At 36.5% G+C, this 122,283-nt stretch overlaps 4 protein-coding genes across 8 annotated transcripts; 3 read left to right on the forward strand and 1 right to left on the reverse strand.

Annotated features, from left to right (window-relative positions):
- Positions 1-34,640: 34,640 nt before the first annotated feature.
- On the forward strand, positions 34,641-52,251 carry si:ch211-247n2.1 (calcium-activated potassium channel subunit beta-2). Of its 3 annotated transcripts, none has more exons than XM_060864800.1 (6): positions 34,641-34,723; positions 47,837-47,935; positions 48,805-48,975; positions 50,039-50,234; positions 51,488-51,768; positions 51,870-52,251. In XM_060864800.1, exons 1-6 carry the CDS (start codon positions 34,680-34,682, stop codon positions 51,952-51,954), a joined length of 876 nt encoding a protein of 291 aa, XP_060720783.1. In that variant the 5' UTR covers positions 34,641-34,679; the 3' UTR covers positions 51,955-52,251. The 3 variants fall into 3 exon arrangements, with proteins under 3 accessions (XP_060720783.1, XP_060720779.1, XP_060720789.1); XM_060864796.1 differs by lacking the exon at positions 34,641-34,723 and adding an exon at positions 41,565-41,797; XM_060864806.1 differs by lacking the exon at positions 34,641-34,723 and adding an exon at positions 41,565-41,797 and having other exon boundaries at positions 51,488-52,251.
- Positions 52,252-61,203: 8,952 nt separating this feature from the next.
- zmat3 (zinc finger, matrin-type 3) lies at positions 61,204-76,811 on the reverse strand. The gene is made up of 8 exons (XM_060881552.1): positions 76,703-76,811; positions 70,404-70,524; positions 70,137-70,313; positions 66,322-66,677; positions 65,516-65,662; positions 65,008-65,174; positions 64,494-64,588; positions 61,204-62,192 (listed from the first exon to the last, which is right to left on the reverse strand). The coding sequence occupies exons 3-8, from the start codon at positions 70,252-70,254 to the stop codon at positions 61,978-61,980; spliced, it is 1,098 nt and encodes a 365-aa protein (XP_060737535.1). The 5' UTR covers positions 70,255-70,313; positions 70,404-70,524; positions 76,703-76,811; the 3' UTR covers positions 61,204-61,977.
- Positions 76,798-95,068, forward strand: pik3ca (phosphatidylinositol-4,5-bisphosphate 3-kinase, catalytic subunit alpha). Of its 2 annotated transcripts, XM_060881533.1 has the most exons (22): positions 76,798-77,136; positions 78,142-78,245; positions 80,784-81,202; positions 81,848-82,057; positions 82,789-83,039; positions 84,028-84,273; positions 84,963-85,048; positions 85,159-85,264; positions 85,563-85,715; positions 85,866-86,000; positions 86,331-86,455; positions 86,560-86,641; positions 87,233-87,397; positions 87,504-87,607; positions 88,083-88,254; positions 88,367-88,473; positions 88,575-88,696; positions 88,804-88,882; positions 88,983-89,153; positions 89,265-89,382; positions 89,455-89,609; positions 91,256-95,068. In XM_060881533.1, the coding sequence occupies exons 3-22, from the start codon at positions 80,851-80,853 to the stop codon at positions 91,524-91,526; spliced, it is 3,210 nt and encodes a 1,069-aa protein (XP_060737516.1). In that variant the 5' UTR covers positions 76,798-77,136; positions 78,142-78,245; positions 80,784-80,850; the 3' UTR covers positions 91,527-95,068. The 2 variants fall into 2 exon arrangements, with proteins under 2 accessions (XP_060737516.1, XP_060737525.1); XM_060881542.1 differs by lacking the exons at positions 76,798-77,136; positions 78,142-78,245 and adding an exon at positions 81,405-81,541 and having other exon boundaries at positions 81,064-81,202.
- Positions 95,069-96,054: 986 nt separating this feature from the next.
- On the forward strand, positions 96,055-103,517 carry LOC132853653 (vitellogenin-like). 2 transcript variants are annotated; one of them, XM_060881564.1, is made up of 27 exons: positions 96,055-96,190; positions 96,322-96,342; positions 96,432-96,583; positions 96,673-96,924; positions 97,015-97,176; positions 97,262-97,410; positions 97,877-98,027; positions 98,135-98,292; positions 98,382-98,547; positions 98,651-98,776; positions 98,916-99,134; positions 99,214-99,431; positions 99,538-99,635; positions 99,726-99,850; positions 99,952-100,053; positions 100,153-100,272; positions 100,469-100,655; positions 100,742-100,844; positions 100,942-101,127; positions 101,266-101,522; positions 101,609-101,910; positions 102,262-102,306; positions 102,393-102,458; positions 102,583-102,786; positions 102,891-103,033; positions 103,138-103,276; positions 103,362-103,517. In XM_060881564.1, the coding sequence occupies exons 1-27, from the start codon at positions 96,151-96,153 to the stop codon at positions 103,494-103,496; spliced, it is 4,026 nt and encodes a 1,341-aa protein (XP_060737547.1). In that variant the 5' UTR covers positions 96,055-96,150; the 3' UTR covers positions 103,497-103,517. The 2 variants fall into 2 exon arrangements, with proteins under 2 accessions (XP_060737547.1, XP_060737554.1); XM_060881571.1 differs by having other exon boundaries at positions 102,408-102,458.
- The last annotated feature ends 18,766 nt before the right edge of the window (positions 103,518-122,283 follow it).

Consider the following 122,283-nt stretch of genomic DNA (forward strand, 5'->3'; position numbering starts at 1 on the left):
ATAATGCTCTTGTGGCTGAATGAACACAAATCTTGACAGTCATGCAACAAAATCCAGTGGAAAGCCTTCCCAGAAGAGTGGAGGTTATTATAAAAGTAAAGAGGACCATATCTGAACGGGAATGTTCAAAAAACATGTATGAGTGTTATGATTAGATGTCCACAAACCTTTAGCTGTGTAGAGTAAATTTGATCTTAAAAATTCCTTTTCACCTCATGGTGTAAAGATGCCTGTTTTAATGATATTTCACACTGTGCTGTTGTGGATTTTTCATAACCAAGCATGTAGCTTTCTAGACACTTTTTCCAGAGGGATTTTGAGCCAGCCCAGACTGAGGGACAGACAGGCTATAGTGAGGCCAGACAATGACCCCTTTTGTTGAGTTAAATGATTACTACACCCAATGGGCCAGACCCCCAGCACTAGTCTTCCTCTTCCACCAAGCTCTGCCAGCACATCTATTTCACGATGTCCATTAAGATAAACATGATATCTGTCATCACATGGCCCAATACACGCCGCCACAAGGTCGGCCAGGGTAACTCACTGACATGATGGGCCAAAATACATAGCTTATCACACAGTGTTAGAAGAGGATCTTGAAATGTCATTCACGCATTTTATTTATAACTCAGACATTGAAAAATACTATTTATGGTATTATATACCCAAATATTGACTTATTGGACAAGATAGTTGTGAATATAAAATACTTTATACTTTTATTCATTTACAAACATTAGAAAATGCCTGATTTATGATACTTTGAACAATTTAACCTAATTTAGGAAGGTGAATCCAAAATGACTTAATGGCATTTATTAATAAAAGTATGTTATAAGTACACATTGCCATATCTAATTGAGAGGAAGTTCAAAAACAAAAAAGGCAGATGGACAAATGATGACCAAACCAATATAAGAATGTCCTCTGCAGTGGGAAATTATATTCTCAAAGCACAAGCCAGGTTTGAGCAATGGCCAGAATGACTTTGCTGAGGTAACTGCATTCCCAAGTACCACTGGCAGAGAGCTGTGCAGGAAATTAATGCCAAATGCACTGATCAATTAATGTAACATAATGCGCATTATATGAAGAAGCCAGGAGGAAAAAAAAGAAGGAAAGAAAGAAAGAAAGTAAGAAAGAAAGAAAGAAAGAAAGAAAGAAAGGTGGCAATTGCAAGACAAACTAACACCTTATAACTGTATACAGGATTAACTGTAAATAAGTCACAACAAAATACTAAACTCACAAACTCTTTGGAAAACCTTTTCTCTCTGTTCCAATGATGTTTTAAATATGCTGAAAATGTCTTAAGTCAGGACACATCCTTTGGAAAACAATTCTACTGTAGATACATTATCAGTTAAACTCAGTATGAGCTCTCAGGAAGGAGAGAGCTATATAAAGGCTGTTCTGTGGGCCATGATAGATTTAGTAATTGCAGAGGGTCATTAGAGGCACGTTAGACTAGAGACAGAGTCTGCATGAATCATACATTAAGCTCTGAGAGTTACTCCTGTAGAAGACATACTCCTAATAAAGGATCATTATGGACAGTAGAGACAGCAATAGATGGAAATATAAATTTGCCTTAATAAGCTGAGGATGATTGTTGTGATTATACTCTTACTTGCACAAAATTGCAAATATGATTAGGAACATTTTGGCAATATTATTGATTGTAATTGGAATAATATTGTGCCTAATATATTTAAAGTGTGACAGTGATCCACATTCACATTCTCACCGTTAGACTGAAAGCTCCTGGGCAAGTGTAAAAATGACCTTGACCTTCTAGATGGACAATTAGCTGAACATTTGGAGGTGTGTGGGAGGTAGGCTGTGTAATTTTATTCTTTAGGAATTTTCTACATTAGGCAAGAGGAATTGCTATGGTTTAACAGCTCTATCCACCGCCTGTTAGACCACAAGCAGAGAATGCCCCATCACATAAGGGACTTTGAGTTCAGAGCTCTTGTTAATGCTCATTAGAGGATAATGCTTCCTCATGTTCACATCTGTAATATACCTGAATAAATTGCCCCATGTCTTTAAAGTCTTTTGAGAAGTTATATAAGTGGCACATATTACAGGATGAAATAAAATGTGTGTGTGTGTGTGTGTGTGTGTGTGTGTGTGTGTGTGTGTGTGTGTGTGTGTGTGTGAGGGAGGGTGTGTGTGTATAAATGTCTGGAGTATTAGGGGGTGGCAGTGGTAGGTTAATGTACAAAGACACAAAGCCCAGCTAGCAATTTTAGAAATCTATAATGTTCTGGAAATATTATTGCTATGGAGCATTTTTTATGTGTCTAGGGAGTTGTAGATTAAAGAAATGCACAAAAAATAATGGAATGAAGGATGGAAAGAAAGAAAGAAAGAAAGAAAGAAAGAAAGAAAGAAAGAAAGAAAGAAAGAAAGAAAAAAGAGGCAGCCTAGTGGACAGTGGTTTTAGAAGCAGATTTAATCTGTTCCCAGCTTGGTTATTTTTAGAGCAGGAAAATGTTGGGCAGGAGTGCAGATAACAGGGTAAATTTATGGACTTTAATCTCTCATTACAATGTACCTGATTGCTTTCCAAGTGTAGGCGACTTTCTGTTTTTCTCTTTCTCATTGACTCTCTAAGGCTCTTAGCACTTAGTTTTTCTTTGATCGACAGAAAAAAGCTTCATGCTACATTTGATATTGATGTTCGTGGGTTCAAACTGAACCACACATCTATTATGTCATTCAGGCATGAATCATAGCAGTAAATCCTGCCTCTGATACCAGCCTGGAAAAATGCCAGCGATAGTGGTGGAACTGTTTAGGGATCCAGGGAACCATTTTAAAAACCGAGCCAATATTCTGCCAATTTGAAACTCTAAGGTAATCAGACACATCATGATGACCAGGTGTAAAGGATTTGATGTTTTGAAAAATGTTTTTTTTTATCCAAAGTGATCATCTATGTCTATACACTGTACCTAAATATCATTATAGAACACTGTTATGTAAGGAATAGCCTACAACGGCTTGTGATAACATTACCGCCCCAAAGTGGATTAAGATTATATAACAACCTAAAATGTTATTCCTCTTACATTACGCCAATTAGACAACAATTCAAATGTTCATTAATTATGAACGATACAAATTTTAACCCTTTATAGTTTTATTTGATGCTATGGATTTATTCTATAGTATAAACATTCGATTCCATTACCAAAATTTACTTGTTCTGTGTATCCTGAGGTTCATTTAAATAAAAACTCTTCTGTCCTGAAGACAGACATTTTACTGACTGTTTCAAAGTGCTGAGACTGATTTCATAAATGTTAAATAAATATCTCTTCACCGATATTAACCCTATCAATTATTCTAAAATTTTCTTTGCTAAATGTTTTTTTAGAGTATGTTTTTATTGTGTCTGCCAAGTCCCCGGTTGGTGTAGTTGCCAATAAAGCAGTCATTGCCGTCTTGACTCATTTGACAATAATAACAACTTATAACCAATTTACTGACTTGCTTATGGTGTTCTCATGGCAACAAAATGACAGTATCTAAGTGGCACTATTTTGTGTCAGATTTTGAATTCATGTTAATTTACAAACTAGCTAGCTAGGCTAGTTAGCTGAGTAATCTGAATAATTTAGCCAGTATGTTTCATAGCATCTTATAATACATCCGAGATTTTTTGTACAGCAGTAGTTTGTGACATTTTGTACATTAAAATAAAAGGTTCTTTTTTCTTTCTAAAAAGTGATGTATAGACTTTCAGGATGCACACTGGTATTTTAGGTATTTGTGTTAGCTGACAAATCAATTTATTCTTTGTTTCACTGGGACAATCATGCTGAGACACAAGCTGTTTTCCTAATAAAGTAAATCAAAATGCAAAAAATACTGAAACGTATAAACATTACTCACACAGTCTATAATTTACTTACTTACTATCCGAAAGACAGTAACATGAACAGTCATTTTCCTTCTCGAATGGTTGATTTAGTGATGCAACAATGAAAACAGTATATTCTGGGGATGTATTACAGTTCACACAAGAGACTGTATGCCACAATCCTTACTTGTTACATAACTCCCAAAATATTTCTTAAACAATAAACAAACAATTTATATTCATAAAATCTAGCAATTAAGGTATAAAATATGCAAGTTATGATGGTATACAAACAGCGTGAATGCATATTTAATTAAGGAATTAATGATTGCTGAAAAGCAAACTCTACAATTCTTCAGAAGGGCACTCAAGCAAAGTTACTGAAATTGCTTAAATAGTTGAGATATGACATATCGTCCCTCAATATATTACAGCTAATCCCATAGCGCAGTTAATAAAATAATAGCAATAATATATTAAAACACCTTTATGCAAAAGATGTTTTTGGGAAGATGCGTTCACCATCAGTATTTCTAGCGCAGTAACAAGAGCACAAGAATGGATTTCACACTGGGCATGTTTGCTGTGGTCCGACTCTGAGTGTGATTGTTCCTGGCACCCCACAACGTTGATTCTATCACCACAAACGTGTATAAAGAATTTTTTTTTATTATTATTATTTTTTTTATTACACTATTATGTGCTGCAGAGTGAATGACACATGTCTATTTACATCCCTGGAGAAGCCTGTTTTATAAAACTTGTCACTTATATTTAAGTATTGCTGACAAAGCTCTTTAACTGTTAAACAACATTGCTCACTGGTTCTTTTGAACATAGACTTTCCCCTGCTTTCCCAGACGTTTCCCTGCCACTCATGGTATATGTGTGTTGTGGAAACCAATAATGTTGTTATTGACTAAAACAAATTCACAGGCTACTTTACTTCCTGTACACGTGCAGACCCCAGTATAAGAATTGTGGCACAGTTCCACTGCAACCGAAATCAGACCACCTCTTCCTTGTCCACATGACCAATTTTTCCTACAAACCCTGCTCTGATTCAGACTAAACTGACAATGTGAAAGGTTTCTAAATGAAAAAGTCCCTATCTGAATAAATCTCTTAAAAAAGCGTGAACATACTTACCTTGGCTTCTGTTATCAGTTAGCTTTGTTGATACAGAATATCCGAAGCCCTCTTCATCAGCCAACAATGCCCTGGGCAGAACAATCAAACTAGCATGGTGTTTGCATTCTCTTCAGGCAATATAAAATAATCCAGCTAGATATAAGGTGCAATTAATTAAAATGAATATACTTTTGAATATTTCAGTGTCAGTTTGTCATAAAACATTTAAAAAGCAAATTAATATGCCCATTAAGCTAATGTATTCTTAGATGCTAATGTATTCTTAGATGCTTATTACAGAAGCTACCTAACTTACTAGATACAGTAGCCTGCTTATGGAGATTGCTAACCCTATATACTGCTGTCACATTTTATGCAATGTCTAATCGTTTTAATTATTGTTTAATATGGGTATGTATAGTGTGTTTTTTATATCTTCCCCATACATTATGAAAAATAATTATGCAACTAAACATCAACTGGCAAAGTGTCTCTACATTATACACTACATTAACAGATATCTATTCATTATTATATTCTCCAGAACAACAGTTCAGTAGTCTCTCATTATTTATGTCAATTTTACATACCCTCTGTTCAGTATCTTGCTTTGTCTTCCAACAAACTCAGTTCTATTGTATATTCACTCTGAATTTTTGCTTGTTCGTTGCTTGCATAACAGTTTGCTATTGATTTCTGAAAGTAATTTTGGACTGTGCTTTTTGTTTTTGTGTTTTTAAATTTGTTTGACAAATTTCATTACTTAAATAAGCTTCTTGCAGACTCTGCTGTTATACGTTCCAGAAGAAGACAGGTCTGCAGTAATTAGAGCAGGTCTGATGAGGTGCACAAAAACTCTTTTCACACAAATCTGTGCCAACTACTGCATCTAATACTTCTTGAAAAACTCAGAATGTCACTGATAAATATGATAGCTATTAGGTCAGTATTGTGAGTTCATGAGTTAGTGTGCCATATACTGTATATATATCACTAGTGTGTAAGAAAAAAGTGCCAAATCATTTTTCTCTGGAACTCACTGGATTTATAATTCTTGTGCATAATGTCTTAATTTAACGTGCTAGAAAGTCTTACAGTAATGGATAACTTTACATTAAACATTCAAAAACTGTGTGGATGATTCTGGAGTGATGAACATTTTCATTGCATTTTCTTTTTAATCATTCAGTCTTTTGGTGAGATCATGGTAAAGTCAAGTCAAGAGTGTTGTCATTTTGAACATATATAACTTATGGAGGACATATTGAGATGAAACAATGCTCCTCCAGGACCCTAATGCTACAAACAGACATAGAGCTACATAAAACAACACAGACGTAGAGTAAAAGTAAGGTAAAAAGTAAAATGCGATGTGTACTTATTCATATAACGTGCATGTATGCACCATGTGTGAGAACAGTGCAAGACAAAAGACAATGCAAACAGACAGTACAATCTACTACAGGACAGATACATAAAATAGAACCAGTATACAGTCTGTTTGGTTCTGAATGAGTGCACGTAAGGATGCTAGTTTTTTCTCAACAAATGTTTGGCATCAGAGTTTTATAGCAGCATTTAAATTTGATGTGCAAAAACAGGTGAAGGTGAGTTAATAGTCTGAAACTCATATTGTCACTCTTCTTCTTGTCTGAATGTTTTTTGTTGTGCCTTATTAAGTCCTGAGATAACAGATAATTAGAAATCTCCCTTTCATTATCCCAAAACTATATTTGTTTAGTACCTGAAACCTAATCCATGTACAAGCCAGTTAAACTGAATGTCACATTCATCACAATTGCAAGATACTATAAAAAATCAGATGATGTCATGCGGTCTACCAAATGCCCCTGCTGTTGTGAGAAATAAAGAATTATGCTGAACTTTGGGGACTGTTTTAAATTGAAAGACTATAATTTACATTTACATAAAGAAACTTTGATATATTTTTAAATGCTTACATGTCTGCTAGGTTATCACTTTCATTTTAAAGTAGAAAATGTAAAATTCATAAAGCAACATTTGCCTTTCTTTACTGTAGTCTTGGACCTCATAGGGATACAAATAGAAGAATTTAAAGTAATAGAAGTAAAATGCTAGTCCAAACTTGGCACAGTAAAAGACCTAAAGAGAGACATCTGGGATTCTCAAATGAAAGCTGTTGACCTAATGACAGTAGCATGTTGGTTAAGCACAACAGAGTTTTCTGGTATTTGCTGATTCATTGATGGGTCTCTCAGTTCTATTCTCAAATCAAAGCCTAGAATTCTATGCTGTGATGAGTTTATATTAGAAGTTTAAAAAAGAGAACGATATGATACCTATATGCATACCTATCCTTAAACATCCCAGTTCATTCCTTCCCTTTTTCTTGATGTAAATGCTTTACTATTCACAATGACACTGTACTGCATTCATGCTGCTCCACTGATATGTTTTCTACTCAAAGGACAGGATGAAGGAAACCTGATATAAAAATCAAGATTGGAATTAAAGAATGAATTCACTGGTTTGAGGTTGTAGACCAGCCTTTTCTCTTTCTTACTGTTCATTGGAATTTAAATATGTCACAATTGCAAAGCAACAGAACCCTAGACCAGCACTTTAATTTTTTTAATTCCCATTATTTATTTCTTTTAAATGTACCCAATGCCATAATTCTAAGAATGGTTTAGCTAATCTACATTGACAGTTCAATGGCCCTGAATGCAGAAGATGCTATACCACATATGGCAAGACCCTAAACTTTAACTGAGATCTACATTTAATAAGATGTTTTTTTATATTATGTATTTGCTTAACCCAGGTGATATTCTATTGGAAGAAAAGCATGATGGTTCTGCCCTGTTATCTACACCTTGTTATTCATGGACCTGGGTTAATACTTGAGTTCACACTGGGGATTCATTCCAGGCCAGTCTGGGTGGGAAGACAGGCTGGACTATACTTGTGTGCTAGTACAGAAAAGAGTCTAGAGGCAAGAGAAACTTAAGCAAGAGAAACTTAAGCCCTTAAGCCCTTAAGCAAGAGAAACTGAGAATGACATGCCTTTCTCATTTGAAAGAATTCAAAGATTCTTTGCCATGCTGGCTGTCACAACATATACAGTTTGTGTGAAAATCTCTGGGGAACCTCACACCAGTCATATAAATTTGGAGTTTATGTTATTAGACCTAAGACAGAATATTAATGATATCATAATACTAACTTACATACACTTAATAAAATCTGAAACAGAAGTGGCCAGTTGTACCAATCATATGGTTTAACACCTAGACCCTTGAGTGGGCATCTTTTATACATGGTGCAGACTGAACTCAAGATCACTTGAAGAAAACTCAGTTTTAGATGAAACAAAGTTCGGTTTGCCTGTATTTGGCACACTTACACTTTCGCACACAGTTTGCTCAATCTATCGTTCTTAACTGTTATTAAACTCTGAAACATATTGATCACATGTATCTTTGTATTATACATTTCAAACTTTTACTCTGTCTTTGTACAATACCTTGCCTGAAAATGTATTACTGACCTGTAATAAATTAATAATTTAATAAAATATAAAATATATTTTAAATATTTTCTGTCGCCTGAAATCTCTCTCATAGTTACATGTTAACCATTTACTATAGGGAATGTTATATAATGAGCACTAGATGTATAGAGCAATAGTATAGAAAACACTTTACTGGATTAAAAAACACTTCTGGAAACACACCTTGGGACCTAAAGCTACTATAGTCCAGAATTATTATAAGTCAATTTCTGTATAAATTCCAATAGTTGCCTAATAACTGATTGAAATTCAAGATCAATATGTTACAATCTTGGATATACAGTTATGTAGAATATATTGTATTGCATATTTTAATGTGTGCTGATAAATAAGAAATGAACAGTATCAGATAAAAGTGTAAATATGTGAATATAAAGTTTTAAAAATATCAGTTGTTAACCTTTTAGTAAATCTTGTTGAAAAATACTCCAAAGACATTTTCCTGCTGCTATGACGGCACTGAATTTAGCACAGTAACTTTAATGAGAATAATGAAAAAAAATAAATAAATAAAAAAGATGATTCCATTCACACAAATAAACCAGTCTCTAATGACAGACATGAAAACAGACATCCTGCAGTCACCTGTGCTGTACACTTATTATGAACAGAGGTGACTTTTAATGTTCTTTTTTTTGCCAGCCATTTTTAGCTACAGCATTAATAGATTACACAACCAACTGGATCTGCTTCACTGCTTCCTCCCATCCTGTCTCTCTTTCTGCCTGTCCTCAACCTCCTCCTGCATGCATTTGTCCTAAAGACATGGGTCTTAATTACTCTAAATATAACCCTCGACAGGAGAAGGTTGGGCAGCATAACATTCTGTCATGGTTCCTTTATATATTCTTCTCCATTCTTTCACCCCTCCTCCACCATGTTGGCCCAGTCAAAAGCAATGTTTCTAGAAGTCACTCAGCATTTTCAGGTTCACAGATCAGGACACATTGGCTAGCATTCCCTGCAACATCCATCAGGAGCTAAATGCAGATGTATTTGCTGCATTAGACTGTCTAGCCTATCTCGTTTCTCATCTAAAGCATTCCTGTGTTATGCATACTGTTGTAATGGAAAGCTAAGTGAGTGGTATCCCTTCTTACATTTCTCTACCCAGCTCCTGCTTGTGGATGACTTGAGAAACATGATCGCTGATAATAAGCAGGGACAGTAAGAGGGTATGAAAACCCACTCCTTCATCAAGTTCTCACATCTTTCTTCCCTTCAACCCTATCATGCTGATATACCATACTAGAATTATATTTCACATGCTCTTTACTATTTTAATGTCTTCTGCACAGCTGTTTCATGAATGCACCATATTTAACTGGTCAGAAAATAGACATAGCCAATGCAGCTCTCTTTCAGCTGCTACTTAACTGTGATAAATGAACCTCTAAACACACCAAGAATACCATAGTATAGCTTTTTCCATAGTATTGCACTCAAAACCTGTAAGAGAATGGTATTTCTTTATTTTAATCAGTCTTCCATTAACATTTATTATACAGAATATTTTCACAATACGCTAACTATAAACCAAATGAAATAAAGTAATCATATTCAATAATTTACCAGAGAGACAATTCAATTAATTAAATCCAACAAATAAAATATCAGAACAATATACTCTGAAAGGCACATGTGCTTATATAACTTAAGTTGACAGATTAAGCTTTTTTGAGTAGAAGTGTCTAAGACTGCAATTGTCTACTGCCTTAAAGCAGGACTGCTTGCTTTAAACCTGAAAAAAGTTTGGGGATTGAAAATGCAGACTGAAGAAGCAGATGGTGTATTTTTCTGTCAAGTGTGATATGATGGAACATAAAAACAAGAGTAATAAAAAAAAAAGGAGTAATATAATATTATATGAGTGAGTAGGTGCCAAGCATTCAAATATACATCTAATAGGAGGCATGTACATTGTCAGGATATTGCTGCATGAAGTTACTTACCATTTCTACACGTCTGATGCACTGTTCACTTATTAATAATACAACTTGTATATCCTTAATCTGTTTTTTAATAAGTGCAAATAACCCAAGACAAACAGACTCAACAACCCAACTTCAAAACAAGATTTTAAGACATTGTTAAGCATCATCATCATCATCATCATCATCATCATCATCATCACCACCACACATTTTAGTTCCTATAACTGTTTCATGATGTACATATGTGATCTTTAGTTTCTCACTAAAGTATAGAAAAGTAAGAAAAAAAGCTTAAGGTAGAGATAACTGTTGTCCATTTTAATTATGCATTTTGAGGGAGAAATATTTACGATATTACATGCAATAGATCAAATCAACACATCGAACAAACACATCTGATACTTTGTATCAGAAACATTCAGCAAAGCAAGAAAGTTACGATAACAAACTGATCAATAATTTTCACGGAATGTTTGAAGTTCAATTACAGTAATAATCAACACAACCCATAATCCCAACCTGTATTCAGTTTAAATCATTGATCAGAGGCGATTCATTTGATCCGCACACAGCAATTTAGGCTAGAATGTGTCAGGCTTGTTGATTTGTAGCATGCAGTATGCAGTGAGTGTGAATAAATTCAGCTAATTCCAGGCTGCATTTGGTCTGTTGGTCTCCTGCACGGCTGATTAACACCTAAGACTGGTCCTTGGAGTCTGAGAGATGGCTCTCCGGTTTATCCAAGACCTGAGGCACTGACAGCAATAAACACGAATAGGAAATCGATATGGGCAGGAAAGCAGGGAACTGGAAGGAAGCCATTGGCCATTTTAATGTACGGGGTGCATTTATGCCGTTCGCATGGTGAGGAAAGAAGCATTAGAATATTAAATGAATAAAATATGACAGCAATGGAAAGGCAGCCATTTTGGAAATGATTAAAAATATGTAAGTTGCAATTCGATAAAGTGGAATGAAAAAATTCTAGCTGCCCAGCCAACCCCAAACAATTTACTGCCTGTTAGCCTGTTCCCCAGAGCAATTTCTTCTTCTCTTTTTTACATTTACAAAACTGTCCTTTTCACAAGGGTACTTTGCCAGAATGACTCACTTTGTCTTTGAACATGTAGGCAGGCCACAGCATATGTATAAAGAGGAAGAAAGCAAATGTGCAGCGGAGGAGGAGGTAAAATGAAGAATCTCAGCTATGTCACTTAAAAGCAATGGTTAATGTTGGGTGTGCGCCTAATTTCCAAAGGCATGTCTGGTGATGAAACATAGAGGCAACAAAACAGCCTTTAGTATACTAATGAGAGGAGCCACGGGTGCAGCAAGGTAAGTCATTGGACTGGGTTTTTGGCAAGGATTTAAAGTTGGAAGCATAACACTGGTCTAAAATAAGATTGAGATAGAAAATCATTTCCCTTGCCAATAATCTATGAAACCATGTGTTTGTACCACATGAATACATTTTTTGTGAATAATATTTGATGATTTTGAAAACACAGTGATCACTATAGGTAGGAGTCAGAGATTATATAAGTCCATATTAGACTATAGTCTACTGGTTTTTGTACTTGTAAACTAACTGTAATAAAGGCTCTTTATTTGCAACAGCCTTAAATGATGTAAATCTGTCAGTGTGTATGTAAGATTATTCATAAAACACACATACAAACAACAACGTTACAAAAAGTCAGATTAAGGGATAGATTGGTAGTTATAGCTCTTATGGTTAGATGAGTCATACACTAGCTGTCAAAAGTGTGGACACAGAAGACTAAATAAATATTTTATTGTCTTAAAAGAAGTGCTTAGTGGCCTCGTAATTAGCAAGAGTCCTTTTCACCTCTAAGGTTGGGGGTTTGATTCCCATCTTCACCGTGTGTGTGTGGAGTTTGCATGCTTTCTCTGTGCTTTGGGTGTTTCCTTCAAGTTTCCATACCCACCCAACAACCCCCCACCCCACCCCCCCACATCCCCCTGTTACATCAGACTCAATTGTCTATTGTTTGTATGATTGTGCCCTGTAAGGGGTTGGCGCCCTGTTTAGGGTGTCCTTGTGCCTTGTGCCCTAAATGCCTTGGTATAGGCTCCAGGTTCCTTGTTACACTGTGTGGGGTATACAACATAGACAATAGTAGATGAATGCACATTTTAATAAAGGCTAAAATGGCTGGATTTTTTTTTTATGTGACAAATGTAAAGTTAATGTAAAGTACTTGTTAATTACCATAGATTGATTTATTTCTGAATGTATTTTAAAAGTAGTAGACGCTAGCTGAAAAGTTGCTCAACATAAGCCTTATCAGAAATACTACTTACAAAATAAAATAGTTTTGATTTAATGAACAGTTTTCGTAGTTACTGCAATGTCCTTTGACTGTTGAACATGAACAAGCAGTGTATGGACATTAAATGAAAACCCTCCTGCTCATGATGTCTATTATCAGGGTTAACTTTTAGTGAGCTATTTATTAATCTTACAGTTATGGCAATTGCCTAGTGACATATCAATACATATGTTATAATAAGTGCTTTATGATATGAGCTTGACTTGTGTGAATTGAAAATCAATTCATTTTTATTGAAATTCCAGCAGTTGTTTTATGACATTATACAACCAATATGTGTAGTGTGAAATTTTTCATATGGCTTTAATAAAATAAGTCCTTTCTGACTTTCTGAAGAGGCACTTGATAGATTATGCTTTGTTTCTACTGCACGAGTTTAGTCAGCCCAAGGTAATTTATTAGAGTAGCTGTCTCAGCTGTCTCCTCTCAGTGAAAAGCCCAACCCAGTCCTCTGTTTGAGTAATCAAGTCGAGTGGTTAGATTTTGCCAAATGCCAAAAAGAAATGCATTTCCACTGATACGCTAATGGCAATGGCAAAATACTCCCCACCCCCTGTATGAATTGCTGGAGATGGTCCATTTAAAGCCACAGTGGCTTGGCTGACTGCTAACACTTTCCATCCTTTAAAACCTTATATAAAGATCAATTCTCTGTATTTTTGCCAAATATTAAGGATGGATTAAGCTGTGCTCAATCCTTGAGTGACTGAGAAAGAGTGGCTTTGTATGGTTGTATCCTAAATGGCTGTTTCTCAAGGATCGCTTTTGGGAACAATCTGGATTTATAAATTCACTTTAAAGAACATGTAGAAATTGCAGTTGGCCTGCACACAATGTCACCTAGTGATAGTGCAGTGAAAAACTGGATGAACCACTGTGCAAATTATTTTCCCGATTCTGTGTGTTCATATAATGCAAACTTTACATACAGTGATGGTCAAAACACTGGACACTGCTATTCATAGTTAGCTTTTATTCTTGCTTCACAACACAGTGTCACAGTGAGAAATGTAGTTACCAAGAGGTTTTTTGTTCTATTTAAACTATCCCAATAACCTGTAAATTAAATCTTTTGAGTTTGAGTAAACATTTTTAATTTCACATTGAAAATTGAACATTGTCTGCCCCGCCTTCGTCTGCTCCTCCCTGTCATCACACCTGATCCTTATTGTGTCATTGTCTTCTTGTATTTAACTGTGCCGCGTTGCTTCGTGCAGCGCGGCATCTACTGTGATTTGTCCTGTCTAGTCTGCGGCCTGTTTCATGTTTTCTGTTATTAAACCCTATTTTGACTTATGCTATCCTGCGTTTGGGTCCGCTCTGTTTCCCGGCGTTACAGTATTATACAATGCAATAGAATGTCATTCATTTACACTATTCATAAATGTCTTTAACAAACTGCTTTATGTAACCTGTTTTTTTAATTTAAATTTACATGTGTCACCCAAATGAGGATGGGTTCCCTTCTGTGTCTGGTTCCTCTCAAGGTTTCTTCTTCATATCATCTCAGGGAGTTTTTCCTTGCCTCCGTCACCTCCGGCTTGCTCGTTAGGGATAGGGATAGATACAGTATGTAGATATGCATTTTCTACCACTTACCCAAACTACCTTGGGTCACGGGGAGCCTGTGCATATCTCAGGTGTCATCGGGCCTCAAGGCAGGATACACCCTGGACGGAGTGCCAACCCATCGCAGGGCACACACACACTCATTCACTCACGCAATCACACACTACGGACAATTTTCCAGAGATGCCAATCAACCTACCATGCATGTCTTTGGACCGGGGGAGGAAACCGGAGTACCCGGAGGAAACCCCCGAAGCTAGGGGAGAACATGCAAACTCCACACACACAAGGTGGAGGTGGGAATCGAACCCCCAACCCTGGAGGTGTGAGGCGAACGTGCTAACCACTAAGCCACCGTGCCCCCAATTTTAAATCAATATTTTTTAATTAATTTTAAACTTTAATTGTATATATTGATTTATTTATTTTTATTCTTTTCTTCTTCTTCTTCTTCTTCTTCTTCTTCTTCTTCTTCTTCTTCTTCTTCTTCTTCTTCTATATTTATTTCTTTTTCTCTCTCTCTTGTTTCTATACTTCTGTAAAACTGCTTTGAGACAATGGGAATTGTTAAAAACGCTATACAAATAAATTGAATTGAATTTAATTGAATTGTTTAGCCGTGTCGTGTTTCTAGTTTTCGTGTATTAACTTCTTTTTGTTTTTTGTAATTTTTATTTCACACATTTTTGAGAGTATAAAGCTAAAAGAATTGACCAGATCACAAGTCATGTCGCCATAGTCTTTCTTATTACAACCGTAAAATCAAATCTTCTAGAATGTCAAACACACTTAAAGTATGGTAAACTTTTGTTTAGTCAAACAATAACTCCAAAACTATTGTTTTTAATCAAGATCTAAAGTACCATTGCTCACAGTTCACTTGAAAATCTGTTATAATACAGTATATTTATACATGGGTGTGAGACTCTAGCACATCAAAGAGTGTGAGTAAGTCCAGTTCAGCATGAGAGCATTGATGATAATAAATCCCTCAGTCATAAACAGGCAGAGAGATTAGCACGCCTCACATCTGGGCAGCTTTGCAGAGAAAGCTGAGAACAGAGGAAGTGTGTCTGATGATAAGAACCTTTTTTGGGGGTGTTCAGAAAACTGGAGATATACACTTTTTCCTTTATGCACATACATTAATGATTTGTATGTAGTTTACTCAAACCACTCACCCAGCACTTAATTTTCACCTTCAACATTTAATCACACTGCATCAGCTCAAAATAACCAAAAGATATTTATGTGCTATATAATATGCAATATTCAGAGTTAATCAGTCAAGTACCTGTTAATTGAATATTTATTTGCAGAAAGTTCTCCTTGAAAGTCAATTTACCTGCAAAGACAATGAATCAAAATGATCAGACTAGCACTGGATGGTTGCTATTGCACCATGCTCAAACATATGTTGTACAAGAAATATGCATAAGTCTCTTGCATGACATCTATACAGTGTTAAGTGTTTTCTGGGAACACTGTGAATGAGGCCGGAATACACCCTGGATGGGACATCAGTTTCTCAGGCAAGGTAAATAATGTATAAACAGCATTCAATTAAATGATCCACACTACCGGTTAGCAAATTATTGCTGATACTATTACTCACTAATAGACATGTAAACACAACATGGTTGCTTATTATTAGCAGTGTTATGTGCAACTGGGCTGTTACAATGTGATACATAACAGTCACAAAAACAATATGTGCAATATGTGCTTTCATAGTCATCAAGTATGCTGTAAAGCAAATTATGATAGCATAGCATGAGCATGAATGATAGTAATAAGAGGAAGAGTGGCTAAGGACTCTGTGAGCTTGCATGCTGCTAGTCACGATGTAATGACATATGACAGATCCAGGCCACTCTACTGTTATCATAAAAGAGCTCTGAGTGCTATTGATCCTGATGTTACTCCTGGAGTTTCAACACACTGTGCTCAGATTAACTCACGTCTGCAGGGTACAGAAAGCTAGGAGACCTCACTACAACTTACAATGCTTCAAAAATAAAGTGTTAAAACAACCTTGTGGGAACACACACACACACACACACACACACACACACACACACACACACACATACGAACAAATAATGTTGACTATGGTTATTGCTGAATATACTGCTCAGAATTTCTTATATAAAGTTTGCTGTTCCTTGTGTCACAGTGGGAGAAGTCAGATCTGAAATGCTCTTTAAGCAATCTGACTTCATATCCATTTTATCCGTTTTTATTTCCGTTTTCATATCCGTTTTTAAAAGAGATTATTGTTAGACCTGAAATGTTCAAGTACCTCTATGATCTGCTATATAAGACCAGGCTGGGTGTTATTTGCTTTGATATGAAGCTGATTTATGGCTTTGAGAAATGAGCCACTCACTCTACAAATTCATACACAAGTACCAACTGTCCTAACTTGACAAAGGTTAATAACACATTCTTAGGTTTGTACTCCATCAATGTAACACATAGCTGACATAAACAAAGTAGCCTTAGATGATCGTCTGGCTTTGCCTTTTTGTCCACCATTGAATAAATCATGCATAAACAATGTCAGAAGTCACTGTTTGGAAAGAACACATATTACTTGGAGTGGCTTCCCGAGCTACTATATGCATTTGAACTTTTCTTGAATATGATAACCAATGCACTGCTAAGTAATCTATTTCAGGAAATGGGGCAGAGGTGTACATAGTGTTACAGGATCACACCTTTTTTGTGCTACATCAAGATCTTTATTGCTTGCAAATTCACTTGTCATTATTCATAATTATTAGATAATTGCTATTACCCAATTCTCTTGCTTGTATTTAAAATCCAGCTGTTAGATAAAAAAACTAGATATGAGATGCTCTGGCTTACTTTTGTACCTTTCACTGGGAACTCTTTAAAGAGGCAAGTTTCGGGAACATTTGCAAGACTTAGGAATATGTAGCTAATTCTTTAGCTTATTTTCTAAATATTTGGATAAAATTATGATAAAGATATGTTGATTGTATCTCTACAAGAATTCAGTTTTACTTCCATGATTAATTTTAGCTGTTAATGCAATGTAACTTTGTATAAAGCTGATATAAGTCCAATAGCTGACTGGATATTGTGTAGTTTGGTAGCTGTCAGGCTGATAACCTATCTATCTAGTTAGTTACTTAGCTAGATACATAGTTGTGTATCTAGCTAAGTAACTAACTAGATAGATAGGTAATCAGCCTGATTTATCTTCTTTAATTGCTTAATCCTTATCAGGGTCAAGGTGGATATCCTAGGAACACTGTGAGCAAGGTGTGAATACACCGTGAATAGGATGCCAGTTCACTGCAGCGCACTATGCAGACACACATTCACACTCCTAGGGGAAAATCAGCATACATGAATTAGGATGCATGAAACATGATCATATTCATTTCAGGTCAAATAAACATGTAACATGGTAACATTATTAAACAGGTAATGTCCTAATGTTAAAATGTTATGTCTAATAACATGTCTAATAATTGAATATATTATATAACATACATTAAACACTGTAACACTGTCTTGTATATTCTCATGTTTGCAAGTTTGTATTAACTTGCAAGATTAAAACATTTTCATTTAAAAAATGAAATTAGGAGTAATTCCTACCTTTTATAAAACTTAATGTTTATTTTAATAAAATCCAAGTATAGCTCCCATGCTCATTTGAAGTGAATGTGAATTTGTCCAAATTTCTCTCTCTCTCTCTCTCTCTCTCTCTCTCTCTCTCTCTCTCTCTCTCTCTCTCTCTCCTCTTCAGGGCCATTTCCAATTATTCAGACATTAAATTGCACTGCTGCACTGTTTGACGTGTCCTTACATTACACCCAACACTGGCTGACAATGTCAGCTATAAATACCACACCATGTGGTGCTCTGAGACTAAAAACAAAAACCTCCCTGTACCCGCCGCCTCTGCATATTCATGGCTGTACTCATATAATGGAAATTCAGATTATCAGTATAAGACAGCGTTGTTACCACCATCATTATTTCCACTGAGCTGGTCTGGATATTCCTGAATCACTTTCACATTTGCAGAGTGGATTGAATTAGGTTTCAAATGAGATAAACCATGTGGTTCTATTCTTATTTTTTCTCCAGAGGCTCTTGCTTATGTATGAGTGAATTCAGTTCCTGTTTTCCATTGCTTCTTTTGGCTTGATATATTTACCATCCAACTGGACAGATGAAGCAGTAGGAGAGGAGAGTGTGTCCCCGTGGGATAGAGCTATTTTATCCTTGTTGGCAAGCAGCAGACTGGAATGACGGTTGTCTCTCTTCAGCTTTTAACTTACATTTGAAATTTGTTTCCACACATAGTATATTTACAAATGCTACAAAAGCATGAAAGAGAAGTATGCAATTTCAGGATATCAATAAAGATAATGTACTGTGGCTCTTGGCTTTATCAGTAATAAATAAAAGTGTTATGTAAGCAGATAAATAAGCTTGACATCACAAACATTCCTGTTGTACTACCACAGAAAAATCTGACCAGAATTGTACCTAACTTATGTGCTTTGTCTGAACTACCATGAGCTCACAATGATTTATAACAACTCCCCCTGTTCTGTCTTGCTATTTCCAAAATTAGTCCCTGCAAAGCCATTCTCTCTCTCTCTCTCTCTCTCTCTCTCTCTCTCTCTCTCTCTCTCTCTCTCTCTCTCTCTCTCTCTGTATTCCTCAGAGCATTGCAGCAGGACATTGGAGTGCACAGTGATTTGCTGATGCACTTGTATGCAGACCTTGGCGTGCCTCTAACCGGATGCCTACGCCAGTTCTGAGTACCTTTTAATAATTGTGTGTGTATTAGTCAGTGGATTTATTTCTTTTCCACAGCAGTTTACATATGGCCATATTTGACCTTTGTTGGGTCTGGGAAACCAGCCAGGTTGAGTTCCTGAACACAGTCTAAGAAACAAAACAAGAAGATACTAAAATCTATATTAAACTATAAATAGTGTTGTGCCTACATGGGATAAAAAAAGAGGATACATTTTCATTAATGTAATGTTTTATAATAAATAATAATTCAAACAAGTTGTATGTTATTGAAATAGTTTTGTCCCTAAAGTTTGTCTCAAGGTTAACCTCAATGAGACAATGCAGGATGAATTTGTTGTCTTATTTATGGGATGCACTCTGATTACCTGACCATTGTATGTTTCTGGAAAAATCCATAAGATGATGGAAAGTGTTGCCCACACTGTGTATTATAATGTCTTCTTCTGATCCATTCGTCTTTTAAAAAGAAAACACTGAGAACTGCGTAATTAATTAGCCCTTTTCTTGAGTCTAGACCACTGCCTTGGCTTTTTAATAGGGATGTAGAAAATGAGAACTAGAAAAACAGTCTAACTTTTTTTTTAATTCACTAATAAAGCAACACCTAGAGTAGTATTCAGATGCTTTAAGAGATACAAATACTTAAAAAAACAATTGGCAAATTGTTCTAATTAATCTCTAATTCTAATTTGTTCAAAACAAATCTCTAATTCATTTCTGAGTCTCTCTCTCTCTCTCTCTCTCTCTCTCTCTCTCTCTCTCACACACACACACACTCTCTCTCTGGCTCTCTCTCTCCCCGTCTCTCTCTATCTCTCTCTGTTTCTGTGTATAAACGAATCTGTTTGGTGGCCAGATGGAAAAAGCTGAAGGAGCAGTAATTCCTTCGTAAAAAAGTAAATTCCTATGGTTTCTATTAAAAATAAGCCACGCCATACATCATTTTATTTTAACAATGTTTGATAAAATTAAGCACACAGTATCAACAGCCATATACTTCTTATATTATGATTCATAAAAAAAACATCAGTATAAAAAATAAAATAGAAATAGTTAAGAAACAGTGTCGGATAAGCGGTAGAAAATGAATGAATGAATGAAGAAACAGTGTAAAATCTACATATTAAATATTACCCACAATTGGCATTCCATGGTGTACATTTACAAATCACAAAACATGAATTTCATACTGTGGTATACACATGCTGACCCTGATCAGGATAAAGTGGTTATTGAAGATGAGTACGGACAGAGGTGTCGAGCTGACAGACAGTAGACTTCATATAGATCCTCTCTTGAGTCAATAAAAGGCAAGAAATTTCGACTTAAGTCTAGGGCCAGAACTGCATATGACGGAAACACACATCTGTCCTATATGTGCAAATCCTATGCAAGTCTCTGAATACTGTTTAAGTTGTATAGCTATAGCTTAAGTTTGAATACAATTTTGTTAACCAAAATTTCACTATATGTGTAACAACCCTAAAACAGACCTATGACCAAGTTGAATATAATTATATTTTTTACCCATTCTCTTTCATATTTGTAGATTCAAACATAAAACTTTATATTCAAACTGAGCTGTGATAGAGTTCAACTATTGCAAGAGGCTTCTGGAAGCTCAGGATTACAATGTGTAATCCCTGAAAAATAGCTAATAGGTTTTGCTATGAGAGAGACATTTTTATAAAAATAACTAAGTTTTGCAACAGGAATTTAAGTTTACTGGTCACTGTGATTTCTTCATAAAGCTCCACATTCACTGTGCTCCAAGTCCACAGTCAGTCTTTCTCTATTCATTAACACTAACAAGAACTGACAAGGGATTAAAACTCCTATGCCTAAGGATTAGATACAAAACCAAAACCTTAACCCTAGTTCCAGCTCTGGTAATCCAGCCGCCCAGAGAACTTAACTTCATGTGTGCAGTACAAAAATCACCAAGCACAATACCAGAAAAAATCTTGTTATATAAAGCTTTCAGGTCATTGTATAGAAGTCACGAAATGACTGACTCCTCATTCAAGTGTCTTTCAATTAACTACATAATACTTCCACAATATTGAAACAGAAAGAATGGGTTCCATATTGAGGAAAAATCACATTTTATATTAGTTTTATAATGGTAATACATAATGGGCAGTAAAAGTATGTTTATAAAGTATGTTTTGCTATGAATGGATCATTTCATTCTATTTCCTTGATGTGAAAGGATCAAAAGGTACAATACTACTTTTCATTTTTTTTTTGCCAATACTGAAACATCCAATAGTGATAGCCATCCATTATTGTGTGAAGCAATAACTTCAAAACTTCAAAACTCAAAGTGTCACCAAACAAAAATCATTTACATTGCAAGAACCATAAATGTAATACAGTATAAAGAGATAATAAAAGAAAAAGAAAAAATCAAATCACTCTTTATGTCTAGTTCTAAAAAGAAATTTCTTTCCAAATCCAATTCTATCTTTTTGCCTTTATTACAGGATCCAGAATCCATCATGTTTCCTTGATGAGCTGTTTTAATGCCATCATTCAATTTTTTAACCCATTTCTCATGTGCCGAAATTGCTATAGTAGTGAAATTGTAATAGTTATAAAAGATGTTTAATCTTATATATATCTACAGTATATATGTATACTTAAAGGGTATGCTTAAAGTGTTTAAAAGATTTTCATTATAACATGGTTAAGTACAAAATTTGTACGTATTATGTATACTAAGTACAAAAATAGTTAAAGTATATTTATACATAGTTACACGTAATCATCATTAGTGTGGCTGCAAATACTATACCATCAATACCCTCAATACCTTCAAATCAGTTTGGAGGTTTATTAAAAAACATGTGACAATTCTTATTCCCCCGAATTCGCTGGCCTGTGTGTGGTTTAATCTGTGTATGTATGGCATCAGCTGAACACGCCATGTCCTGAGAAGCTTAAGAAAAAGATTCCACTAATCCTATCAACGATATTCATCAGTCTCAGACAAAAAGCTCCTTCTCTTTTGTCCTTGGCAGAAGGGATGGACTGCCTCACAATGTGTTTGTGTCTCCTAAATTGGCGCTCATAGTCATCCTGTTTCACTGTCTGCTTTCCAAGCCGTCAGTGACAGACACGATGATCTTAACAGCGGTGTTCAAAAGCTTTGGACTTCCCCTGCTTAAGGAGGTCACTGGGTTCATTCCTTGCTCCCTCTTGGTTTCTTTACGGAAATAAGTGCGAGACTTGCATGCACCACCCCCACTACCACACATGATGGGCTAGGAAGTATGCTTTTAAGAACACACTGCGAGGAAGTGGAAGCTTTTGTGAAGAGATATTGTGCCATAGTGCAAGAACTGAAATAGGTTAAAGCTCAGAGCCTGGGAACTAGATGGGGGTGTAGAACAAGTCTATTTTCATCTCTTTATACAGACAAACAACTCGTGCTATTATCTAACTTTCTCAGTTTGTGCAATACACTTGTTTAAGTCTTGTTATGCCTGAAAATAACATCAAAAACTTTAATGGTATAAAACCGTTCCGTATGAGGTTTTCTGTTCCCTTCATGCATACGGAGAGACTTTGGTAATATGTTTAAACAATGTGTGCCTGCTGCTCCCCTATTGTTAACATAGCAGCACTCAGGTGACCTAATCTAGTTATGAAAATCTAAAAATGGCATCCTAAAGTTCAAGCTTTAGATTTGGAGCTGGGAGCCAGTGCACAAGTCTGATTAATACTGCAGCACATGGAAAAGTAACACAGTGACAGGCCTGTTAACAACACCAGAGCAGCTCAGGTAACCCCGTGTGAGGCTGCTATGCTTAGGCTCGCCCACGTGCTGTGACCTCAGATCACCTCTGTTTTAGTTTATTTGTTTTTCCCCTGTTTTTTTTCCTCTTTCAGTTGCAGTTCTGCCGTGCGTCATAAGAATGCGGTTCCACAGAGACCATTACCAGTAATTATAGTTTAAATGAGACGGGGAGCGAAACAACATTCTCACTGGACACACTGTTCCAGAGCATTTAGTTCAATGGAACAGAAAATAAAGGCAGCAACACATAAGGAAAAAAAATCACTGGTCCGTCAGCCAATTCTAAAGTGAGAAGCTCAAGCTGAGGCAGAGTGCCCAAGTATGTAGTATGATTAAGCACTGGTGTGTGTGTGTACATTCTGCCACATCAGCAAGTCATTCACAACTGACATCCAAAGGTCTTTGCCACTCCCCCAACACTGTGAATGGGGTGCTACTACAATTTGTTTTATTTATCTTATTTTACATGCTGTGATTCAGTTGCAAATGTGTACTAAGCACACAAATGTGTGTTTACAATAAATATGATATACAGTATATTGATGACTTTAAAAAGGTCTAGGACAGCTAAAATTTTAGATTGCTCTTATTCACTTGAACCCCAAAACAGCTATTTGTTGTTTTCTTATTAGCACTTTGGTCTATATAAACAGTTCATTGATTCTTGTCCTGTGTGAGATTTTATTTTGTTTCTCATTGTAATTCTGAGCACTGTTTCTGATCATTGTCCTGGATTGTTCTTTTTCTTTTTTTGATCTTATAATCTGGTTTTCTCTACATTGCTCTGTTTGCACATCTGGCAACCTTTTCCTGTTTGATAACGACTGTATTTGGTGATATGTATTATTAATAAAGTATTTTACTGACATCCAATTGTCTCAATTGCATATACTGTTTATGCTCATTTTGTCAAATGAATGAACAATTAATAGAACATTCAAAGTTTGTTGTAGTTACCTTGTACAGTGAACTGCAAAAAATAACAATAATCCAATCCAATCCAATCACAATTTCTGCACCGATATTTCCTACAATGAATCTTTGTCCTTCTAATTAGGGGAAAACAAATGAACTCAGCAACACTGAATTTGCCCACAAAAAAAAAAGCACAACCATGCACTTTGCTAAATATCACTCCTAGAGAAACAGGACATGAATCATATGCGCACAACCTTTTTGTTTTTAACATTTACTCTAATTGCAATTGGTTTGAATACAATGACATGTTCATTAAACCAGTTCTGCTGTGTATCTAGATAGAAGCCTTTATGTGTCACCTACACATTACAACACAATGAAATTGTTTCTTCACATATCCCATCTTGGATGTTGGGGTTAGATATGATACATCACCTCTGGAACAGTGAGGTTTAAGGACCTTGCTCAAGGACCCAACATTAGCATCTTACCAGTGCTGGGGCTTGAACCTCAATCCTTCAATCAACAACCCTGAGCCTTAAACACTTGAGCCAACACTGCCCTTTGTGCTTTATCATCCTGATATCATTCCAGCATAACTTTCAGAGTACAATGTTGAACCATTGGGGGCATATGGCCTTCCAGAATGGTTTGGTAGTCCTTGGTAGTGATGCAGCCGTCTAATACAAGTAGTTCACAAAGGTAATGCTATGATATTGCAGCCCAAATAATCACTGATCCACCCTCATGCATCACTACAGCATTCAACAGTTCAGGTGGTAAGTATTTAGGCCTTTTCCACACTGTAACACTGTTAACATTGTGCACTGGCACCAGTGACCAAAGGTTTGGCTATTGCAGCCTAACCATGTATATTGACCTTGTGGAGTGATTTAGTCCCAAACAAGATTAAGTCAAGATGCTATGTCAGAGGGATACTATTTCATGATTTTTTTAGAATAACCTTGTCATAGGCAGATAAATCAATTACATAACATCTTCCAGCAGACAGTCTAGCAGCTTGTTTTAAGCAGTGTTAGTAGTAACATTGCCCAACAGTGTTCAACACAGCAGGTGAGTTTCTTATTGCCAGTGTGTGAGGTGTATACAGAAGAGCTAATTTCATTAAACAAGGTAGCCAAGTTTCAGCTTATTTTGAGTCCAACTATATCTCAAAACAACACACACACACACACACACACACACACACACACACACACACACACACACACTTGTTATATTTCTTAGCCTTTTCATGGGAAACAAGGTCACATTGATGCACACACATTTCTAACCACCTTTTCCTCTTATTTAAAAAAAAATAATAAACATTTTTAATATATAACCAAACAAGTACTTTGACAACTCTTCTCTTTTAATGCTGGATGAGTTTAGAGAACACAAAGGCTACTCCTCAGGACAGATACTCTACAGATCTTTCAGGCATATATGTCCTCCCATGTGGACTTCCTTCAGTCTTATGTTCACTTCACACATTTAAAATAAAGTAATGTAAATGGATTGAGGTGGCCAGAATCATGGTCAAATGCATGATGCTGTTTCATTATCATTAATATTATCAATATTGTACTAGAATATTCATTTGCAACATAATTCTAGCTTCTTAGAAGAGTCAGACAGATTTTGATTTAAAAATATTGTGGTACTTCGTAGAGTCGATGACGCCATATATCTGCGAAGTTGGCCATGGTCCCTGAGGAAAATCAACCCCAAACCATACTTTGTTAGGGATTATGTTTTCTTTTGTATAATTATACCTTTATTCATGTCAAACTCACTGTGAGTGTTAACATATAACTCTCATTAAACCATAAATTCTGTTTCCAGCCAAATTTCCAGTAGCACCAAATAGACACTTATATAGGACTAAAAGTACTTTTTTTTTTTTAAAAAAAAAGACTTGCTTCTGGCACACCTTACAAACCATTTACTGGCATAGAGGTGGCCTCTATTTGCATTTTGGCCCCAATTCTTGAAGGTTTTTTGCCTCTTAAACCATGTAGTAGAAAAATACACTTGAGGGTTCATGAGCTCTGATTGTTGTACTATTTTAAATTATTCCTCTAATGGTGGATATGGGTGTTTCCAGGCATGTAGCTATTTTTAACAGTCATTGCCAGATTCATGAAGGTCAACACACTTTTAGATATTTGGCTCTATGTTGATTATGGATTGTGTCTGTGTGAGAGCACTGCATATGGCTAATAGTGTATGCATGCTGCTGCCTCCTACTATTGAGATGCCAGAGAGAGAACACAAAGAGAACAGTAAGATAGAGAGAATCCCAGTTGGGCATTATGCTTGTACACAAATGGTCCTGCCAGGCGACTGTGTTACTAGGCGACCAAGGTGCAAAACAAACCATAACAGAAATAAGAGGTGGTGCAATGAGCTCATCCATCACAGGAATCTCTCCCCACAGTCCATGATGTTCAGGGTTGGAGACCTGAGGTCTCATTAGAGTTAAATATTCCAAGGTCTTTTATTCAGTTGTCCTTAACATCAGCAGACAAAGTGTATGAGCTGCATCTCATTTCAGTTTCCTAGCAGGCGGTGAATTAATCATTTATTCGGCACTTGCACACCTGTAATTCAAAACGAGCACACAAATAGAATGACAACATTGTTAGCTATTGTAGAGGAAAATATCCATGCATACAGATGTGGAAAGTGTGTTACATATTTGTGATACTTTCAAAACAACAAAAATGTATTGCTACAGTGTTAAGTAAATTGTTAAGAACCTAATGTTAAGAATATACAGTACATGTCACTTTTTATTTTATTATTTTTTAATATTTATAGTATACAGTTCTATAATATTGACACCATAGAGCTGCTTCACTTCATGTTAAATCACAGTTATTCATGTACTTGGTTGTTATGTTATAAAAAAATGTAACTGTTACGAATTCATTTTAGCTTTCTGACTAAAGAAATGCTGACTTGAATGAACCTTCAGGGTGGACAAAGCTGTTTATATTTCCATTAGAAGCAGTAAAAGATTCACAAGGTCTGAGTATAGCCTTTCTTCTACTACTATAAAAGTGCATGAAGCTATGCTGTCTTGCATGAGCGGTGTGATCTCTCCCCATTCCTTCCAGCACAGACAAGCCCGGCAACGATTCAGGAGAAGTAGGTCACTCGCTGCAGTCAGAAATTATGCAATGCTGAAAAAATGTGCCTTCACTGGCAACAGAGCCTAGGGAGAAAATGTCCAATGCCTCATGGATTGTTAAAAGATAGTGGAGGAGGAAAGTGTGTATGTGTGTGTGTGTGTGTGTGTGTGTGTGTGTGTGTGTGTGTGTGTGTGTGCGTGGGATCCTCCAACAAAAAGTATACCAGCTAATGCAATCTATTTGCTATCACAGAACATGTTGTTCAGCCACTGAAGGCTACGCATATAGAAACATTTAGGAATGATAAAAGAGAAGCATTGATATAAATTATAAGCCTTTTAATCATGGGTTTTTCTCAGAAGAAAAATTGCAGCAACTCTGTGGCAAGCAAAGTGGGTCTCTGCACCATTCCCATAGCAACCAGCCCTATTGCTGCTGGGAAATGCCAGCGTGGAAGTGTATTATTTAATTAAGAGCAGACTGTTCGCTTTCTCTTTCTCTCCTTTTTTCTCTCCTAGACACACCTATACTAGTTTTTGGCCAATAATTGAAAGAGACGTGTATTTACATAAGACGTTTTTTTTTTTTTTTTTTTTTTTTTTTTTTTTTTTTTTATCAACAAGCTTCTACATATTTACACAAGGTGAAAGGAGCATATGAAAGCAAATGGTTTCTTAATAATGTGAACTGGATCCAAAACAGAAAAAAATTCTTTAACTGGGATCATGGATTCCAGATAAAACAAAAGGTAATGGCCTTTAATAATTAATCAATTTCATATTAGGTCATTCTGAAAATATAAAACTCATCTGGGGGTTAAGCATTGAATGCAAGTATAACAAATAAGTGGATGACGTAAATGTAAATTTAAGTCATATTAAAGATCTTTATTTTTGTGATCATGGCACAGATGAAAAACGATTAAAGTCGGTGCAAAATTTGTCAATAAATGGAAAATTTAAAATTGCCACCACAGAAGATACATTAAGATTTAATTGTTTTTTCTAATTTAATTTTATTCCGCTACTGTCACTCTTTCTGCCACTGTATGTCTAGCTCACTGTCTCAAAAAAATCGAAAGTGCTGGATCTAATACTATTTTAGAAGCTGCCGAATAACGAAAGCCATATTGTTAAATTAACACAGATGTGAATAACATGATAATTACAACTAGGACTATTCATGCAGCAATATATTGGCAACATATTCTAGACTTTTATTGGATGTTTATTTGAATAATTGCCATTTTCTCATTTATGTACCATCATATTAGCCTTGTTTGTTTATTTTGTCTTTTTCTAGACACCACAGAAAAAAAGGAAAGTTCACATTTTCTACCCCGATTGTTTCAGGTTTAAAAACATGTGCTTGTGTTTAAATGCAGTGGTCTCAGATGCTTCTACTCAAGAAACATCTGCCACCTTCCGAACAAGATGCAAGTCATTTTACTAAGCTGACTCTGAATATGGAGAATTTTTGCCATATATATATTTTGCCTGTAATAATAAAAAGAATATTTAAAAAACTGCTGCTGTGTTCAATTACATGTGCATTCTAGGCATTTCTATCACTATGTAATGTTTTGATTGGTTCATTTAGTTGACACAACTCAGATGTTGTTCTTATTTCTTATGGTTCTTATGGATATGGATTTCAATCAGCTGTATTTTCTTAGTAGTAGCTGATAAGCAGCTTGTTTATATTGATGTGGAAAGACAAAAATACTCAAAAATGAAAAACCAGGTTGTGAGAATCTTAACAGAACATTAAGCCTTTGTCCTGCATCTGAAAAATAATATTTTATATTATTCCATACAGGGCCAGAGCTGGTTTCAGAAAATACCACTGTGTCAGCATATTTTGGCACTAAGGCCTGTTACTATAAAAAATGATAACATTAAAATGATAGAGACCTGTGTTTTGCTTTGCAGCTGGCATACAGTCAGAGCCATGCTGTTGCATTCATTTAATCAGAACCTTATGAGCAGTCAGAACCTAGAAATTAACAGAATACCGTATAAAAAAAAGTAGTCGTAATTTAAAAGTGGACAAAAAAAAAACACTAGTTCCTTCTAGTAGCCGTTTCTTGGTTGTCACCAGTTATGGTAAGTGTGAATGTGTCTGTTTTTCCTTTCCACTTTGTGGCTTACACACCCCTAATTTTATTCAGTCTGACATGTTTCTCAGCAGAATGGCATAACTGATAGTGAGACTAAATTAATTTTACTGTCCAGCTGACCACAACTTTTTGGTGTTAATTTCTGTAGAATGCAACACACACACACACACACACACACACACACACACACACTCACACACACACACAGCCCAGTAGATTAGCTTTAATAAAAACACAGGCTTGACTTAGTTGCCATGCCAACAGTACAGAACAAAGAACCTTAATGGTGTGAGCAGTGTGAGACACAGCATCGAGATGTCAAGAGACTCCCTCTCTATGTCACATGCACAGACATAATACATGTTTATCCTACATTTTAAAAAATCTGAACTACATAAAAAAAAATTATCGTTTTTTTTGCCAATTGAACACAGATGGTGAACATTTCATAAGCAAATTAACACTTACTTCAGATATAGCTGAGCAGCTAATGTTTGCCAATTTTTGTGTCCAAATTCTGCTTCATGAACTGACGCTATGAGTCTAATGTGGCTTACATGTTGGCTATTAGATTAACATCATGAAATCTGGCATATGAAATCTTATGTAATGCAAATTATCACTCAATTTTCTCAAACATCTCAAACACAACACCTGCCAAAGAAAGGCCATTTATACTTCATTTAAAAATATCCCAGCCATGTATTTATTAAAAGGACATTTATAATACATGCATAATGTTGAATATAAAAACAAATTTGTAACAAAACATTATTAAAGCTTAATCACACACATTTTAAATGTTAGCTAAGTTAACTTTAGTAAACAAGCTTTTTTCATTTGTTGTAGATGCTTGAATTTTTTAATGATTAACAATGTGTGTTCCCAGCTTATTTATATAACAGTGGTGAGGAATATATAATAAAAATTAGTTAGTAACAAGATATTAGTTTCTTGTTAGTCACTAATGCAGACAGCTCTCATTAAGGATGTAAAGAAATATAAAGAATTAGTAAGGAACAAACATGAACTCGGATACAACACTCAAGTACAAACACAGATATAAAAGAAAGGTGCACTTTTTTTTTTTTTTTTAAAAAGCAAGCCAGATACATTCACAGACAGAAAAGCTATTCAGTGCTTCACTCATCCTTAGTAAATGCCTGGTCAGGGTTGTGGACATATTAGTGCTAGCAGTTCCATCTCTGGGGTTTGGGGATTTTTCCAGTTTGGATGCACATGCACACACACACACACACACACACACACACACACACACACACACACACACACACACACACACCTTATTCCTGCACAAGAAGCATTTGAAGAATGCTGCATAAAGCTCATTTGTTAATTGTAAAGATATCTAGAGAGTTGTGTGAAGGAAGTTAAAGTTAAATAACATGGTAGTCATTAATGTTAAGTGGGTGTTGTCTTACAACACTGATCACACATTCATTTCAGAAATGGTGAAAGAAGTGGAATACAGCTTTGTATAGACATTTTCCAAATTAACAAACATGGTCAGTTGGTAAATGCTGAACATCAGTATCCAGATCTTAGGTGTAAGGTTGGGAATTTAGGACGGCGATTTCCAGAAACAGAGCCAAATCTCATTTATGCACAATTTAGAGCTTGGACCAGTGCCATTGTCTGACAGTTTGATGTAACCATGATATGTTATGCTGAAAATCATGTTTTGGGCTGTAAAGATTTATAAAGTATATATTTTTTATAGATAAATTGAACTACATTTACTTAAGGTGGGCAGAAAGTGGTGTGGATGACTGCTCAGTCAGCATATCCTTCACACCTTGAGAAAATATTCTTTACAGGAAGGCACCAAAAGAAAAAAACCTTCCAAAATAGCACACTAAAGATCTTTTCCTGCTTAAAAATGGAATGAGCAATTATGGTTAGAAATATACAGCTACTGTGTGATCCCAGTAATTTAAATGTTAAAATAAGCTTTCTATGTACCAAATATACCAAGGCATTTTAGGTTCAAGATAGCTGCCAGCTAATTTTAGCATGAAATAAGTAATTTGTAGTTGTGTAATGATTTCTAACTGCATTAGGTGTTTCATCGTAAAGCCTTCTTCACATTGATATGGTTGTATTATAGGACTACATTTATACAGCGAATTTTAGCGTTTTAAATATTCTGTGCACATTTACATTCAGCTATAATGTGCAACTATAACTATGTATTTCTACAATATGAGATGGGTGAGTTCAGTAATTAAGGCATTTGTTAGATTAAGATTTTAAATGCTATAAAAATCTCTAATTCAGATTTTATTCACAAATCCATTTGCTATCTTTAACCTTTTAATATCCATTAACATCCTTGTGTCTACTGAGCTAAATAATTAAAAATGTGTAATAAACTGAATAAATAAATGCTCTGTTGGTTGGATTTTGTGCATTGCATCATATGACATAAGACAAGGTACACATGCTAACACTTAATCATAATCTAAAGCATCTTACAGGACCATATGAATAGAATGTCAACAACAAGAATTTTGTAATACATGACTTGTCCATTTTGTAACATATTTTGATGTTTTTTTTAATGGCTCCATTTTTACTGCTTGTAACAACAGCAAGGTTGCATCATGATCCATTATCAGTTTTTCCGAGGCAGATTCCATCTAGATGCATCTCAGCTGCTTTGTTTCTCTCTTGTGTCATTACAGTTCAGAGCTTTTGGTCTCTATGGAACTTCTTTTACATCTCTCTCTCTCTCTCTCTCTCTCTCTCTCTCTCTCTCTCTCTCTCTCTCTCTCTCTCTCTCGCCCATCCTCCTCATTTACTTGTTTAAACCACCACATCTGGGCAAACAGAAAATTGTATAAGGATTAGTGTATTAACTATTCTGTATGCACATGGGTCATGTAGAAAGCTTCCATGCCTCCTTTATACCATATGGGCAAAAAGTACTATCCCAACCACAGCACAGTATATTCTGTATGCTTTCTATAGATTAATGTTGAATGATACTATACACCATCCATGTATATTGTAAGTTACCAGCCAGTGCTATTTTTGCTCGCTCCCTCGCTCGCAATGTGGTTAGAAGTCATGAGGGATGTGCAGATCACTCTATCGTCCTGTGAAAGAAGACTGCTGACTGGATTTGGAGGAACAGAGCTAAATAGATTGATCCTGTCTTTCCTTTAACATGTCTCTGTTCTCTGTTGGACTCCATCTAGAGCCTATTGATTAATGTCTTTGACAAAAGGCATATTTTATCCATGTGTAGAATAATTATCTATAGTGTGGGATGTTTTGTTGCTTTCTAAGCACAACAATGTTTGAATAATCAAGCCATGTGATTAATCATTGACTCTCCTGGGTGCTTAACATAATTACTATGTGATTCACTAAATGTTTAATAGTAGAAGCAGGTTAGAACATGTTCTTTTAAAAAAGAAAAAACAACAACACAAAAGGATGGTTGCCATTGAATCATTTTGGGACAATTCAATGCTTGAACATTCAAAACAATTTGTAGGACTCACACAATTTGGTTTAGATGAAAAGATATGAAGGATAATGTTAAGGGTGAATTCCAACTAATTTGGCATTCATATCATTAATCACATCATCATTCATTTGAAATCGAACCACACAAAGATTTCATCACATTTTCCACTGACACAGATCACAAGAATACAACACATGACTCAAGTCTAGTCAATAAATGAAACCAAATATTCCTGCAATTAGGTATAATTTTTGATTAAATTGTACCTTGTTCAGTGCAAGTTTCAGATATTCAGATACCAATGTTTACATTTCCTTTTTCCAGGTAAGTTCTTTCAAGAACCAAGTATTGCTCAAACAAAATTACACTCTGAATCAATGTAATGTCTGTGGTTTATTTTAAAATAAAAGGCCAAACCCAAGAGAACATTGCTCAAGAAAAAGAGAGACAGAATGAGTGTGTGTGTGTGTGTGTGTGTGTGTGTGTGTGTGTGTGTGCGTGTGTGTGTGAAAGAGACAGAGAGGTAAACAAGATCCATGGCTGTGTTTCTATGGAAACAGAGACACCAAATGGCGGCCTGCATAAACACAGCCTGCATAGTGTATGAAAGAGGGGGAGAAAGTACAAACATGCAGAACAAATGAATGAATGAATGTATAAATGAATGGCACAACACTGTGGACTAATCTCAGGTCATAAATATTCAAAGTATTTGCTTTAACATGCTGTCCATTTTTAAGGACATTTGTATTGGCTACATGAGCTAGTTTTACAAACTGATTACTGGTGCTTTGAAGAAATTATATGAATTCCCCAAAAAAGATATAAAGGTAAAAAAAAACACACGTCAGATCAGTATATGTGAGCATTCTGTGTTAAGCTGAAAGTTATGTTATACACCAAAATGGAAAGTTTCTAAATATCACAATACTTACACCTAGTGGCAGGAATTGGTCATGACACTAAATATAACAAACTACACTAATTTACTAGGTGATTAAGCCGCCATACATACATACAGTTTAGTGGATATGTAATTATGTAAAATTACAGACGTGTAATAGCTCACGTGTGGTGTTTACCTGTTATTAGATATACAATTTCTTATTTACAGAATATTGTCTCTCTTTTCTGTTTATCATCTGTGCTGGATTCACACAATATGAATACTTTCACAAGGTTGTGTTTCTGTCCTTGGGATTTTTTAAAATATATTATATTATATTATATGTAGTATTAGAAATTTGAAATATGTAGTATTTCTTTTCTTTAAAAAAAAAAAGATACAAATTTAGTCTTTACTGAAATTAAGTGGATTTTAAATAGATATTCTCATGTAGGAAGCATTTTACATTTATTTATTATCTTTGCTTGTTCGTTTATGTATATTTTCAGGCGTGTGGATTAGTACTGCAGAGTATGAGTTGTGGGACTAACAGTTACTCTCTTTTCAGCATTTATAAAGTGTTCATATGGGTTTCTTTTAGTTCTTTCAGCTTTATCCTGCCTTCCAAAATCTTTCACTACTTTTATCCCACTATGACCACCAAATGAGTAGATGAATGAATAAATGAATGAACAAACATAGATTAATTTTTTTAAACATCTTTTTTGTTTTTTAGCTTTTTGTATATTTAAAGAACATTGTAAAAGACTCACTGTGTAACATTTTTCTGTCAGCATTATTTTTCCAAACTTCACTAGATCTAGTAACACAAACAAAGGAAAAGTTCAAATTTTAGAGACAATCTTTCTCTTATTTTTTAATTTTTATTTAATTTTTGTTTCTTTTTTTTTTTACATTTTTTTAGGTGAGAAATGCTTGTGTGAAAAGTTGGATGTTTTCACTCATAGTTCAGACTACGAACTTCCTGTGCCTGAAGAACATAAACACTGGCAATTCTATCCGGTCTTTCCTTTTCTGGACAAGAACAAAGAAGCAGTAAGGGCCAAAAGAGCAAACAGGGCACCATGCTCCATGAGAGACATGTGAAAAGATCTGTGAGAAGAGACGGGTAAGATGTTTTTCATCTATCTCTCTGTCTAACATCTAAAATTTTTAGCTCATGTCATAGTTTTTGCATTTGCTTAATTTGATCAGATCTTTATCAGGGTATGTCTGCGTCAATATTATGTTCTAAGTTTTCAGCTTGAAATTACACTCAAACTATTTGCTGACGTTTACTTTGATCGGGTTTGTAATGTGTTGTGTGACATTTATATGTACAGTACTTGTACACTTGTACTTCTGGAACAATTCTGTGAATTGATCTGTAAATTGATCTGTTTTCTGATTAATTTACACCCAGAACAAAAAAGAAACAACAGGAAAAACTGGGAGAGGCTGAAACCCAAACACAATCACAAAGGCACACAATGAGAGATGCAACTACACAAGGCATGGAATATAAAAAAGTTAGTGAAAAAACAATGAGTAAAACTGCAAACTGAAGTCAAAACCAGGCAAATAATAGTTATAAATCACTTCCAAAGTTAACACCATTAAAAACAAAACAAAACAAAAAACAGAAAATAGTCTGTAAGTGTTCTCCAAACAGCTGAGTCTTCAGACTACAACTCACTAGATTTGTTGGAAGACTTCAAGGAACTTTTCACTGACATCATTTCACTACGACAGGAGTGGAAGTCTAGTCTACTGTAGTTTAATAACTTGTCCTCTAGGTGGCAGATACATCCTAGAAAAACAGAACTGCCTGACTCAGATTTCCTCAGAAAGAATTGTAATAGTTACCTACTTCTTTTACACTTCAGGTTTTTACCTACACTTGTTTTGGTCAGACAATGACAACAAAAATGCCCACACATTGACCCTATAAAGAAAGCAAGATTCTGTGAATATACAAATTACTGTTACAACTCTACATCCCGTGCCCTTGTTAAACCAGTGATAAACAGCTTGTGTTTGCATATTGAAACATATCTGACTGGTTTTATGACTCATTATAACAGTGTTGTTCAGTTAAATTCAACTCAATTTGATCTGTATAGCACTTTTAACAATAAACATAGTCACAAAGCCTCTTTATAGAAATAGAAATATAGAAATAGAAATATAGAAGTTCCCCAATGAGCAAGCCAGAGACAAAAATTGGCAAGAAATTCCCTGAGATGATATGAGGAAGAAATCTAAAGGGGAACCAGACTCAAAAGGGAACCAATCTCGTCTAAATGACAGCAGAGCAATTATACATCATTTCTCTTTTTGTAGAAACAAATATATAGCTATACTACATAGTCTGAAGGTGTAAGTGTGTAAACAGGAACTTATGAGTAACTTATGATTATGACTTATGAATCATTTCTGATTTCATTCTAGTTACAGTTTGAAGTTTGAATAATCATTACTCACAGTCCAAACTGTGAGGTAATACCTCCTTTTATAGTAAGCGCCAATAAACATTTCCTAAGTGAAGAGGCATGATTGAAATGGACTTAGTATTATAAGACATCAGGATTTATGATGATTCTACAAAAAGAGGGTGGTGGTTGGGGGGAATGGGGGACAACGACGACACCATCACTGTTCCAGTCCATCTTAAAGTGTAAAGTAATGTTTGAGCCAGGGCTCAGAACACAACGGATGTTCCACTCAAACTTTGGCAAACTATCCCTTTATGGAGCTGGTTTTGTGCACAAGGCAATTGTCATACTAGAGCAGGTTTGGATCTCTTAGTTCCAGTGATGGAAAAACTGTAATACAAAGCATTCAAAGACATCCTATACAACTGTGTACTTCAACATTTCTGGCCACAGTTTGTAGAAGGCCAAGATATGGGTCTAATGGTAAGATATCCACAAACCTTTGGCCATAACTCTACACAAAACAACCCATAATACGGATTATTGGGGCAAATCAATTTAAGCTGTGATTGCATAAGTTTTCACCCACATTGATGTGAAATCCCTTAATTAATATTTGTGTCCTATGACATCAGCATAAATGTACCATTTTCTAAAAGGCCCCAGATTGTGTTACAGAAAAGCATCTTTAAATCCATTATTTAAAAAATAAAATATAAAATAAAAATCATTGCACGATTGTGACTCTGTCTACTCACTCTGTAATACAAATGTTAGTGACTTAAGCCGAAAAAGTAACTTTGCATATTAAAATACTTCTTTATAGTGAACAGTTCTAATCTTGGTGTGCTATGCAAATTTATAGCAATGAAGAAAAGATCTAGCTCACATCAACCATAAAACATGTCATAATCAACTAAAATAACAACTAAAAAAAGGAAATACACATTCTGTATGCACACATTTAGCCCACTAGTACTAAGGTTTTGGTCTCCACAAACACATGACACATGCATACATTCACAGTAGCTGGCTAAATTTAAGTCTGGGAGTCTATTGTGCTTGTCACTCCTATTGCACTACATGCTATGTGAAATGTTTTGAGCATGTAGGTTTACACCCAGCATTAGCACAACCAAGTGACTAACAGTGACTCTCAGAAACTGGTTAAACTAATACAATCTGCAGAAACGGCTAAACTGCAGCTGACACCTGGAGGTAGGACAAAGCTCCTTGGCATGGAAGTACTAAAACATAAAATAAATAACAAAAAAACAAATTGAGTCTTGAATTGTTCATTGTATTTTGTCTGTTAGACTGCCTGTTTGAGTTGGATCTTGTGATTTTATAACGATAATGGTAATTTTACTATGGTAGTGATGCTGATATTTCTACTGCTAATTCATGTAAAGTGCTTATTTTGTCATAAGATTGGAAAAAATGTAAAGATAATTTCTAAAATACTGTAGCATGATGGCAAATAATGCCTTTTAAGGTTTTTTTTTTTTTTTTTAAAGTTTACATAGAATATAGCTTATGAACTGTCATTCATTATCAGATTTGTATTTTGTTGGCTTTTTTCTCCGTTTGATATTTTAAACACATTTTTGTTCATTCTAGCCCTGAGACAAAGTCTTCATGCTCCATTTAAATCGTGTGTTCAGCGTCATAGCGTTTTGAATGACAACTCTAGTTTTCTCAACTTTTGTAACATTCCTTAGCTGTGATTGATACAAACATTTAATTTTTTACTTTACTTATGGAGTTAAAGAGAATTCAGGTTTAAATTTAGACATCATTGTACTAGGGACTAATGGCTTTACTGATTAAGAAGACATCCCTGCCAGTCTGCTTGTGTGTTTCTGAGTACATCTTCATTAACATATATATATATATCTCTGGGGCTTTCTTATGTTGCCCATCTATCCTGACCTTTAGTCCTGTTCCAGCTATTCTGTCTGACCTTCAGGATGATCAGCAGGAGCCCACCCACCCAGCACTTCTGCTTGCTTCTAATTTTAGCACTATTACACTGTGAAACATGCCAGGGTGAAGGGCAGTGACAACCCATTACCACCTAAAACACCAGACAGACTGTTGAGCTCGAAATGATGAGTATGTTAAATAATCTATGAGTGTGTTATATAACATAGACTATTTCAGATCCCTGTAAAGACTAGTGGATTGTGTAGGACTCTTCTGGTAATTGTAAATATCGCAGCTATTAATCCTGGATCTCCACTTTAACTATGGCATGTCCAGTTTCTGCCAAACTCTCAAGCAATTCCATTATATTAAATATTTGTTTCTCATTCCCTACAATAAGGCTGATCTGACCCTTTTATAACACTTTTGCATTTTTGTTTAAGACACAGCAGAAGGCAGATTTGTGCAGGACATACTGTAAGGTTTGTTACAGGATTTTGGCTGCCGTCACATTACAAGCTTGATGTAAGATAAATCCAATTTTCTAACCATCTGACTGGCTGAATTTGGAAAAACAGCCAAAAATTATTATAAATCTGTTTTCAGCCAAGATTCAATTTTTGCAATTTTTCTATCAACAATATTGTTAGAAAACATAAATACTGTTTAATTTACGTTACATCCTAACTTTGCATTGGATTTTTGCCTGCTAAGGTCTTTCTGTGTAAAGAGCCAGTAAAAACACACACACACACACACACACACACGCACACGCACACACACACACACACACATTTATACTCACACACACTGTTAATATGAAGGGTTTTCCCAGGCAGCCACACAAATGTGGCTAGGAGCCATAAGAAACTCGTACATTGTCATCACAATTCTTGTGCATTTATTACATTTGAGTAGCTTTACTGCATATGCACTTCCACATAGCTCCTGGCAATAAAGTGCATTTTCTTTTCATTATCATTTCCCTAATTGTGAGTTGATGAGCTTACACCATGCCTTTGGGGCAAACAATGTTTTGATATTTTATATTATATTATTTTATAATGATGTAAATTATAGATCTGTCTCACAATATTATTGTCTTCTAACAGATATGAGTCACTCATTAACACCAATGTGAGCTGTCAAGGCAGAAACGTCTGTTCCAAGCATGAAAAATATCAATACTGGAAAGCATGTAGCTCTTGTTTTCTCCATTTCACCCATCCAGTTGTATAAATTGTGCAAATGGACATTTGAAGTGGCACCTGAGAACAAACATGCCTGATTACAGTACAAGAAATCTAAATCTCTCACATTTGAGGGCACTATGGCCTCTATCCTAGTTTACTGTGGCCTTCTGATGTCCTCTGTGTGCTGGAGATGAGAAAAGCAGTATTGAGGAAACTAGCACGGAAAAAGCAGTGTAGCACATTGACAAAATTTCTGTCTGGCAATGAATTTGAATTAATTAGATCCAAAATATATATTAAAATATAAAATAATATTGTGTGGTATGGTTATGTAATGTGTAACCTTGTGTTGTTAATCCAGTTCCAGTAACTTATCAGACTTAAAAGATCTGCTGATTACATCTTGCTGTCAGATACCACAGCACACTTTCAACAGTCTAGTAGAGTGATTGTCTCATTAGGTCAGGGCTGTTTTGTCAGCAAAAGCGAGACCAAAACAATGTTAGGAAGGTGGTCGTAATAACTGGTGACATAATAACATAATAATATGGTGGTTATACCATGAAGCATTATACCAGGGAATGCAATCATTTGGGTATGTATGAGGGACCATCTGCAACACAAGAAGTCACAAGTGCAGAAAGATCCAGACATAAGCAGAGCATCAGGATGGATGAGTCTGGCAAGTCCAGACGAAGAGAGGAGCTACAGCATTAGAAGTGTATCAGGATCTGGCACCAGCCTAACCAAAACAATATTTACTTTAACCACATTGAAGTAAAAACTCCTGATTTAGGAAATTTTGGGATCGAAATGATTTGATCACTCTATTTCATTCCAGTGAAGTACAATAACATATAACTAAATAAAAACCAGTATTAAATCCTCAAATATAAACCCACTGATCAACTGAATGTGATGATGCGTTTGACCTTGGAGCATTCCAGTGGAACATAAAAAGCCAAAGCATGCACGCAAGCAAAATTTTTCCATTTGACCTTCCAAACCTGAAGCCATACCAGTGCTGACAAGTCAGTATTTTGAGTTATATCAGGAAGTGCATATGAATAAATGGCATACACCCGTCATAGAGCCCAGGTTAAACGTACCAAAAGAAGCATTCCCAAAATCCATGATGCTATTTAAAAGAGTTCAATTTGGAGTCAGAACCTGTTAGACAGGATGTTCTGGTGTCAGTTGCAGCACTTAGGGCCAGTGGCCTGGAGCAATTCTATCCAAGAAGGCAAATGAATGGTGGCTCAGGTCCAGCCCAAAATTAAAAACTTGTCATTATTGATTGATTGCAATTCTCCTGAACCTGGATGATAAAACACAGCCCCATCTCATTTACTCGGAATTCACAGATTTTTTTTCCCATGGTTTCTGCGGGCTTAGTGGTAGAATTCTCATTAAATTAGAAACAAACAAAACAAAAAACAAAAAACTTCCAGTTCAGAACACACCTGTTTCAGGTTTAAATTCAAATGCAGATATGGATATTTGGAGCTATAAGCAGATACCTCTGCTTTCACAGTTCAAAATACATTATTAGGACATATAAAATGATTTAACAGTGGATTGTTTTCTAGAACCTCTTTCAAAAGCTGGGACCATTAACCATCAAGAAGACTTTTTTGCAGTTTCCTGCATTATCTTTCCTAACCAGAAAGGAATGCAGTATAGATATAGTGAGATAGTATGATCTCCTTTGGTAAGGTTCCACATTAGATAGTATAAAGTTATTGGTTTGAATTCCAGAACTGTTTATCTAGACAAATGATGCCAATTGAAGCCATTGCTAGCTATTTCAAGCTAAATCGATATTCCTCTGGATTAGAATCTGCCTCACCTATTGAAAGAGCCTGGGCTATGACATTCACGTGGCAGTCATTTGTTGTTGTTTTTATCTTTGATCTTTTTTTTATCTTTTTATTTGAATGTGTTGGTCATTGTTTGATTGCTCAGTCACAAACACACATCGTGAATAGAACGTTTGTAGGCAACTTCTGATTACATTAATCAACCATGGCTGTATTCATAAAAAAAAAAAAAAAAAAAAAAAGCTGAAAATCAGTCAAATGATTAGCAATGTGCAATCTGGAATAAGTCACATACAAGACTGTTGTAGGCAGCTATTCTTCAAATTTTTATTTCTATAGTCTTGTACCATCAGAAATATTTAATGAGATGGGGAACAAAACTTAGTAGCTAAAAACAAACCTAGTGCATCTCATAATGCAAAACTTTTTTTTTGCTGCTGGCATATGCATCAGAGCAGACTCTAATATATCAGCGTTGTTGTTTAAAGCTATGCACCCTACTGTTGGTCTACCTCAGAATGACTTGGGCCTAAATGAGGAAGATTAACAGCCTGCTGAGTGGATTCACAACCAGAGGTTTGACTGGAAGAGCCAATTGATAGCTGCTGTCATGAGCCCTCCCCTTCTGCCCACAAAACAATATTGACAAATGTGTGTGGGGCGCTTGCCCCAGGAGTGGCATGTCAGTCTTTTATTGCCAGTTAGTCTGGCCCTGCTGAATAATCTGTTGACAGAAGCCTGACCATGCTTAAAGCGCTGGAGTAATGGCTACTTCTTACTGCGACTGCACCTCATCCTATAACAGCCAGAGACAACTGTACGAATGCAGGTATTTCAATATGCAACTCCACTGACTTGATAAAGTACTGAAAATAAAAAGGTATATATTGTAGAGATCGTTGTGGGAGCAAGTTTGCTCAGACAGCACCGGTTAGCAAGTTGCTCTCTTGGTGTTGAGCAAATATTTACCACCAGACAGCTGGCAGCAATGTTTTCTTTAAGAGTAAATGATGTTTAGAAAAAATCACTGAACATGTTAATAAATCCTCAGTTAGTGATCTGCAAAATAAGAACAGAACAAGGTCTTATTAATTCAGTGTTTAATGGACTTTATTAATATTGCATAGACGGTGATCAGTGACACTATCCATGATATTATATGGATTTTATTGCCTGTAATTGCAGAACTAATCAAACACTTCAACTTCAATATTTGAAACTGTTTTTTTTTTTTGTTTGCTTGCTTTAATGTTCCTTTTACAATTTATTTAACCTAAACTAGGAACTGACAGGAAGGTTGATGTTTTGTTTAAGTTTTATTTCATTTTGTTTGAGTATACAATGCCCTAAAGGTAAGCTTTGCTCAATTAAATAGTTTTTGCTGTCTATATGCAAATTATTAAGCTCTTATACTGTAACAAGTAAGTTACAGGCTTGCGTTCCTCACTTTACAAACCTCTTGTACTGTGCTTTGTAACTATCTAATACTCCACAGTAGCTAATAAAGTGCAAGCTTTAAAGCAAAATGCTGTCAGAGGCCATAATGTGCTGACATGATGAAACATTTGTTATTTAGCCGAGTACAACACTGTTTCTTATAAGTGTATATTTTTAGTGGATTATGAAATGGCTTTGTCAGTAATATGGGTTGTTAGTGCTTATTGTAGCAGCATAAAAGTAGGGATTTTTGTTATATAATGAATTGACAGGTGGCAATTAATCTACCTCTGGTTTCAGTGCTTTTGGCTTTGATTATTAGGATTGTTAGGATCCTGTTAGAATGAACATTTTCCCTTTGGAATTGTGACTGCTTATTCCTCCTCCCTAACCATGTAATTTAGAGGTGAATACTGGTCTGGGAAGAGTAATTTTAGCGTAACGATCTGTGTTTAACTGGGAATGATTGATGTTAAAATTACATAAAGATCTGTAAGAGGACATCTTGAAAAAAAGGACTGTTTGTTGAATCACAACAATCCCGTAGCTTTTGTTCCTCCAAAATCACGTCACTGTTTAAAAAATAGCCCCCAGCTGGAGCAAAAAACACATAAAGCACACTGAGTGAGGAGCTCACAGATTTGCAATGAGCACTTTGCCCTGAACTTGACTATTATGTTTGGATTCTCTTCTCTCAGAGGGTTGCACCCAGAAAAATGTATTTATCATTACACAATACAGCAAGACTTTAATAGAGACAAATTTAAAATTATTCCTCAAAACCTCAAAACCAGTTAAATAATAAAAAAAAAGCTTTAGTTCCATTTCCTCCCTTTCACCATTTGACTGACCTTGTCACAATTTTATTGCAGATGATCGTAGCATCTGGTTGTGAAATTACATGTGAAGCATGCTTCTGTTCATTGTTCTAAAGAACTACAATGTAAAAGCATTCTCCAGCCAGATGTCCCGACTCAAGAAACTGACATTAAACTTTCAGTTCTGTCAAAGGTTCTTTTGTGTATTTTGTACCTTTGTGTAATTTGTACTTTTGTGTAATTTGGTTTTTACTTTAATTGTTTTGGACTTTAGTTTCTCCTCTAAAGCCTTTTTCTGTCTGACATTACAGTTACTGAGAGGCTGCAGGAATCTATAGTCGGGGCCAGAACAAAATTAGCCACAGCCCTGCTTTTTCATATTATTTGGTGATACAGTATTTGTTCCTCACTGGTGGTAGTGCTGTGCATGGTTCCATGAAATCTCACACTGATCTTTCTGTCTTTTTATTTGTAAATGACAGAGAGGGGCTTGAAGCTGCCATTTATACAAGCAACAACATCTCTGGATAAATGTTCTGTAACTGAATAGTACTGTTTAGGAGTTTTAAACAACCTGTTAGAATTATTTATGAAGCTCACCATAAAATAATAAACATCAATAGCATTGTACACAAGAAATGCAGACCTCAAAACTAAACTTAAATCATAAAAGGTTGTAAGATATAGAGACTGCACAATGGTGGATTTTATTTTTTTATTTTGTTTCTAATAACCAGAATGTAAAACATGAATCAAATTCAGAATGTAAAAACATGAATAAAATTTGGAGCAACTACTAAAGACTAAGCCTTTTGTAATGCTGAGTTGGGTTACTTGATTTAAACCAAACAGAGAATGTGTGAGTGAGCAGGGAAGGAGAGTAAACAATCAAGGACCGAGAGATCTAGAAAGAAAGGTTTCTGTGGCAGGAAGTGCTTACAGAATATTTCATTAGGGTTGTTTTTTCAATGCTCATAGTTGGAACAAGCAGACTGAGCAAACATTCACTGACGCAGTAATCACAAGCAAGTACTTTATCATAATCTATTTTCAAGCAGACAGAGCTTGAAATACAAATAACAAAAGCACAAACAGAAGTTAACATGTGAAACAAGGAATGAGATATTGGATAAACAGATGTGTATGGACTGGGAGAATGGGAAAAGAAAACGCAGTAAGAAAAATGTAATGCACGTGAATTTAAATTGATAAAAAGTACAAAAAAGTACAAAACAATGCTTATATCACATTCACCTATTGGAAAAATAAAACTTTTTTGGTGGTGACAAATTTATAGACAATTAAATGAAGTATTAATTTTTGAAAGAAAGAAAGAAAGAAAGAAAGAAAGAAAGAAAGAAAGAAAGAAAGAAAGAAAGAAAGAAAAGATAAGCTCAGGTGCAGGAGGATACTGATGCAAAATGTCTACTGATAACATGCTGTATCTACACAGGTGGACATTTGGAGTAAATGTGTATCATTCTTTAAAAATTATTCTTAGACATTATTGTCTGTTTTTAATATTTTTTATTAAACTGCTTTTGTCTGAGATATAAAACATTTAGAATTCTAAATACACCTCCATAATTCTGTTTCATGAACTAGAACAGAAGGTCTCTCAGTATGGAAACCTCAGATCTAAGATCAGTTTGGTTTGCATAGTGGCCTCTTTTGTTTATCCACCTGCATTTGCATCAGCTGCTCAGCGGAGAGCGTATAATATTCCATTCACTTTTATAAGCGTGTGTTTAGATAGCATCCCTTTCTGACTAACAGAGTAGAAACACTCTATAATGAAACTCTCATTAGATTAATGACCTGAAAATGCGCTCATTAAAAAGTAATCACGTTTTACTTGATGTGAATGGGAAATGAAGACACAGGGAACATGTCATTACGATTCTAAAATATATATTTACAATATGTAAAATTTGTTTATCGGATTGTTACAATGCATGACACTATAAATGTTAAATATATGTCTCCTGCAAGAACAAACAATGATCACATGTCTGTATAACAATAATGATTAAGTACCATGGACATTATAACATTACAGAATATAAATACATATAAATTTAATGTAAATGACTGTTATAAATAGACTGTTATATATATATATATATATATATATATATATATATATATATATATATATATATATATATATATATATATATATATATTAACATTTTTTCACGTTATAAGTAGCAGTAGTATTTAAAGAAATGACAATGAGATTCGGATTCAGGATGCTGAATCATTCTGCAGCATGGTCACATTTATTTTTCTTTCACCTCATCAACAATTTTGTGCTTTGTTAGCAGTTTACTTTCATTGTTCTAATTAGTGTCACAATTTCATACAACATTAGGCATGTAATTATGTCTTAAATAAATTCACAAGGGATTGTAGAACTAATAAACCCAACATTGCTAACGAGGCCCAGTGGACACATCGAACCATAAAAACACGCTTTATTTTTACTTTCTTCTTCACAGTTTTAGCCTGTGGAAATCAGCGAGTCCTAGACGCTGCTTGTGGATATATTTGTTTTCAAATATGTGGATAATTGTTTTTTCAAGCCATATTTATTTAACATTTTGGCAGAAATTTATGAATTTATCAGTTTTGAACTGGTGGCTTTGTGGTTTTTGATTATAGAGTATAATCAGTTATTCTCTTCATGTGTCTCTGGATGGCAATATTAACATGTTATTTAGCAACAGACATATTGAGACATATTTTCAGCCCTCTTAGGAACACTATATTCTTGTCTATGCAATAGTTTACACTCATAATCAACCCAATAGGAATCAACAAGCTTCCAATTGTCCATAAAATGTCTGCTGGATGTTCATTAATCTCATAGAAAAAAACACCTGCAAGCCTGTATGTACTATATTTCTGAGCACAACATCATAAATGCTCAAGGTGCACAAAAAACAAATATCACTGCATATTCATTGTCAGGACTTGCTAAATTTGATAATGCATGCCTCCATTTTTAGAAAAGTCCAGATGGTTTGGTAAGGCTCTACATGTCCCTGCTGTTAAAAGTACACACATAATTGCACTCCAATGTAATTACAAAGGCATATAGCAGTTGACTAAATTATTAAAAAAACATATTGATGATTCTGTTCAAATGGAAAACACCGTTAGTGATCTTGATTTATTGTACTGAAACATTAATTCTCTCACTGCGTCACACTATTGGACAGTCATTCACTTAGCCTCCAATTACCATAGTCATCTACTCATTCACTAAACTCAATTAATCAGAGTCCTTTAGTCACTCACCTGCTCCCTTAGTTGCTCAGTCACCCACCACAAACTTCACTTCAATTTCTCACCCATTTCTATAGTAAGTTTCTCATTCATTCCCTCAGTCGTTCATTCAGTCATTCTCTATTCAAAATACTCATTCATTAATTTATTCATTCATTTATTGCTGAGATCATATTTTTTTCCTTTGGTCATGAGTCATTCATTCACCTGTTCCCATTCCCAGACACTCATTTATCCCTCAGTCATCAATGCCTTACCTGGACCATATTAATTTCTTGAGTCATTCACTCAAAATTCACAAGCCAGCCCATTATTTGTCCATCAGTCATTCATTCACCTGTTCCCTTTTCCAAAGCCTTATTTATCCCAGATACACAGATGCTCATTTATACCTCCTTCATTGTCTCGCCCATTTCCTTCTCCACACCTCATTTACATTCACATTAAATCACATACTTAAATCACATACTTAAAGACTCACAAATTCACTGACAATGGCAGGTTATAAACAAATGAATTGGACCAATGAAATTGACGTGAATGAGCTTTTATTTTGACTGTTCTATACCCCACACACTCAAAAATGGACTTCACGTAACCCATCCTTTGTTACGTTCACAAGCATGTGCAGACACTTGCAAAAGCCCCAAACACCTGTGTCACTGATGTGCTATAAAGGCCAATAGTGACCAGCTGCTGGAGACAGAGGAGGCTCTGAAGTGTGGTCACCCCCACCCACTGTTGCATTGCTTGCTTGGTGAGTCAGTAAATGAGAGAGTGGGTAAGGGAGGGAGGTAGTCACTGATGCTATTGGGGATCAGTAGCATGGTGGGTGCTCCTTTCCTTCCCAGTGCTCTACTCATTATCCCCCATCCCGCTGCTCACTCACTACCTATGAATAGTCAATAACAAACAAGCAAGCAGGAAATGAGGGAGCAGATGAAGGCGACCCGTCGACTGATGTCAGCTATGTTTGTTGAGAGCTGCTTTATTCAGCTAGACACACTTCACTCCTGCCCGAGGACTATTCCTTGATCATTTTCTCTTACTGTTTTCTTCAGCTGTCTCTTGGAATTTCTTTTTCAACTTTATCGATGGAAGACTTATTGATGCCTTAAGCTGGTTTTGTTTTCCAACCTCTGTGCATGATGAAGCATCTCAGAATGTTGTGAGTGATGCTGGCTCTGAGCCCTGACTCAGAGAGAAAAACTTGCTTGTGAGAGATTCATGTTTCCCCAGCTTGTGTCATTTAATAGTGGAAACAGTGGCAAGATGCAAGACCTGTGCACTCATGGTTGACTGAGAGTGTGTGTGCCCAATAGATTATCCCAGCAGTCCTTGTCAAATACATTGGAAAGTGCTGGGAGGATGTTCCTGTGGGCTGGAGCCAAAGGACCTCAGGGATCAGGAAATGAAAGAAGGTATGCTATCTGCTCATAAAAAAAAAAAAAAATTTTTACTGCTTACTTGCTGCGCACTTTGAGCTATCTTTCTCTTTTTGTTATTTCTTTGCACACTTATTTGAATGATTATGAGGCAGTTTTTCTTCAGTTACACTTATTTAAACTTCTTAAGTCTTATTACATAAATAAGGGTAAATGAAAAAAAAAAACAACATTTGGTAACCCACATAGGAGTTGAACTAGTTACTTCATGTCATCTGACTTAAATCTTTAAAAACAGCACATATTGCAGTAAGCCACATTTTCATGCATTTATATAATTGTTGAATTTACTGTGGATGAATTGAATTCGGTTAATTTTACTACTTAATGAAACACCGTCACCATATAAATCCTTCTTTAGGGTGTACCTTGTGTGTGAAAAAGTCGATCCTATTACAGTGTTAATGCTGAATGTGTCCTAAGCATGAGGAGGTAAATAAATTCCTCTTTTACTTTACACCATTGATTATTGATGCTCTTTAATCTAGAAGGACTTCAATAGAACGCTTTATGTTTGTTTGATCTTGAAGGTTAAATCCATGCAGCTTTGTTAATTGAGTGTCAGTTTTTTATGGGAAGTAGAGGCAAATTAGTTAGCTATTGGTTCTGTGTGTGTGTGTGAATGTGTGTGTGTGTGTGTGTGTGTGTGTGTGTGTGTGTGTCCATGCTCAACATATCAGGAGCTTAGTATACTGTATATTATAAGTTTCAGTTACAGTTAAGAATGAATTGGAGAAAACCTTCTAATACTAAGGAACAGGAATTGTCCGGCTGTCTGGAGCCTATAGGTGTTCATTGCCTGTAAAATAAGTCTTTTTTGCTTTATGTCTATATCTGATCTTCAGGACCATTTATCAGAAGATCAGAGAATATGACATTCTGGACAAGAAGAAGACTGTGACAGCACTGAAAGCAGGAGAGGACAGAGCTATTCTCCTTGGACTTAGCATGATCTTCTTTTCTGTCATGATGTACTTTGTCCTTGGCATTACAATGTTACGGTCATATTCAGACAGGTATGGCTATTCAGTAGATTTTAATGGCTGTATCTTTAAATACTTTCATGTATACAGCAGTGTTTTAAATTCAATGAAACTAACAATGAATACAATAGCATTTAAAGGCTTTTCTAAGCTGTTAACAAGGAATTCACAGGGTGTGACAATAATGATATTGGACATGCATGTACAAAAAAAGTTTATGAATAAAGCTACAAATGGTAGACCTTGACCAATCAGAAATGTGACTGATCAGTTTTTGTAAAAATGGTCATATTACCACCGCATGACATTCTCAGTATAAATACCAAAAGATTTAAAATTATGCACATATGCCAGATATTCCACATGTGAAATGAACATAGATATGCAAGGGAATTAATAGAATGGGTGGTTAATATCAAAGATAAGTCTAAACTAAATCTAAACCTGAGGTCTAACATATGCTGAGTGGCATATAAAGCTAGGAAAATAGAAGTAGTCAGAACAAAAGTCTGAAAAGTCAAGCTCCAGATTGGCACAGTGCATTCTGATAAACAGAGAAGCACAACCTCTTCGTACATCTGTCACAATCACTACAAATAATAACACTGCTCATGATGGAAAATCATACCAACATTTTTAAGCCAATTATAAACATTATTAGAAACAAATTTAATCAATAACAAAATTTTATTCCACAAATTTAATGATATTTGGAAAATAACTTCACAGGAGCAAAACATAAACTAACTGGGAATTTCCTCAGATGTAATTGGATTTGATAGTATTAACTTCCATATAAATTAGATTTAGCAAAGTCTTAATATTAAATACAGGTTTATACATGCTATGCTAAAAGGCATTTAACTGTGGAAAAAAGTTTTTAAGTGTTTAAGCTCTTAGCTTCCTACAGAAGTCATGACAGGGAACTACTTTGTTGTGCATTGCTTAGAAATAAAGACAAAACCTTTAGACAAAACAGGTTTTATTGGTTGTGTACACCTCATTTTTGATACCAGGGAACAGGGATGAGCACATACAGAATTAGTCATCCTCTATCTTTATATCCACTTCAACCACCCCTATCCCTCTCCTTCAGCGTTTGGACAGAGGAGTCAAGCTGTACCGTGCTAAATGCAACTATTATTGGAGAGATTAACTGTAGCTATAGCTGTGGAGCAGAGTGCCGGAAGAGCTCCAGATACCCATGCCTACAGGTGTATGTCAGCCTGAACTCATCAAGCCGAATACTGAGGCTGTCCCACAATGAGGAAACCCAGGAGACCAATTCTGAGGTATACACAAAGCATAAAACACAGAACATAATACCAAATTTATCCATAGCTGCCTTTACTTCCTGAAATTATCTTGTGGGAAATGTTATATGGGGGATCATATTAAAGGTAAAAAATGTATCCATAAAAGAATCCTGTAAGTGGACTTTAATGTGAATAAGTTTAATGAGATTTGATTTTAATGTGATAAAGTTTGTATTTTGTCTTTCTTGGTGCAATTGTTATTTGGCAGGTTTCTGGGCATTGATTTATTTAGGTATTTTTTTTTTCCACTGTCTCAGACTGCAAAAAATCTCTCCCCATCCTAAAAAAGTATAGAAACAAACAGGGAAAGATAAAAAAAAAAAAAAAAGAAGAAGAAAAAAAGATGCACAATAAAACTGTGTGACACTTCACAGCAAATATAGGCTAAACATAGAAATGCATATAAACTGATCAAGGGCTAACACAATAGAACAGAATTTCTTTGAATCAGACCAGTTACATTTACAGAATTCAGAAAATGTCTTTATCTCTTATCCAGCATGACTTACAGAAGTGCTTTGTAGGCTCCAAAATGCATATCCTTATACAACTTAAATTGGCCAGGTCTAAGAATACCATTGAGCTAAATCCTTTGAGGACTTGATGATGGCATAAAAAAATGAACACAAAAAAACAAAATATGAAAAAAAAGAAGAAAAAAGTGATGAAACAAAACACCCAACATATATTATTAAAATGTACAGACTATCACTTAATAATTACTTAGAATTAAATAGTATTACATAATGATGTAATACTATTTAAGTAATTATTTATTCCAATTCAACACACGACATTGAGCTAATACTATTAACAATAAAAATAATAACAAATAGCAAATAATAAATTAGAAAAAGAAAAACATGTTTAATTCATTAAATCAATACCATATAGGGTCTTGTTATGTAAAGTACTAAAATAATTATTGGTCTGTTTTACTTTTCTGATTATGTTCATAAGGACTGTGAGTTTGCTGGTCTGTGTTGTTAATAGTTATCATGTGCTAACTTAATGCTCAGACCAAAATGTTTATTCTCTGTAATTGTCATTACTGTTACTGTTCACCTATAAGCATTTATTAGTTTTCCTTGTTCTTGTGTTTTAACTGAAATGTGGCTGCTACAAACTTCTAACATCTGAGAATACAGAAATTAGTGTTGTTTCTTTCATGAAAAACAAGCTCTGATTTTTGCAATTGTAATGATAAAATCTTTTCTCTTTTATCGCAGTGTTTCTTTGTCCCTAAGTGCCGTAAAGACCACTCAACAATGCATGCTTTGGTACTGAACATCTCTGAGCGTCTGAAGGCCCAGCAGCAGGTGCGTTGTTATACAGACCCAACAGAACAGCAGGACAGCGCCATCCTGACGCGCCTCTACGGTCGTGCTGCCATTCTCTCATCGCTGCTTTGGCCCACATGCACGCTTGTGATTGGCGTGCTCATCGTTGCCATGGTCAAGCTCACACAATACCTTTCTATCCTCTGTGAGCGGATAAGCCGCATTAAGAGGTAGGCCAGCCTGCCATTGAGTCTTGAGATGGATCAAAGGAAAGAGAGAAAATAGAGTGAAAAAGAGAGAGACAACTCTCTAACCACTATGTTCCTCATAGGACCGATCTCTCGGTACTTGCATCTGCCTCACACTCCATGGAGGGCAGCAAAAAGTGCAGCAGACCCAAGCCGGATCAGATTTGAACAGAAAAGGGCCCAAAGATGAACGGCCAAAAGTGGAATGATGGACAGATTCTTTGGCTGTACCCAGATTTCTATGCCTCTATAAGGAATAGAGACAATAATGACCAGTGACATGTTTTTGATATGCCTCTGCCTTCCTGTCAAATTTTGCTAATTAATCTGTATTGCGGTGAAAAGGACAGACATTTGTCTTGGACAAGGTTGAGATTTTAGAGACTGAAATTTGTGGCTGGTATTGTGTTAACAGCAAAGGCTATGTGAAGTCTAGCTGAATAAAGTGTCGATTATATTCACTTACTAGTGTTTTTCAAACCTGGTATGTTTAATGCCTGTAGCTTTTAATTTGCTGACCAGAAAAATATCACACAACCAATATACTGAACATGATTTACTCATTCATGAAAAAATTATTCATAAAAGTTCACCAGGTTCACAGACAAGATGATGACTTACTCAACGCATAAATAACATTAAACTTAATAAAAATAAATCTGTAACCATATAATAACGCTGCTGAATGTGCAATGTGCACTTAGTTACAGTTTTGTGTTCTGCTCAGATCTGATGGATGTTCAGTAATTTCCACATGAATGCAAATTCCAAAGCTCTGCTTATTTTCCCGAAAATCAATAGCTTAAATTATTAAACCATCAATAAGACCTAATGGAGTTGTGCTTTGTCCTTGATGACCAATTCAGTCTGTAATTAATTCTTTAATGGGTTCTGAAGTTTCTTAGTGGGAAACCAATAAATGTAACACAGATCAATACTGTTTTAACGGCATACATACATACATTAAATACTACAGTAGGTTCTATTTTATACCATAAAAGTGCCTTAGACCACTTTATAACGTATTAACTTCGATGAACATGTACAATTCCTTTTGATAATACTCTCATATATTAAGTGGTTTGTAAATATCATATTTATAACATTAAAATATTTTGGGTTTCAAAAACTGGGACTCAATTTCCTTAAAATAAACGAGATTTTTCCTTTGGATTATACTGTGAAATTTCAGCGTTTTCATCATATCAAAGCTTTGAATGAGCACAGAAGGAAAAAACAATATTCTGGGGAATCTCCCATATAACTACTCATGCAGTAAAATATCTGTGAATAACACAGGATGAATGTCAAGGACAAATCAAGCGTTGCTCAAACTGTCCAAAAAATTCTGACCGGCTTTGAAGAGTCACAGACATGGACACTAATCGGCATACTGGCTCCTCAATTTGATCATTGCATCCCTGCCTCTTTCTGCCTAACACAGAGCCTTCTGTCAGTTTTATTTTTCCATAGAAAACATTTTAGTAGATATTGTTATTTAATAAAGAGCAAGAGAGCCACAGCTGGATGCCTTAATTAGAACTTGATGTGGCAATTTCCTAAGAAACTGTTATTGACAGAAGATAACTACTACTCGTTGAGATGGGAACACTTGACTAGGGAAGTGTAAGAGTGAATCATATGATAATTTTTGTATTTCTCTCTCTGACTTATTTTTGAGTCCATTTTCAGTGACATTCTCTCAGTCCTCAGATCCAAATGATCTGCAAAGTGATGGATCTTAACGTAACCTAGGATAATTACCTAGCTTAGATTATGACAAATTAATTATGGCAAATAAAATCAAATTCTAAAATGATTCCAAATGGAGCAACAAAGCTTCAATCAGGAAGCATAGAAATCTTAAATCAGTTTCATAGAAACCTACAGCAAATTCAGGACAAATATACAGTAAGCAGTCACGTGACTTCCATTGCTGAAGTATTCATATTACTCAAATGTACTTTCGCATATTCTCTTAATAGATACACGGGTTACTAGGTTCTAAAACTTTGTGTCAGCCGTGTCCCACCGTGTTGATTATTTCTCTATAACAGAACAGCCAGTTATATTATTCCTTACATATAAGTGACCTGCCATTTTAACTACTACCCAACTTATTGAGCCAAATTATTGAGTATTCCTAAAAAGGTAATTCAAACCGTTTAGGTATTATTTATTTACACAATTTAGACTGGCTTATATTTTAGTGTTTGCTCAGACAATGATGTATCACTGTGATTTAGTGAGTTAAAACTTGCTAAAAAACATATATTACAACTGAAACAAGGATTCAAAAAATGTATCAACATCAGCAACAATGAGGCGCCTTCAATAGTTTGATTAAAAGTACTTAAGGATACTGAACGGTAAGCTAAAACAGGGCATTTATATGCACTAGCTTCAGGAGACAGCAGACAGTACACATTGCCAGTGAATAGGAAGCCCTCACTTCCTCCCGTTCCCTTGGTAACAGAATGTAGCCTGGGCCTGACACACACTTCCTCACACTCATTGCCTTTCTTTGCAGCTGCAGCAGTTCTTACACAGGGACATCTGCATGGAAAGGAAGAATAGAGCAGGAAGAAGCATCTTACCCATTTATCCATCTATTCACTTCATAGCAGTCTAGAGCAGCTCATAGCAGTTCATTCACAAAATGCTAGGTATTCGGCATAGCAATACAATTTATAAAATTGATATCATAAAGAAATTATCTTTAATTTCCCAATATACCCTCTCGATGTGTTAATTAAGAAACATTACAAAAAACAGACACACAAATGTTGTGTCTAATGTCATGCTGATGTTATGGAGACTTAAAACACTTTCATCTTTTGGTGAGTGAGCGCATGCTGTGTGTACTTGCATCCTTCAACAAATGCTCCACTTTGTATATAGTAAACTTTGTAAATAAGGTTTATTGTTGTAATTGAATGCAATTTAATGAATTATTTTAATAGGGAAAAAAACTGACCACAAAGGCATAAAATTATCTATATTATCTATAATTATATATAGTGTTCTATAGCTGTACAGTGCCATTTTTGTAATTCTTTGCAGCTTCAGAAAACGCTTCAGATGTCGACATTTTGACTTTGATGCTACATACGTGTGTATATATATACTGTAATGAGTCTGTCTGTGTTTCTGCCCTCTTTCTGTCTGCTGTCTTTCCCTGTTGTTAATTGTTTGCTCCGCCCACTCATTGGTTACCACGGACATTAACTGAACTCCATCTCTCCTTCAGGTGTGTTGTCTTTGTCTCTGATTGTCTCTGCTTTGTCATTGGTTCCTGTCAGTTATATATACTCTGTTTGCTCACTTCCCTGTTGCTAGTTGTTGTCTATATGTTTGTGTTCCTGTTTCCCGTTGCTCTGTGTGTTGCCTAGTTTTTCCTGTCTGTTATCTGTTTCTTGACTTGGTTTATTAAAACGTTTAAAACTGCACTTGGATCCTCACTCGCCTTTGTCCTGCACCGTGACATATACAGTAATATAGTTTATAATTCTGAAAAGAACCGCTCTTGTTAAACTTGCCTAGTCGATATTTAGGTAAAGACTAAGTTTATAAACTAGTACACATAAAGAAATACATTAAACAAGCAAACTAATTTGGATTTAATTACTTGTATCAAATAAATCAAATAAAATCGTTGTGTATTTTGTTGTCTGTTTGCTAGAACTGACAAAGAGCAAAATCTGTTTTTTTCCAGACCTCCACACAAAAGTCTCTTTTTCCAAATAAATCACCAGCACTCACCCCAATTCCAATAATTCAAGCAAAAGAACTAAGTTATTAATAAGTTATGATTCTTATAACTTGATAACTATGTTACTACAGTTATTTTACACTGCAAAATATTAGTCATATAAAAGGTTAAATAAGTTTTCACCAGACAGAGTTTTATGGTTTTTAGTCAACTGAAGCATGACAAATATTGCTGTAGATCATTACACTGTTGTATAGCAACACTAAAAGATCCCTGCCAGCAGGTGATATATAATGCTTAGTAGCACAAATAAACCAGTATCAACTTGCCAGGATACCAGAGAGTATCCTGGTGTACAGGTCGTGTTCTAGGGTTTAATGGGTTTGTTTCTTGGCGCTAGCAATAGTCTATCCTTTCATCAGTGACCTGGTTAAGGGAGCCTAGAGGTCAGGGAGAATGACATCAGCTGTTGGTATGGAAATTGTCCATATATTCACCCCCAAACATAAGAGCCCTATGGCGTCAGTGCCCGGTGAAGTGAGCAGAGCATTCGAGCATTCCACAAACAGTGGAGATGACTCAGTGTTGTAAATCATGTATTCTGCTCTAACACACACACACACACACACACACACACACACACACAGCTAACAATAAACATTTGTACTACTAGCTCAAGGGAAATAATGGGATCCAATGAAATGCAAATTAAGCTTTTAACTTTGATTCATGTAGAATCTGTAGAAAATGTCCTCACTTGGAACTTAACCAATTTTGCCTAATTCTTCTACGATTCTTCACTGGTTCTTATATTGAACAGGATAGGTTGATAACTAATCAGTGCAAACACTCCCATATGACATACAAGAGCGTTTAATTTCACAGAACAAGGTTGGACAAGAGTGTTGTGTTGCAGTAGTATTTCTCATTTCTCTATTGGCAGTGGTATACTCACAGTTGGTGGTGTAATGGTCTAGCTCCCTCTGCTGTTAGCATTGGATCTGTGCCCTTTTGGTTGCATTTCCTAAGGATTTCACTGAACTATGTGTCATACATTTATTGTTTGGTACATTAAAAAAATCTTTCTGAAATTACTATATGGTACAAATGACCTGAAATGCAACATTGGTTAAAGGCTTTTCATTCCCTGTTAATTATCATAACCTGGATTTAAAAAAATAGTGACAATGGTGTACTACACTAATGCTAATTTCTAATCTTAGTTCTAATCTCCATAAACTGCTCCATATATCACTTTTTCTTTTGCATGTTTTTTTGTGCTTAAATCCCCATGGCTACATTCTAAAATATAGCATAAAGCCTTCCCAGAAGAGTTTTCTCTTAACAGGAAAAACTACTAAAGTAGCATGACCAAGTGTATAGCAAAACTCCTCATCTGCTCTGACATCCAATTTGGTAATTAAGGTAATATAGTCTATTATGTTATATTCCACCACTCCATAAATAATCAAGGTATCACTGTTTCCATGGCAGCCTACAATAAAATTACACATAAAGCATTGTTTTTCTAAAATATGATGAATGATAGGTAGACAAGATATATATGTATATTATTTGATAAGATTTCATATACAAATAGATTGAGCTGTCAGCTCAATTAGGAACAACTACACTGTAAAACTTACTTTAGACTTTAAAACTCAAGACTTCAGCCACTCTTGGATTCTAAAATATGCAATGACTCATTATCAGATTAAAATGTCTATCTAAGTGTGGGATCACATCATGAGGATCACATCATGCTGTTCAGATATTCTGCAGTAGGTATCAGTGCCCTTATTACATACTAGGAAAGCATTCTTTCCATCACCATAATGAAAAAAGAGCCTGTATTTGTCCATCCAGACATTTTTCATCACTTTTCAACATTCCAGTGCCTATTGGAAAAAGTCTTTGTTGTTATTCACTGACAGTACTGGCACTCGACATGATCTTTGTATTTAAATTGCTTGCTTGTGTCTGTTTGCAATTCTTTCCATTTTCTTTTGACATGTCTAATCCACAAGCTGTATTTATACATGCTTAGCGATCACTAAGAGTTATTTGGCTGAGTGAGAATAGTTTTACATCATGAACAACCAGGATGGCTATTATGCTATGTTTAAAATCAGTCTCAAAGCTCACTAATTTTGCTCATTCCAACAAACAGAGAAATTTTAGTCAGCCTGCTCTGTACCCCACTCTGGAGGACATAAGACTTCTTCGTTGTATGATTTGTGTGACTGTATCAATTTTACTAGCAGTTGGAGTGAGAGAAAAACATATAAATAATAAAGATGGGGGAAAAAGTTTTGTAGTTTGGTAGTTTCAGTAGTTTCCAATCCTAAATAGTTGAGCTATTACTAAATTTAGAAGCCAGAGAGAAAGAGGTCAATTTTGGCAATGCCAATGTTTTTGTGTGTGTGAGAATGTGGCCCCAACAGATAGAGTTGTATATTGTTTATTCAAAATTCATTATCTTGCTACCGGTCCAGAAACATTATGTTGGACCACAGTGAATTATTCATGTGGATCGCTCCACCAATAGACAAAAAAAAAAATATATATTTTTGTTAATGCTGAACTAAAGGAACCAAACTAGGCACAGATTTAAAAAAAAAAATATCTCACACACACACAAATAATATGAATAAACAAACTTTCACAACATATGCAATTGAAAGCATTTGAGAAATATGCCTCAAACACACAGACAAAGCTTGTGCATCGTGTTGGGCTGAAGACAACCCTGTTGTTAGCTGTGTGTGTGGCAGCATTTTATGCGTTTTCTTTTTCTGCCTATAACATATTTTAACAAAAAATAAATAAAAATAAACAAACAAAACATCATTACATTTAACCAAAACTGCTAAATGTTTTTTTATGTCATATATAATATCTACATCATATATCATACATTATAAATAACTATTTGGTAAAGGAAGCTAATTAAATCAAATCTAAAATATGGCAAATTGCAATAAAGATTCTGAATAATGTGCTGTGCAAGAAGATCAGATTAGACTTTAGATTAGCACATTAGCTTTACTTCCTCTGCTGCAGAATTCAGAATTCAGTAGGTTCAAATGTTCATAAACAGACAGATGCACAGTTCAGTCAGCGGACTTCCTCTTGTACAGTGCAGCTCAAAATGGCCTGTGTGGAATCTCTTGGGTGGTTCCTTTAAAGCAACATCATAATGACATTATTACACCGTAGACACAGGTTTAACTACGGAAATGCCTTTTAATACTTGGATGAAAACAAGTGGGTTAACATTATGACATATTTCATATTCACATATTCATAAAAATGAGTGCAAAGTGCTAAAGTAAATCTTATTTAATGAAACAATTTGTATATACATATGCATTTTAATGCAGTGAAAATAATCGGTCCTGGCAGTCTCTTCAGTGAGTATATTCTTTTTCTTGTCCAAACATATGTGATCCTTCAGTACTTTATATAATTAATAATTATTCGAATTTTATGAAGAAAAAAAGGAATCAAATATTGCCACATATTGCACCATGAATGGATAAGACCTAAAACATCTTTCTGAAAAATTCCCAGACGCAGCCATGACATGAAAGTGTGGTTTTAGAAGGCACTATCTTATTTCAATTCATCATTATCATCTTCACAAAATAAAGAGGGAAAAACCTCACAGTTTCAGAGAAAAATGACTGGTGAGGGCATTCTGGAAGTCAGTGTTGGTTTTGGCTGGGAGAAGCATGATGAGTCTGTGTGTTGACCATGTCTATGGGGAGGGACATGTTTGTATGTGGGGTCACTGCTTCCTGCTTTCCTGCTCCACACAGGAAACGCCTGGTCTTTCCAGCAACTCTAACAAACAACAAAAGTACTTGCTTAAAATCTCTTAGATCTGAGGCCCTACATGCCTAACAGCAGTTCTGACTCATTTAGCATACATGTTTAAACCAACAGAGTAAAATGAACACCTACTGTGTTGAATTCACTTCTATGGGTTTTGTTTGTTCAATCAAGGCATTCATTCAACACCAAAGATTATTGCTGTGAATAGCTTGTGGAAAAATATAAAACAGCCTCTCTGGGTTGATCATAAGGGGTTTGTATGATATTAGTGCAGCAAGCAGAAATAAGTTTATGGCTTTAAGCCAGCAAAGCCTGGGGCCCAAGCAACACCTTTATGCATATGAGAAACGTGTTCTTAAAGTCACCCAGCTTTTCCTGGTTGCAGTGTATTCTTTCTCTTTTCCTATCCATATGTAAAGTCATGCTCATATAATTGAAAAATATTATGCATATTTACTACTAATCGAAACCAAACAGTTTCTACAGTAATTATACAGATTATTTGTATTTTAAACATGGCTGAATTCAGGATGGACAAAAACAGGAATGGAATGGTGGAGTGGTAAAAAGAAGAGCCTTCTTATAGCCTGTAATATTGCAATGCCCTTAATTAAAATGCCTGAAATCCTCTGTAAATGTAAACAAGTATCTGTGTGCTTGGTTCACCGAAGAATTCAATGACAGTGAAGTACAAGCCTTTAAAAGAAAGATCCACCCTGAAAAACTTGCATATTAATATTATTATAATTAACATTGCTTTTATCTTCAGTGGCAAAAAAACAAACAAACTACTTTGTTAATATATTGGATTAATATCCAACTTTTTTTTTGGGTTAACTATTTTCTACATTACCCACCTTACTGTTTACCTATCTGCTGATAGAGATGCCAAGTGGGATTGTCAACAGAGACTGATGCAGCAGTGCTTAAATCCTCTACTCTTTCCAGCTCCCTCACCTCCTCATCTAATGATGACATTAGTGGCATCATATATCAGTATGCCATCTGTACTGCATTCATATTTTTTGCTGTCTCTAGTACTTCTGTGTTGAATTTCTCATTAGTACGCTATTGACCATTTCTGGAAAATTGAAGAAAGCAACTTCTGCTTTTTGGTTTTTAGGAGCTAACAGATAACCTGGGCATTATTTATTGAGTTTAATATCACCGAATATTCTCTTACTAACTGGACTAGTAATGCTGCCCTTTGACATCAGTGTGGGCAAAACCACCTCTTACTTCTCACAGAATCAAAGAAAATACATGCAACAAATTGTTTAAAAAAAAATCATCACAAATATTTCAATTGAATTGTTAATGTTTCAGGGTGAAATTTTCCCTTTACTTTTCCTACCATTGACCTTCTTCCTGTAGAAATGATTATTTGCCAGTTTACCTGCATTGTACACAGTGTTGGTTTTTTATATCATAAAATGAGAAATGAGTAAATATGGTAGGTTCCCAATAAACTGCCAGCATATTGTACTTGTGGAATAAATGCACCAGGCTTAAACATGTGCATGGCCTTAAAAATGACTGACTCTCATAAAACTTTCCACAAAAAAAAAAATCCTTGTTTTCAAATACCTTAAATATATTTAGGATTTATTAGCATATAATGTCTTGGCGGGTGGCTGATCTTTCCACTCTGTTTAAGAAGAGTGAGGTAGGGGTGCACATAGGGACTGACCCAAAGGCACATTTTTAAAAATAGCTATGCTTTGGGTTTGATTTAGTATGAGAAGGGAAAACTTGTCATGGAAAGAGCTAAGGTGGACCAGGATATGCATGATTGCTAAACTGTGTTTTTACTACAACATTTGTACTAGTTTTGCCACAAGATAAACCAAACACAATAATATGCTCTCTTTGTTGGTGCAAATACTTCAATACTTAAAATACATAATACATAAATAAATTCATAAATAATTATTAGTGTAAATCTAGACACTTGTGCAAATCCAGCAAGGAAAGTTATTGTCATCGCAGTCACAGTACATTCAGCAGGTTCTGAAGAAGCTAACATGAACCCATTTGTGACACTAACCTTCTGATGGCAGTCTGGGTCTCTGTACTCAGCGTATTCCTGTAATAACACAGTGAACCTAAGGCTGGCTGTAGTGTGGAGGTTTGCCTCTGATCTTTTAAAATGTATCCCTTCCTTTATGAGGCATTCATTGCACAATACACAATATTTACATTAGCTCCAAAAAAGAAGAAAAAAAAATTAACCAGAACCTGCAGAGGTTCACTTGGATTGGAAGTCCACATTAACTGCCCCAGTATTAGAACTTTAATACCGATAAAAGTTATTATCATTCCGATAACCTTTGCAAAAGCTGCCATCTTTTACCATCATCCCAGTATGGAAGCAAAAATAAATTCCTCGGAGGGACAAGTTTCTCAAGTACAATAAAACAGGATGCTCCCATACATCCAAAGCTGCACAATCTGACATAAAAATGACCTGTAATTCTGCAAGAGGTAGCTTTCTTTTCATTTCAATATCACTGAATTAAAACTTTCCATGCAAAGTATTTAAGACTGGTTCAGTGCAAATGCACAACTCTTCTGTAACAAAGCTAATATGGGCACTTGGAGAATTACATGAAAGATTCCGGTCTTCTTTTTCTCACTGCATCCTAGGTGTAGCCTAGATTCTCCATTTCACTGCGATAGCGCTGCTCGGACACTTTGCTCTTGTGTTGTTTGCTCTCCAGGTGCAGGCGGAAGTCAGCCTCGTCGCTAGCACCTGTGTTGCACATGGAGCAATAAAACTGCCCGCTTGGTGTCACACACATGGCCAAGTCACGTGGGATTCTCTGCCTTGGCCGTGGGTTGTAATACGGTCCTGAAACTGACATTCAAAAAAATTTATAAGATAAGGATACTTAGTGAATAAGATATTGTCTGCAGAAAGATATCTGCACACAAGTACACACTTTCACCATCCCCTATACATGTGCTCATTCATGCAGCTAATGGACATGTGAGATTGAGGAAAATGTGATCTCTGTGACATGGCATGGTTGCTGATGATAGACAGGCTAGTATCTAGAGTTTACACAGAATGGTGTGAAAAACAAAAAACATCCAGGGACCATGTGTTCTGTGGGTGGAAACATGATCACTTCAGTGACAATACATGAAGTATTGTCACTTCTACCCTAACCCCTGTGATCAAGCCAATCGTGGTGCTGGAAAGAAAAAAGAAGACCTTCTGTCACCATATCTAGAATATTTTACTCCTTGTAAATGATATAGCCAAATGTTTGTGGAGCATTAATATCAGATGCTTATATTAGGTAAGGATACCTGGGTGGGCAAAACAGCAATTTTTTTTTAATAATTAAATAATCATACTGTATATAATGTGTTTCAGGGTGGAATTTACCCTTGAGGTTTTCCATCTTTAACTTTCTTCCTGTATAAATGATGATTTGGCAGTTTACCTGCATTGTACACAGTGTCTTTTTTAAAATGATAAAATGAGAAATGCGTATACAGGATAGATACCTAATAAACTCCCAGAATATTGTAATTGTGGAATAAATGCACCAGCCTTAGACATGTGCATGGCCTTAAAACCAATAAAACCATTGCATAAATTTCCATAAAAATCCCTTGTCTACAAACACATTAAATATATTTAGGATTTATTAGCATATTGCACTGAATGAACGTCTTGGCGGGTGGCTGATATTTCCACTCTGTTTAAGAAGAGTGAGGTAGGGGTGCACAGAGGGACTGACCCAAGGCACCTTTTTAAAAATAGCTATGCTTTGAGGTTGCTGTATTATGAAAAGGGAAAACCTGTCATAGAAGGAGTTAAGTGGGACTAGGATGTGCATGATTGCTAAAATGAGTCATTTTGCTCTTTTCGTGGATGCAAATAGTTTAATACTTAAAATGCATAATACATAAATAAACTCAAATACATATCGGTGTAAATCTAGACACTTGTTCAAATGCAGCTAGGGAAGTTATTGTCAAGCTAACATGAACCCAGTTTTGACACTAACAGTCTAGGTCTCTAAACTGCATATTCCTGTTATAACTCAGTGAAACCAAGGTTGGCATTAGCAGGGAGAGTGAACTCCATTCCAGTTCATCCTAAAGGTGATCCTTGAATTCAGGGCATTGTGCAGCTCTTCATGAAGTTCTTCCACTCCAACCTTGGTGCATGTCTCATGTCTGTATGTAGCTTGTCGTGTGTGTCAGTTACAGCGAAGAGCAATCTTATAGCAACAGCATATAAAGACATTCGACTGTTAGGTAGAACTACATACGGGTGAGATTGTGAGGTATCCACATACTTTTAGTCATATAGTGTATAATTAACAGCAAGTCAAAACTGCTTCTTTAGCATTATTTAACCAGAGCCTTACTAGATAAGCTACAGTAATTAATACCAAGGCAGATGACAGGTGTATATACAATGGGGTAAAGGACTAAACAACTCTTAATTTTAGATGGAATTTATGCCTCTGTGTTTTTGGAACAGTATTTTCAAAATATAACTAAACCCAAAGCCATGTACCCTGTGTCATGTGATTTATTTGAGTGCAATGTGGAGTCTGCAAACGTGAATGTGTGTGTGGGAGAGGATAGTGTGTTTGGAAGGGTCAGTAAGGGCAAGTGTGTATGATTGAGATCTGGCACCATGCGGGTGACGCTCAAAGGGGCAGACTGACGTGAGCTGGAAGATCAGTTTGCAAACACCAAAGGCCTGGCACTGTGTTTAGCGAGAGTAGCCCAGTACCCACAGGACAGCCAGCTATCACTGAAATCTGCAGCCAGCTGCTGAAAAAGATACGGCTGGCAAAACACAGCTCAGAAATGTACCATTTAACGTCACTGCCTTGAGCACAGGCCAGAAACTAAATCCAATCATGCAGTAGTAGAAGCATGTGACAGTCCCAAATGGACTGCTATCTAAAGCAGCCATGTTATTATAGCTTATTAATATTATATAAATAGTGTATATATATATTCATAATAAATCTAAGATATGTGTACTATGTTATTGAGTTTTGCTGTTGATACATTCATGAAGTGGTACAAAAGATTTCTCGGGAAAACTTGGATGGTAATGGAATTTCAAACATTGTTATGCGTTATATTTTAATATGTAATACCCTTGTGCCCTTGAATATACCTGCCATATTAGTGTTCATGTGGGTCCTGCGGTTCTTCACTTTGTACTCGTTTCCTTCTTTCCTGGAACGCCTTTGCGTGAGGTCTGCTGAATCCCTGCAAATATATGATTATTAATCAAGTGTTAGAGCATAATACTTGAGCTAACATGATGTTTCATGAAGTGAGTTTGCTCTAAGAACCTTGGCAATGCACACCTAAATATACAGTTCTTTATTCTGTTTAAAGGAATACATGGCAATGAGTCTACGCTCACTGTGCTAATCAAATGTTCAAGCAGAAAAGCAGGACACAGTGTCCTGTGCTAGTTATCTAACTTATCCCACTCCAGCTACTCAGACATTTCAACAAGCTCCCCAGTTATCAGAGCAACAACAGGCAGAAGATAAAGCCAAATGGAAAAGAAGCATCTGGTTTGCAAATCTTTTTGTTCGTTATAAATATTATCTTTCACTTCAGCTTTTTTTTTTTTATTTGTTTTGCTTGTTTTTGTTCAGTAGCACGAGGAGACTCACAAAGAGCTGGCGTTGTGCTGGGCCTCGGCAAGCCGTACACGTTTGGCATGGTTCTTGCCCTGGTAATGAGCATGGGCTACAGCGGGGGAGCTGAAGGAGGCATCACACAACTTGCAGTAGTCATTCTCTGTAGCTAGGATGACCCTGCTAGGGCCGATAAAGGACGCCTGCAGTGGGGGAGAAGCAAAGTGAGATTGGCTCTGATTACTATCGCGCTGGTTTCACTGAACAAAGGCTTACAGTGTGACACTGCATGATCAATGTGCAATTAAAACTGTGGCTATTTTCCAGCTGAGTGTACAGCATGCAGCATCTTGATTTTATATATATACATATATGTGTGTGTGTGTGTGTGTTTGTGATGAATGTATGTAATGATAATGGTAATGGTAAATAACAACCATGAGTTATCATATACTCAGAGAACTGTGGTAAATGAGTGAAAAGCCAGTGTTAGTATTGAATCTACAAAGGGAAACAGACATACAGTATGTGGCTGAATGTTTACCGGCTTGCCCACTGTTGTTCCAGTCTCCGTAGGTGGAGTAGAGAGGGACTGCTGTGAAACTGGCTCTCCTTCCTCAGGTATTCGTATTGGAGGTGGCTGTTGACTGCCAGCATAAAAATTCCTTAGCTTCTTGCTGTGATTTTTTCCCTGCAACAAAACAAAAGCATCTGTCATGAAGAATGTAGTGCATGTATTATGGCTATTGCTATTGGTGTCTTATACCAGAGTGTTCTGACAGTAGTTTCTGATGTAAAGCAACAAATAAAACAAATAAGAGGACTCCAGATAATGAAATAATAATCACCATATTGTAAAATCAACAAGCAAAATCTTTTATAGTGAACAGTCTGGAGTCAAGTGATGAGCATACAACTTGAAATAGAAAATGACTATAATCATGGAACCAGAAAACAAGAAACAAACAAACAAAAAAAAAACTATAAGGCAGGTAGACTATGACATACTGTAAGCTATGGTAACAACAAGTAAAAAAACCCTTAAAGTATACTTTGCACTTTGAGTGGAAACAAGAGTCAATATATTGTGTCAGTGTGTAATTGAGTCCAGGTGACTGTGATCAGTAATCCAGTGAACACTAAAGTGTGTGATGGGAGCCGGAGTCCATGGATGTCTTGTTTGTAGGCTGCATAGTGTTATGGGGTATGAAATTCAATGCCAAATTCAGCATAAACATAACAATCCCTTACTGAACACCATTTGAGGACTACAAATTAAGAATAAGGGATTTTTTGTGCACTGCTATACATTTCACAATGACTTCAGCCATATCGGTATGTGACTTTTACCTGATAATGTGCCTGCGCTTGCTGGGGAGAGTTAAGTGTGACGTTGCACAGTTTGCAGTAGAGAGGTCTACACAGCTCCTCTAGTGCTATGTCCTGATCGCTGCCGGTTGCCTGGAACTCGTTCTCAGTTGGTATGGGGCTGGAACCAAGGGGTGCTGTAATGGCAGGGTTTGGAAACAACTGGAGGTGAGGGGAAGGTTTGGCAGAGAGGGGACTGCAAAGGGGGAAAGCAAGAGGCTCTGGTGGCATCAAAACAGGTGCGGGGCCAAGAGTTTGGGCAGGAGATATGGGCTGGAAGGGCTCAAGTTGCTGCTGACCCATTAGGTTCAGAGGAGGCTTCAGAACACATTCTGGACCTGAAAGGGAAGATTCAATCAAGATGGTGTCATATGTGGTATACTGTAAATTGGTTATTCCATCATTCATTCATTAATTCACTACTTTATCCTGGTAAGATAAGTCTTAAGGTTATCCTGGGATGACTAGGCACAAGGCACGGCATGTGCACACACACACACACACACACACACACACACACACACACACTCATTCACTCATATACTGTATGCAACTAGTGTTATTGAGGGTTAAAGTCTTTGTTTAAGGACCAGCAGTGTAAGCTTGGTGGTTCTGGCTTGTGAACTCACAACCTTCCAATCATTAGGTTAATGCCTTTCCCACTGAGCTACTACCACTTAACAACTTTAGCTCTATAGTAACATTACAGAACTAGAATACAGATATGGAATATTGTTCACAATAAATTAAAAGAAAATAACATTAGATCAATAGTTTGTGCAAGTTTCAACTGTTTTTAGAAATATATTTGTGAATCTTCTTTTCATATTGTCTTTTCATAATGTTAATTGAGACTTTGTTCTTATTGTACAGTTTTACACACATAACGGAAAATTAATACCCATTTGGTCTTGAATTCTTTTTTAAGGTGTTGTCTGGGAAAAAAAGAACAGTGAACAATAAAACTCCCCCAAATGTCTACTAATTCTAAAACAATAAAAAGTGTGGAATGAACTACACAAATATTCTTACATTAATGAATAGTTGCTCTAGTTCTAGTTATCAAAGTAGCAGTTAGGTCAACTGACTTGATAAGGATGCCATTAACATACCACGGTAAATGATAATATTTACTGTCGTCAACAGACGGATGTCTTGTTAACAGTAATAGTATCACTAACTAATTAAACGTGTCTGACTGTGTTTTCAGGTGTGTTATGAAGTTGCAAGACAAGTCTGAAGTCTATTTTTAGGTGCCTTAATGTGACTTGGACTTGATATGCAAACTCAAGTGCCCATGTCTGAGATATACATATACACAAACAATGGATATAAAAAGTCTACATACCCTTGAGAAAATGGCAGCTTTTTGTGAAAAACAAAAAAAAATAAATTAAATCCACCATCAATGTGAAATTATGTATATGTATATGAATTGTGAAAAAACAATCACACATTTAAGAAAAAATAGAGCGAAAAAAAATTGAAAGGAGACGGATGTTAAATAATTTCCAAAACGTCAAACACAGTAAATGCTAGTATCAGGAAAAAGAGAAAATAAAGCACAACAATAGCATCACCAAAATCAGGATGTCTCTTCAAAGTGTATAAAAGGATAATATGTTCTTCATATGTCTTTGCTAAAATCTAGGGTGGTTAGATGGCCCATTCTCACATAAAACATTCAAACACAACTCCAAGCCATGTGGCAAAATGTAATATTAATGAGAGCAATTCCAAAATGTACAATAATTCCAATATGGATGTTTGGTGTGAAAAGAACACCATACCCATGGTGTAGCATGGTGGTGGCAGCATCAGCAAAATGCTTCAACAAAGTATTAGTTCAGGGGTGCACACACTGGACCTTTGTTATTGTTGTTAAGGCTGGGAAAAGTTCTAACATCATTTAATATATTTCACTTCCAAAAGAATAAGAAGACCTTTCAGTTCTTCTTCTTCTTCTTCTTCTTCTTATTATTATTATTATTATTAAAGTATTATTATTATATGAAAGCAGTAAAAACTGTGAATGAAATCGCTGAATGAAACCAAGTTCAGAAAATGAGCCTTGCCTACAAGAGAATACTGAATTGCAATAACCCTGACAATTCAGTGAGCAATAAGTCTTTGATATTCATCCATAAAGTAACTGTGAATCTGTTCTGCTTCTCCCCTTGCAGATATTACCATAGCTATTCATGCTTGCTTCATGCAGTATTTCTGGCTCTGGTTGTAATCCATGTTGTTCCACAAAATATGCAGTCATATGTTTGGCGAAAGAGTGGGGGTGCTGGGAATAGGGTCAGCTGCTACACTGTTGTTGCCCCATGTATCAACTGTATCAGTTACAATAGACTCCTGACAGCAATGATTGAGTAGACTAAAATAGCAACAGAATGTAAAGCACTATTTTCTTCTAGTCCAATGAACAGTGAGTGTATCCGTGGCAAAAGCGCTTGATCTCAGGAGCAAATACTTAAAATTGGAAGGAAAAAGACACTTGACAAGGTCAACTGAACTTCCCATAAGATCCTGAATTACCAAGACATTGGAAGACCATTCATGGCATTGATTTATGCTTTCTGCTAACAGAAACAAAGGGTAATATGCTGTAGTGATTTCTGTTCCTCTACGCTGCACTGTCAGAGGCCAAACATGACGTCTCTTAGTCATCAGAGGATACAAACCCAGAAACAGCCCCAAGGTGGAAATATGTGGCCATGGTCCAAGGTCATATGCTACTTTTTCCAGATTGTAGCAAGCCAAGTTGCAGAAATTCTCTGCAGCTGCAACAACACTAATAAGGGAGGTGGTGAAAAATATTTAATTCAGTGAAAGGCCGTAGCCTTGGGCATCTATAATGCAAGGTGCAATGAGTACATGAGAAGGTAAAGGTAGAAAGCACCTGACACTGGAGCTTGTCTTACAGAACATTTGAAAGATATTTGTTTCCAGTTTGTGTTTCGGACAACAACCAGCAACACAAACAGATCCCATCCATTGAGAAATTTTCCCGTTCATTCAAAAATTCTGCTGTGGCTGTTAGGAACAACGCTCATGAATACATAGAAAGCGGCATGATCTAGATCTAAATCTATGGGAATAAAAACTGAATGTATTATCTTACTCTGCCACACTAGAAATGATCTCAGCAGAAGAATATTCAATATGTAACTTTGTTGTGAGTGTAACTTTGATCCTGAAGAAAAATCTATAGATTTGGAAATCACTTTGGGAATATCCATATTCAGCCATCTCACTTGAATATTTGCAACAACACCCTTGATTGTGTTATTAGGCTATGATCGTGATGTAAATATGAAAATGATCCTGTTTATTTTTTGTGACGATCACGATATTCGTCCTGATCTGCTAGGATTGAAAGGTGTGGTGAAAAATTACACAGTGTGATTATACCTGAGGTCAATGTAGCATACTGATTATGTTTAGATGATCTGTATTAAAGACACACAATATCTGGTGTTTGATTTATTCAAGGACACGTGCAGTACAAATAGTCCAAACATGAGAAGGAGAATTATGCATCATGTTATTCCTGCAGGTATATGTGATGAAAAACATCAGACCACTGCAATTACAGATCCTGTAGGGTATAGTAATGGAAGTCATTTCCCCCTAACACGACATGTTAAATGAGAGCAGTTTCAAAAAGAAACTTCTGAGAAAATCTCGCATTTTCAATGCTGCACCTTAAATGATGCAGTGCATCATGGATGTGAGTGCAGCAGCGCATTAGTCACCCCGTAAGGAAGGAGCACTATATACTAATGTACCTTGAATCCGAGCGAAATACCCGCTGCTGTTTCCGTAAGCTACATGCTGGAGGTTATATATATCGCAGTAGTCCACATTCTCATATAACGCATCTTCTTTCCTTCCGTTCATCGCCATCTTCGTCGCATCCTTCAAAGCTCGCTGCCGAACTTCTTCCAGCCACCTGGGCCTCGAGTCTGTAGGAAAGAGGGTGAAATTACGATAAAACGGGAATGAAAGGAAGAGTACTAGAAAACATTGCTGATCCGATTGCACTACATTTATACCGTATTATGTAATCTTGAAAAGCGAACTTTAAAATGTGTCCAAAAGCACAACGCTTTGTTTGGAATTCGGCGTAAGGTTTATCGCGACCCTCCCCGTGTTTGGAATGGTACAGTCCATTTCCTATGGAGAAAAGGAGTCAAAAATGTGATTAAGAATTGTGTTATTAATTCAGTATAAAAAGATTATTATCATGAGTGACCTAAACATTGTTATATTATATGACCTAAATATTATTGTTTTTTTATTATGATTATTATGATGATGATGATGATCATGATGATGATGATGATGATGATGATGATGATGATGATTATTATTATAAGTAGTAGCATTATAAGTTTTTGTTATTATTATTGTTATTATTGTTATTAGTATTATTTTTATTATTCTGATTATGATTATTTTTATGATTGTGATGATGATGATGATGATTATTATTAGTAGTAGTAGTAATAATTATAATTTAGTAGTAGTATTATAATTTTTTATTATTATTGTTATTATTGTTATTATTATTATAAGTAGTAGTAGTAGCATTATAAGTTTTTGTTATTATTATTGTTATTAGTATTATTTTTATTATTATGATGATTATTTTTATGATTATTATGATGATTATTATTTTATTAACACTATTGTATTCGTTCTGATTATTTTATTAGGGTTCAAGCGCGAAGCGCTGGAAACCTATTGTTTTTGTTAACATTTTTATTATTATTATTATTATTATTATTATTATTAGGGTTCAAGCGCAAAGCGCTGGAAACCTATTGTTTTTGTTAGGATTTTTATTATTATTATTATTATTATTATTATTATTATTATTATGGTAGTACTGGTAGTACTGGTAGATGGTAGATGGTAGTATTATGGTAGATGGTAGTACTGGTCACAGTTACTCAGGGCCAAGGTCTCAGCGGAATCGGACAATTTGGGGCACTTCAGCGCCCCTCAATGCGTTTGTCCCCATAACCCCTAAACCCCTAAAACCCCTATGTCCAAATCTCAAGTGCTTTATATCATTGGAATCCTTGGCTCATGACTTAAAAAACATATATCTCCGATTTCATCTCTGCAATTAAATTTTTTCGCTATAGTGCATTTTGTCCAAAACCTACTTTTGTGAACTAGTCCTAGGTTTTTCGCCTGATCGAGACCAATCCAGTGCAGTAATATTCTCTGGAGTCTCAATGTCAATAATCTTCGAAAAAAAGTCGAAATTTTGATTCAGGGTCCCTAAGGGGCCCCAAAACGTTCGGACTGTGAGGAGCCAGTTTTACTAAAATGTCAGTAACTCAAGAACTAAATGAGCTATCAACACCAAACTTGGGACACATGTGCAAGAGGTCAAACTGAGGTGACAGTTCAAAAACCGTGGCGATTGGCCACTTCATGTCGCTATAACGGAAAAATCACTAAAAAAAAGCCATTTTTTAAAAAAGCCCTCTAGCGCCACCAACAGTCCAAAAACCCAATTTTGTGCTGACTTGTAAGGCAAAGATTCTAACCCGGAAGTAGGCGGGGCTTGTCTTGAAATGGGCGGGGCTTTAACCGGTAATAATTAATTTGTAATATTTATAACACTAGCTTACTACCTTTATGTTTTTATGAAATACAGCAAAAACGTGTCAGACACTCAGTGTCTGGTTACTGGTTAGAGACAGCTGAAGGTTTAAAAAAGAAAAAAAATCTCTGACAGGCAGAGACGCAATGGGAGTCGCATTCTACCAAGCAAGCACCACGTCTGAACGAACCCACGTTTACCACAACTCTACTGGTTAGTAAGTACGTATTATTAACGTTACAACCCGAAGTAAAAAACTGAAGAAACCCTAAACGTTAACCCGCGAACCCGAGTGACTGAGGGAGAGACAGAGAGCTGTTCTGTGTGTGACTGTGAGTGAGCAGAGCGAGACACAGCAACACAATACATCTGTATGTGTGTAGGGGAGGGGCGCTGTGACTAGCCTATCACAGAACACTGACACAATCAGCTAGCCAATGATGATTTTCATTCAATCGGAGCACAGATATTGACTCGTATTACTCGTATAATACTCGTACTCGGCAGAAGTGCTTTATCCGTACCGGATACTCGTTTCAGCCGAGTATCCGGCTCATCTCTAATGGATATGACTTTGTTTATTTTGTGAGTACTTCACAATATATGTCATGTGACGTACTCACAAAATAAACAATAAACAAAAAATAAACGTTTTAGTAAAACGTCAATAACTCAAGAACTAAATGAGCTATCAACACCAAACTTGTGACACATATGAAAGAGGTCAAACTGAGGTGACAGTTCAAAAACCGTGGCAATTTGCCACTTGGTGGCGCTATAACGGAAAAAACAGCCCTTTTTAAAAAAAGCCCTCTAGCGCCACCAACAGTCCAAAAACCCAATTTTGTGAAGAATCGAATTCTTAAGATTCTGATTCTGATTCTGAGAATCGCAGCGGTTTTTGAACTGTGACCTCAGTTTGACCTCTTTCACATGTGTCAGAGGTCAAACTGAGGTCACAGTTCAAAAACCGTGGCGATTGGCCACTTGGTGGCGCTATAACTTGCCGGTCACTTTGTGTATGTGACTTGCGGGTCACTCGTTCTGCATCTGGATGCTTGTGTTTCTTCGCTTTATGGATATGACTTTGTTTATTTTAGGGAAAACTGGACAGGTGAGTACTTCACATGACATATATTGTGCAACAAGTTGGTAAGCTTTTCTGTATTAGAGACACTAGGTTAGGAGCGGGTGCCACCCTCTGTAACTTGCGGGTCACTTTGAGTATGTGAAAATCCTTTAAGGCCTTAAACTCCCTAAAGGCCTTAAACGCTTGAACCCGGGAAATGCTGCTTGCAGCTTTAATTATTATTATTATTATTATTATTATTAGGGTTCAAGAGCGAAGTGCTGGAACACTATTGTATTTGTTCTGATTTTTATTATTACTAGGGTTCAAGCGCGAAGCGCTGGAAACCTATTGTTTTTGTTAGGATTTTTATTATTATTATTATTATTATTATTATTATTATTCCGCCCTAGAAACGGTCGTGCAGCCCAAACCGTAAGGCCTAGAGAGCTCAAACTTGGTCAGATGGTAGTACTGGTCACAGTTACTCAGGGCCAAAATCTCAGCGGAATCGGACGCTTCAGCGCCCCAAAACGTGTTTGTCCCCATAACCCCTAAACCGTATGTCCAAATCTCAAGTGCTTTATATCATTGGAATCCTTGACTCATGACTTAAAAAACGTATATCTCCGTTTTAATTCCGCCATTAAATTTTTTCGTTATAGCGCATTTTGTCCGAAACCTACTTTTGCTAACTAGTCCTAGGTTTTTCGCCTGATTGAGACCAATCCAGTGCAGTAATATTCGCTGGAGTCTCAAAGACAATAATTTTTGAAAAAAAGTCGAAATTTTGATTCAAGGTCCTTAAGGGGCCCCAAAATGTTTGGACTGTGAGGAGCCAGTTTTACTAAAATGTCAATAACTCAAGAATTAAATGAGCTATCAACACCAAACTTGGGACACATGTGAAAGAGGTCAAACTGAGGTCACAGTTCAAAAACCGTGGCGATTGGCCACTTGGTGGTGCTATAACGGAAAAATCACTAAAAACAGCCATTTTTTAAAAAAAACAGTCCAAAAACCAAATTTTGTGTTGACTTGTAAGGCAAAGATTCTGATTCTGATTCTCAGAATGGGTGGGGCTTGTCTCGAAATGGGCGGGGCTTAACCGGTAATAATTAATTTGTAATATTTATAACACTAGCTTACTACCTTTATGTTTTTATGAAATACAGCAAAAACGTGTCAGACACTCGGTGTCTGGTTACTGGTTAGAGACAGCTGAAGGTTTAAAAAAGAAAAAAAATCTCCGACAGGCAGAGACGCAATGCGAGTCGCATTCTACCAAGCAAGCACCACGTCTGAACGAACCCACGTTTACCAGAACTCTACTGGTTAGTAAGTACGTATTATTAACGTTACAACCCGAAAGTAAAAAGCTGAAGAAACCCTAAACATTAACGGAAAAGACCCGCGAACCTGAGTGACTGAGGGAGAGACAGAGAGCTGTTCTGTGTGTGACTGTGAGTGAGCAGAGCGAGACACAGCAACACAATACATCTGTATGTGTGTAGGGGAGGGGCGCTGTGACTAGCCTATCACAGAACGCTGACACAATCAGCTAGCCAATGATGATTTTCATTCAATCCGAGCACAGATATTGACTCGTATTACTCGTATAATACTCGTACTCGGCAGAAGTGCTTTATCCGTACCGGATACTCGTTTCAGCCGAGTATCCGGCTCATCTCTAATGGATATGACTTTGTTTATTTTGTGAGTACTTCACAATATATGTCATGTGACGTACTCACAAAATAAACAATAAACAAAAAATAAACGTTTTAGTAAAACGTCAATAACTCAAGAACTAAATGAGCTATCAACACCAAACTTGTGACACATATGAAAGAGGTCAAACTGAGGTGACAGTTCAAAAACCGTGGCAATTTGCCACTTGGTGGCGCTATAACGGAAAAAACAGCCCTTTTTAAAAAAAGCCCTCTAGCGCCACCAACAGTCCAAAAACCCAATTTTGTGAAGAATCGAATTCTTAAGATACTGATTCTGATTCTGAGAATCGCAGCGGTTTTTGAACTGTGACCTCAGTTTGACCTCTTTCACATGTGTCAGAGGTCAAACTGAGGTCACAGTTCAAAAACCGTGGCGATTGGCCACTTGGTGGCGCTATAACTTGCCAGTCACTTTGTGTATGTGACTTGCGGGTCACTCGTTCTGCATCTGGATGCTTGTGTTTCTTCGCTTTATGGATATGACTTTGTTTATTTTAGGGAAAACTGGACAGGTGAGTACTTCACATGACATATGTTGTGGCACCCTCTGTAGCATGACATATGTAGCATGACATGACATATATTGTCATGTCAATCCAAAGGCCTTAAACGCTTGAACCCGGGAAATGCTGCTTGCAGCTTTAATTATTATTATTATTATTATTATTATTATTATTCCGCCCTAGAAACGGTCGTGCAGCCCAAACTGTAAGGCCTAGAGAACTCAAACTTGGTCAGATGGTAGTACTGGTCACAGTTACTCAGGGCCAATGACAATAATTTTCGAAAATAAGTCGAAATTTTGATTCAGGGTCCTTAAGGGGCCCCAAAACGTTTGGACTGTGAGGAGCCAGTTTTACTAAAATGTCAATAACTCAAGAACTAAATGAGCTATCAACACCAAACCTGGGACACGTGTGAAAGAGGTCAAACTGAGGTCACAGTTCAAAAACCGCGGCGATTGTTTGTTCTTGTTCTCTCTCTCTCTCTCTCTCTCTCTCTCTTTGCGCCACTATCTTTTCAGATCCCTACCATTGGACATCTCCTGTCAATCTTCATTATCCTGTGTGACATCACAGTCCGAACACAGTTCTAGAATCAGAGATTCTTCTGATTCTAGAATCTCTGAGCCCTGAGTTAGTGCTCTCCTCCAAGCACATTCAGCTTCAATTAGAGGGCTCTATTGTTGTTCATTCGGTTTTAGTATGTCAGACTGTTCATGTATCCCAATTTCTTAGTTATTTTGTGTATGTGACTTGCGGGTCACTTTGTGTACGTGACTTGAGGGTCACTTTGTGTATGTGACTTGCCGGTCACTTTGTGTATGTGACTTGCGGGTCACTCGTTCTACATCTGGATGCTTGTGTTTCTTCGCTTTATGGATATGACTTTGTTTATTTTAGGGAAAACTGGACAGGTGAGTACCTCACATGACATATATTGTGCAACACGTTGGTAAGCTTTTCTGTATTAGAGACACTAGGTTAGGAGCGGGTGCCACCCTCTGTAACTTGCGGGTCACTTTGTGTATGTGAAAATCCTTTAAGGCCTTAAACTCCCTAAAGGCCTTAAACGCTTGAACCCAGGAAATGCTGCTTGCAGCTTTAATTATTATTATTGTTGTTATTATATGGATAAAAGCAATCTAAGCAATTTATTTCTGCTTGACTATAAGTTTTCTTTTTCATTAAAAGTAACAAACAAATTTATATCGGATCCAGAGTTTGATTTTCAGTCATAGTGTCAGACTATAAGTTATGTTAAAGCTCCATTAAAAGGGAATCTGGTTACATGATGCATTTTGAGTGTATAACAATTCCACCTCATGTCTGTTACTGTCACTGTTGTAGATGAAGTTGTAGAGAAGAAATCTTGTATTTATTTATACTGCTATAAACATTGGACACTGTACGTATTTTTGTGTCGCATTACGTTGTTGTGGTCGTGTTATCTTTCCCCAGCAGAGTTCACTGGAGTTTCCTAAGAAATCCAAACATTCACGCTAAGCCTCAGTCGCGTCACACAAACAGCACATCTCCTCGCTCCGGTTAGCGTCTCCATCAAGCGACCTGCTACGCTCCTCCTCATCGTTTATTCACATGAAGTAACCTCTACGTGATCTCCATGACAGCGTTTTTCTTCATTTCTGGATTAAACGACCATGTAGCTGAGACCATGTACTTTGTTCGTGTACAGTAATGCGCGGTTTGTGTTCTAAGAAGACAAACGAGATTAGCTGTCTGTCGTTGCTATGGAGAGCCTGCGCCTATCGGGCCGGGCCGGGTAGGCCCAAGGAGCGACCGCGTGTCGGAGTTGCGTCTAAAGCCGGAGGAGGGAACACGAGAGCGGATTACTCAACAGAAAGGGTGCCTCATCTCTTTCATAGTCACTAGCTCAAAACTCTTGAACCAGGAGTGTTTATTTAGCCACAGGCTAGCGCCATGGCTTCAGCAACGAGCAAAGTTTTAGACCATTGAACATTTCTCAGTTCCGAAATTGTTCACGAAGTTATTAGAATCGGGAACCTTTGGCTAACTAGCTGGTTAGCTTGGTGGCTAATTGGTGCCTCTGCTAAGCCAACGGGCTGCATTATGCTCGCTGCCGCAGCTATCGACAGCATATATCATATATGACAGTCATAATGACGTTGAAAAACTAACAATACAAAAATAACAATTCGGTTCATTGTCTAATCTAATCAGTGTCTATACATATGTCAAGCTTTGGTTAATTTCAATCGTATTTACTATTTCGCTAGGACACTCCCATTCTAATTAGCGTACTAGCTTTCTTCGCTAAGGTTCGGGTTAGCTATTTAGCCAGCTAACCTAGCTATTTACGGCTGATTTGCATATGTTCGCCTCAATCAACATGATGTATAGAGAGATGCAGCGACAAATACAACGATATTGATAATACATAATGGATTTAGTGCCTTTCCTTCTTTATGTTGACGCCGGATTTTGTTTAGCCAGCCGGTTCTCTTGGCTAATTTCGTTTAGCTAGCTGACAAGATAGACCTCAGCGACAGGAGTACTAGTAACAGAAATGATATTCTAAAAGGTTTTTAAAGTCTTTTAATACCTGATGGGCTTAAAACTTGAGCGGCCAGGGAACTAATCCCATTAGCTTATAGTTTTCATAAATATTGATCATAAGCCGTCGACTCGCGAGAACAGAGAGCGATTATTGTTTTGGCTTTTTGTCGGTGACCAACGTCGTACTACAATGTTGTTTTCTTTCACTCTGTGGTACTGTCTTTGTTTATAGTAGTAGTTTTAAATTAGACCACAACGTGAGAAAAACTTCTGTCTGGCGTTTATTTAAAGGCTGTGTGTTTATTGCGAAGGTATTTGTTTCCCCTGTTACAGAATACTGCACTTGCACCAGAGGAGTAAATAATTAGGAGACCAACTCCCCTGATGTTCCCAACATGATGATAGCTGTTTTCAGGTTACCCTGAAACTGCTCTATGGTAAGGATCATTTGCTGTCATTGTATTGTACTTTTAGCTACATTACACAGAACATAATACGCACTGGTTCCCTGTGTTGCTCATCTGGCATAAGATTATAGGGCTTTCTGGACATGCTCACAGTTTCCATATATCCTCATGCTTAAATTAGCTGTAAAAAAGTTCCAAACATTTTGGTTGGCTTGAATTTAGTGTAGAGTAATACTGAGTGATGTACTATACTATTCTAAGCATAGTAAACAGTGGTTTATCACACTAGGCGAATGCACTTGTTTCTGCCAGACTAATTGGCTGATGTCATTACAGGGGGAAAACAAGTCTCCATTTTTGTGTGTGTGTGTGTGAAATGCAAAATATTCTTATTATTCTTAATCAAATATACCCCATGCTGAAGGGCAATATCTTCTGTATCACTGAAGTGTTACATTTCTTTAATTGCAGAGTGAGTCAGATAGTACCTTCTTCCTGTAAGCTGTTGGATGACACGTTGTTTTGTTATTGAGACAGATCTCTGTGAGGTATCCACAAAGACTATGACTAGGAAGTGATGACTCAGTTCTAAGTGGAGGAGGCTTTTGCTGTTTCTCAATGTACTGCGGTTCTGCCCTGTTTTCTTTCATAAATAGTAAGTTAAGTTGCGTTATCATAAGTTCTCAGCACAGCTTGGGATGTCTGTCAGAACCTGATGATTCCTGTAAAGTTAAAGGATATTTTCTCAAGTCTTTGTCTGATTGTCCGATCTTGGGTTGTGGACAAATTAAAAGAACAGTAGAGAGATATTATGGCAAATTATGACTTGTGGCAACTAAAATGAAAGGATTTAGACTACCTTGATAGTAGTAGTAGTTAACATTTTAGAAAGTTAACATCCATGTTAGATGTAGGCTGTATTTGATAGTTTGTGGGTCAGCATGTTATTAGATTATTAAGGCGTTGGTTTGTTGATTGGAAGATCTAGATTCAAGCCTCAGTGCTGCCACTGTTGGACCCTTGGGCAAGGCCCTAAAGATTTTCTGCTCAAGGGGCACTGTATCATAGCTGCCCCTGCAATCTGACCTCAGCTTCCAAAGCTGGGATTTGTACAGAAAAGAATTCCACTGTTCAGTAAGGTAATGGGTGGCAATAATAAAGACTGCTTCTTCTATTTCAGTTCTATTAAATGAAATTCTGTAAAAATTCTGTTTGCTGATTAGTGCTGGTTGAGTTCAGACAGAATATTCTTAGGCAATGGGTGTGGTTTACAATCGGGACCTGTTTTAGGTCTGTATGGGTCTGACTGCAGTTCCTGGGCTTCTTGTTTAGAACTAGAACTGGGCAATATTGCAAAAGAAATTACCTAGATTTGTTGAATGATTCTACTCCGTCCAGGGTGTATCCTGCCTTGATGCCCAATGACGCCTGAGATAGGCACAGGCTCCCCGTGACCCGAGGTAGTTCGGATAAGCGGTAGAAAATGAATGAATGAATGAATGTTGAATGATTCTTGATGGATTTTTTTCTTAAATAATTCAATTATAAATAAATTGTGAGTATTTTTTTAGTAGTATGGGCTTTGGGAAATGTAGATATGCAAAATAGTACTGTGGTGTCAATTAGTGGTGCTTTTAATAAGGAATATTTAAAGAATGGATATTGAAAACAAACTTAGTGAGCCCTGATTTTTCTACAGTTATAAATAGAAACCATGTTGCTCATGATATGACATGCCACCACAACTGAGAAGGGGTATTCTTGGGGTAAAAATGGGGTATTCTTCTCAAATCCTAGTTTCTTCCCAGTTTGACATCTTCAGCAGTGTTGCACACAGGATCAGAAATAAACAGAATAAAACTACTTACCTGCTATACAGTTTATTTATTTTTCATATTTTTCAGTTTATTTTATTTGATTAATCAATAAAAATTCACATTTATTTGATCAATCTATAAAAAACAAAAACAAAATTTTCCCTGGTTAAGAAGCCTGTGGTTTTCCTTCCTGTATATATGAACAACAATCTTGATTAGACCATTTCAAAAAATAATTTTAAAACATTAATTTACTTAACATAAATTAATTGTGAAAATCACCAAGCATCAGAACATGTTTAAACTTAAGGCCATATGAAACACTATCTATAATTTTGACATCAAATCCATTTTTTCTCTTTTGGATAAATAGTTATTATGGTGTAATTTTTTTGTTTGTTTGTTTGTTTTTGTTTTTTCTTTCAAGAAGACATGGTCAATGTGAATATTTAACATGAACTTTTTTGACTATTTGTTATCATTTGTTTGGTTTTCCTGTGTCGGTGATAAATACACTGCCTCTGGCTTCTAGGACACAGTTTCCTCTTGCTTACTGTGTATTTTATTATGTAACTTCTTTCACACTTATTTTATATGCCAAACTTGAAGTCCCTGTTGTAAAATATGAACATTTTCTGCAAGTCAGCATAGACCTTTATGTTTTGTAGCATTGTAAATATGCATGAAATATATGAAACAAGCACTGAGTCACTGAAGAGGCATAAATGTTTTTTCTGTTTTCTCTCCTTAGGGGAAAAAGAAGTTGAATAATTTAAAGTGTATTAATTGAGATTGGACAGTTGTGAGAACTAGAGAACATGCCTCCAAGGCCTTCGTCTGGAGAATTATGGGGCATCCATTTGATGCCCCCCAGGATCTTGGTGGATTGTCTGCTGCCGAATGGCATGATACTGACCCTGGAGTGCCTCCGTGAGGCCACACTTGTCACCATCAAACATGAACTGTTTAAGGAAGCACGGAAGTTCCCACTCCATCACCTGCTGCAAGAGGAAGCCTCGTACATCTTTGTCAGTGTAACACAGGAAGCAGAGCGGGAAGAGTTTTACGATGAGACCAGAAGACTCTGTGATCTCAGGCTCTTCCAGCCTTTCTTAAAAGTTATCGAACCTGTAGGCAACAGAGAGGAGAAAATTCTCAACCGGGAAATTGGTAGGAACTTTTTTCTTCTTTCTAGGTAATAATTGTTTTTTTATACAGGGGTTTCAATCTTAAGTTGCTGACAGCTCAACATTTTCATTCTTATCACTTTGCTTATAGCACTGATACGGTGCGTACTAAGTTATTGGATAGTGTGAATTCAAATGTAGTTTCGCAAGCCTGATCATTTGCTAAAAATGATATGTTTTTGCAGTAAGAACTGCCTCAAACGGATCTCCAGCCACTGACGTTTAGCTGGTCAGCAAATATGAAAAATGCATTAATACCATCTAAAGATGGGGTTCTGTACTTTTTTTTTTTTTTGAATACAATGAAATTCTAAATCTGTATGTAAGTAACACACTCATACAACAGTGTAAACATTTCAAATTCAAACATAAAATTAAAGAAATATAGTGCATATGTGTGAAATGGTTTTTTTTTTGTAATACCTGCAAAACACCAGGGGGAAAGAAAAACTAAACTTCTCAGTGTTCCCATGCAAGAAGAATATATTGCACACAGTTCACAGACACAGCAAATGTTTGTGATTTGACTCTTAATGCCCACCCATTTCACATTACCCTTAACTCTGTTTAGATACTAACCAACCCATATTAAAATCTTCTTGAATGTTCCACTTGTTCTGTGTTTCAGGTTTTGCAATTGGTATGCCTGTCTGCGAGTTCGATCTAGTGAAGGATCCCGAAGTGCAGGACTTCAGGCGAAATATACTAAATGTCTGCAAAGATTCAGTAGAACTCAGAGATTCAAATGGGCCTCATAGTCGTGCATTATATGTTTACCCTCCCAATGTGGAGTCTTCACCAGAGCTTCCAAAGCACATTTTTGGCAAATTAGACAAAGGTAGGTGGCGTGAATGCTACCCATAATACTCGGTTTAATGTCGTATAATATTTATTTTTTGTCCTTTTTAAACTCAAATTGAGGTATGAAGAATGTGATTTTTTTCCCCTGCAAATACAACTATTAAATAATAAAAGCTGCTTGCCGGTCATGTGTTAAATATATTCCAGTGTTATTGTTATTTATTCAGAGTTCAATTAATTAATGGCATTAATTATGTCACATACACTGTGATTTTACCTTAAAATGTTATATAGTGTCAAAATCCCTACATCAAAATTGTGGATAGAGAAGTGTTAGTAATGCTAATGCCATGAGGTGGGGAATACCTTTTGCCTTGATTAATGAAGCATTCATATCAGCACTCAGGTTCACTTTTACCATGACTTAAATGGTATTAACTAGCATCCTTGTTGGCCACTTAGCATGCTATGAAAGAGAGAACTGGTAAGTGGAAGTTGGCAAAGGCCTACAAATTCTAAAATGGCTACATTTTTTGGTTGTGTTGGTGTATCAAGTATATATCATGTATTTTTAGTTCATTGGAAAATAATTCAGCACTCAGTCCTAGATTCCCATTATAAGTGAGTTTTAAGTAGATTTGTCTGTACAGGGACATTGACGTTATTATCCATAGTAACCATCTATAGGTCTAATGTCATTTAATGTCTGATCTTCTTAAACATATCTTGTCAAGTCATATTGATTTATTTTTATTTTTCTGAATCCAGGGCAGATTATCGTGGTCATCTGGGTTATTGTGTCACCCAACAATGACAAGCAGAAGTACACACTGAAGATCAACCATGACTGTGTCCCTGAGCAGGTGATAGCAGAAGCCATCAGGAAAAAGACGCGCAGTATGCTGTTGTCAGCCGAGCAGCTGAAGATGTGCGTGCAGGAATACCAGGGCAAGTACATCCTCAAAGTGTGTGGCTGTGACGAGTACCTGCTGGAAAAGTACCCAATCAGTCAATATAAGGTACAAGATTAAATTCCCACAAACTTGCTTCTTTACCATCAGCTGCACACAAAAGCACAATATATTTTTTGTAAATTAGGAGCCTTTTGAATTTCTTTCTCTTCTTCTTATCCTATCCTTGGAATAGATGATGTCAGTTTTGCCAAAGTACAAGTAACAGAATTAGCCACCACAATACATCAGCTTCCCCTTTACATCAGTGTCCTTATGAGATCGAGTGTAGTCAAAAAGACTGCGAAATTTACTAAAATTGTTGCCATTTTGCTTCTTATTGGTACCTCAGGCCTTTATTTCTGCAATGCTGCTTTGCGTGATTGTAAAAAGTGCTATACTTGTAGGCTTGTTTATACAGTAGTAACAAATGTGCTGTTGCATTGATCTTCTTGTTTTTATTTTTTGTTGATTTTTTTTCACCAAATCTGTCAAGCAATGGCAAGCTACATTTACATTTCCAGCATTTAGCAGATGCCCTTATCCAGAGCGACTTACATTTTATCTCATTTTTATACAACTGAGCAATTGAGGGTTAAGGGCCTTGCTCAGGGGCCCAGCAGTGGCAGCTTGGTGGACGTAGGAATAGAACTCACAACCTTCAGATTGGTAGCCCAACACCTTAACCACTAGGCTACCACATCCCACTACACCCCATTGTATGTTTGTCAGTCAGGAAAAAAAATGTTTTTTCCACAGTGTATTATTTTTAATACATTTAATACACTATTTCTCTCACTAGATGGCAGACAAACAGTCTGTTGAAGAAATTTCTCAGATACTGTTCAAAAACCAGTGTGTAGTTTAGGTTGAAACAACATATATATGCTTACATTTTATGTAAGGTGGTGCATTTTGTGTTTTTGTTGTTGTTGTGTACACCATCCTAGGTTGATGAGTAGGAATTCTTACTTGACTTAAGGCACCATTTTCTTTTAATTCTACTAAAGTTTTTAGAAAGAATTTTTTTCCCTTTCCTTCTGTTTTTCTCTCTCAGTATGTGAGGAGTTGCATTATGCTGGGCCGAATGCCGAACCTAATGCTGATGTCAAAAGATAGCTTATACTCCCAGCTGCCCATGGACACATTCACCATGCCCTCATACTCGCGCCGCATCTCCACAGCCACACCATACATGAATGGGGAAGCCTCCAGCAAATCCCTGTGGACCATCAACAGCAACCTGAGAATACGTGTACTCTGTGCAACATACGTCAATGTAAACATCCGGGACATTGATAAGGTGCTTACCTAAAAAACATTAAAAAATGTAGTTAGAATTTAAAACTATGATTTAAAATAAGCAGCTCAGAACATGGCTGTTTATATGTTTATTTTTAGGTATTTATGATATGTTAGAGTGTTGGCATTCTGTGTTTTGTTTAGAAAGTACACAATGGTTGCTGGCTACATCATCAGAACATCAAAAATCACTGGTATATGATGGCCTAGTTATTGCACGTCATGTAGAAATACATGCAGACATCATGACTTGTGCATAATTTTGGCAGGTTTTATTTTTAAGGTAAATGTCATCAAGCTATGCATCACATGGTGAATCATGTCTATAGAAGACCAGTGAACGCAACAATAAAATGTGCCATCTAAATATTCATTCATTCATGTTCTGTAACCACTTAACTTGGCCAGAAAAAAACAGGAAAAGTATCCTGTGGTAGGAACAGAGTCTGGATGAAACTCCAGTCAATTGCTGGATACCATGTACACACACTAATTAAACAACTAGGAGCAGTTTAGCATGAGCGAGTCCACCTACCAGCAGTATGTTGCTTTAAATTAATTGGGACGAATAAGAGAACTTGGTAGAAATCTGGATATTAGTATTTACTTTATGTATAGTGTGTCCTTGCAAACATAGCACCCTTGTTCTTTGTATGTTTATGGTGTCCTATCGTTTGTATTCTCTTATAGATTTATGTCCGGACAGGGATCTACCATGGAGGAGAGCAGTTATGTGACAATGTCAACACGCAGCGTGTTCCATGTTCAAACCCAAGGTATTGCACAAATAAACTGTTATTGCATACTAACAAGAAAGACCAGAACAGGAACACTTTGGTGGTATATGACGCATGTTTGATTTAATATCTCTCTACTGTTCTTTTAGGTGGAATGAGTGGCTTATGTATGACATGAACATTCACGACATTCCACGGGCTGCTCGTCTTTGTCTGTCCATCTGTTCTGTGAAGGGGAGGAAGGGAGCAAAAGAGGTGCCAACATACTTCCTGTCTATACCATTTTTAAATTACAGCCAGATAAGACAGGGTGTCGCTAATATTAATTATGCCGATTAGTAAAGCTGTCATCCGTAACTGAGCCACAGACTCAAAAGTCATAACACCCAGAATTTTAAGCTTTGTAACAGCAGCCGGAATTAAAACACTAAGTTGATTGTATTGTATTTTCAGAATTTGTCTTGTCTCAATGACAATATGACACAATTTAATTTAATTTAATTTAGTGGTGAATTGTCTCTCATTGCATTGTGGCTTTTTCATTCTGTTACAGGAGCACTGTCCACTGGCTTGGGGAAATGTAAACCTCTTTGACTACACACATACACTGGTATCTGGGAAAATGGCACTGAACCTTTGGCCGGTGCCACATGGCCTAGAAGATCTGCTAAACCCCATCGGTGTCACAGGCTCAAACCCCAACAAGGTGTCAGTTCAGTGCAGCCATATTTGAGACAGGGAGTGGAGCTATAAGCAGTCTAGTACTACTACTACTTTGGTTGAATTTGCACTTATGACATTTAACGTGTAATCACTATCGATTTTTAAAACACACTTTCCTTACTGTGTTGACTAGGAAACCCCATGTCTTGAGTTAGAATTTGACTACTTCAGCTGTCCTGTGAAGTTTCCTGACAAGGCCACAATAGAGGATCATGCTATTAAGATGCTGTCCAGGGAAACGGGATACAATTACTTTCAGTCAGGACAGGTGAGCTTCCATTTAAGCATACTACTTTCTTAATTATAACAGAAGATTTTTTAATTTTACTCTTAAGAATGAATATATATATATTGCCTCTTGCCTCAATCTTTATGTATTGCTATATTCACTGAGATGTACTTATTTGTTTTGCAACCCCTGAAAAGTATTTCTGGCATAAATAAGAACAGAGAAAGTGTTATGCTTTCATAATTGTCTTTCAACTTATAGGATTATACTTATTTAAATTTTTATTAAAATTTAAATTTTAGTTTAACTTGTACTTATTTTAATATGTGCATATATTGAGATTTATGCACCCTTTTTTTTTCTCCACAGAGCAACAGACAGGCTCGAGACCACCACATAATGGAGAGTGATCTTGAGCAACTCCGGCAAATAGCAAACCGAGACCCACTTTCTGAGATCACTGAGCAGGAAAAGGACTTCCTTTGGAGACACAGGTATTTCAGCATCAACCACATCTAATTTTTTTTTTTTTGCACTACTTTTGTCTCTGACATCTGGTGCTGGTCTTTAAAATATCAAGATTATTTGTGTTTTTCAGGCAGTATTGTAAAACTATACCAGAGATTCTTCCTAAGATTCTCCTTGCTGTAAAGTGGAACGCGAGAGATGAAGTCGCACAGGTTGTGAAGAAGCTTTATTAACATTATCCCGAATTGGTTAAGAAAAACAATAAATATTGTGCTAATCTTGTAACATGCATGTCCATTACTTACTACTAATGCAGCCACCTTTTGGCAACATGTATATAGTTCTATAGTTAATGTGTCATTTAAACAGGAGCATAATAATTTAAGATTAAATTCAATTGTGCTCTGGAATGTGGATGTTTTAATCACATGGATTTAAAATTGTTATGCAGATACATAACATCCAACTTACCTCATAATGATTGGCCATTACGTTGATGTGTTCCTTGTTTCTAGTTCTGTCTGTGTTTGATGTATGTTGGAATTTCGGTTGCATTTACACTCTTACATAACAGCTTACTAAAATGTGTTCTGAAATGTTTTAAAGTTCTTTTTTTTTTGTGTATTTACATCTGCATTATAAGTAGTTTAGTTCTATCAGGTTGTAATCCCGATCCTGAAGAGGCGTTAATTAGGCTTGTCCACGAGTAACGAAAGAGTATCATGCATAAGTTCTGTATGGTGTCAGTCTATCATGACTTCTCTTTTCACCTTTAACATGCCATCCTTTTTTCCCTCGCTCAGATGTACTGCCTTCTAAAAGGCTGGCCTCAAATAAAACCAGAACAAGCCATGGAGTTACTTGACTGCAACTATCCAGATCCAATGATACGAGAATTTGCAGTACAGTGCCTTGAGAAATATTTGACCGATGATAAACTCTCTCAGTACCTTATTCAGCTGGTCCAGGTTAGATTCTTTTGGTTTGTCATAACATTTTTCCACAATAAACATTCCATGGTGCACAATAAACAACACAAATGTTTTGCATGTATGTGGTGTGTGTGTCCTACAGGTTTTGAAGTATGAGCAGTACCTTGATAACCCCTTGGTGCGATTTCTGCTGAAGAGGGCCCTGACCAACCAGAGGATTGGGCATTTCTTTTTTTGGCATTTGAAGTGAGTGACTCTCCTTACTCCTGAACAGGATGTTGATTATACATAGGCAGTAGTGTGTTTAGATTAATATAACTGATAATGTTTGCAAAAGGATGTTTAGTTCCTTGAGGAAATGTTTACATTGTGTGAAAATATTTGTTTGCATTTGTAATCACATTGCATATACCAACTCATTGCCAAACTCAATTCCGACTGAATGTTTCATCTCGATTCTCATGATCTAGCTTCTGATCATTGAACAGCTTGATAATGAGCTAATGAAATGCAACAGACAAATTAAAAGAAAGAGTTGTTGTTCTTCAGTCTTGCAAACTTGTCTGTGAATTTCACATTTGTCTGGTGCCTGTGAATTGTGTTGTGGGTGATTTTCAGTAATTCTGAATTGCTACAATTTAATGGTAGAGTATTTATTTTTCATGCTTTAGCAATATCACAAGCGTAAATAATACAACTAACTGCACTGTATGTGTCGCAGGTCAGAGATGCACAACAAGACGGTGAGTCAGCGTTTCGGTCTGCTGTTGGAGTCATACTGCCGTGCATGTGGCATGTATTTGAAGCACTTGGGCAGACAGGTAGAAGCTATGGAGAAACTCATCAACCTCACAGACATTCTCAAGCAGGAGAAGAAGGATGAGACACAGAAGGTAGAGTATGTTCTCTCTTTTAGAATTATGCTGTTTTGTGTGGCAATTTTCTTCTTGTTTGAGTTGGTTATGAACTTTTGTCTAACCTCGCTACTCTTTGATGTATCTTTAGGTGCAGATGAAGTTTCTAGTGGAGCAGATGAGGAGGCCAGATTATATGGATGCCCTTCAAAACTTTACCTCTCCATTGAATCCAGCCCACCAGCTCGGCAACCTACGGTGAGCCAGTTAAACACTAGCACTTTCCAGCATTTTCAACTCGACACATCACAGAAACTAATTTTTGTCTGTCGTTGCTTCGTATTTTATATTTGCGTTAGGCTTGAAGAATGCAGAATCATGTCCTCAGCCAAGAGACCTTTGTGGCTTAATTGGGAAAACCCTGACATCATGTCAGAGCTTCTCTTCCAGAACAATGAGATTATCTTTAAGAATGGGGATGGTCAGTCAATTCTTTTTATTTATTTATGTATTTATTTATTTAACCAAAGCTTTATATGTAAATACATCTGGAGTGTGAGGTTTAAACATAAACCAACTCCTTTATAGACCTTAGGCAAGATATGCTGACACTTCAAATCATTAAAATCATGGAGAACATCTGGCAGAACCAAGGGTTAGACCTCAGGTACTTCTGTTTTCTCATTAAACTATTATGCATCTTTATTCAGATGTCACGTATATGAGTGACTAATCATTTGTAGCGTTATACTTTGATTTCTTTACAGAATGCTTCCCTATGGCTGCCTTTCCATTGGAGATTGTGTGGGTCTTATTGAAGTTGTGAGGAGTTCTCATACCATCATGCAAATCCAGTGTAAAGGTGGTCTCAAAGGAGCGTTGCAGTTTAATAGCTCCACCCTGCACCAGTGGCTCAAGGACAAGAACAAGGGCGAGATGTAAGCTTTTGCAATGACTGAACTACCTTCAGGCACATTTCTTTTAATAACGCATAGTTACATTTTTGGTCTTTGTGTCTTTTTTTTGGGGGGGAATATACATTACTGTAGGTATGACCTGGCCATTGACCTGTTCACTCGATCCTGTGCTGGTTATTGCGTAGCCACATTTATTCTGGGCATCGGTGACCGACACAACAGTAACATTATGGTTAAGGAAGATGGACAGGTATGCTTCTAGATTCTCCCAAGTATATTTATATTTTTAAGCATGACTATTAATAGCCTCTGTTTTATTTAGCTGTTTCACATAGATTTTGGTCACTTCCTGGATCATAAAAAGAAGAAGTTTGGCTACAAGAGAGAGCGAGTGCCATTTGTCTTAACTCAAGACTTCTTGATTGTGATTAGCAAAGGAGGAACACAAGAATGCACTAAAACAAGGGAGTTTGAGAGGTATGTTTTTGAAGTTTACATTTTTTTGGAGCAGCATCCATCTCTGGTAGTTGTACTAGTTTAAGTAACAGTAACCCCTTTTGTGCGTTCAAACAGTTCCCAAATTGCTTTTCCCTACCTGACAATAGTTTAAAAGTCCAATTGCTCGATAAAATTCTTTCTTCTAGATTCCTGTCGTACCATTCAGCTGCAGCATAAATTATGCTAAAATAACTTGAAAAAGATTGTGAAAAGCAGATTGCGAAGATTGGGGGCTTTAATGCTGCATGATTAATCATATCGCAATCGCGATGTCTGCCTGTGCGATTATATGACGGCAAAATGTTGCGATTTTATTAAAAAAATAAGTGGTGCCTGTGGTCACTTGACTGGATCCAGTGTGCAGTGCAGAAACTAGAACAACGATGGATGCGGTAGAGATCGACACTGAACTGGTAGGCAAAAAAAAAAAGAGGTGCTGTGCAAGATTTGCAAAACTAATGCTGCTACTGTACATCACGTGACAATACGACAAATTTATATCAGCACGTGGAATAGCACAGAGGACAAATATGATGAATGCATGATGGTGAAAACCAAGATTAATAAAGAGACACCTGAAGGAAACAAGGCACAAGCTGTTACCCAAACAAAACACAATTACAGAAGTCTTCGCATAGATATAAAGGAAACAGACTCCATAACAAAAGACACAATGCCTATACACATCGTTAGTAAAGTGGAATTTCAGAAAATGATCCGCACGCTGGACAAGAGGCATCAGCTGTGCTGTAGCGAAGTTCAAAAGGAAATAGCAACAGTGATGTTCTTTTCAACCACTACGAACCTGTAATCAAGCAGGACAAGCAAACCATTAGCTTGACTGTGCAATTTGTCGATGAGTTTGAACTGAAAAGCCACTGCCTGCAAACAGCGTATTTCCCCGACGAACGCACTGGAGAGGACATAGCCTTGGGCTTGAGAGAGGCACTGGCTGTGTGGGACCTCTTTGATAAGCGTCAGGTCGCTATTACAACAGACAACGGCACCAACATTGTCAAAGCAGTGGAGCTTTATCAGTGGACTAGAATCCAGTGTTTTGGGCATAAATTCACAAACTTCAAAGAGTTTATACAGAGTATATATTATATCCTGCATAATGTCCCTGTTTGTTTGGGCAAAAGGTTTAAAATATCTTATTTTTGTGAAAATGTGTATGTTTTTATTTATTGTTTTAATTATTTAGCTATAATTTTGAGAAAATAAGTTTACATGTAAATGTTATTTCATTTAGTAAAAAAAATTATTTGTAAAAACATTTTCTAGTTTTACAAATACACATTTTAGCAATATCACTAATTTGTGTGTGCATTTTCCTTGATAACTAATCAAGTTTACTCTTGGTACCATTTATTATATCGTAATCGCCTATCGCAATATTGACCACAATAATCGCAATATGAAATTTTTCCCAAATCGTGCAGCCCTATTATTAATTATTGAATATTTTAGCCTAATATAGATTATATTGAATATAACAAATATAAAATGTAGATTTCTTTTATTTTAAATCAACCATAATTATGTCAAATATAATCTCAATAACAAAAGTTGTTAAAAATGAAACCTTAAGATAGATAAATAGTAAAATGTCTTTTGCCCTGCAGGTTTCAGGAGATGTGCTACAAGGCATACCTGGCTATCCGACAGCACGCCAATCTCTTTATCAATCTGTTCTCAATGATGCTGGGCTCCGGCATGCCAGAGTTGCAATCATTTGATGACATTGCCTACATCCGCAAAACTCTGGCACTTGATAAGACTGAACAGGAGGCTCTGGACTACTTCATGAAGCAGATGAATGATGCTCACCATGGTGGATGGACCACAAAGATGGACTGGATCTTCCACACCATTCGACACCATGCCCAGAACTGAGATGGAGCACATATGAAAGGTGTTTGAACTAAAACAGGACCCCTTGTCCAGAACCTACTGGCCTATCTTTGCTAGTAGAAACATGGCAGCCAGACCTCAAAGTTGGGTTAAATGTGCCCCCAACTGACCTTCAGAGCACTAAACAATCCAAAAGATCTTTTTCTCTTTTAATCTCCTTTCTGGCATCCATACAGAAGAGTACTAACCCTAAACTTTGTCCAGAATGGTTGTATATTGTTGCCTGTAGTTTTGTACTGATGACTTTTTTTTTGGTTTGTTCTTGCTGCTCTTTTCCTGGAGAGACCATGGTTACTTTATTTTATTTTATTTTTATTTCAGATTTTCCTTTGAGAAAAAAAACACAAAGTCAACAGGAAGCGTTCTTTATTTTTAGAGCGCTCTTTTGATTACTCATGTCTTCCTCCAAGTACAAATGCCTTTAAATATGCATGGAACCTCTGAGGAACTCGTAGATTAAACAGGGTAGAATTTTTGTTGTTCAGTCTGCGTCCCGAAGGATGGTTTCTGTAGCAAATGTAGAGGATTTGGCATTTCTCATAGTCTTGTTTAAATACTTGGCTCTTGAAAGCTATTGCCCTTGATCACAACAAAGGTTTGTTTTTGTTTTGTTTCTCCACCTCCTTTACAACCATATATTAATGCTGGGATAAAGTAAATTTGGAGTTTGGATAGGATGTATAATTTAAGCAATAGAACACTAACTAAACAGAAACATTGTGAAACAGGTCCAAAAGCTACACTGTGGCTCTCACTGAACATGTATTTCTTTAAACAGCAACTACCAGGAAACATAATGTGTTTCAACATAGGAAAAAGAAAACATTTCAAATATTTCTCCTCAGCGTGACAATTAAGTAGAATGTCCCTTCACATACCTTTTTTTTTTTTTTTTATACCAGCACAGGTGAAGACGTGATTGAGGTAAAGCCTTAATGGAACTTGATGCTTTGTGGCTGAATGCACAGTCCTCCTCATGTGTACTGCATGCAGCAGTAGAGGCTAACTTGGTGCTTAGTACAACCAGTTTTTTGAACACTTTACTTTCAGAAGAGTTGCTTTATTTTCCACTAACATTTAACCATGCAGGTTCATTTATTGTCTGTACATGTCCTCACTTTCATTATGTTCACAGCTATATGGTTTTGTAAGAAATGAAGAATGGTGCTAAATAGAGTCCGCTGTATAGAAAGGGAATAAACTCTGGACGAAATGGATGTTTAATGCTAATATGGCTTTGAAAGCTGAGAATGGTTCAGCCGCTAATGTTCATTATACCATTTACATCGTAATTACACTTTACGGTAGTTCATGTCTGTATTGTATATAATCTTCAACATCCTGTTTGATGCTTTTTATCTTTCCTTATTTGTTTTATGGAGTACACTGTCAGATGTGGTGAGGCTCTGTCAGGTATGCTGTCGGCAGTTTACTCTTGGGGGTTAAAAATTGATATGCATTAAACTTTATGATGTAACATTTGAAAATCCCATGCAAACTCTTTGTGCTGTTTTTAAGAAACTGCAGATATGCATTTTACCAGAGCAGCTTTAGCTTTTCTATTAAATGTCTTATGTGAGAGGGAAAGAAAATCAGGAGTGGCGCTTATTTTGGGGCAAATAGAAAGTGCTCTGACATGCATTCATTTAACAATAAACCATGTGGAATCATGTCTATAACAATCTGATTTTGCTTGACAAAATTCCGAGGGCCAACCAGTAAACGTAAAACAACTGACCTCCAAATGAATAGTGTATATGTCCACAATCATTTTTCTTTGTGTTTGAACCACAACGCCTCATCACTACCTGTTAATCCGACCTCTGTAGTTGTGAAGAAAGCCTGTTGTGTTTTTGCATTACATTTAAGCTGTGAAAATGTAAACATTATAAATGAGGTGCAATCGTGACATCTGTATGGATGTATATCTGCTGGTGGTGGGAATAGCTTGTGCTCGAGAATTTGCTCAAAACTACACTACTTAAAAGAAGCTTCATTTTTATTATTTTTGTTATTTTAAAATCTATTCATTCAAGCCAAAGTTCTTTCTACATGTTATGTTCATCTAAATAATCACCTCAAGCATTAAGAGGGCCAGTCCCTCCCCTGTTTTTGGATAGCTCAATGTTTAATGAAGATAGATATATCATAAGTCTGAAGGACACTTTTTGTACTGTCACAGAAGTATAGTGCTAATGTGAGAAGTTTCTACCCATCAAATTTGAGACTAATCTATATAGTCTGCCATGTTTTTTTTTTTCTTTCTACATTCTGTACAATTCTGTTGGACTATGTTTCACTAACTTGTATTAATACAAAGTAAAGGAAGGCATCTTTATGTCCTAATTTATTATAAGTATCCTGAAGTAAGATGCCATTGTGCTATTCCTGTTTTCTTGTTCATTTATGTGCTGAATTTAAGGTTTCAGATTTTTAAACCTCAATGTGATTCTTATATGCAGTAAACTAAGAGTCAACAGGTATACTGAAATCAACTGATGTATGCTTTTGCACTTTGTAATATTACTTTCCCCTTATTTAAAATGCCTTCAGTCCTAAAGGACAGAGTAGTTTCAACTGCATGTCCTCAGAAGCAGCATTACCAATTGTACTCCTCTACTGCCTGAAACAGGTCAGATGAATTAGCAGTTAGTCCTTGTAAAGCAGCCTTATGTTAGCCCTCCAGAAGCCATTTAATGCATGGTTGTAGTGTTTCGTCTGTACAGGTTACAGATCCTTTGGGGCTGGACCCATTTAAAAGCCCATTTTAAAATGTTTGTGATCATGTGCAAATGCTTTTATTTTCCTTCTTTTTCACCAACCAAGGAAAACCAAGATGCTGGACTCTTTTGGCATCTTTTATATGAATTACAGTAGAAAAAAAAATCATATTTCAGTTTCAAATGTACTTGAATATCATCGCGCCGAACCATCGTTGTATTTTAAGAGCAAATCTGTTATTATGGTGTAGCACTGAAAGTTCACTTGCATAGGCAATTTCATACCGATGATGAATGTGAAAATAGTTTGGTTTTAAGAGACTGCTGGAGAAACCCGTACATGAAAGTTTGCCATTTATAAATCCTAAGAAAAAATATTTCACACTATGTAAAAAGATGGAGTTAATTGTATAAACTTGTACTGAAAACAAGGTCAAAACTGTTATTCTTAAAATATTTTTGAGTTCTTACATTTCTATATCATTCTCCTTAATGTTTCCCTACTTATTGCTTACCCATATTTTTTCATGTGTAATTATTTTTGGTGGGCCAAAAAATGTTCCATACAGCCATCCTGCATGAAATTTATGTTAAAGCCCTATTATTTCTGTTCATTATATGTAGATATAAAAATATGTGGCCTAAGACTGCACTCTATAGTAACCATCTATAACTAATAACAATGACATAGCCTCATTCTCATTTATTTACTGTTTAATTGTGCACCTCAGTTGAAAAGTTGCTTTGTATCCCCAATTTTTTGAGTGTTATGTGACTATGTAAAAATAAACATATTTCAAGAAATTTTGCTTGTGATGATTTTTTTTTTTTTGGTATGTTTTGTAATTGAGGGAAATTTCCCATCAATTCAGTCTCCATGAATGAGGCTTATTTTATTCCATCATTAGACAATATGACAGCATAGTATTTCAATAAAAACCCAGATGGTCAGTACAATATTATGCAAGATATACTGAAAAAGCAGATATATGTGGAGTGTGTGCAATGTTCGATTCAATGGCTGAAAAATGTTATGCAAAGCTTGGTGTTCACCATATTTGTTTTATTTACTCTTGAATAGTTTGCTTCAACACCATGTCACTATGACATGTCATTATTTTATGTTCCATGGAATGTGTTGACTTTTATGTGACTCTGTCTGTGACCTATTAGATAAACTGATTGTTATGCCAAAGCAAAATGTCCATGAATCATTAATATATCATCAATTTCATATTTACTAATCAGCAGAAGTAATTGCAGTAATTTGTTGCAGTTGTTATTTACACTCTCTGGGTGCAATGGGTGAAATATGGTATAATTTGACAAAGAATTTAGCAATTATATTTTCAAATATTTTATACTGTTTCAAAGTCCATAGTAGAGTGCAATGTTGAGGTTGAGGTCACACTACACCAGGTTATGGCATAAACCTGTCAGTTGTATCTTTTATAATAATCTTTTTTATTTTTGGGAATTAGGACTTTTAAAATGCTGTTGATTTAATGTCTTAGTTATAGCAATTAGTTAAGCAAAATATATAAAAAAAACATATACAACAGAACAAATTCATGTAACCAAACCTAGTAAGATGATCAGACAACTAAATTAGAACAACAAAAATAATTACTTTTACATTATTTTGTATTATAACTATTATTATTACTTTTTTGTATAATAAAAAAAAATGGACATTGGCTCTGACATGACATGATAGGGGAGCAACCTGCCCTAAAATGATTGCTGGGTTGACCAAACAGATTGAGAAACATGTACATTAAAATATTTAGGGATTAGTTAATGATCTATTTTGAAGTGACTTTTGTCAGCAAATAATTTACAATAAATAGTCAGTCTCTTTGTGCAGTCATCACAAACCACCAGCCATGAGAGCTGTTGTGCTTGCCTTGACTCTGGCCCTTGTGGGTAAGTCATCTTTTAAATTTCATTATTAGATGTTAGAGTGATTTTATTTGCTAGAAAGGAATTAATACCATTTACTAGGATGAAAGTCTTTATAATATCACTATGGTGTATTATTTTTCTTTTTTATTTAGCGAGTCATCAGATCAACCTTGGTAAGTAAAGTTTTCTTTAAAAAATAAAGAAACATTACAATAGTAATGTAACACATCATAACATTATGAATTTTCTCCAATATGATCAGTTCCAGAGTTTGCTGCTGGAAAGACCTTTGTGTACAAGTATGAGGGTTTGTTATTGGGAGGTCTGCCTCAGGAGGGTCTGGCCAAGGCTGGTGTAAAAGTCAGCAGCAAGGTTCTCATCAGTGCTGTAGCACAGAATACCTTCCTCATGAAGGTAAATTTATGACACACATGTTGTCAACAAGAAAGACATGCATGGTTAGCCTGTAACATGAACTAAATGTAGATATTTTTTACCCACAGCTCTCAGATCCTCAGCTTTTTCAGTACACTGGCATCTGGCCCCAGGATTCTTTTGATCCTGCAACAAAGCTCACCTCAGCACTAAATGCTCAGCTTGTAATTCCTATCAAATATGAGTATGCTAATGGTGTGGTAGGTAAAATATTTGCCCCTGCTGGAGTCTCTGCTACTGTTCTGAATCTGCACAGAGGTATCCTCAACATTCTTCAACTCAACCTCAAGAATACACAGAATGTGTATGAGCTGCATGAGGTAAACTTGAGTGATAATTATTACCAGTAGAATTCATATTAGCTAAATCCAATACTTGGCATATTAGCTAATTCTTTTTCATTCTCAAAGGCTGGAACTCAGGGAATCTGCAAGACCCACTACATGATCAGTGAGGATGAAAAGACCCATCAGGTTGCTGTGAGAAAGTCCAAAGACCTGACCAACTGCCACGAAAGAGTCATAAAGGATATTGGTTTAGCTTACACTGAAACCTGTGTTGAATGCCAGCAGGTAATTTGTAAAGCTATATATGATCTGTCTATTCAAGGTAAAGTTACAATTTCAGTAACTTATTAGTGTAATTTCCTCATCACAGAGGCTGAAGAGTCTGACTGGGACTGCAACATTCAGCTACATCATGAAGCCCACTGATACTGGTGCTCTGGTTTCTGAGGCAACAGTTGAAGAAGTTCATGAGTTCTCACTCTTAAATACACAAACTGGAGCAGCTCAAATGAGAGCCAAGTATGATTTATACTCTTATATTTATAGCATATAATTGTATAATTCATATCTATTTTTACATGACAAATTCAATAATTGGGGGGCACGGTGGCTTAGTGGTTAGCACGTTCGCCTCACACCTCCAGGGTCGGGGTTCGATTCCCGCCTCCGCCTTGTGTGTGTGGAGTTTGCATGTTCTCCCCGTGCCTTGGGGGTTTCCTCCGGGTACTCCGGTTTCCTCCCCCGGTCCAAAGACATGCATGGTAGGTTGATTGGCATCTCTGGAAAATTGTCCCTAGTGTGTGATTGTGTGTGTGTGTGTGTGCCCTGCGATGGGTTGGCACTCCGTCCAGGGTGTATCCTGCCTTGATGCCCGATGACGCCTGAGATAGGCACAGGCTCCCCGTGACCCGAGGTAGTTCGGATAAGCGGTAGAAGATGAATGAATGAATGAAATTCAATAATTCTGTGATATTTCTCATTTCAGGCAAACGCTGGATTTGCTGGAAGTACAGAATGCCCCTGTTGCTCCCCATGCGGGTGAATACTTGAACCGTGGATCCCTGCAGTATGAATTTGCAACTGAGATTCTTCAAAACCCCATTCAACTGCTGAAAATCAATAATGCACAGGCCCAGGTATTAGTTTATTTTTAATACAATCATTCACTGTATTCATTTGGACAAAAAGCTTATCATACTTTATTGACACAGAATTGACACACAGAACTTTAATTCTCTTACAGATTGTAGAGGTCTTGCAGCATCTGGTTACACACAACATGGATATGGCTCATGAGGATGCTCCTCTGAAGTTTGTCCAGCTTGTCCAGCTCATGCGCGTAGCTACTTTGGAGGATATTGAAGCCATCTGGGCTCAGTACAAGACCAAACCTGTTCACAGGTGAGGATGTATAAAAATTACTATAAAGTAAAATAGAGTAATGTTTAAAGTAAAGTTTATTTGATTTTCTAAAATCCTTTTTGTGGCAGGCGATGGATTTTGGATGCACTTCCTGTAGTGGGTACAACAGTAGCATTGAGATTCATCAAGGAGAAGTTTCAAGCTGATGAGCTCGCTGTCCCTGAACTCACTCAGACCCTTCTGGTTGCTTTGCACATGGCCACAGCTAATCCAGATGCTATTCACCTCACTTCTGTGAGTGGAGGTCTTACGTCTTATCATGTAGTTCAAGTATTTGTATCCAAAAGAACCTTGTATAGATATTATAAAATATTTCAATATTTTCCTCATCAAACAGAATCTGGCTTTTAACCCCAAAGTCCAGAATATTCCAGTGCTGCGTGAAGTTATCATGCTCGGCTATGGTTCCATGATTGCCAAATACTGTTCTGAAGTTCCTACATGTCCTGCTGATCTTCTTAAGGTAAAGCTTCTGTTTATTCATGCACATTTGTATAAACAATTTCAAAATATAAAATCAATTATACGATTATGGAAGAATTGCTTATATGCTCAAATACAAGAGTAAAGTTCTGTTTAATTTATTGTTTTTTTATTATCAGCCTATTCATGAGCGTGCTGCCGAAGCTATTTCCAAGGGTGAGATTCGTGAAATTACACTGGCTCTTAAAGTTATGGGCAATGCCGGCCACCCTGCCAGCCTTAAAACCATCATGAAACTCCTGCCTGGATTTGGAAGTGCTGCTGCTGCCGTTCCCCTGAGGGTCCAGATTGATGCTATCTTGGCTCTTAGGAACATTGCCAAGAATGAGCCAAAGATGGTCAGTATGTGATGATGTGTTAAAACAGCTGTTGTTATGGGTGACTGTTCAAGCATCTTAAACATTTTATTTGTTGTAGGTTCAGCCAGTGGCACTGCAACTTTTCATGGACAAGGCACTCCATCCTGAACTGCGCATGGTTGCTTGTATTGTGCTGTTTGAGACCAAACCGTCTGTAGCCCTTATGGCAACTGTTGCTGGTGCTTTAGAGAAGGAGACCAACATGCATGTGGTCAGTTTTGCTTATTCTCATATCAAGTCTCTGACCAGAAGCATGGCCCCTGACTATATGCATGTGTAAGTCTATTTTTTTAGGACAGTTCATTCATATAGGTGTAAATCTAAAAGTAAGTAGTGATTCCAATCAAAGCCACTAAGTAACGAATTTTTACTGATTCTGCAGGGCTGCCGCTGCAAATGTTGCCATCAGGATGTTGAGCCCCAAACTGGAGAGACTGAGCTATCATTTTAGCAGGGCTATCCATTTCGATCTCTATATCTGTATGTTTCAATATCTTTTATTATTGCATTTGTATGTTTGTGGGAAAAAATAATTTTGTATTTACAAATGTTTATACTTTCTATTTCAAGCTCCATTCATGGTTGGTGCTGCTGGTAGTGCTTACTTGATCAATGATGCTGTCACCACCTTGCCCAGAGCTGTTGTGACTAGAGCACGAGCCTACCTGGCTGGAGCTGCTGCTGATGTACTTGAGGTACAAATATCTCTCTTTAAGGATGTTGAAGTCATTAAGAATTTGGAATGTTGTCTTGTTTCAACCACTGGTACTTACATTCATTCATTTATGTCAACCAGGTTGGTGTGAGAACTGAAGGACTACACGAAGTTCTTCAGAAGTCTCATGCTGTGAATGAAAATGATGACCGCATCACTAAAATAAAGCGCACCCTTAAAGCTGTAAGCTGCTTATAAAATCTATCAATTTTATGTTTCCGCTGTGTAGTTTGAGTTATACCAATTGTTTCACATACACCTTTCTTCTGTTTTTATACCAAGCTGATGGATTGGAAGTCTATGCCAGAAAATCAACCACTGGCTTCCATCTATGTCAAAGTCTTTGGACAGGAAATAGCTTTTGCCAACATTGACAAAATCATCATCGAACAAGTAGCACAGGTATTTAAATTAATTCCTTTTATTTAAGCAAGAGAAAACTCTTCTATAAGATTGAAATGTAAAGTAGTGTAAAATATTTCATACAAATAAATATTCTATTTATTAGATTTGACTTGATGTACAGGTCATAGTGTCAATACCCTTAAAATAAATAATTGCAATTAAAATAAAATCAAATGTAATGCACAATCTACAGATTGCCACCGGATCACAAAGCCGTGAAATGCTGAAAGAGGCTGTTAAGGCATTGCAGAAAGGTATTGCCTTCCAGTATGCCAAGCCCCTGCTGGCAGCTGAAGTGCGTCGCATTCTGCCTAGTTGTCTTGGTGTGCCAATGGAGCTTGGTTATTACACTGCTGCTGTTGCTACTGCAGCTGTCAATGGTATGGTTTTATAATGATTTTTAAACTACAAATGTCAAACATGTAAATTTAGTCAACTGTCTGACAAAATTATTCCTTTCATTTAGTTAAGGCAACTATTACCCCTCCTTTACCTGAGCATCCAGAGACTGTCTCTCTTGATCAGTTGATGAAGACTGATCTCCAGTTGCAAGCTGAGGCCAGACCAAGGTACACTTTCAAAATAACAAGTTACAGACAGATTTTCTTCAGTCTTATAGAGCTGGAAATGTTATATGACATTGTATGAACCTTATTTTGCTTTTAGCGTTGCCCTCCAGACTTTTGCTGTAATTGGAGTGAACACTGCCTTGATTCAGGCTGCTGTTATGGCCAGAGGAAAGATACACACTGTTGTACCAGCAAAAGTAGATATAAGAGCTGACCTTCCAAAGGGCAATGTAAAGCTGGAGGTTCTGCCTGTTGCTGTTCCTGATCATATTGTTGCTGCAAGGTAAGAAAATGATGTGATAATTTCACCTGTATATGAAAAAAGAATTAGCAATTATCATAAAGAAGAAAGCAAAATTTTGCTCAAACACACAAAGAAAGACACTACCAACAAGAAGTTAATTCACTGTTATTTCCTCAGCTTTGAGACCGTTGCTGTGGCCAGAAACGTTGAGGACCTCCCCAATGAGAGAGTCGTATCTCTGGCACCTCCAGCGTCCTCTGATGCTGCGGAAAGGTTGATACCTGCTTCAATTCAGAAGTCCTTGTGTGGTGTTTTTCCTTATATTCACATTAAAGGATGTCTTGAGTTTGACTCCCAGAATGCTGGCTTTATGGCATTAAATCCTCTGTATTATATTATTGGACGGCACTCAGCTAAAATTTCAGTGCAAGGAGGTAAATAAAGAGGTCAAAATATTTGATTGTAGTTGAATTCAGATTAGTTTAAAGACATGAAAGAAATGCTGTTGTTTATGCTTTAGGTGATGGACAAACCCTTGAAAGACTGGAGCTCGAGATGCAAGTTGGCCCTAAGGCAGCTGAGAAGCTTATGAAGGAAATCAGCCTTGTTAATGTTGAAAATCCTGAAGAAAGTACCATCCTGTTGAAATTGAGGGAAATTCTGGAGGCTGGACTGAGGAAGCGTAACTCCAGCTCCTCATCCTCTGTCAGCAGCAGTAGGAGCGCCAGCAGCAGTAGGAGTGCCAGCAGCAGTAGGAGTGCCAGCAGCAGTAGGAGTTCTAAGAGCAGCTCTATGAGTTCTTCCAGTGCTCGTGTGAGCAAGGTAAAGCATTACCATATGACTGGATAAGGGATCTGTTACTTAATTCATTATATAATGCACTACACTCAGCAAACATAAACCTTAATCATAAGCATGTGTAATGTCGACATCATTTACAATAATAGTAATAATAAGAGGAGGAAGAAGAAGATAAAAAAGAAGAAGAAATAAAACCCCTTCTTTTGAGACATTTTGTTTGTCCCTTTCTCAGGTGTAAATATATCTTTTAAAATAAACAAGCGATTTTTTTCTTTTTTTTTTCCCCCCTTTTCCCTTGCTGTGTACATGTCATTTATTCCAATTTACAATGTTTTCCATTGGAAAAATTAGTTATTTACTGTTTTTTCATAGAATACAAATGCATACCGTCAGTTCCAGAAATTTCATAAGGATCAGGTAATTCCAGAAGAATATTTATTTATTTATTTGTTTCTTTGTTTGTTTGTTTCTTTGTTTATCAATAAATACATTTTCTTTTTTAGTACCTGACATTACAGGGAACATCAAAGGCCAGCAGCTCATCTAGCATTGAGGCTATACAGAGAAAGGTAGAATAACATTTGTGGCATGAATTAATAGATATTAAATATAAATTAATAGAAGTAAACATCCTAAATTTTTCAATGTGCTATTTTTGTAAATATTTATGAAGGTTAATGTTTATAATTTCAGTCTAAGATACTTGGAGATTCAATTCCACCCATTTTTGCCATCATTGCTCGCGCCGTTAGAGCTGACCACAAGCTGGGCTACCAGATTGCTGCTTACTTGGACAAACCCACTTCAAGAGTACAGGTTGTGTTTGACTCTATCTCTCAGAATGACAAATGGAAGATCTGTGTTGATGCTATCCTTCCAAGCAAGCATAAATTCGCTGTAAGTTGTAACACAAACGTCTTTCCAAAAAGTTTTTGAATGCTTTTTACAAAATATATATTTAATGATTTATTGCTTATGCTAAGCAAATATTCTCTTATTAGGCAAGGTTAGCTATTGGAGAGCAGTGCCAAGGATATTCTGTAGCTTTCAAGGCTGAAACTGGTCTGCATGAGGCACATCCTTCTGCTTGTTTGGAATGGGACTGGAACAGAGTCCCAGCTATTGATATCCCTTATGTTAAGAGGTATTAAAAATAATCAAAGTAGCTAATGTATTATTGTGTCTTAAAATTTAAAAATGAAAAAGTACAATTCTGATTATATTTAAAAATTATTCTTCTTCCAACAGGGCAAGGGAGTTCATCTTTAATGTTGCTCCCTTTGCTGGAATTAATGCTGACAGAGCTGATAACAATGAGAGACAGATCAATGTAATTGTTGCCCTACCCACTCAAAAGTCTCTAAACATTGTTTGTAGGATTCCAAAGGTAAGAATTATGGCTAATAAAGTCTTTGCATGGTTTAATATTTGCAAATAAATATTGAACCTTTTTAATGTGCTTTACCTCCCAGATGACACTGTCAAAGCAAAATGTGCCTCTTCCTATTGAACTGCCTATTGAACAAGATGGAACCATTCCAGCTCTCCAGAATTTTGACATTCGTACCATTGTTGAAAAATGGCTGAATGATAACAGAGAAAACTGACATATTTGATTATAAGTATGTAAATTAAGTGAAATGAAATAAAGAGCATCCAAAAGGCAAAAATGTTTTAGCACTTTGTGACTTTGTGTGTGGCTATTTTACTTTTCATTATCTGTACTAGTGTTAATTTCGTCACCTATTTTTAATTTAGTCTTAGTCTTGTGCCAAATGTCCTTGTTAGTTTTAGTCATATTTAGTCATTCACATATCTTTTTTTTTAGTCAAGTTTTAGTCGACTAAAAGTCGCGTCATTTTAGTCTAGTTTTAGTCAAAAGAAAACTCAAGGTATCTTAGTCAAGTTTTAGTCGACTAAAAGTCTTTTAATTTTAGTCTAGTTTTAGTCAAAGAATTGTAGCTTGGAATCTATTGTAAGAATAAATACAACGAGGCCTCATTAAATGCAATAATATCAGGAACACAAGTGTTATAGTGGAAATAAATAACTTAATGAAAAGCCTAAGATCAAAACTGTAGGTGTGTGTGTGTATGTGTGTGTGTATATATATATTTATATATATATATATATAAAACCAACTTAATGCAAATTATACATGGTATTGCACACACCATTATTGATGATATTTGGAGCAATATTAAATGTAATTGTTAAACTTGATTCCCTTACATATACATTTGCTTTTAAGCCTAATTATTCATTTTGGTTATAATGTGATTGTGACAGGGGCGTGGGAAGAGGTTTCAGGTTGGGGGTGCTGAGTTTTTTCTGTCACCACTTTTGAATAAGAAAGACCGGTCATCGGGACATAAGCTGTCATGTACAATAAAAGAGCCTGCGCAGCGACAGGAAATATAATTTAACACAAAAACCCTGCCTAGACCTAGGGTGGACTTGCGCTCAGGATTATTTATTTATTTTTTATTTTTTTTGAGCGGCGTGTGGACGAATTCTTTCTACGCACACACTATTTTATTTCTTGATAACAGACCGCTGCAAACTATAACATACCGTTGCCATGAAAATCAGAGCGTTGCCATGGACACACAGGATTCTAATCGTAGAGACGGAGCGCACTATTTTCTTTAGCGGAAGCAATACAATCGTTTTTAAATCAATAAACTCCTTTTGTGTCAAATTATTGATTTATTTGGTAGGTAGCAATATAATAAGCGGGATCTGCTTCGCGGACCTGTAACTTGAGCAACAGCGCGAACTCGTTCTGAATATTTTAAAGGCGTAAAAAAAAAAAAAAAAGGGGGGGGTCTAAAATTTCAAAGTTGAGTGACATGTCAGAGTTCTACCCATGTCTTGTTTAGATGCTAATCAACACCACGTTGAGGAGTAACGTCTTTAGTGTTATCCCTGGCTCTTGTGTTCATTCATACTCTTAAACATACTTAGTTAAAACCGTGTTTGACGTTCTTCTTACAATCCGTCCATTCCGTTGTTCCTTTGAAACATTTTTGACACCTTTTTTCTACTGGTTTTATCCGCTTAATGACATGTCCCACTTGGATCTGTATTGGAATCTCTATTGACTGAGTTCTGACCTTTGAACACGCCAATGGCCATTTCGTATGTTGAACTTCCGCTTTTCTGCGTCGGTCTTAACTGCATTCTGAAACCTAAAGTCTGACAACCTTCCAACTGTCTGTCATTTCTACACGTACTTTTGTAAAATAATCGCAGTCCCATCAACCGTCATGCATGGACCATATTACATGACGAGGTGCATTGCAACCCGAATTGGATCCACTTTGGCAAAAGTTATATTGACTGCGTATCTTTTAAGGTGGAGCCCGAAATTCTAGCTCCTTTACTTGAAATAATTTCCATAATGTATTCAGACGTGGGCTGAAATTCGGAACCAACAAGCGAATGCATCTTAAATCCATCGATGAATAGTCGATGGGTGATGGTGGGAATCCTACTGTTGATGTTACATCTTCTTCATTAAGTCTCATCCAGTCTTGGGTTAGGGGACTATTTTTTTTTCATCCGTTATAGAAATTCCAATTTGCACGCCACAGTAGGTGATCTTAATCCTTGAGTCGGATAACCATCAATTCCTAATACATTACCCATCCTTCTTGTTTTAGGGCCTCACATTCGGGTCATTTTACCCTTCACTCATGTCAACCCGACTCTGCTTACTAATTTCGTACAATTATCAATTTCCACATTTCACCCCAACCTTAACATTTCCATTTCGTTAAACCAGCATTAAAGCCAACAATCGTCCCTAAAGCCAGCCTTTCCAAACTGTGATCTCGTCTTAAATCCAAGGGACCGACCCTATAACCAAGGGGAAACCCGTTCCTATTCCTTCTTGGTATCTGGACTGGTAGCTTCCTGATCCTATAGATCTCCCAGGTTCCTTTTTACACTGGAGGTGACGATGGTTTTCACGACCCTTCATAATCTGCAAGTCCTTAGATTTTTGAAAAAGACTTGACATTTTTAGAAGCTTGAGTTTACCCACCCTTGCTTCAATGAAATCTATTATCTCTACTAACGGTATGGACATGGTAGCTTTGTTTAAATGTTCGATCTTCTTGTATTCTAATACAGCCTTCTACTAATGACTGAGTGTACCTCAACATCTTGGGCACCCCCCTCCCTTAAGGTGAAAAATCACCTCAGCCAATTTGTTGGGTTAAAATAGATTTCCTTAAGTGAGTGAATGGACATGTTGGGGAGGTTTAGTGTTGCCGATACTGTGCATGTACAGTCTGCCTCCTACGCTTAAGTTTTGGGTTTTTTCCTGAATGATATTGGCACTCCTCTAAAGGTTCAAACTTTGCCGCTGACTAGATCATGCAAAGTAAGTCTTATCTCTAAGGATGTGTTTTTCTATTTGATAGAGGTTTAGCAGCTCCCATAGTTTAATATCGGCCATCAAAGTCCTCTTTAAAGGTGTTCGTTTGTGGTAGGAACCATTTCTATCGGACCCATAAGGTTTTTTTCATCCATTTGAATTTTGAACCTATCAATGCAGGTTCATGTTTGTAGGAACATGTTGTTCCTTTTCAAACACTACATGGTTTTTCTGACACCGTTTTGGACTTACCGATTGCCTTTCTTTCCTTAAGTAAGGAATCAATTTTTGGCCAAGGATCTCTATCTTTTGTGCTGTATTCAAAAAATTTTGACCTCCCAAGTCTGTCTTCCTGTCAAAAAGCTTTTGTACTTTTCTCAATCCTACACTGTTTAGCCTGACAGGATCTTTCCTGTGCTTTAACCTGCTGGTTCCTGCTTTAACTAACATGTAAGTCTCTTCTTGGGCAATGTTCACTCTTGGCGTGTGTAGTAAAACCTTGGTCTCATTACTCCTTCTACCGCAAATGGATTATGGTCATTTTTCACGTGGAGCCCCTATTATTTAGTTTCTGAAGTTATTGGTGTTACAACTGTAAGGTTAGCCCACTAAGATCGGATCCTGCCGTAGTGGACCCTGTACTTGTGAAAACCTAGTTTCAACTGAAACGTCCTTGTTCAGAGGCAATGGGTTTCAGCTGTTTGGGCTGTTAAAAGGAATTCATACTACGATTAAAGTAATGGGGGGAAATGTTGTCGCTTTTTTTCGTGGAGATGTGTCTAATGAGTCTTGATTCCTGTGGAAGATTAGCCTTTAATTTTATTGAGTCAGAGGCTTTTATATGGATTTAGGTATTAGTTATGTTCGAAAGTACATTTTCAGAGTCACTTTAAGTTGTCCTTTAGGGTGAACTTTGTTTTTATCCTGTCTCATCCTGAATATCCTAACTCATGGGAGTTGTGTGGCTAGTAACTTATATGTCCTGTGGCATGGAAAATAAACTCTGACTGAAGTTAATACATTTAATTGTTCCAGAAGAAAAATTTTTTCTTACTTCCTCAAAATTTGTTCTTTGTGAATTAGGTGGTTAACTTGGCTTCTGGAATAAGAGTGATTTTAGTCGCAGTTATTGATTTCCTTAGTATAACTTAGCTTACCTGTTTGAGTTCTATATTTGACTTGGATCTATGCCATTAATTTGTTTCCGATTTACTATACTCCTGTCAGAGCTATCCGTCTCTAGTGGCCAATTCCTTTCAAAGTTACTGTATCTTCTGTTTCATACAGTTTCCGGGTTTCAATCCATTGCATTCTTTTTTTTCATGAAATAGTCCATTTTTACTTTTCTGTTGTGCCTGATTACTCCATTTTGTGCTACGATTGATTACCGAATAATGTCTGTTTGTATCCCTGCGCGTTTTGCCTTTCAAATAAATAGTTCATTTGAACACTTCACTCCTTAACATTCTATTGGGATTTGAGGTATACTTGACCTTTATGAGTTTGTCACCCATAATTCCAGGCTCCAATTACCTTAAGGAAGAGGATAAGAAAAGAACCAAACGTCTGTTTTCCTAGATAGATTTTAATTAAATAAGAGTGCCCTTGTCGATAACAATAATTCAGTGTAAATCTGCGATTGTGTTAAGATGATGAAGATCATTATATAAGTATAATAAAAATGTTGAATAAATGTTGTACTTAAATAAGGAAAAGTAGAGAATATAATAAAATAAGAACGCACTGATAAATGTCTATATAGAAATGTAATAAATAATATAAAAATTTGAAGATGAAGATAGAAATATATAATATAATTCATAATAATGATCATATAATTAATATAGTGAATAAAATAAGCTAAAATTTAATGAATGAGAAAAATTACAAATTTTCATAGAAAAATAATAATAATGCATATAGATAGATGATTGTATGATATAGTTATGTCAAAATTAATGTATTCATAATGATGATTGAAATACCAAATAGCTATTATTATATTTCAATTTAATTGAAAATTAAGTGGACTAATTAATCATACATTAATATATTTAATAATGATTGGTATGAATGCCTACAAAATTACAAATACATATGATGTAAATAATATATCAGAATGTGCAAAGATTAATTTCTATCTTTTGTATAGAGTGACAAATTTGATTGGTTTCCTCTTACGAAAATTTTAAATTGTGTATTTCACTTTTATAAAAGAATCAGATTAAATCTGCATGTAGTATCAACCAAAAAGTGTACATGACAGTCGTTTTTTTTAATTGAAAAAGTTTAAGAATTTATATTTAGTTAATTATTGAATAACATATATTTTATTTATAATGTTGACATTAATTCTTCTCAATAATTAGGTGTTACCATTCAGTAAATTTTATTATAACAACATTGTTTATAAACATTTTTTTATTATTTTTTAAATCTACAAATTTGATAACTAATATTTTTTATTAAGTTATTTTTTTTATTTTAAAAAATTAACACATGATATCATAAATTGTACAATGAAGACAACGTTAAAATAATTGTAAATTTAAGAACAATTATCATTTGATGTTTGTCCATCATATTATTAATTTTTTTTAATTTAATTATTTTATAATATTATTGTTTTGTTCAAATATTATAAATTATAATTTATACATGACTTGCAAATGACAGTTGTTTACAAAGACACTGCAAAATTATTATACAAACATTTTTAAAATTATTAATTTTGGATGTTTGATATTTTAATGTTTTAGTATATTTAATATTTATTGTTTTTTGTTTATAACAATTAATTTTTATTCTTTATAAACATTTACTAATACTTTTGCATGTATTTATGTTTGGGAAAGCCTAAATGTTTGGTAGTTCAAATTAGTGTAATTTTTATATTTAGGAGGTAATCATCATTGAAGTATTTTTAAAAAATTAAAAAAATAAATTATGACATCATAACAAGAAGTTGTATTGATATTCCCTTGTGGGAAAGACTTGTACAATGGTTGTTATTTGTTCTAGAGGAGTCTTCAAGGTGATTAATACAGGTTTTTTATCTTTGATACCCTCATAGTAATTCAATTTTCAAAAAAAGAATTAGATGTAACAATAAATTATAATTTTTTATCAAGTTTAATCTCAGTTTTATAGTCATGATGCCAGGTTTGTCTGAAACTCAATAAAAGTAGTTTAGCTTCAGAAGTTGCAGCTGGTGTAGTAAAATTTTCCATGCTGTCGCAGAATCTTATCTGAAGAGTATCTCAATTAACAACAAGAAAACAGAGGTTAGCTGAAAAATAATTGAATTTTACCATAGATTCATTAGATCCAATCTTGCCATTATATTTTGCAACAGGCACTCAGGATTAAACCACATATGTAGATAAAAACTAGTTAGTGGAAGGTAAAATATACCCCGATCTCTAAGTTATTCAATAAACCTTTAACCAACAAATTAAGTTATGTTGTCTAATTAGTTAAAATTCATAAATTATATTAATATCACAGGAAATTACTATTTACATTCATAACATTGAACCATGATATGAGCATTTGTGTAAAAGTAATCGTCTTCAAATCCAAACGCCTCCAAGAGCCATAAGATTCTTTATTTAAGCAAACTGTTAATCTAATATTTTTAATATAATTCTGTTCATTTCAGGAAAGTGATTTACAGTAACATATGCAATTCTCCCCATGGGTGAATCTTGGAACTGAATTCGCAATTGAACTGACTGGTTTTATACCCACAAGGAATCAATCTGCCCATAAATATCATTTAAACTTAATTTTTATAAATTTTATTTATTTTATCAATTTATATTCTTTAAACTTTTACTTAATTAATATTGATGCCGTACTTGACTTCCTACAGGTCGTTGTTCAACACTGATGTTGGATTCATTATTGTCCACTTGAGTCTCCGCTCTTTCGGTTCTCCCTCAGGCTGTTATAAGTCCGGGATTACATTTAAATAGTTGTGTATGTTCCTATGTTTGCTCTAATTTTCGCGGCATGATTTGTACTTCTAGGTCAACTGATGAATTCTATGTGAAGTTAATATGAGCAATCTAATATCTGCCCTCTGTTGCTACTGGTGCTAATCAAGATTCCCTTCTCAGGGGGATATTACTTGATCTGATTTTACAAGAACCTGAATTTAAAAAATTAATCTAAATAAAATCGCTTAATAGTTCAAATTTCAGTTAATTATCATTGGAAAAGTATCATATTCAAAAATTCAATATCTAATTCTTGATTTTTAGAGCTTCGTTTTAACACATGGAAGACCTCTAATTTTCCATTTCATGTTTAGCTATACGTAATTTAACTTGTTTTTACCAAGCCAACTGGGTGAAAATTAAAAAGGATGTAAATAAATAATTTAATTATTCAAGCCTCTCCGCTTAAACTTGTGACTCTCCTGATTCAATAGCTATTTCATAAGTCAAGTATGTCTGTCTGGCTCTAGACCCTTGCATTTGACAGAGCTATGATGTTTAAAACTTGTTGGTTACGTTCAATCTAAATTATTTTGTAGTAAGACCTGGTTAAATTTCATATCACAACATCCTGATGACATTCGAATTTAGCTAATTTACCTGAAGTTCCTTTGTAAGAAGATCCACATGCTGGATTTAGTAATTTTTATTCTAATGATGAACATAATTAAATCATTTTTTAGGAGAATTCTTATAGCTAAATCAAGATAAATTCTATAATCACTATATTTTTATCATTGGCTGCCACATTCGTCAGATGTTATCAAACTGGAAATGTTTTGCAGGCACCTCACCTAACATTAAACTCTCTTTTGATTTTGTTTGGGGAAAAAATATTTATTTCTTTATACTATTCAATCCATATGAAATTGTATGTATTGTAAAAGCGTTATACTGCAGTCTGTGAAATTATGTTTGCGGACTGGATTTAGGAAAGCTCTCTTTTGGAAAAATTTTTTTTTAGTTTAGTTTTAGTCAAAAAATTTAGCTTGACACATCTGGAACTATTTTAAGAAAAAATACAAGGGGGCCTCTTAAATGCAAAATACAGGGAAAACAAGTGTTTTAAATGGAAATAAAAACTTAATGAAAAGCCTAAGATCAAAAAAGAGGGTTTTGTGTGGTATGTGTATATATATATATAATATAATATATAATATATATATAAATATATAAATAATATATTTATATAATATTATATGTATATATATATATGTATATTATATAACCAACTTAATGCAAGTTATACATGGTATTGCACACAGGGCAAGGGAGTTCATCTTTAATGTTGCTCCCTTTGCTGGAATTAATGCTGACAGAGCTGAAAACAGTGAGAGACAGATCAATGTAATTGTTGCCCTACCCACTCAAAAGTCTCTAAACATTGTTTGTAGGATTCCAAAGGTAAGAATTATGGCTAATAAAGTCTTTGCATGGTTTAATATTTGCAAATAAATATTGAACCTTTTTAATGTGCTTTACCTCCCAGATGACACTGTCAAAGCAAAATGTGCCTCTTCCTATTGAACTGCCTATTGAACAAGATGGAACCATTCAAGCTCTCCAGAATTTTGACATTCGTACCATTGTTGAAAAATGGCTGAATGATAACAGAGAAAACTGACATATTTGATTATAAGTATGTAAATTAAGTGAAATGAAATAAAGAGCATCCAAAAGGCAAAAATGTTTTAGCACTTTGTGACTTTGTGTGTGGCTATTTTACTTTTCATTATCTGTACTTGTGTTAATTTCGTCACCTATTTTTAATTTAGTCTTAGTCTTGTGCCAAATGTCCTTGTTAGTTTTAGTCATATTTAGTCATTCACATATCTTTTTTTTTAGTCAAGTTTTAGTCGACTAAAAGTCCCGTCATTTTAGTCTAGTTTTAGTCAAAAGAAAACTCAAGGTATCTTAGTCAAGTTTTAGTCGACTAAAAGTCTTTTAATTTTAGTTTAGTTTTAGTCAAGAAATTGTAGCTTGACCACATCTGGAATCTATTGTAAGAATAAATACAAGGAGGCCTCGTTAAATGCAATAATATCAGGAACACAAGTGTTATAGTGGAAATAAATAACTTAATGAAAAGCCTAAGATCAAAACTGTAGGTGTGTGTGTGTATGTGTATATATATATATATATATATATATATATATATATATATATATATATATGTATATATATATAACCAACTTAATGCAAGTTATACATGGTATTGCACACACCATTATTGATGATATTTGGAGCAATATTAAATGTAATTGTTAAACTTGATTTCCTTACATATACATTTGCTTTTAAGCCTAATTATTCATTTTGATTATAATGTGATTGTGACAGGGGCGTGGGAAGAGGTTTCAGGTTGGGGGTGCTGAGTTTTTTCTGTCACCACTTTTGAATAAGAAAGACCGGTCATCGGGACATAAGCTGTCATGTACAATAAAAGAGCCTGCGCAGCGACAGGAAATATAATTTAACACAAAAACCCTGCCTAGACCTAGGGTGGACTTGCGCTCAGGATTATTTATTTATTTTTTATTTTTTTTGAGCGGCGTGTGGACGAATTCTTTCTACGCACACACTATTTTATTTCTTGATAACAGACCGCTGCGAACTATAACACACCGTTGCCATGAAAATCAGAGCGTTGCCATGGACACACAGGATTCTAATCGTAGAGACGGAGCGCACTATTTTCTTTAGAGGAAGCAATACAATCGTTTTTAAATCAATAAACTCCTTTTGTGTCAAATTATTGATTTATTTGGTAGGTAGCAATATAATAAGCGGGATCCGCTTCGCGGACCTGTAACTTGAGCAACAGCGCGAACTCGTTCTGAATATTTTAAAGGCGTAACAGCTGATGAAAAAGCAGAGACAATTGTAGACGAAAATGAAGAGAGATTTTATCTTAGTTTTTATTTTATACAAAACATTTTCGTCTCGTCTTTTTTCGTCAACAATAATGCATGTTAATTTAGTCTTAGTCAGCGTTTTTGGACAGTGGTGCAGTCTTGTCATCGTCTCGTCTTAGTCATGAAAAAAAAGGTTGTTGAACATATTTCGTCTCGTCTGACGAAATTAACACTAATCTGTACTTGTCCCCAGTATTCTACAAAGAAAAATATTGTGGTATATTTTCTGTCCAGTCATAAGTAAAGTATATGCAACAATGAAATACGCATGAAAAGCTTTTCCAAAACATTTCACCAGATCACATTTACACTAGTATTCAGACATCGTTCTATAGAGTATATGAACATTAAGACATCGTTCTGTAGAACACATAATATATATGTGAATGTGCATGCGCTTATATACTGTAGTTAAAACGCTTCCAATTTCCTCTGCCCTCAATGCTCTGAACCACAACACTGGTGTTGAAACCTGGGATTGATGAAAGATAGGCCTTGTTACCAATTGTTAAGGTTCTTGTTACAAAACACCAGATCACGCATTGTTGGACAGGTCTGGCTGTTTGCAGTACAATGTTATTGGCCAGGCATTCACAGCAATGTTTGCAGATGGTGTGTAGCATGTTACAAATGTCATCTGGTGCCAGCCACCCCATTGTTTGCCGTTGTCCCTATTACCAATAATTGACATCCCCTTTAAAGAATTGTTATGGACCTTGTCTGGCCATTAGATCAGCCTAAATAAATTTTAATTACTTTTGGTGTACCATGCAATGCCATTCCTGAAAGCACTGCCTCTGCAAACATCACAGTGTTTAGTGTAGCCGAAGGACTTTTCCATATTATCCTCTGAGTCGGAATACAAAAAGAGATCTTTTTTATTTCACTACCCCACCCTCCTTAAAACTTGGAGAGAGTAGTCCCTGTTGCATTGTTGATGGTGGTTCCAGAAAGAGAAGAAGCATGGACCAGAGGTAAATTTAAAATTGGCAGTTTCACCGCCTCTCACTGTTCTCACTCATGGAGGTTGTCAGGGTGCAATGGGAATTCCAGCCATGACAGGAAGCCTCTTTCCTGATAATGTGCCCTGAATGATAAATAGTTTTTAGCAAGATAGATAAACATAGATAGATAGAAATTGTCATAGATAGATAGATATGTTGTACTCTTAAAAAGGGAAAAAGTAACAGGAGAAGGTTGAAGAAACACACACACGCAGCTCTTGCCTTCACTCATCTGTATTGAATGAGGAAGAGGCGCCCGCAAGCAATTCCCCTCCCCCTACCGAAACCCCGAGGCATCACCAACACATCGACGAGTAATAAACCCATACAGACAAGGATCAGCATTATCTGCATTCCACTTCTTAATATTACTCGTTGTCTAATTTTTAACAGCGACAAACGTAATACACATTCTAATATAACCATTAATATAACAAACTATTGTAAATTAAATAATGAGTTAGGAACATACTTGTCACATACTCCCCCTCAAAATAAAGGTTGTCCCCAACATTCAAATGTAACCTTTGACCTTTAGTGCAAATAAGGGGTTAAACCGTACACACAATGCACTGTTATTTCAAATAAACACTTCTGCTATATTGCATCATATATAGTGCAATATTACAAACTGGAACTCTTTTCACACATTCCTTCAATCACAGGTAAATACCCAATTCTTTAATGTCTTTGTTCCCTCTTTTGGTCTCTTTGTTTTGTGTCCACTTAGGCACACTACTGTCTTGTTAACAGTTCTGTTCGTGCAATATGTTCAAGTCAATTACTCTCCGCTTTAACAAAGGTCCATGAGTGTGGTGTGATTCATTGCAACAGTGTCATGTAAATGTGTATGTAAAGTGTAACCACAGCCCATCTTATGTTCAACAGTCCATTTGAATGTTCATTACGTGCTGAACAGTCCATTTTGAGTGTAATGTGTATGCATTTACTCAGTTCAGTTTCTACCTTCTACTGTATGTCCTTAGTGCCGGAAGTATTGAAAGTGATGTGGCTGCGTAATGTATGTCCAAGGAACCATCCAGTGTTGTTGTTGTAATGCCCTAATGTTGTGAGCCAAGCCTATCATATGTGAAAACCCTCGGCCTTCTGTGCTGTCGTCTGGGCCGCTGAAACTCCTCACCACTGGGATCACTTGAAACAAGCAAGGGGACAACTTCCTCCTTAGACATACCCTCGACAAAACTGTCCTCTCTCTCCAGCGAGTTTTCCATTTGGTCTGTTGTTCCTTGTTCTCTGTCTGGCTCAGGTGACATGTTTTCCTCAGCCTGTGTACGTTCGGGTTCCGTGGGTGTACTACACACAGGGTTCATTATTTCAGGCAGACACAGCTCAAATTGCTGCTGATGTGACACTGGATAATACTCATCTCCATCGTCCTCTTCTTCCGACTGCTCTGCTTCCTCGTTTTGCTCCACACTTCTTTTCCTTGCTCGTGGTTGCACTGTCGTTTCGAGTGGCAGGTGGTCACATGGGAGGAGAAGATTACGACGTAAAATCCTTGATCTCGTTTTTCCTTTCTCAGGTCTGAGTTCATAAACAGGAATATCTGGGCTCACTTGGCGCACAACTGTGTGGATAGTATCCTCCCAATGGTTTCTCAGTTTTTCTGGACCACCACAAGGTGTCATGTTCCTGATTAAAACACGATCTCCAGGCTTTAATACTGAGCTTTTAGCTTTGCTGTCATAATATCTCTTACTTCTGATCGCAGCTTTGTGGGCATTCTCTCTTGTGATCTCATAAGCTTCTTCCATGCCCTGTTTCCATTTTTCCATGTAGTGATAGTGATTACAGTTTCCTTGTTCTGAGGTCAAGTTGAATAACTTGTCAACTGGCAACCGTGGCGAATGTCCGTACAGCAAGTAGAAGGGGGAAAACCCAGTCACTTCGCTGCGAGTGCAATTGTATGCATAGGTCAGTTTGTTTAGTGAATCTTTCCGGTTATTTTTCTGTTTCTCCATGAGCGTCTTTAACATCTGAAGTAGTGTTCGGTTAAACCGCTCTACCTGTCCGTTTCCTTGGGGGTGGTAGGGAGTAGTTCTCGACCCAGCAACCCCACAGTACTTTTTCAGTTGTGTGAACAGTTGATTTTCAAATTCACCACCCTGATCGTGATGTATTCTTGTGGGAAAGCCAAATCTCAGTGCATAGTCATTAAATATTTTGTCCAAAACGTGTGAAGTGATCAATGGTTACAAGGATATATTCATAGCCCCCTTTACATTTGTCAAGATGCAGAAAATCCACTGAGACAAGTTCAAACGGTTGAGTGGTGACAATGCTCGTCAGCAGGGCTCTTATCTCACGACTTGGCTTCTTGTGTTTGAGGCATGTACACTTCCTTGCAACATCTCACGTTGCATATAGGGCCAGTAAAACCGGTCTTGTATCAGTGACGTAGTCCTGTCTACACCTTGGTGGTCCATTTCATCATGAAGTTCCTTTAACACAATAACCTTATATTTTTCTGGAATCACCAGTTGTTTTCTACTTGTAGTCTTCCTGTACAATATCCCGCTTTCATCATGTCCAGTTTGTCCCACTCTTTGAGAAGGCATGTGATCTGTGGACTGAGCTGTCTTAATTCGTGACCTGATGGTTTATCTCCTGTCAGCTTGAACTGAACCACGGGTCCAACAGTGGGGTCATTCCTCTGGTCATGTTTAACTTGTCCTGCTGTTAGTGGGCTGAGTAAGGTGTCTGTAGCTACCGTTGCGCATTCAGCTGAGATACCCATGGACCATGATGTGCTGGACTCATCCTGACTTTCCACTGCTTGTGTCGCTGCTCCAATCACATCATATGACATTTCCTCTGAACACTCTTTCATAAACGTCTCCTCATCCAACGGCATTCTGGACAAACTGTCTGCATCAATATTTTCTTTACCAGGGCGGTACTTTATTGTAAAATGGAAATCGGCCAGTTCTGCTACCCAGCGGCAACCTGTTGCATTCAATCTAGCAGTGGACAGCACATAGGTGAGTGGATTATTGTCACTGTAGACGGTAATGGTGCATAGTATAGGCAGTCCCGAAATTTCTCTGTGATCGCCCACTTTAGGGCTAGAAACTCTAACTTGCCTAAGTGCAAATGATAATTCTCCTCTGCTGCTGTCAAAGTTCGGGAGCCATAAGCAATCACACGTAGCTTTCCATTCTATCTTTGATATAATATTGCCCCTAGACTCTGATTGGAAGTGTCAGTATGGAGGATGAATGGCTGGGAAAATTCTGGGAAACCTAGAACAGGAGGCTGAATGAGACAGTCTATCAACCATTCCAATATAGTCTGATGCACATCAGCCCACTCGATGGGTGTGTTGGATGGAACTCCTCTACTGTTTTGTTTTGTTTGCCACTTCCTCTTTTTATTTTTCAGGGTCTCAGTCTCGACAGGTGCTTTGAGCAGGTCATACAAGGGGCTGGCAATACATGTAAAATCCTTGATGTACTGCCGGTAATAACTCAACAAAATTGCCTAAAATTTCCCTCAACTCGCCAACAGTACCTGGTTGCTTGTCTTTCAGGGCCCTTACTGCAGCAGTATCGGCCGGATCCATTCGGCTTCCCTCAGCTGACACAATTCTCCCAAGATACCGCACTTCTGTCTTAAACAGGTCACATTTTCGGGGTTTCAGTTTTATCCCATGTTCCCTCAGTCGTTGCAGCACCTCCCTGACATCGTTGACATGATCCTCAAACGTTCTGCTAAACACAAGAACATCATCAAGATATGGCACACATATTTCGTCCCTCAAGCCCTCTAAGCACTGTTCCATGCAACGTTGAAATGCTGCAGGTGCATTCATAAGTCCAAACGGGATCCGAACCCACTCATATAGACCCCATGGGGTAACAAAAGCTGTCAGATGTCTACTTCCCTTTGCCTTGAATCCCTGGTGGTACGCGTTACCCTGATCCAACAGTGAAATGAGGGTGTTTCCTCCCAGGGTGTCCATAATGTCCTGTACTCTGGGTATGGGGTGGCGATCTGGATAGGTTTTCTTGTTGAGCTCCCTATAGTCAATGCATAACCGCATGGTACCGTCTTTTTTCTGACACAAACAACTGGGGAGGAGTAGGAAGACGTCGACTTTTCAACCCACCCTTGTGCTATCAAATCCTGCAAATAGTCTTTCATCTCTCTATATAAAGGTTTTGGAACAGAGAGGTACGTTTTTGACACTGGCTCATTGTCTTTTAGTGAAATGTCCATTTGCAGGTTCTCCACACAGCCTATGTCATTATCAGACCTGGAGAATGACTCTGACTCTTCTCTTAACATCCGACTGACTATCTGCCTCTGCTGTCCATTAAGGTGAGTCAAATCAACAGGAGGTTCAAATTGCTCTTGGTTAGGGGTGCTTTCACTAGAATTCTGAGCCTGGACATGGTGAATGGATGCAGTTGGTAGGCTATCTGTTTTAAATGTGTTGGCCGGATACACTGATCTGGCTGACTGTACAGTTCCAATAACAGTCCTTCCTGACAGCATAATGTCATGACTTGTAGGGTTTTGTACACTGACAATGATTTTTGGGGTCATCCCTGCCTTCACTGACACAAGAGTGTCACAAAACTCTAGCCCTTCAGGCCAACGTGGGTTCTTGTCAGGTTCAAAAATAAGAGTCTTGTCCTCTCTGAAAGGTGAGGCCTGTACTGGACACTCGATTTGGATGGAGGTAGGTTTAGGCACACTGACTCTCTCATTTACTGTCTTCACATTATGGTCGCATGTCTGTCCTACCCTCACTGCATTAATAAAGGTTTTTGCTTTGTTTTTCCTGAGATGAGGAAAAGCCATTCTTACCGCCGTCACAAGGTTGTTTTTATCCACATGTTTTGTTTGATCTTGCAAGCTATCAAGCTATCATTGACAAGACGTTCAATGACATTAAAGCCAATAATAGGACATTGTTGTTGTTTGCCTTTTAACACTAGCATGGGTATTAGCAGTGCATCATCACCAGCAGTAAGTTTAAAGGACACTTCGAGCCATCCAAAGTATGGCATTTCTGTTCCATTGGCTGCTTCGATTTGCAAAGGGTCAAGAGGATCAACTAATTCTGACACGTCTCTGAGAGGAACCTCAGGTAAATGGCTTTTTTTCCATACCTCATCTATAGCACAAATTTGTGAACCCGTATCCCAAAGTGCCTGGGTCTTCTGTTTGTTCAGGAAACACCTGATGACACACTTCTTTCCTACTAACTCACTTACAGTAGGTGTTTTCTCTGGAGCACCGTTTTCCTTGCGCTTGACTTTATCTCGTGACTGAGTTGCCTGCTTCTTGATACCTGAACATGTATATGGCTTACAAAGTCTTTTGTGTGTGGGCCAATGGTTTCTCTGACACTCCTTTGAGCAGTAGGGAGTGGTATTACAAACTGAAAAACATTTTAGTTCCTCACTTCCTTTCTCTTCTTTACAGCCTGCACAAAATTGGGACTTATTGGTACCATTGGTTGCTCCATGTCCCGTGGGAGCAACCCCTCTTAGTTTAAAGGGCTTCTCTGAGCAGGATCTATTGGCCTCTGTGCTTTACAACCTGCTCTGAAGTGTTCACTGCTTCCACACCTAAAGCAATGCTGACAGTACTCCTCACCTGCTTGAGTACATGAGAGACACCTTGGCTGAGGGCGTCGTGCTGGGTAAAACCTCTGCGGTGCAAACCTCAGCTGAAACTGGGCCGTCTCGCTCATCCGCTCAGGGCCGAATGCTGGTCGGTATTCCTGCACTGCTGTTGATGACTGCTGGTGATAAAATGGCATTTCATTTGACTCAGTATTATAAGGTGAAGATTGTGGAGGTGAGAACACTGGGTAAGGAGAGGGCACGGTTGTTGGTTTTCTGGTTGGTGGGAGGTACTGTGGCGGTGTAGATGTGGGTCTTTGAATAGTTTCCTTGATTTGACAGATCTCAGCCTTCAAGTCTTTCAATTGAACTATGTCAGAGCGCATTTCTTTGATTTCAGTGAGCAGTTCAGGGGGAGTGTAGCTGGGCTTTGTGAGATGGTGCCTTTCTTTTCCACCGGAGCTTCACTTGACTGGACTGTATTCACATGAGTTACACGGGGTGGAGCAGAATGTTTCTTTTTGTCCTGCCTCTCTTTTTCATTGGCAACTGAAACGTTCAGTTTCTCTAACAGCAGCTCATCTGAGGTATCCGTCTGGAGGAGGTAGGGCTGTAGGTCACCTTTAATATTGTCGCTCTGGGGGCCAGTTAGGACTGTATGCATAAACAAACTCTGGACTAGTACTGGATCATATTTTAGATTTGAATCAGCTTCCTGAGAAGCAAACAGGATCTTTTGTCTTAAGTCCATTGTCCTTCTAAGAAAGTTTTGAGGGGTCTCTTTACTGTTTTGAACTTCAGAAGTGAGTTGTTTGTATAACTCTGTGGCGCCTCTCTCCTGGTAATGACACCTGAGGATCCTACAAAGGGCCGGCAGTGTTAGTTTGTCTTTTCCTTCAAGATAACTTCATAACTGTAAGCCTGGTGTGATAGCACGGATTACAGCATCAATAATCTCTGACTCTGGGTAGTCTTTACTGAGCCCACTTTCAATTTGTTTGGCCAGACTAGAAAACATCAGCTTATCCTTTTGCCCTGGCTCGCCTATTTGTCCAGCTATCTTTGCGCCACATGGAGCCATTAGGGGGTGCTAGGGTCGTATTCGTTTCTGGCTTGCTGGAACTGACAGGGAGGTGCATGCTTGTTTTCATCAGGTCATACATTGCATTCTCTTTTTTTTTTCAATGACAGCCTTAGTGCCTCTACCTCTTTCTGGAGCTTTTCCTGTGACTCAGTTTGACTGGAGATTTCACTTCCATTTATATTTGTTGCCGTATCGATTTTGCCTATTACGTCGTCGATACTAAGAAGGTCTGACATACCCTCGTCCTCTAGGCCGGCCAATTCTTCCCTTTCAAGATACTTTATTACATGTGAAATCACTTGGCTGCGAGTTTTACCAGTTACATGTTCTTTCTCGGGTCCTGAAATCTGCAGTGCATTGCATACTTTAATCAGCTGTTCAATAGTCAGTTTGTACAACACCCCTTTAATCTCCAGTTGTAGCCTCTCCAATTCAGACTCCATGCTGTCAGTGAGGGCATAAGCAGTAAAGTGAGGGTTAATCCGAATTAATTGTCTGTTTTGTTACTCCCTAGCGGTCAGTTTTGCTCACTTCAAGATACAGAGTGCCAGGTTCGTCCGAAAACCACTTCCACCGCCCTGCTGAAATCACTTGCCTGATATCTGGGTTGTTTGAAGGGATGATCGACGCAAGGACTCCACTTATAGCTCAGAGGTGATCCTCAAGTCAAACATCCCAGCGGTGCCTCCAAATGTTGTACCCTTAAAAAGGGAAAAAGGAGAAGGATGAAGAAACACACACACACACACACACGCAGCTCTTGCCTTCACTCGTCTGTATTGAATGAGGAACTATTGTAAATTAAATAATGAGTTAGGAACACACTTGTCACAGATAGACAGATAGAAATGGTCATAGATAGATAGAAATTGCCATAGATAGATAGATAGATAGATAGATAGATAGATAGATAGATAGATAGATAGATAGAAATGGACATAGATAGATAGAAATTGTCATAGATAGATAGATAGAAATGGACATAGATAGATAGAAATTGTCATAGATAGATAGATAGATAGATAGAAATGGACATAGATAGATAGAAATTGTCATAGATAGATAGAAATGGTCATAGATAGATAGATAGATAGATAGATAGATAGATAGATAGATAGATAGAAATACACTACATATCAAGTGCACTTCAAATCAAGTGCACTTCCAATCAAGTACACTTCAAATCAAGTGGACTTCAAATCAAGTGCCACCCCTAGTATGAATTTGAATTTGAATGCAGAACAAAAATTCACAATAGTTCATGAAGTGAAAAATAAATAAATAAATAAGTTGTCATAGATAGATAGATTGATTGATTGATTGATTGATTGATTCCTCCAGAAAGTTTTAAAATGTTATTTTCACTTTAATGATGATGTTATAATGGGTACATACTGCACAAAAAAAGT

Source organism: Tachysurus vachellii, chromosome 1 (assembly GCF_030014155.1).
Source record: "Tachysurus vachellii isolate PV-2020 chromosome 1, HZAU_Pvac_v1, whole genome shotgun sequence".
Classification (NCBI taxonomy): Eukaryota; Metazoa; Chordata; class Actinopteri; order Siluriformes; family Bagridae; genus Tachysurus; species Tachysurus vachellii.

Bases quoted from the DNA above. Each gene is read 5' to 3' on its own strand.
- si:ch211-247n2.1 (XM_060864796.1), top strand. From the start codon at position 41,733: ATGGCTACTTCTTACTGCGACTGCACCTCATCCTATAACAGCCAGAGA. The intron at 48,976-50,038 runs GTATGGCTATTC...CCTCTCCTTCAG, and splicing joins TTACGGTCATATTCAGACAG to CGTTTGGACAGAGGAGTCAA. The intron at 51,769-51,869 runs GTAGGCCAGCCT...TGTTCCTCATAG, and splicing joins CGGATAAGCCGCATTAAGAG to GACCGATCTCTCGGTACTTG.
- zmat3 (XM_060881552.1), bottom strand. From the start codon at position 70,254: ATGGCGATGAACGGAAGGAAAGAAGATGCGTTATATGAGAATGTGGAC. The intron at 66,678-70,136 runs GTACATTAGTAT...CTTCCCTTTCAG, and splicing joins GTATTTCGCTCGGATTCAAG to GTCCAGAATGTGTTCTGAAG. The intron at 65,663-66,321 runs GTAAAAGTCACA...GTTTTGTTGCAG, and splicing joins AAGCGCAGGCACATTATCAG to GGAAAAAATCACAGCAAGAA.
- pik3ca (XM_060881533.1), top strand. From the start codon at position 80,851: ATGCCTCCAAGGCCTTCGTCTGGAGAATTATGGGGCATCCATTTGATG. The intron at 86,456-86,559 runs GTATTTCAGCAT...TGTGTTTTTCAG, and splicing joins GACTTCCTTTGGAGACACAG to GCAGTATTGTAAAACTATAC. The intron at 89,383-89,454 runs GTATGCTTCTAG...TGTTTTATTTAG, and splicing joins TGGTTAAGGAAGATGGACAG to CTGTTTCACATAGATTTTGG.
- LOC132853653 (XM_060881564.1), top strand. From the start codon at position 96,151: ATGAGAGCTGTTGTGCTTGCCTTGACTCTGGCCCTTGTGG. The intron at 99,135-99,213 runs GTCAGTATGTGA...TATTTGTTGTAG, and splicing joins CCAAGAATGAGCCAAAGATG to GTTCAGCCAGTGGCACTGCA. The intron at 100,273-100,468 runs GTATTTAAATTA...CACAATCTACAG, and splicing joins TCATCGAACAAGTAGCACAG to ATTGCCACCGGATCACAAAG.